Source organism: Danio aesculapii, chromosome 21, assembly GCF_903798145.1.
Source record: "Danio aesculapii chromosome 21, fDanAes4.1, whole genome shotgun sequence".
Lineage (NCBI taxonomy): Eukaryota > Metazoa > Chordata > Actinopteri > Cypriniformes > Danionidae > Danio > Danio aesculapii.
Window position 1 is genome coordinate 11,359,726 of NC_079455.1, and position 144,179 is coordinate 11,503,904.

Below are 144,179 nucleotides of genomic sequence, written 5' to 3' on the forward strand. Positions count from 1 at the left end.
TGCCAAGTGTCAAAGCAATAACCACAAGGCTATTAGTTGGTGTTTGGTTACTAATACATTCATTCATTCATTATCCTTTGGCTTCGGTCCCTTATCTATCAGGGGTCACCACAGCGAAATGAACCGCCAAGTATTCTGGCATATGTTTTACAAAGCGGATGCCCTTTCAGCTGCAACCCAGAACTGGAAAACACCCATACACTCTTTCATTCACAAACACACTCATACATAAGGCCAATTTTGTTCAACCAATTCACTTATATTGCATTTCTTTGGACTGTGGTGGAAACCAAAGCACCCAGAGGAAATCCATGCTAACATATGTAGAACATGCAAACTACACACAAAAATGCCAATCTGCCCAGCTGGGACTTGAACCAAAGACCTTCTTGCTGTGAGACGACAGTGCTAACCACTGAGCCACCGTGCCAGCCCGGCTGTTACTAATACAGTACAGCATTTTTTCTTAATGTTTTGAAACAAAAAAAAAGTATCTGCAGAAAATTAGTTTAGCTTTTATTTAAACTAACTCAGAATAAATGGTTCTGCATTAATCTCTAGATTTTCATTTACAAAATTAAGGGATAATCAAGCTAAATCTTAGTGCCTTTCAATTGCAAAGCAAATGTAATTAAGCACATTGTATAAAAACCTGAGGATTAATGTTTGTAATATTGGGTTATCAAAGTACATGTGTATTCTGTACAGTTTTTATTTTATTTTATTAAAAAACATTTATTTATTTACATTTTTTTATTTATTTTTATTATTATTATTGTTATTATTATTTTCTTTTCACTCTTGGATAAATGTAATTTCATCTTGTTTGGAGGATATGGGTGAGAATAATATTTGTTTAAATTTCTCTGTAAAGTTACTTTGTTAAAAGTTTAATAAAACAGATCAAAACAAATAAAATAAACAAAAAATTTAAGGGATAATAACATAAAACAAAAAAATGTCCGCAGATTCTGTCTGGCCCTGGTTATGCCTGTGTAAATGGCCATGAGTTGAGGATTGTTGTGAGCAGCGACCGTCTATTGACCCTGTTCACTCATGCGCTCCTCACACCTCTACTTTTATCTGAGGAGGTGTTGAGGCGACACCAGCCTTCACCACCAGCTTGCTCACTTTCTGCTCAAAACATGGAGCCACATCATTCCCACATCAGCACCTACTGTACACACGCTTGACCTGGACATCAACCTTATAGCGGGTCAGAAGTGTACAATAGCTTCCAACCTGGAAAGTAGCAAACTTATTCACTAATTTTACTTGCTAGATTGTTTTAACATAATAGACTGTAGCATCAAAATTTGACTAATGCGCAAAACTGTAATATTGCACAAAACATTTATGAATAAATCTCTGTTTCTATCCAACAAAATCATCACTTCTCTATAAACTGACTGCAAATATCAAAAATAAAACTGGGATTTGGGCAGCACGGAGGCTCATTGTTTAGCACTGTCACCTCACAGCAAGAAGGTCGCTGGTTCAAGCCTCGGCTGGGTCAGTTGGCATTTCTGTGTGGAGTTTGAATGTTTTCCCCGTGTTTGCATGGGTTTCCTCTGGGTTCTCAACACAATCTCACGGCAATTCGTAACTTTTTGATTTAGTGGCTAATTCGTACTAATTCGTACGATCTAATTTGTACAATTTAGTACGATTTGCTCATCCGCCAATGACGGTTGGGTTTAGGGGTGGGGTTAGGTGCCACGCCTCCTTTTTAAAATCGTACAATTTCGTACGACTGAACTCGTAAGAATTCGTACGAATTAGCCACTTAACTGTCAAAACGTAAAATACTTACGTTTTCTCGTGACATCAGGCTGGGGTTCTCCAGTTTCCCTTACAGTCCAAAGACATAGGCTACAAGTAAATTGGGAAACTAAATTGGCCGTAGTGTGTGTGTATGGGTGTTTCCCATTACTGAGTTGAAGATGGAAGGGCATCTGCTGGGTAAAACATATGCTGGAATAGGTGGTTTATCCCGCTGTGGGAAGCTGAAGGAAAATGAATGAATGAAAAACTGGAATTTGCTGCAGTAGGAGAAGCCACTGTGGGCGCTTTTTTCTTATATAATAAATGTCTTGTATTTAAGAAAACAAAAATGAAACAGTGAACATGCTGTGGCTTTATTTGAAGGTGTAAGATGCTATTTGGGATCGCAGATGCTCAAGACAATTCTGGGGGTAGTAATACTGAACCACTTTGATGATGGACTTTATATGAGAGGTTTTAGAATGAAACAAAACAACATTTAAGCTGTTTTACAATAATAAGGGGTGAGTAAAATATCAGCAAATTTTAATTCTGAAAGTTAACTAATCCTTTAAACCATCTCATACAGCATATAGACTAGACCTCAGTTCACGAAGATCTTCATCTCATCACTTCGCTGTTGTCACCCATCGCGGTTGCTTCATTTGTGGAGGTGTGTGTGTGACACCAGTCCTCGCACCCTCATGGACACACTTCTGTCACCGACTTGGCTTTTCTGCTCTTCTCATGCTGCCACTTTCCCACAACAGCACCTTCACACTTCATCTCTGCACTACACAACCACTGACCCCACCATCACCTCGTTTACATTATAATTGCCATTTATAGTGTCTATATTTATTTATATTTATTTGAAAACACCCTATTGAATTACAATATTCACATATAAAAAAAATCTGATCTTCGGCTGATCTTAAAATAAAACCTTAACAAAATTTGCGTACACAAAAATAAGTCATGTGCTATAATCAAATGCCTGAACTGATGATCAGCAGAAGTTCTAACAGTTTGTTGTTCTGGAGCCTTCAGGTGTGTGTGAACATAAGGTCTATCCCACAGCTAAAGCTTAGGCAAAAAAAAAAAAAAAAACGATCCCAAGCACAGCAGCAAATCTACAACAGAACAGCTGAAAGTCTGAAGTCAAAGGCCAGACCTCATCCTGACTGAAAGGCTGTGGCAAAAGCTGTGCAGAAAAACTCCAAAAGACCACTAGAATTATTGAGAAGTTCATAAAATGTTTATTTCAAGAAATTAATTTAATTAATCTTTATTTCTGTAGCGATTTTACAACCTAGATTGTGTCAAAGCAGCTTAACATAGAAGTTCTAGTAAATTGTCCAGTTTTCAGAGTTGAATATCAGCTTAGTGCAGTTCAGTGTGGTTCAATACTCACAGCTGAAAGTCCAAACACTGAAGAGCAAATCCAGTCATATGCAGCTCCACAAATCCCAAACCAAGCAAGCCAGTGGTGAATTACTGCTAAACGTCTACATGCAGGCATCTGAAACATATGTGTCCTAAATTTTTAACCATTCATGGCTTTTCTAACACAGTGTTAGATATCACATGATGTTGTTCATGTAAAGTTTTATTTTAGTTTGTTGTCCATATGAAGTGGTCGTTCCACCGGTTTGTCCATACCAATCAATTGTTATCACATGATTTGTTAAAACAAAATCACGTGACTTTTCAGACCATATACACAAATTTATTTGGTAAATGTGTTTGCATTTGTGTTTCCTATCCCGTTACCAACGATTTTTCACAAATAAAATATATTTTGATGGAAAATTATATGAACGGCACGGCATGTTTTAAACCGCATCGTGAGCCTGGTGTGTGAACTTATGGAAAACAACTATGGTCCAGTTTTAATTACTTAATTGTCTATTAACCACGTCGGGTGATTCTACCTCCGCATTGCACATTTAAAATCCTTTAATACACAAGCTGTTTGTTATCCCTATACTTAGCTTGCACCTTGCTTTGTGTCCACTCTACACTGTAAAACGTTTCACATTGGTTAAATCTACAATCTCAGGTTCATCAGCTGCCTTGAAAATGTGAGTCAACTCAACTTAGAGAGATTCTTTGTTTCAACTTAAGATGCTGAGTTTTAGTTAACTATATTGTGAAACAACATCTTAAGTTGAAACAAAGAATCTCTCTAAGTTGAGATTACTCTTATTTTTAAGGCAACTGGTGAACTTGATTTTGTAAGTTTAACCATGTTTACAGTGTACAACACCTATGACTACATAAATACTGCATTTAGCAGACACTTTTATCCAAAGTGACTTACAAGTGAGGATAAGAAGAACTACAAATCTTTAGAGAGTTGCAGTATATAAATGCTATGATAAGTTATTCATTCATTCATTTTTTCTTTGGCATAGGGAGCCGCCACAGTGGAATGAACTGCCAACTTATCTAGCATATGTTTTACATATGCGGGTGCCCTTCCAGCTGCAACCCAGTACTGGGAAACATCCATACACACTCATTCACACACATACACTATGACCAATTTAGTTTATTCAATTCACCTATATTGCATGTCTTTAGATTGTGGGGGAAACCGGAACATCCGGGGGAAACTCATGCAAACACAGGGAAAACATACAAACTCCACACAGAAATGCCAACTGACCCAGCCGGGACTCGAACGAGCAACCTTCAGCTGTGAGGCGGTCTAAGTTATCGTTAATATTTATTTTATTTAATTTTTTCCCTCCAAGTCTGCAAAGAGTAGAAAGTGAGTCTTCCAGGTGGTTTGTCAAGCCCGCTCATCTGTGTGGAGCACATTCAGAATTGCACAATGTTTTCCAAGTATGGGGGGGTTTATAAGAAGGTGTCTGGTGCATATGGAGAAGAAAAGAGTGTATCTTCTACGGGTGATTTGTTAAGCCCATATGCATGAAGCACACTAAGAATTGTACAGTCTTTTCAGAAACATGGAGTGTTGGCAAAAAAAGGGTCTGGTGCGTACCAAGAGGAGAGAGTGTGTGAAAAAGTTAGGACACCCTAGTGAAATCAAGACAAAAATACAACTGTTGTCTTAATTTTTGCAGATAAAACTTCAGATGGACAACATCATGTGATACGTCACACCATGCTAGAAAAGCAATAGATAGTATCAAATTTAGGACACATGTGGTTCAGATGCCAGCATGTAGATCCACGTCTAGCAGTAATTACTTAAAGCAGTGTTTCTCAACCACGTTGCTGAAGGACCACCGACACTGCATGTTTTAGATGTCTACTTTGTCTGTCACACCCTTTGAAGATTTTTCAGTCTCTGCTGATGATCTGAATCAGGTATGTTTGGTTAAGGAGCTGGTGGTCCTCCAGAAACATGGTTGGGAAACACTGAGTTCATTCATTCATTCATTTTCTTTTCGGCTTAGTCCCTTTATTAATCTGGGGTCGCCACAGCAGAATGAACTGCCAACTTATCCAGCATATGTTTTACGCAGCGGATGCCCTTCCAGCCGCAACCTATCTCTGGGAAACATCCATACACATTCATACACTACGGACAGTATAGCCTACTCAATTCACCTGCACCGCATGTTTTTGGACAGTGGGGGAAACCAGAGCACCCGGAGGAAACCCACGCGAATGCGGGGAGAACATGCAAACGCCAACTGACCCAGCTGAGGCTCGAACCAGCGACTTTCCTGCTGTGAGGCGACAGCACTACCTACTGTGCCACCGCTTCGCCAAGCACTGAGTTAAAGTAAACAATTTATGAACTTCTAAGTTTCTCAGCTGATTCTGGAGGACTTTTGAAGTTTCTGCCGAGCTCTCGCCACAGCATTTCAGTCAGGATGAGGTCTGGAGTTTGCCGGAACCACTGGAACACCTTGATTTTTAGTTTTCTATGTCAACAGTTCTGTTGTAGATTTGCTGCTGTTCATGGGAGTATTGTTTTTTGTATGACCACATTTTGGTTCTTTGTGGAATGGGCATTCTGTTCACACACACCTGAAGGCTCCAGACCAACAAACTGCTGGAACTTCTATTGATGATCAGTTCAGGCATTTGAATATAGCGCTTGTCTTATTTTTGTTTACGCTACATTTTGTTGAGGTTTTATTTCTGAATTTTAAGATCAGCCAAAGATCAGATCATATTCTCTTAATATGTAAATATTGTAAGTCAATAGGGTGTCCAACCTTTTTCAGGTGGTTGTAATTTAATATAGATATTCTAAATGTCAGCTATAATGTAAATGAGGTGATGGTGGGGTCAGTGATTGTGTAGTGCAGAGATGAAGTGTGAAGGTGCTGTTGTGGAAACGTAGCAGCATGAGAAGAGCAGATGAGCTGAGCGGGTGACAGAAGTGTGTCCATGAGGGTGCGAGGACTGGTGTCACACACACACCTCCACAAATGAAGCAACAGTGACGGGTGACAACAGCGAGGTGATGAGATGAAGATCTTCGTGAACTGAGGTCTAGTCTATATGCTGTATGAGATGGTTTAAAGGATTAGTTCACTTTCAGAATGAAAATGTCCTGATATTTTACTCACCCCTTATTATGTGAAATGTTCTTTCTTTAGTCATAAAAATTAGGGCTTGTGGTAGAGGATTTTTCTATATACTGTGCACTTCTATGGTGCTTAACTTCCAAATTCAAAGAGCTCTAATTATCCTAGCCAAAGCAAAACAACACGATGTTCTCAAATATTTAAATTGTATATTCTTTTTAACTGAAAAAATTTACAAGCTAGAGCTTTTCAAGATTTTTACCATTTTTATTTCCCAATGAACCCTTGAGAGAAGAGTTTTATCATTTTAATGACATAAAGTATACATTTAATATCCTAAACATTTCTACCATCAAAAGAATCTTTTGCAGAATGGTTCTAGATGTTAAAGGTTCTTCATGAAAGTTTTGATGGATGTAAATGGAACCACTGATGCCAATGTAAAACCTTAATTTTTAATAGAAAGGAACTATTTTTGCATTGTTTCTAGCGTGAACCTTTTGAGCAATGAAAAGTTGGATATTAAAAGTTGTGATAATAATGACAATAAGCAGCAATAAAAACTTTAAGAGTTTTCACTATTGACAAAATAACACACAAAATCCAAACCATAGTTTCCTCTTGCATCAGACAGTATATATAATTTAGTGGCCTTGTTAATATCACAAAAATAAAAAGTTGTATTACCATAATAAAATCTTTAAACATTAAATGAATATTTAATTAATTGCGTTTTTTTATGTGGTGCAAAGAAGCTGAACTGAACATCACAAAAATTGATTTTGTAATTGATTTTAGAAAAAAAAAACGCCTCAGAGGTGAAACCGGTGTATTTTTATAGAAAACAAGTTGAAAGAATACAGGAATATACGTATCTCGGCACAATCTTTAATACCACATTAAAGTTCCAGCAGAACTCAGAAGCGGTTACTAAGAAAGTGCATCAGAGAATGTATGTTCTTAGGAAACTCGTTCTGTGTAGAAAAAATATACTGAGAACTTTTTATACTACCTATATTGAGAGTACATTAAGCTTTTCCTTTTTATGCTGGTTCTCTTCACTTTCCACTTTACAAAAATCGCCTTCAAAACTTAGTCAAGACTTGCTCCAAGATTATTGATTTGCCTCTGTGGAGTCTAGCAGAGTTACATGAACAGCAAATTATAAAGAAAATTGAAAGTGTGATAGGAGATTATTTCCATCCTCTGAAGTCTTTTTTATATTGTTGTCCTCTGGAAGACAGTTTAGAAGCATTAAATGCTCTTCTAATAGATATAAATTCACCTTTGTTCCTGAGGCAATAAGGCTTTATAACCTTACATTTTAGCAAGTTTTTAAATGTTAATGTATGGGTCTTTTCTTATTGTTTTTTGGGTAATATTTATGAAGTTATTATGAAGCATGTTGGATTGTGCTTTTTAATATTGTTTGTAAGCTGTTTGTCTTTTTATGTGTTTGTTGTATCATGATGTCACTTTATTTTAGTTGCCCCTGGTGGTATGAAAGCTGTTAAACTTATTCACTTAAAAAAATATATATAAAAAAAATAAATACATATATATTGCGGCTTGTTAAAAAAACAAAGTTTATTTTGGGGACAACCTAATTGTTTTATGTTCAATTCACTTAAATATGTAAAAATAAATTCAGTTAACTTTGTAGATGTGTGTTGGGACAACATTGTGTGGAACCCAGCATTTTTTACAGTGTTGTATGTGCAGTTTACCAAAATTATTGAGTAAATATTCACGTTTATTTGATCAAAAATGTACTTGTGCTACTAAAATATAATAAAAAACAGAAGTACATAACTAACAAATTATATTCATCATATTTCCTTAATGATTTTTTCATACATTTAATCACTTGAGAATGTTGCAAATAAAATATATATTTTAAGAACCAAAATTATTACTTCTTTCCTACCATTATTTTTTAAATCCGCATTGATTTAAGAAATTACGTGAGCTTTCAATTAATGTTTGCTGGTCAAAAGAATGAAATTGCAATAAGACTGCACAAAAATACTGACAAATATCAGTTATCAAAAGTAAACCAAATATTGGCCTTGATCTCAGGTACAACTGATTGTCATGAGCATATACAGCATATACAGAGCAAGGAATTTTTCACAGTATTTCCTGCAATATTTTTTCTTCTGCAGAAAGTATTTTTTGTTTTTTTCCAGCTAGAATGAAAGCAGTTTAAATTTTTTAAAATACACTTTAAGGTCAATATTATTAGTCCCCTTAAGCAATATTTTTTCTGTTGTCTACAGAACAAAATATCGTTATACATTGACTTGCCTAATTACCCTAATTAACCTAGTTACGCCTTTAAATGTCATTTAAAGCTAAATTCTAGTATCTTGAAAAATGTCTAGTCAAATAAAATGTACTGTCATCATGGCAAAGATAAAATAAATCAGTTATTAGAAATTAGTTATTAAAACTATTATGTTTAGAAATGTGTTAGAAAAAAATATTCTTTCCATTAAACAGAAATTAGGAAAAATCTACAGGAGGGTTAATAATTCAGGTGGGCTAATATCTGACTTCAACTGTACGTGTGAAAAATAAATGTGTAAGTAAGTGCGGAAACTATCTCTAAGGAAGTCATTTAAATACTACTTGATTTATTTCACATAAACATATACATGATCATTATTTCAGTGTCTTTACGTCTATCTTCAGGTCATACTGGTCAGAGTTCATAAAGGTGTTTATTTGGGAATAAACATTCAGACTGTACTGAGTGTGTGAGTCCACACTTTTGAGCTAATTTAAGGAGGTGTGTGTGGACGGCACCTAGACACACTCACTCCTGTCCGCCTCTCTGCTCCTCTGCTGTCCTGCCGCACTGACACCTCTATCTCAGAGTCCAAACACAGGCTCCCACTGCAGCACCTCCACCTAATCTCTGACCCCGGAGACCTCACTGTGAACCAGCAGAGATGTCTACATCAGAAAATCAATCATACTTCAGCAATCATTAATCCTATTAATGATAATTTAGCTAAAGTGCATTAGTGCTAGGATCTCTGATTGGTGAGATTTTTGTTTGCATTGTGGTAATGTAGTTTTTCTGCACTAATTTCACTATTAAATTCACCCATTCATTCATTTTCCTTCGGCTTAGTCTCTTTATTCATCAGGGGTCACCAGAGCAGAATGAACTGCCAACTTATCCAGCATATGTTTTACAGAGCGGATGTCCTTCCAGCTGCAACCATCCATACATGCTCATCCACACACATGCACTATGGCCAATTTAGTTTATTCAATTTACCTATAGCGCATACCTTTAAACTGTGGGGGAAACCAGTGCACCGGAGAAAACCCACACGAACACAGGGAGAACATGCAAACTCCACACAGAAATGCCAACTGACCCAGCCAGGACTCAAATCAGTGACCTTCTTGCTGTTAGGCGACTGCTAACCACTGAGCTTTTGTGCCGCCTAAATTTCATCATATTTCAGTAATCATTGATTCCATTATTGAATATTTATCTAAAGAGGCACTACATTTTGCTCACTGCAGATCTCTGATTGGAGTTTTTTTGTGTGTGGAGTATGGGTAATGTAGTTTTCTGCACTATTTCAATATTAAAGGCAGTTGTTGTTGTTTTTTCTTTAAATAAATTTAATTACGTGAACAGATGGGTTTAAGAAAAGGCTTATACAATTGATTAACAGCATTACAGCCAGTGTTGGGTGAAAGTATAGCTACAAAGTAACTAATGTTATTAGATTACTTTTCTGCTGGAAAATGAAAGTAAGGGATTAATTTTTATTTTTAGGTCATTGAAATACAAATACTTGCCTTAAATTATGTCTATAAAATTAACAGTTCTGTATGAGAAAATTAATTCAGAGCAGAGTAATTGTATTTTATTGTTACGCAAATATATTTTGTGGAACAATTCCATTTTTCAGCTAAAGACAGTTGCATATACAAAAGAACAAATGTATTCTTATTCAGAAATTTTGCATATAGTAACTTGATTTGTCAACTAAAAAAGTTAGATTTGTCCAAAAATAGCACGTTTAACCCTTACGTACTGATGGGAAGTTTTCATCCTCTCTGAGGTGATTTTGAGTCTTAATTTGGCCATAACTTTTAAAAATATAACAATGCATCAAAGACAATGTTGTTACTAATCTTTCACATGTCCAAGACTGTGATAAAAGTTTTTTAAAAATGCAGTCCACAATTACGTTTTTTATTGAAAATGTCATTTTGTGTTTTTTTTTTCACCAAAACAGTGCCATCATTTGTGAACTTGGCAATTAAAGAGTTAAAATCCTGTAATTTTCAAGACAATGTAGTTTTGATCAGGGTTGAGGTTGATTAACAGATTTTTGCACAAAAAAATAAAAAATAAATAAATAATTGTTTTAAATTGTTTTAAAAATGTTAATCGGATGCATTTTTACAGCAGTTTAATTCAGTGGATGTTTTCATCCCAAACATAACAAAAGGGTAGTAAATTTGAACAGTACACAAGGGTTAAAAGACAATGCATTAAGTATGAAATATATGGTATATGGTAAATGTACGTATGATATTGCAGGATTACACTGCAATGTTTCATATTTGAATACATTTAAAGTTTAACATTCTTTAAGTATTAAATTAATTTAGTAAAGCTAAAAGGCCTTGTTTGATTAAAAATTAAAAAAATAATTTTTATTGTTTGAGATTCATTGAGATTTTAAGGTGTTTTGAGTCAAGTAATCAGATTACTTTTTAGACAAAGAATTTAAAAAGCAATAAAAGAACAATTTTAATGATGTATTTATTAATTAATTACTTTTTTGACGTGCCCAACACTGATTAAATGTCACAAAAGATACCTTTAAATGTTGATTAGTAAAAAACATAGTTAATGTCAACTTGTCAAGACAAAAATGTACTGCCATGAGTGGGCAAAAAGAATTGCCTGTCACATGTTTTTTTTTTGCTAGTTTGTGGTAGACCCTTCCAGTAAGAGGCTGGATTATGGGTTTAATCTCATTACAGTGAGGTGATTTAACTGAGATTGAGTAAGAGGTTCAGTTGAAACCGGCTCAAACTGTGTCTGTACACACACACACGCTCACATAATTACTGCGATATTACACTTCAGCAAAGGAGCAGGTACGTTGAAGTATCTTACACTAGAAGTAATGTAAATTAATGTAGAGTTCCATGAGTTAGTTTGGTGTTGGTTAGCAAAATAATAGTCTATAGATATCATTGTTTAGCTTTAGCTCACCTATTTAATAGAGCTAATTTTAGAGCTAATTTTAATTTTACATGTCAATGCTTGTGCTGCAAACAGTTAAACACTAGCATTTTGCTTTAGACAGTTAGCAGTTCTGGTTACTAGAACTGGCTGTTCGTCAGTAGATGGCAACAGTTGATTGGTTTGTGTATATTAGCGAGTCAATTGAATCACTTACACTCAACCGTTTCGTTCACTGATTCGTTTAGCAACACGTGTCGATGACAGACAGTTTAATTTGCGGGAAAAAATAGACATAACTGACAAAACTGCGTCAAAAAATGTAAGTTTACGCTGATGTATTGTTTATTTAACTGTAATATAAAATCAACTCACATTAGCATTACAATTCTTTTGAACGTGAATGATTTTTCTGAAACGGTAGGATATAAGTTTTTTTTACCTTAAATATATATTTAGTTGTTTTTATTAATGTTTTTATATACTGATTTATTGTAAGCTTATTATTTTTATTTACATGGAACCGGTTACCTGACACTAAACTTCTTTTATTAATAAACCAAACATAACGTTACTATAAGCGCTAAAGCTAGCGTTTAGGCTACCTAACTTACAACAAAATGATCACTTGATTACACAATGTAAAAAAATTAATCCATTTCAAAGTCTATTGTTTTTGTTTTTAAATTGCAGTAAAATTATATGTAATGTAATTTCCTGTAGTCTGCTGATTAAATCTTGTTTGTGGGTTGTTGTTTAGTTTTTGGGCACTTTTTGTTAATGCTCAGTGCACACAACATAATAATAAATATATACAGTATTTTATAAATAATGAAGTTTCTTATATCATCATAAACAGTCTAATAATATTACATAAAGAAGTCTCACACTGCTGAATCAAATAACACTGAGCCACTGTGATTGATGTTGTCCGTTACCACAGTGGCCTTGTTTTTTGGGATGAGCACAGAAAGGGTCAGTTTTGGGGTGAGGAGCGAGTAAATCTTTAACTTTTCTTTTCCAGAGGTGCTTGTGTGTTCATGGACGGGGCAGATTCTCATATCTACAGATCAACAGAGATGGCAGGATCACAAACAGAAGGACTGTGGGAAAACACAGGCACATATGAATGAATTAAGAGCTGCTGGCAACACCTCACTGCTGAACATAGGTATGCAAGTACTATTATCTAATTACAATTATTATTACTGTAAATTGTGTCTTTTTAATTTGTGTGATTATAAGTACTGAGTGTTAAGTACAAATATGCACAATATTGAATTTGTTGCACACTGTTAAAATACCTGTCGTGATTAAGTTGCCAGTATTTTATTGATTTGCAGGTGTTTTACATTTATTTATGCTTAGAAATTGCTTTATGGGAGCTTCTTTGACTAGTTTTGATGTACGAAAGAATGACTAGGGGTTATATTGACATTTTAGTAGTTGGAAATATGTAGGAATAATGCTTTAGTAACATGTAGAGTTAAATTTTCAATCATCAAGCAGATGTTCAAGATCAAGAGAGCATTTTTCAACATCGAGCAGAGGTCAATGATTCAATTCGAAAGTGTAAATAAACCAAAAAAACTCAAATGATCTACGGACAGTGTCTGAATTTTTTACAGAATGTGATTATAAATAATTTACTGTTATTACTGCAGCACATATAATGGGCAGCAAGGGGATTAAAAGAAAGTGGTACTGATTAATATTTTAACATACTTTGAAAAGAGTACTTATTTCAGAAATAACTTTAAAAGAATATACTTACACTGTAAAAAATATCGTTAATCCAGTATTTTATGATTTATGTTCAAAAGCTACATTGTGGAAACCTCTTTGGCAACTTCTGATGTTGAAAAATGCAACTACAATTTTACAAAAGTGAATTTTATTTACTTTTTAGTAGTTATTATTCATTATTTGAATTTAAAATATGTTGTTATTATAATACAAAGCTTTATTATACAATACACATTGTATAAGAAAACTTTCAAAGAAATAAATTCATACAAAAATAAAAAAGTTCAGACAGCTTATTACCCAGATTTTATACCATAATGTATTGGACAACCCAGATGATATAAAAGTATATGTCAAGATATAGAGTAGATGTCAATGTCCCAAAATGCAATTCAAGGTGTAAATGAATCAAAAACTACAGGAAAGTGTTCATCAACAGATATAAAGGATACAATTGGTGAATACTGATGTTTATGGATTGTACGATATTAGTTAATCACAATTACATGATTATGTTGATTATTATCATAAATTTAAATGCAAGTAGGATCATTTCTGACTCATGTGAGTATAAAAGTATTAAAAACACTATTAAAACAATGTACTTTAAAATGAAACGTTTTTATTCGTCATTACAATAAAGTGTACTGAAGTGCCATGAAATTGCAATTATTCTCGTTTTTATAGTTTAGTGCACTTTTTGTGTGTGCTTTGACTAATTCTGTACATTTTTAAGTTCTTTACAAGGTGATAAAATCACTGTAAATTATGTTTAACCCAGCACAAAAAAAATAGTTTTGGTAAATTCATGACATATATTTTATTACAGTGGTTATTTTATTTTATTGGTAGGTTTGGTCTTTAAAATGACTAAGTTAAGCAGGATTAGTTATATCATTTTCTTTTTCTGGTCCAGACCAAATGAACCAAGAGAGCTGAAATGTACAGTTTAAGTCAGAATTATTAACCTCCATTTAAAATGTTTTTTAAATATTTCCCAAATGATGCTTAACAGAGCTTTACAGAGTTTAACAACATTTTCACAGTATGTCTGATAATATTTTGTCTTCTGAAAAAAGTCTTATTTGTTTTATTTTGGCTAGAATAAAAGCAGTTATTCATTTTTTTAAAAAACATTTAAGGTCACAATTTTTAGCCCCTTTAAGCAATATATTTTTTCGATAGTCTACAGAACAAACCATTGTTATACAATAACTTGCCTAATTACCTTTACCTGCCTAGTTAACCTAATTAACCTAGTTAAGCCTTTAAATGTCACTTTAAGCTGTATAGAAGTGTCTTGAAAAATATCTAGTAAAATATTATTTACTGTCATCATGGCAAAGACAAAATAAATCAGTTATTAGAGATGAGTTATTAAAACTCTTATGTTTAGAAATGTGTTGAAAAAATCTTCTCTCCCTTAAACAGAAATTGGGGGAAAAATAAACAGGGGGGCTAATAATTCTGACTTCAACTGTAAGTATGAACAAACTAAATAAAAATTTCTAATAACTTAAATTATTAATAATGTAAGTACAGCTTTAAAAAACATATCTAAAGGGAAAGTTTAAACAAATGTAAATTTAAATGAACTAAATGAACATTCTGTTACCATTTAGTCACCTTTTAGTGGCCATTCCCACAGAACATGTTTTTCCATTCTAATACACTACTTTAGCACGGTTTTTTCTGCGTAATACACTTGATGAATATGCATAACTGTTTCGCTCAAGTCTAGCATCTTTTGTAACTTTTAAAAGCAGTGCCACACTGTATTAATGCAACACGACATGATTCCAGCGCAAGCAATTTGGCTGTTTGCACCAAATCTGACACAACACATAAGAAACATTGTAATACCAGCCATTTATTTAAATATAAGCCACTGCACTGCCAAAGAAATGGTAGCTTATAATCTAATTAATACCTACTTAACCTAGTTAACATTATTTAAAGTACATGAGTGACAGATGTTCATTTCCAAAGTCTCTGACTTTCATTTTAGAATTTTTTGCCAGTTACTGCTGCGAATTTCAGTAGTATGGCAAAAAATGTCACATAAAATGGTGTTCAAACTCACACTGGTAGCATTTAACTCTGAAAAAAGCACATAATATGTACCTGAGGTGATCAATATTAGAGTAGTTCATGGTGTTGTTTCGGTGCAATGTCACGGAATAAGAAACTGTTTCTAAAATAGAAATTTTGCAAGCCACAGCTGCAGATGGTTAAGACAAAAACTTGTTTTAACATGAAAAAGACATTTTATTGCATGCCATAGTGTGTGTAGCAAAGCAGTGGACCAATCAGAAAAACTCAGTGATGGGGCAAGCATTGTGAGCTTCTATTTACAAGTAACAAGTCGGCATGAACACTTTTTAATGTGAATTTAACATGATGGAGAAGTTGCTTTTTTAAAAAACAATCCTGAGCACTGCGTCTCATGTTTTTAGATGCAAAGATGCATTTTGTGTCAATGGCCCCTAACTTCTACCAAAAGTTGGCTTAAAAAAGTTTCTCTTTTCTTAACACAAAAAAAGATAATTTTAAAGGGCACTTATTTTACCTTTTTTTTTAAGATTTAATATAAGATTTTAGTGTCTCCAGAATGGGTCTGTAAAGTTTCAGCTCAAAATACCCATCAGATTATTTATTATAGCTTTGTGTATATTGGAAACTTCAGCTGTTTTAACTTTCTAGCTGTTTTTGTTTCCTATGCCTTTAATGCAAATGAGCTGGTTCTCCCCACCCACCACTCCCACATCAGAGCCAAAGAGATCACTATTGCTATGATCGGTGTTCAAACAGCTTACAAAAGATGATTTTCATCATAGGTCCCCCTTAAGAATTTTGGAAACCGGTAGCCGTTCGTTCCATTTATTAATTTATTAAGTTCTTCGATGGAGGTCAATGGTTAAGCGTTTCCAGCATTTTTCCAAACATCATCTTCTGTGCTCAACAGAAAAAAGGAATCTCATAAAACACTTGAAGGTGAGTAAATGGTCTGAGTGTAAGGCCCCGTTTACACGAATACATTTTATTTTTAAAACTGTGATTTAGAATGAAAATGATCTGCGTCCACTCTGGCGTTTCACCCAGCGTTTCTGAACAACTCTCTGTCCACACTACACTGCTGAAAACGCACATTACGTGACCACACACACTCTGTCATGCACTGCAGCGATGAGAGCTGTGCACGTCGGACTGTTCATCACGGATCTACCGCTGGATCTAATCTTACTATATTTGTTAAACGTAATATTTAATTCATCTTGTTCTCTATATCTAACGACATATTCTCCGACTTTGGTCTTTTGAATCTATTACTTGTTCTTCGGTAACGTGTTTTGAGCGCAAAGATAAGTTAATATATTAATTTATGTAACGGCGTACACTGATTCTGCACATTTGACTGATTGCTTGCATTTATTTCCTATAATGTATAAACATGTAGCTATACAACGCCTCAACATTTTTGTTGTCTAAGTTACTAATATCAAAATGAAAATAGGCAGATCCTCATATCATGTTTTCATTTTATTGTTAAGAAAGTGAACAACATAACAGGGTGATGTGAATGAGGTTTTAAAGTAAACTGTTTGCTTTGAAGATTTACCCAACGTGTCCTTGGGAGTTTGTTTTCTAAATCACACTTGTGAAGTCTGAACTTACAAGGAGAGGATGCAGGACTGAACTGCGTGTAGGCTACTTAATATTAAGGAAAAAGCCCCAATCAGATAGCCAAATGTCTGCAGCCCCGCCTATATTTTCTGATGTCTCCGTTATCCCCCATCCACACTAACATCGAGCAGTAGCATTTTAAAATGAAAACGGCCTCTTCGGTGTTTCCAAAATACTTCGTTTTCGTCATTCGAAAACCACAGCGTAGCGTGGACGGATGGCGTAACTGTAGCAAAACTTATGTGTTTTAAAACTAAAACGTATTAGTGTAAACGAGGCCTAAATTTAAAGGTTTAGGCAAACTGTCACTTTAATTACAAAACACTTGCCCATTTACTATTATTTAACAAAAGGAGGTGCTTTTAAAAAATCTGAAAACATGTAACCACTGATTTCCATAGCAGAAAAAACAATTACTAGGCAAGTCAATGGCTATCGGTCTTCAGCATTTTATCTTCTTTTGTGTTTAAAAGAAAAAAGAAACACATAAAGGTTTTAAACAAGTGAGAATTGAGTAAATGATGACTAAAAGACTCAACACCACAACACAGGTGTTTTAGCTGAGACTAAACTGTGCTGTTTCCTGTACAGCAATCCAGCAAAACTTCATCAAATACTTCCTCCAGCACACAACATGGCGATTCTAGCACTGGAGTTGATGGGTTTCTTTTTTGGCCTCATCGGCATGCTTGGGACCCTGGTAGCCACTCTTCTCCCCTACTGGGCAACATCTGCACACGTTGGCCCCAATATTGTGACCGCAGTTGTCAGCATGAAGGGTCTGTGGATGGAGTGCGTTTACCAGAGCACTGGTGCCTTCCAATGCGAGACCTACAACACCCTCCTGGGACTAACCGTTGACCTGCAAGCGGCCCGGGCAATGATGGTCATGTCCTCCATCTTCTCCGTCATGGCCTGCGCTGTTTCCACCGTTGGCATGCAGTGCACCGTCTGCATGGACGGATCTTCAGTCAAGACCAAGGTAGCTGGAGTTGGCGGCTCCATGTTCCTCCTGGCCGGGCTTTTATCGTTGATTCCCATTGCCTGGAAGACCCACGAAGTGGTGCAGACCTTCTACATGCCCAACATGCCAGCCAGTCTTAAATTTGAGATTGGCGATTGTCTGTATGTAGGTTTAGCTTCTTCGCTTTTGTCCATGCTTGGTGGCGGACTATTGAGTGCATCCTGTTGCGACGACATAGACGGAAACAGGGGATCCAGACGCCATTATCCCTATCCAGAGCGGAACGCCTTGCGTGGGCCGTCCCATTCAATGACCTACCAGCCAGCCGCTCTTCATTCAACCACAAACCCCAACATTACCAATAAGACGCAGACTCTTAATAGTCACACAAGCTCCAGTCCCCACTCCATTCAAGCCCAGGATTCAAGGAAAATGGCTCGGCAAAACACTGCGGCTGGCTATGATGTCACCGGCTACGTTTGAAGATTTGTGCCGGCCTGTGCAGTTGGGTTTTACATAAAGAGATTAATACTTGGATTGCTGAAAGGCTCAGAGAATGGACACACTGGCAGAGCATGAGGAAGGGTGTGTGTGAAGGTGTCTATGAGGTGCGTTTGGCTTCTTTTTTGCATGATTGTTCTTTTTTAAGAGTTTCAAAATGAAAACAAAATAGCAATATGATTTTATTGACTGTATGAATTGAAAGCCGTATGTAAACATGCAAGTTAATATTTTAGTTGTCGTATAACAAGAACCGTGTCAGTTAGCCTTCTTAAAGGGATAGTTGATACAAAAAAAAAATTTGCAGCTAATTTACCTTACCTTTAGGTGTAGCTTTTGTTGATTTTGAAAGAAATACTATGCTTAGAAAAGCATGGTTCTTGGTTATTCGTAAATTGCAAGTCGAGTTGCACTTTAAAGTAAAAAATATATTAATAGGGAAAACAAAATGAATACCTGAGGTACTAAATAAATAATTAACCTGTGCTATCTGTTAATATCTGATACACTAATGTCCTGTGAAGTGAAATGATCAGTTTGTGCAGCAAACTGAACATCATTTACACCACAGTTTTGGCTAAAATTTTTATTTAATGTGCTGCTGAAGAAAAACGTCACCCATTATATTGTCCTAAAGGTGAGTGAATTACAGGCAAGAGTGAACTATCCCTTTAAGAACACTTTTTATATTCAAATGGTTGTTTTTTATGACATTTAAATACATTGGATTTATATGATTATAATAGCAGTCTGTTTCATAGCACCTACTGTATATGCATGTATATGGATGATATTAACCCTGTAAATAAAAATTTGAGTTGTTTACTAGTCTCTGGCTTTGATCTCGTCACATACATCTCATTTGTTTTTGTCCCTCTGAACTCAGCAGACACAGTAAACATGCATATATAGAAAGGTCAAGGAGACTCACAGCTAAAAAAACACTGTTCTGTTTCCTTCTTTGAACACACGGTCATAAATATGCAATGATGTAGGTTATTATGCACACATCTGCGTAATTTGAGGTAAAAATAAGGAAGGGATGTGTTTTGAATTGATGAAATGAAACAAAATAAGAATCAAATGTAGTACATGTAAGTAAAATTTAATAAAGTTATTACAATAATAAATATAATAACGAAACCGTATCTGTAGTGCAGTACTAAAGTTAATAGAAATATTTTATATATAGATTTTTATACAGATTTTACTACATAAGCTACATGTTTTACACAATGTATTATAATATTTTATAATTTAACCTCTTAGGCCTAAGGTGTTTTTTTACATGGATTTTTTATTTCTCTTTGCTATTTGGGCTTACTGGAACCTAATTAGAATAAAACCTAAGTATCATCTTTTGATATTTGATATGATGTACTTTTAAAGAAAAATTATGTCCATATATGTGAACACGTGGTCCGAATTTACATAAAACACTTTTTTTTCTGACTGTTTTAAATGCATATATAACATAATTTTTTCTGAACATGTTTTGAGTATCAGAGAGTAAAAACAAAATTTTTTGCCCATTTTGGACAGTTAAAAATAGTGTTTGGGACATTTCATATGCTGCAAAACAGTTGCAGGATGACACTGTATGTCTGTAACAAAATATAAAACAATCAAAGTATTTTAAATACCCACTTAAGAGTTCAAATGTGCTGTCCACGTATGTGGCCACTAAGCCCTGGAAGGATAAAGTGGGTCTTTACAAGTGATAACATAGTTGCCTTTTAAATTTTGGAAGCCTACATTTTTGGTAGTCTGGCATTTTAGAGACAAATAATTTTTATTTCATCATCAAGACTTGAAATTCCATTGCTAGAAGAAATATATACCATGTACATAAAAAAATACACTGTGTAAAAAGTATCTATTTTCACTTCAATAACTTGTGTTGTGTCTGATTCTTGAATTGTGTAAATTCAGTGTAATCTTGCATTTCTGATTTGTCAAAATTATGAAAAGTAAACAAAAAAACAATCGTTGCATATAAAAAAGTTGTAATGCTAATATGGTTTGTGTGCTGAATGAAAACTGTAAAAAGCAATTTTGAATTTATATCGTGTAACTTCGACTGGGTTGCTAATTTCTTGCTAACTACTCAATTCTGAAATAAAAAGTCAGAACTGCAAGATTTAAATTCAGAACTCTAACTTTTCCTTACCGTTAGGAGTTTGTATTTCACCATTTTGACTTTAGTCTGAACTTTTAGAGAACTTGGGATATTAATTCATAATCTCATTGTTAGAATTGTGAGATTAACAATTTCTTCTTTTACCAATTACATTTGTTATTTTTAATTTCTTAAAAGAAATTAGTTTTTCCTCTATTAATGAAACACATCCTTAACACTAACAATCTGTAATATGTTGAGTTGACCTTATTTAAACAAATGATTTACAGTGAAACACTCCAACTGAACCACCACTGCATTGATTTGACTTGATTTTAATGTGTAACTGTGTGGGAAAGATAGCTTAGCAAACACTGCAGTGAAATGTAATTGGTTGTTTTGGCGAGTCTGGCATTTTTGTAAGGTTTACTCACCGTGCAGCCCAAGCTTTGTAAAAGTAGTGAAGTCTGCTGGTCAGTTGAAGTACTACAAGTATATTTTCAGCTTTTTGTTTTAAACAGTTATACAATTATTATTTACAAAAAATTAAAGTAAATGCCTATTTTAAAGAAATAGTTTAGCCAGAAATAAAAATTGTCCCATAATTTTACTCATCCTCAAGCCATCCTTGGTGCATATGACTTTTTATCCGTCAGACGAACACAGTTGGAGTAGTTTTACATTTATCTTGGCTCTTTCATGCTGTATAATGTTGTTGGGCAGTGGCTTTTATTTTGAAGCTTGCAAAAGTGCAAAACTGTCGTAAAACTAACCCATAGCTAGGGCCAGACAGAATCTGCAGATATTTTTAGCTATTTCTGCTAACAATTTTGTAAAAAAAAAAAAAAAAATGCAGATTTATGCAGAATGATTTTGGGAGTATCATAACTAAAAACGTAATATTTGAATAAGAATATTATACCTTTTAAAATTTTATGTAATGTTTATAATGCTCCAATCCAATTATATCCACTTATTTTGCAAACAAAGCAAGTCTCTCGTATAATCTATCTACTAAAAGGTAGAAAATATTAATTTACAAACTGTAATTTAAATAAATCATATGAACATTTTCATATAAGTCAATAATATTACTGAAATTAATTAAAAAACCTTAAAAATATAAATGTGCACACATTTACAGAAGTAAATAAATAGACTTAATGCTGGGCTAAAAATCTGCGGATTTCTGTACGCACAGATTCAGTGTGGGCCTACCCATAGCTCACATGGAATCTGTACTCAGAAATCTGCAGATTTTAGAGCCCATTATTCAACCTTTTGAATGTAAATGTAAATTAAATCATCTTTTTTTTAGTTTTTCATTCATTCATTTTCTATTCAGCTTAGTCCCTTTATTGTTCCGGGGTCGCCACAGCGGAATGAACCGCCAACTTATCCAGCACATGTTTTACGCAGCGGATGCCCTTCCAGCCGCAACCTGTCTCTGGGAAACAACCATACACACTCATTCACACTCACACACTACGGACAATTCAGAAACCCACGCGAATGCAGGGAGAACATGCAAACTCCACACAGAAATGCCAACTGACCCAGCCGGGGCTCGAACTAGCGACCTTCTTGCTGTGAGGGGACAGCACTACCTACTGCTCCACTGCGTCACTAAAAAAAACTCTGCCTTTTTTGTTTTTATATTTATTAATATTTAGATAAATTACGTAGAATGCAATTTGTAAAATAATATTTTCTGACTTTCAGTAGACATATTATACGAAAGGCTTGCTTTGTTTACCAATAAGTGGATCGAATTGGATCCACTAACCAAACTAGTGGTTCTAATTGTATTTTATATTTTGTGTTTTTCAGGTCCTACACTCACAAAATCATTACATAAAAATCCACAGATTTCTTACAAAATTCTGTGCAGGAATATCAAAAAACAAACAAACAAAGAAGGCAGAAGATTCTGTCTGGCCCTACACTATTCCACCAGGGGGGTTAACGCATGACTTATAAAGGGAATCAATGAGGTGTTGTTGTTTTTTTTATAATAATTTTTAAAATAAAATGTTCATAATTTTTGTTTCTCTTGATTTTTACAAATGTTATTTAATATTTTTCCCTAACATATAAATTTGGGTATAGTCATTTTTGGACCATTATTTTAAGTTATTTTGTTAGATAAGCTCCAGATTTGGCTTCAGTACTGACTAATCTAATGTATATGCACCAATATAATATTGTAAAACATCCTATAGAAATTTTTCATTTAAATGAGAGATTCGTGGGGGTTGTACTCATATATGCTGAGCACTATATAAGGGCAACAGCTGTGGCCAGAAGTTAACAAGAAAAATTACCCATTAATTGTATTTTATTAACGTCTACCTAAACGTAAACCTCACAGTAATATAAAGCAGCAATTATACAGAGTATAATTAGTATACAAAGTATTTATTAGGTTACCCTTTAAACTGTATTTTATCAATGCATACCTCAACCCCAACCCTCAGTAATGTAAAAACAGTAATTATTGTGGTATGGTAATTGTACTGTTATAATAACATAAATAAGCATTGTTAACTTCCGGCCGCAGATGTTTCCCTTATAGACTTTACCTTTATTTCAAATTTGAATGCATCTTGCGTCATCTGTCATACGTCAGTTGCACATAACGTTAATTTGGTGCTACCGAAAAGCAATGATTAGAGTTTATAGATAAACAATTTGAAATATTTTGTTCGAAAAAAGCATTCATGCATTACACGTTAGGTGACCAAGATGGATATATGTACTTTTGAAGGCTTCAAAATAAAAGGCACTTTCCAACACCATTATACAGCATTTAAGAGTGTTCATCTGACAGAAGAAAGTCATATAAACTTAGGATGGCCTGAGGGTGAGCCAATTAAAATGTTTGGGTAAACTATTCCTTTAACTAGTGTGAAATTATGTGTGTTTGTTGTTTTGCACTGAAGGGGTGTTCGAATCTACCGAGGTTTCATTAGTCTGTAAATCAGTCTCTTTACTTCTCGCTCTCCCGAACTCAATAACCAGAGGCTTTTCCAGTAGCTTGTAGCCATTTAACAAGTCCAAAGCAGCTTGGGCAATTTCAGCATCTGTGAAACACAAAAAGCAGATGTTAACATGTATCAACAGCAGTGTACTTGTGTGTTAACTTCTGCATTTAATTGGTTAAAAATGATTTATGTGGAATCATTCAGTACAGCAATTATATAAAGTTGTACTCTTACCTGCGAGTGTAATGAAAGCTTGACCCTTGAGGCGTCCGGTCAGCAGGCGGTACAGAATGGGCTGCGATTCGTCCTTCTGAAAGCGTGAAAACAGAGAAACCAGCTGTGCCAGTGATGCCCGTGGACTGATGTTCTTCACACACAGGACCTACACACACGATAGAAAACTATATTATGATAATTAAGGGAGGGCTCCATTTAATAATGAATATGCAAGGACACAAGCTTGGAGTGATCAGGTGATGCGATATAGTAATCGATATAGGTAACTGATATCGGTGGTGAGCCCTCGTGCATTCGCCATTAAAGTGACAGGACTACAATCAGACTAACTACAGTCACACCTGTGCCAAGATCTGTTTGACCAGGCTGTGGAATAATCATAATAATATTGTAAATAATATTCAATTTCTTGGACAGACTGGTTGTTTTACTTCAAAAGGCCTCAGTGTGTCACCAGGAGCCATGGCTATTGATTTGGATTTGTTTGTTTGTGTTTATTCTTAATCTTAAAAACCTGTAACGATTCACTACTATTATATGAATCACTAAAAAATACGGACCTAGCTAAAAATCTTCGTTAATGTTCTACCGAAAAAAGAAAAGCATCTACATCTTGGATGACCTGTGGGCAGTATTGGGGTAACGCATTACAAGTAACGCAAGTAATGAGTAAAGTAACACATTACTTAAATAAGTAAGTTATATTATTTGAATAAATTGTAATTAGACATGAGTCACGCTCTCGATGAGGGAATGTGTTCATTATTTTGAATGCATTGAAGAAAAGGAAACAGGGATTGTCTCAATGGACAGCGATGTTACTTAAGACAAATAGTACAAAAGTAGCAAGCACATTGCTTTCAATAATCTGTATATACAGCATGTAAAGCTCTGGGTTCAGGAAGTTCTCAAAGAACATTCTAAAATATATATTTTTATGTGTTTTTTAAGGTAAATGTATCTGTAGGTTTTTCAGTGCGTTGAACAAAAAATAATTCTGAAAGAGATCAAGCTCCAGCCAGGTAACGTAACGTAACACATTACTTACTATAAAAAGTAACTAAGTAACGCAACTAGTTACTTTTTTGGGGGGTAACCAAGCGGCAACCTCCCACTCTCCCTCATGAAGCAAATACGAAAGTAACTGAAACTGCAATTCATCGAAATTCCGCTAGTTCTGGCTTCATATAGAACAAATTTCTATTGACCCGACTGTTAAAATGGCCAACTTTACAGCAGAAAAAAAAGGTGTTTACAGCCTGGTTAAAAGAACGATTTTGGTTCATACAGCTAATATTACCCTTCATGAGAACTGTAAGGGGGTGAATTCTTTTTTTATAACTCATCCAGTTCCTTTATATTAGGTTTTAATAAGTCTGCATAATTAAGGCCACTTGAGTGACAGCTAGGTCTCGCTGGTTGACGTCACCTTACCTCAGCTGATTCCAGCTGATTAGCCGCTGAACTCTGCATATACATGATATATATATATATATTTTTTTTTTAATGTGGCTTTACACAGTCAGTTGCCTTTTGGAATTATTTCTTACAATTATCAGATGATATGGCATGCTTTGTGCACCTAATTGTGCTCACAAACTTTAGACCAGCAATGCACTCCAGAATGTGACAGATTGATTAGCTGTAGGCTATTGAACAGTCATCTGAAACGATGTCATACAGTGTTATGCCTGGATTTCATAAATAGCATTGCATTTACTAACACACACTATATTTGAAGTATTTGGAAGTAATTCGCACTTTCCTTCTGTTGAATAAAGTCATAAGAACAATGTTTGGTGGCTCAATTATTACAACAGTGTTTTTAAAAGTCTAAACACTTTGTTGATATGGTGTACAGAATGTGCATGTGGTCAGAACACAAACGAGTCGTAGGTAATGAAGTATTGAGTGTTTCTCCCATAGGAAAGGCCATCTACGCTAAATGCCAGCATGCATCTGTAGCTCCGCTCATGCTCCACCTCTTTGCCCTTGTTTGGCATCCCCCGGTTGTTGCGATGACGTGCAAACAAAATGGCGACGGTTGGCCACACCTACTGGTAGCTTCTTTTAGGTTCTTCAGAAACCTATGGGTGACATTATGGACACTACGTCCATATATTTTACAGTCTATGGGAGTAACTCAATATTGACTGCCTGTGGGGGAGTTGATTAAAAGGACATTTTCATTTCAGGGTGAACTGTCCCTTTAACCACCTAATCGTCATTTTACTATTTTTGCAGTCATGAAATCAATCAATCAATCAATCAATCTATCTATCTATCTATCTATCTATCTATCTATCTATCTATCTATCTATCTATCTATCTATCTATCTATCTATCTATCTATCTATCTATCTATCTATCTATCTATCTATCTATCTATCTATCTATCTATCTATCTATCTATCTATCTATCTATCTATCACTTTTAAATAATAAACAAGGTTTATAAAAATAAAAAAGACATCAACGGAAATGAATAATACATAGAATAAAAATCTAAAGCAGCACTCATTAATTCATTAATTTTCCTTCCGCAGCGGATGCCTTTCCAGCCACAACTCAGTACTGGGAAACACCCATAGACACTCACATTCACACACATACACAACGGCCAATTTAGCTTATTCAGTTCACCTATAGCGCAAGTCTTTGGACTGTGGGGGAAACCAGAACACCCTGAGTAAACCCACACGAACACAGGGAGAACATGCAAACTCCACACGGAAATGCCAACTGACTCGGCTGGGGCTCGAACCAGCGACCTTCTTTTACTCCTGGTACTTACATACAAAAATAAGTCTCTCCAGATAAAAATTGTTGTAAAAATAGAGCGTTCCAAAAGTATATGTTTATATTGTTTGTTTGCTATTGCAATATTAGGACATGATATTATAAAGAAAAAATGCTCAATAACATGATACCTTACTAATTCACTTTATTGTTACTGAACCATATTTGTAACGTATTTACTTGTATAGGGGTGTCAAAGTGGCACAGTGGGTAGCACAATTGCCTCACAGCAAGAAGGTCGCTGGTTCGAGCGTTCTCGTGGGTTTCCTCCAGGTGCTCCAGTTTGCCCCACAAGTCCAAAGACATGCGGTACAGGTAAAGCTAAAATTGGCCAAAGTGTATGGGTGTGAATGAGTGTGTATGGATGTTTCCCAGTGATGGGTTGCAACTGAAAGGGCATCCGCTGTGTAAAACAAATGCTGGATAAGTTGGCAGTTCAATCCACTGTGGCGACTCCAGATTATTAAAGGGACTATGCCAAAAAGAAGATGAATGAAAAATGAATTTACTATATATATTTACTTATAACATTACTTTATTATCATCTGCACTTACGTTGGATGGTTTTCCCCTCTGGTAGTTCTTAAATCGAGCAACGTTTCTTATGGCCTCTTCTGTCTCTCGATTGCTCTTGATCTCTTCATCTGAGACTTCCCTTATCCTTCCACTCAACGCAAAGGGTCCATTATGTCCTTGCACACACGCTGAGTTTAGCCTACCAACAGACTGGCAAACTGTGATTTTCATAGGCTGAATGCTTTTCTCCTGAGGCTGTGGTTGGTTAACAATGTCTGATTCTGGGCACTTGTGTTGGTATTCAGGTAGACCGGAGTCAGAGACCGTTGGACTTTGTGATTGGTCACTTTTAGAGTCTGATGATGTGCACTGAATATTAGTGCTAGTTTCTGGCTGAAGCGTTGAAACATCACCAAATGTTTTGTTCTGCTCTTCAATAAAGTCTTTGTAGAAATGGTCCATTGTTTTGGCCGATGTCGCCCTCTGCTGGCTGACATATGAATCTCCATCTGTGGGCAGAAAACAGTCAAACAGTAAAATAAAACTCCTTCCACTAATCATGGCATCATTGTAAATATAAGAAAATCAATTTATGCATTTATGACAACTTAATGCCATACCAGCAGCATTGGCTATATTCATGACTATACTAAGTATCAATATACAGAATAATTTACAATTGTAACTAGTCCAAAAACTTCAAAACTTTTAATAGTTACTTGGTTTAGCACAGTTATTTATAACTTAAACTTAAATTAATATTATTTAAACTTATATGTAGTTTGAGAACTCACGTTGAGCGTTTCTTAAATAAGTTTTATGTATTATATAACTTTAAAATCATTAGTGATTGAGCGAGCGAGCTGAAATAACCACCTCAGACACATTTCAGTTTATATTGAAATTTTATAATTTTATATTCATAAACATTTTATAGACTTTATAGACTTTTTCATTCATTAATTTTCTTTTCGGCTTAGTTCCTTTATTAATCTGGGGTCACTACAGCGGAAAGAACTGCCAACTTATCCAGCCTATGTTTTACGCAGCGGATGCCCTTCCAGCTGCAACCCATCGATGGGAAACATCTCATTCACACATATACACTATGGTGAATTTTAGCATACTCAATTCACCTATACCACGTCTTTGGACTTGTGGGAGAAACCGGAGCACCCGAAGGAAATCCACGCGAACACGGGGAGAACATGCAAACTCTACACAGAAATGCCAACTGACCCAGCCAAGGCTCGAACAAGCGCCCTTCTTGCTGTGAGGCCACAGTGCTACCCACTGTGCCACCACGTTTAAACTTTAGATTTTTTGTTTACATAAAGTGTAATAATCATAAGATAAGTGATACTTAAACATTTACTTACGTAGAACAAACACACGTGCAGTTTTCAGAAGCATTGTCTATGAAATGTTATAGATGCCTATGAATGTTTAGATGTTTAGATAGCAATATCATCTCACTTTCTTATCACCTAGCAACATATACCAATTAGGAGGAAAACACTGTGTGGAGCTGTGCATTGACGGAAACGAAACCACACTGAACTGAACTAAACTGAACTTCAACTCTGAAAACTGGACAGACACCATTTCAATTTACTAGAACTTCTATGTTAAGTTTCTTTAATACAATCTACATTGTAAAAGTACTATAGAAATAAACATGAATTGAATTGACTGATTGAATTGACCTGATATGAATCTATCTTTCTCAAACAGGTGTTAAGGTCGTTGTCTAAGGGGCACCAAATGACCCACAATCACAAAGATGCATGCATACACACACAGTTAGCTTAAGCAATAGGAACTTTTATAAATATATGAAATATATAATTGAATTAGTTTGATCACAATCTAATTACCGAAACTATAATTTAATTAATCTGCGTAAAATCTTATTACCGGAATGATAATATGTTATTAAATTAATAAGGATTTAATTACATTGATAAGAATCGAATTCCTGGAAGTATAAAATATACATATAAAAGGGGTGGTGCTTAGACTGAAAGACCCACCCTAAAAGAGACTTTCCATAACTTCTTGGCTTCATTAGCTGCTTTCCACAATTCTGTAATAAGAAGTCCTACAATTGTCAGAAATATTTTTTTAAGGAAACTGTGCTGTTTGTTTGTTCGTTCTCAATGTAAACTAGTGCTGCACAATATATCGTAAAATTATCGTTATCATGATAATAGTATATGCAATATATGTATCACAGATGTGTGAAAAAGTGCATTTATTTTAATGCATGGATGTTTATCTTATATTTTACCGTGTACTTAGGGCGGGAAAATGACAACAGCCAATCAGAGTCAGAATATCTGCTGATGTGTTAACTCATTCATAGTAGGTAAAAGACTAAGGGCTCTATTTTAACGGTCTAGGCGCAAGTCTGAAGCGTAGGGTGCAAAAGCATTAAGAGTGTGTCCGAATCCACTTTTGCTATTTTAGGGATGGGAAAATACGCTCTGCAGCACGGTGCCTGGTCTAACAGGGTTGAGCTTATTCTCTTAATGTTGTGGGTGTGTTTTGAGAATAAATCTATCAGAGTCTCATTTTCCATTCCCTTTAAGAGTCAGTTGCATCGCTCCATGGTGGATTTGCTATTTACATGACAGACTTTGTAAGTGGAAAAACTGAACACTTCACGAGCGAGAAGACAGTTAAACAGCATCTGCAGCATGAGGATAATGAGCCTCCTCCATTCGGCCTTTACTTTCACTTTCGTGGATAAGGAAATGGTGTAAACTCACTCAAGACATGCATTAGCCAACATAAATAATTTCGTTTGTTAAGCTCAAAGATTTGTTTCAAAACTATTTCTAAATTCAGTTCTAATTTCCAGCAAACTAATAAATAAGCAATAAACACGAAGAGTGGTCAAAAAACTGAGTTATATCCAAACACACGTCCTATGCCTCATATGGTCCAAAACCTGACAGGTGGACAAATCTGAGCTTGTTTTTAATAAAACAAATACAAATATGCATATAATAAATAATACTTATGATAATAATAACATTATACAAAAGCAAGTTGTCGTGAATGAACTGAAAAAAGCCCCTCGAGGTGAAGAAGGCATGGAGGTATGGTTTTTATATTTATGCAGAAAATAAATTTTTCGTAACATTTTAATCCTTTAACTAATTTGTAATAGATATTTCTGTATTGCTCTACATCCTGCGTGTTTTAGGCAATGTTTAAGCGAGGCGCACAACTAACACACTCTGCGTTGGACTTTAGACCTGCTTTCAGCTGGTCTATTGAGCAGTCTATTTTAGTTCCTCAAAATAGCAACACACCTCTTTTCCAGACCAGAACACCCGTGAGTTCACAAAGTGGCGCAAATGGATTTGCTATTTAAACAACGTGGCTGAAAATGGAAAAATTTTCATCACATCTTTGAAACACGCCTTGCGCCTTATTGTGCCGGGTGTATGATAGGGCCCTTCATGTTTGGCCCTTGACACAATTGGTTTTAGTCTGAATAAGAATTATCTAGAGCTGAAGAACATATTTGACCTGTTTTTAATATCATTAAATAAATTATATAAAAAACTAATAAAATTAGCATTTTTATAGGGAAATGTTATATCGTAAGAAATATCATTTTCGCAATACTCAACAACAATATCCCTATTTTTCCAGTATCGTGCAGCCCTAATGTGAACACACTTGTTTGTTAAAATTTCTGAGCCAATATCAAAAGGTTAACAAACACAGTTTTTTTGCTTATATTTGTCAATATTAGTAGAGAACACTGTACAAGTAAAGCTGCTTGGCATTACTATAGTGTGTTTCACCTTGATGGTAAAGGGCAGTGAGGAAGCTGGAGCGGTCGCTGCCTTGGAAAAGAGCTTTTTCGATTTCCATCTCTCTGCGGGACAGCGCTCGACTGCTTGAGAAGCGCTGGGGTCGGGACAGCAGCTCCGCATGAGCCGTCATTTTTTCCCGGATAGCCTGCAGACGCTCATTCCTTGCCTCAGGGGCCACACAAACCCCTCTGTCCTGAGAAAAACAAGAAAGCGGGTCCAAGTTATTCAAGTTAAAGAAATCTAGGAGTTTAAGCAATGATGAACTAAAAGGTGAATTTTTCTTTCGAGCTTCACAAATAAATGACAATGTTTTCAAAATGTTCCACATTCAGATGGATCTGCAAACAACCTACAAACACATGCGCTACTGTAGTCCGAACATTGTTGATTTGGTTGTCAAGAACTTGTGTTGCTTCAGAGATGATGATTGAATAGTTTTTCAAAAACGTTCACTTTGAAAATGTTTTCGAAAGTCTGCATTTTCGAAAGTGGTCTGGATGCAGACCTGGTGCAGATGCAATCTGAGCTGCATGCAATGCTTTTCAATGGGCTCACCTAACCCCACCCCTAACACTACCCCACACAGTGACGTCACTGGCTCCATTGAGTGCATTGTGTCAGACATTGCATCGATGAGAAATGCAATCTCAGCTTGCATCATAAATGCTGCATCCAGATACTATTGGCATTTTCAGGTCTCCAGAATGTTGTGGTTGTGTAAATGATTGGCCAAAATACATAAAACTGTTTCTGTTAAAATTTGACCACAGTGCTTATCAGAATTTTTATTGTCATTATACAAAATACAACAAAATTTGAGTTTCCCTGCTTTTCAGTGCAAGTCTTACTTGTCTAAAAGAACAATTATAGTAGCAAGAAGGGATGAGCAATAAAATAATAAAAAAAAAGTAAAAAAAGAAGTAAAAGAAAACAACAATAACGATGATGAGATGATGATAATAAAATTTAAATATTGTGCATAGAAAGTGGCAAGCTCATTTTTAGCAGCTTAGAGGGCAAAAACGCTCTAATAACAGCATTTCATTTGAAAAAGTGTTAACTTAAAAACAAAAATACAAAATCAACCATTTTATGTAATAGCTTACAAAATATTGCTCTTCACCAGGGCTGTACGATATGGGCAAAAGTAACCCACCATAATTTTCTTAAACCATATTGCGATTTCGATTTTAATCGCAATTATGGCACACAGAGACATTTTACAGTGTGAATCTGAAAGATATTTCCAAAGGAAATAATTTCATAATAATCATAATATTCATAATAATTAGATCTTTATCAAAGTCCTGTAACATGTCTTGAAAATGGACATAAGACAAAAAATAAATAAAAATCATCTAGTAAAGGTGTAACAAATTGTCTCTACTTTGTGTGTGTACGCCGTCAAACTCAAACTTTGTCATTAAGCTCAGTCTCCTTTTCTAACGCTGTTTAGTCATGCTGCGTAATGATTGGTTCAAATAGCACACTGCGGGAAAAGTGTCAGCCAGAAGCATGCAAAAAATCATGCTGTAAGGTGATGGAAATCGTGCATGTTCAAACTGATGCAACTTCAAAATAATCTCACAGCCCTACTCTTCACTATAAGGTTAAACCCAGATACAGTTGAAGTCAGAATTATTAGACCCCCTGAATTATTAGCCCCCCTGTTTATTTTTTTCCCCAATTTCTTTTTAAAGGAGAGAAGATTTAGTGGTTTATATAATACATAATAGTTTTAATAACTCATTTGTAATAACTGATTTATTTTATCTTTGCCATCTTTTGCCATTTTATGTTTTTTATCATTAAAAAATTAAAAACTGCTTTTATTCTAACAGAGATAAAAACAAATAAGACTTTCTCCAGAAGAAAAAATACTATCAGACATACTGTGAAAATTTCCTTGTTTTGTTAAGCATCATTTGGGAAATATTTAAAAAAAAAAAAAAGAAAAAAAAATTCAAAGGGGGTTTAATAATTCTTATTTTACCTGTATAACATACACTTACAATTAAACCTTCCCTACAAAACATTTTTTTTTAAGTTTGCATTTTCAGGATCCATGTTGTTGATGGTTAAGATGGTTAATGAATAGTTAATATGCATTTTTTTTCTGTTTTAATTTGACAACAGTGTTGTGTTAAGGCTCCTAATGCTATTATAACACTATTTTACTTGAAAAGCATAAATGTTAGCTGAAAAGCAAATCTACAATTTTATGTAACTGCCAACAAAATATTGCTCTTCGCTATTAAGTTTAAAATATATAAATAAATTTGACAAAACACAACAAAAATGCTAAAAATTAATAACAAATAAACTTTCCCTTTAAACATTTTGATTATTTTGTTTTGTTTTTCAAAAGCTTGTATTTTCAGTCGCCCAAAATTAACATGATAACAGGTTAAAAACGTTGTGTATTAATTTGACAAGTGTTGTGTTAATGCCCCTAATGCACAGTCTTTTTAAAATAAAATAGATATTCACTGAAATAAATTAACATAAAAAACATATTTTATTTCAAAATAAAGAACAAAAAAACATTTGTTCAAATTATACAGATATTTTAAAAGAATAATAATGAAAAAATTATATATATATATATATATATATATTTTTTTTTTAATAATAAATAAATAAATAAAAAATAAATAAATGATTTTAAAAATATTTTTAAATATAAAAATATATAATAAATAAATACATTTAAAAAATAATAAAAACAAGCAGCTAAATTAATAAAAATGTAAGATTAAAATAAAACATAAGATAATAATAATTCTGTACCTAAAAACTACAATAGTTTAATACTAAATGATAATGATACTAAAATAATGATACATTGATACTAAACTAGCCCTGTCTGAATCACCCTCTGAACTGGGTGACCGACAGCTACCTTTCTTCATCTCAGATTTCTGGAAATGTAAAATCCCTCTGTTTGGGACACTTCATGATAAGGGTAATGGCTAAAGCAGACCTTGAGGGAGCTCTCCGGCTGCTCACTGCTCCTCCACAGCTGTATTTCAGCATCGGTTAGGCCCAGTTCTCTGAGAGCCGCCAGATCCTGATCCCCGTCCTGCAGGGCCTGAAACTGAGACAGACTCCTCACACCAGCGGCTTGTTCCCCAAAAGGCTTGTACACCGCTGCTGGAGCAAAGCATTTCTTCTTAGCCACACACCTATGACAAATAAAAAGGTGAATATTAATGTCAATGACCTATAATGAACAGACAAACAGGCAAATGTTGTGCTTTTCGTAATATTAAAATGGTTTTAGCTTGAATATCATTTTGGAGAAGGTTAATAGCAACTATGAGAACAAGACCACATAACTTGCCTCAAGTTTTAGAAAAAAATCTGAGATACTTACTGTTTGTGTGGCTGCAAAGAGCTCCCTCTCCCATATTTGATAGCTTGATTGGAGTTTTACAAACTTTACATTTTTTATGTTGTCTATTTTTTAACACCCAGGATTTGAATTGGTCATTTTGAAGCCAAAGCTCGTAAATGTATATTATCCTGGCATGTTGACCTTAAAGGAACACTAAACTATTTTTGGAAATAAGCTCATTTTACCCCCAAGCAAGTCCCCTACAGTTAAACAGCATTTTTTAATCCACTCAGCCGATTGCCATGTCTGTTAGGAGCACTTTTAGCTTAGTTTAGCATAAATCATTGAATCGGATTAGACCATTACCATCTCGCTCAAAATTGCAAAAAAAGTTGATAATTTTCCCATTTAAAGCTTGATTCTTCTGTTTTTTCATTGTTTGATAAGACCAACGGAAAATGAAAAGTTGCTAATTTCAAGGTTGATATGGACAGGAACTATATCATCATTCTGGTGTAATGAACAAGGAACTTTTCTGCCATACCATGGATGCATCAAGCTCAATAATATTTATTATACTGCTATACTTTTAGCTTAGCTACGCATAAATCATTAAATCACATAAGACCATTAGCATCTCCATAAAAAAAAAATTTAATATCAGTGAGCGTGCTGCATCCACCATGGTACAGCATAAAAGTTCCTTGTGCATTTCGCCAGAATAATAATAGGGTTCCTAGCCATATCGACCTTGAAAATAGCAACTTTTCATTTTCCACAGATCTTAGTAATCAATGACACAACAAAATAGTCAAGCTTTAAATAGGGAAACAAACTTTTTGTTTTTCATTTTTGAGCGAGATGCTAATGGTCTAATCTAATTCAACGATTTATGCTAAGCTAAGCTAAAAGTGCTCCAGCCAGACCTGGAAATCAGCTGAATCGATTAAAACATTTTAAAACTCAAAATTAATGTTAAATCTACTTAATTATCAAGTAAAGTGTAATTAAAAATGACAATTTTTTTTACAAAATTCTCCACTGAAATAGCAACAAAATTTCAGCAGATTTTGTCTGGCCCAGTTCATCAGGAACTAACCGGTCAATGTCCACATCGGTGTCCAGTTGTTGCAGCAGCAGATTGTGCAGTTGTCTCTGGCCTTCTGTCTCCTGTTCTTCAGGAATGGGCAAATCATCACAGGCATGACGAGTAACCCTACAAATCATTACAAAATAATTTTTGAGTTCTTTAAACTCCTCAGCCTAAATGCTTGTTTTATGTTCAGAATTAAGACAGCACATCAGTGAGTCTAGGAGACAAATTAAATGATATATATTATATTTATAACATTTTTAATGGTTTAGCATTAAAATTTTCCTCTTACTCATACTCCAGTGTTCATGAAGTATAATGAGCAGTTGAAAACAAACGTAATGCTAAATAAGCTTATTTAATTAAATATAATTTAATCCAAGGTTATAAATAAAAGGTAAAACAATTTATTTTGTATGCTGTTACTGGTAAAATGTTATGTTAATTTTAAATTCAGTTACCATAGTTTTCAAAATTGGCAGATAATAGTGTATGCAGTCCAAATTAACCTTATTAAAACAAACACAAATATTAAATAAAAACTGCATAGAACATCATATAATGAGAATGTCAAAATAAATGTTTATCCTTTTTTTTCCCTTCAATTAGAATTCTAATTACTGATTACAATCACTTTCTAACTGATCATTCATTAACTTTCCTGGGGCTTAGTCTCTTTATTCATCAGGGGTTGCCACAGCGGAATAAACCGGCAACTTATTCAGCATATGTTTTACACAGCGGATGCCATTCCAGCTGCAACCCAGTACTGGGAAACACCCATACACACTCATTCACACACTCTACAGCTAATTTAGTTTATTCAATTCACTTAACGCGCATGTCTTTGGACTCTGGGGAAAACAGGAGCACCCGGAGAAAACGCTCGCAAACACGAGGAGAACATGCAAACTCCATACAGAAATGCCAGCTGACCCAGTCGGGACTCGAACCAGCGACCTTCTTGCAGTGCTAAACACTGAGCCACCGTGTCTGTCTAATTGATCTTTTTTTGTGTAAATGAATAAACATACTTCACTGGACCAACTACGATTTATTATATTATTTACATATTTTATCCCTACTGTAATTTCACTTTGGACCAAAGTATGTGTCAAATTATTAAATATAAATAGTTAAATAAATAGGACAGAATAGTTATACATGTTCCTTTCAGTACAACAAATTAAAATGTTTACACAAACAAACTTCTGACATTCAGAACACTAGACATTTCCAGTTAAGCCAGCAATTTGACGTAAAATTGTCACTCAGGTAAAAAGAGAAGATGTAAACAGTAAAACGTGTTATACGTTTAATTACCACTCAACCTATCGACCATTGTGTGTCATCATCATCAATGTCTTAACGGCTGTAATTTTGTTATAGACTAGAACTTAGTGACGTGATTTCTCATATCAGAGTTCATTGAAAGTTAATGTTTTGGTTTGATAAATTTAGTAACTGGCTTCAGACCGAAACTAAAAACAAAAAAGCCGTTTAGTCCTCTGCCTTACCGCTTCATGTTTACACTTTCCCCCTATTTCCTGTTCCGACAGGAAAAAATGCGTTGGTGGAGAGGATCTTGGGAAATGTAGTTTTAACCACAAGACTCTCATCCGCAGTGCTCTGCAAATGCGTATCTTTGTAATAACCTTACCAGTATTTTCATCATTCTTTCATACAAATGGAGTAAACTAAACTAGACTATTAACATGTGCTAAACAGTTTAATTAGTAAATAAACAGGTAAACCCTCAAAACTTCATGTGAGTAGGCTAGGACTAATTGCTTTTTATTTGTGTGTGAATTTTCAATATCCGCTGCATAAAACATATGCTGGATAAGTTGGCGGTTCCTTCCGCTGTGGTGACCCCAGATTAATAAAGGGACTAAGCTGAAAAGAAAATCAATGAATGAATGAACTTTCAATTTACACGGTTTATCCAACAAAACCAAACCATTACTAAACCAATTTATTTAAAAAGGGATTTGTTTTTGTCTATTACTCAAAAAGCAAAAACAAGCAAACACAAAAAACACAGTGTAAAATCTTACGTTGATTCAGAAATCAAGCACTAGGCTAGCCGCCGTTGTGATATATTGACATTGCAGCCAAGAATATTAACATGATCGCTCATATGTATGGCTCTCCCAGTCATGGTGAAAATATATAGAGATTAATACTGTTACTAAATAGAAGAACGAAATGTTATGTGTACTATATAGATTTGAGGACATCCATCAATCATTGCATTTTGCTCCATATTCTATCTCTAAAACGCATCTGTCCCAGCTTCATATTTCCCATTTCACAAAGACTTCCAGTTAAGTAGAAAGAAAGGACCATGGGAAATGTAATTGAACAAATTAATATCACAGTCATCTGCTAAGAAGCTCAGATTCATTCAAGCCTCTATCATCAATAATAATTGTACATTCATGAAATCTATAAATGAGAAAAAATTATCTGAATACATTTTAAGGTAGAAGAACATGTTTTTTATGATAAGCTGCATTAACAACCTTGCCCTCAAAGTCACTTTATTCATCTTTCTCATTGAGTTGCTGCCATGTGATTTAGACAGTTTATCTAATAAAACGTTCATTTAACTTTGTCTGTTTTACAATAAATTATTAACACTATGAATAAAAATGAGAGACCACTTCACAGTTTCTCTGCATTACTAGATTTATTAAGGTTTGGGGTCCATTTTAATAATTGCTTCATTCAGTAAATACTTCAAACTAGTCAAGTTTTATTTGTTGAAATTTAAATATTTGATTATGCTCTTACAACATTTTTACTTTTATTTGGGAATAAATGTAATCAGTTTGCAGAATAAAAAACATTTTTTATTACTCAAACACAACTACAACACCACTTTGTCAAAATAACAAAAAAGACATGTTCATAGACTATTAATATTAACACTGATGATGATTAACATTGATGTTTTTTACTACTTAAAAGTAAAAAAAAATTATATTAATTTTAGGTAAAATAACCCTGCTTCTCAATAACAAAAAAAATTTGATGAACTGCCATTTTATGAGGAAAAAATGCTCCAAAACAATATTTTTATCTGAAATTACGAATAAATATTATCTTACCTTTATCAAGTAAAACACATAACATTTTACCCAAACACATACCTACGAAATCCAATAATTAAAAAAAAACCCTATATAAATTTAAAGTTTTCTGTAATGCTGTCAAAAGTTCTGCACTGTAAAAAATGTAGGGCTCCACACAATTCATTCAGGTCATCCCAACACAAATCGATTAAGTCAATTAAACATAGGCTATTTAAGTGAGTTGAACATAAAACGATCCAGCTGTCCCAACAACCTCAAAAAATGTGTTGTTTCAGCTCATTTTACATAAGTAGTTCGAACAGGCAGCATTATATATATTTGAGTGGACTACAAAATAATAGAAATGCTGAATAATTACAATATGAACAAATGCACTTAGAACAACAAGAAAAATAATTTAATCTGCTTTTGCTCACTTTAGGGGAACAATTCTATCTCCAAAACATTCATGCTCATACAAGGCATCATCACGCTCATATAAGGCATCATAACCTCCGTAGCTTATGCAAAAAAGATTACAAAAGTCGAGCAACTTCGAACATCCGGTGCAAGTTGACGTCATTAGGCGAGGTGACAAAGTGATGATGATGATGATGATGTTTCTTAAGTTCTATTATTGCGGTGGCGCGCTAACACACACACACGCACGCACACACACACACTCTCTCTTGCAGCGGCTGTGATTGACACAGTGAAGGGGTGGGGACGCAGGGTGGGGTCAGCAGCAGGGAGAGGCGGAGGAGAGACTCACAGCTCGAGCCCAACCCTGAAACACGGCAACAAACACACACCGAAAGACGAGCGGGGCGACGGAAAGAGGGCTTGTTTCTCGACGCCGGGGATATGATTTCTGTGAACCTCCGAGGCAACGAGCGCACAATTCTTCTCTAATACTGAGGCGGATAATAGTGACTGTTATTCAAATCTCACCCCGCCCGAGCCGAACGACCCCCCCTCCACTCCACCCCTTCACCGCCGCTTAGATACCGAGATGCACACGGAGACTCGGAACAAAAAAGTAAGTCCGTTTATCGTTCGCTATCGACACATTTGCAGCATAGCTTTGGCCGGCTGTGGCTGTCCGCTTTCTGTTCTGCAGGACTCCGCCGGAGTTCCTCATCTGTGAGCAGTTACCCGGTTTCGGTTTGCTCTGCCGTTAACCGTAATGAGCCGATAATATCATCTGAGCGATTCCCGTGCATGCGCCTCTGAGCCCGTGCTTATCCGCGAGCCTGACACGTTAACTCGGGTGCATTTAAAACAGTTGTGCAAACTGTTAAAGTCAGAGAGAGATAGAGAGAGAGTGACCGACTCGACTGTCAGAGCCGTCGCGGGTGTGCAGTGTTGTTTTAAAGCGGTGAGGGCAGGAAGGAAGCGCGCCGAATGCAGCTCGCCGGAGAGACACCATCTTAGCTGCTTTCTTAAAGGAGCCGCAGCCTTTTATTCGCATGGGGTGATGAGGACATTCTGTTATGTTTGTTGGTCCTCTCAGTTCTGTGTTTTGTATTCCGTAGCTTTCGCAATTATAAAGAGATGAGTGTTTTGTGAGTGTTTTGGCTAATAATGTTAGGCTCCAGCTAAAACCACGCAGGTTACAGCAGTAGGCTGTAAGTTATACAGAAAACTGTCATGAACATCCCATGATGTTAAGTGAGGAGGGGAGGGGGTGCATTAGTGGATGTGGTTTGTTTGTTTGTTTTTGTTGCACATATGTTTGTATTGGTACTTCTGGGTCGTCATATTGATATGTCTCCTCCTGTAATACCCATGTATGTATCTGCAGGGCCATACATTACATTAATTTTCTTTTTTTTTTGCACAAATTTGACATCACTTATTCTGTTTTGAAATGTACTTACTCTGGCATTTACAAAAGGAAATTATATTTTTAAAAATATCTCTGTTGACGTTTGTCAAATATGTTAATCAAATAATAATTTTTATTTTATTGTAAATATGTACAAACTTAGTACAGGCATATCTCACAACAACAAGAACAAATAAAACAAAATATAAAAGAGAAATTATATCAACTATACTATCGAAGTATAAACAGTTGCCAGTGGTAAAAATAAATAAATAGGTAAGATAATAGTTAAAAAAAACTTTTCATTATTCAAATTCAATTTACATAATGCTTCATATATTTTTCATTAGCTTTTCTGTTTCCAATGTTACACAGTGTAGTACCATATTGTTTAATCTCTCTTATAAAGGTTCACAATTTGGCTTCTAATTTCTTGAAATAAACATGTTAATCAAGTAATCATGTTATTATAGGCTAATCAAATATGTTTTTAATAGAAATAAACTGAATAACTATAATTTTTGTTTCGATAAAAGTTTTAATGACACAAACGCTATTGATATTTTTAAAAATTCATTCATTCATTCATTCTTTCATTCATTCACTTTCTTTTCCGCTTAGTCCCTTTATTAATCTGGGGTCACCACAGCGGAATGAACCGCCAACTTATCCAGCACGTTTTACACAGCGGATGCCCTTCCAGCCGCAACCCATCTCTGGGAATCATCCACACACACTCATACACTACGGACAATTTAGCCTACCCAATTCACCTGTACCGCATGTCATTGGACTGTGGGGGAAACCGGAGCACCTGAAGGAAACCCACGCGAACACAGAGAGAACATGCAAACTCCACAAAGAAATGCCAACTGACCCAGTCGAGGCTCGAACCAGCGACCTTCTTGCTGTGAGGCGACAGCACTACCTACTGTTCCACTGCGTTGCCCATTTCTAAAAATTACATTTACAAATGACGATCCACAGACCAGTATTGTAACTATTTCAAATAAATACAGTAGGTAGTAAGAAAATGAATAGAATGTAGGATATGGAAAACAATAAAATACAAATTAGATCACAGTCACAAAATAATTAATCAATCAAATAATTAATTTAGTACATTTAAAACTATTTTGTTAATGGAGTGTAAAAGTTAACTATTGTTAATTATATCACTATTGCTATTATATAATTGTAATAATAATTGCTAATGTTACAAACAGAACATTGGTCCATGATGTTAATAAAGAACTAATTATGCAAAAAACAACTGTTATGACTAAAGCTGCACAATTAATATTTGACTTAAATACGTTACACTACTATATTTTTTTATGATAACAGAATTTAAGAAATCAAACAGTTGTATGCTCTGATTGGCTTCTGCATTAATAAGCTTAAATGAAATGTGTGCTGTTAGTAATAAGGCTCAGCACTGCGAAATAACTTCCAAATTATTTAAATTTTGTATTTGTAGATTTCAAATGCCATAAATTGACAATCTCCTCATGAAGTTTTACATTCCACTAGTTTATTTAATTGTATTAAATTGGGAGCATAATATGCTAATGCTAACTATTATGGTGCTTATGATAAATGGCACATAGTTCAATAAATGGGTGATTAGGGTAAATATGTAATATTGTTGTTGAGTGTTGCGATAACGATCTTTCTCACGATATAACTAACTTGCAAGATGTTTTTCTATCAGCAATTTAAAAACAAGATAATTTATTATGTAATTATCATACTAAGATAAACGGGTATTAAAGCTAATAAAACAAAATTAAAAACGATTACAAGGTGCAAACATTTAGACTTTAAAACACCACAAATGACTGAAAACCTCAGCAGAAATTCTGATTTATAATGTTGTCAAAATTATTTTTGCCAAAATTATTTTTATCTCGATAATAGTTTAAGCAATGTCCACTAGTACAATTAAATAGTTAATTTTATTCTGCAAAAAGGATATCGCATATACTGTTATTGCAATAACGACAGTGTTTCTATATATTGTGCAGCCCTATAGCATCAGCCAGTGTAAATATGGATTTTGAAGCATCTGCAGTGCACACACACACAAGGAATATATATGGTGTATCTATTAGACTTGCGTTGTTGTAAAACTGTGGCTGTCACAGTGCAGTTTGAAAATGCCGCTATTTACAAAAAAAAGAGATAAGCCAGCCACTTGACGAAGCCTGCTCTGACTTCCAGTTTCAGTAGAAACATTAAGGCTATGTGTCCACCGAAGAGTTGATGCAGCACAAAAAACACTTGATAGACATGCAGCCTAACACTTAAAATAATACTGTGCATTCAGTCAAACTTAGTGCTAAAAACAGATATAAAAATGCCATAAGACCAAAATACCGAATGCAGCAAATGGTCGTTCAAGTATTCTAGAGAGGCTTTTGGTTTATTTAAGAAGAAAAGATTATTTGGAAAATTATTGGATGGGCTAAATCTTAAAATGGTCAAATATATTGTACTAAGGGCGACACTGGCTTAGTGGTTAGCACCGTCACCTAACAGCAAGAAGATCGCTGGCTGAACCCCGGCTGGGCCAGTTGGCGTTTCTGTGTAGAGTTTGCATGCTTCCCCCATGTTGTCGTGGGTTTCCTCTGGGTGCTCCGGTTTACCCCACAGTCCAAAGACAGTCGTGGCAGTAGTGTATGAGTGTGAATGTGAGTGTATGGGTGTTTCCCAGTACTGGATTGTGGCAGGAAGGGCATCCGCTGTGTGGAATGTGCTGAATAAGTTGGCGGTTCGTACTGCTGTGGTAACCCCTGATAAATAAGGGACTAAGCCAAAGGAAAATTAATGAATGATTGAATGAAGGAATATTGTAGTTAATCAGCCAGCCCGATATATATTGATCCATCACTATGAAGGTGCAAGGTTAAAGTATTGCATTTTTTATGCTTTGTTTACACCTGAATATAAGATGCATTTTGATCAGATCACAAATGTTCAACGCTAAAACCAGGTGTAAAGGCAATCTAAAACGTTTTGTGCCTGTTCAACCACTTCCAGACAGAAAACGCATTTGATCAGGTTGCTTTCTTAATTCAAACACTTGTGCTCAATGCATTTGAACAGCCACAAAAGACCAGCCACTGGTCGACTGCTGACCAGACATGTGTTTATTATGGGACGTATTGTGTGGAAGCCCACCAAAACAAGGTATTCATAGGTCTCTGCTTGCGTTGTAACAAAACACATGAATTGGGATTCAAATCCCAGTTGCCATTCTCATTATTTCATTCTCTTGTTTTCTCGCTTACTCGTTAGCTGAATATAAAATGGGTTTGTTCATTCAATAGTCACACCTCGGTGTAAATCGCTCCTGTGAAAGTGATGTAGAGCATGACAAAATCTGAAATGGTCACAAGAGACACATTTGAATGCATATTAATAACAGTAGAAATAGTAATGCATTCTCAACCAAGCATTTGTGATCAGATCACTAACAATGCGCGTTGTGAGCTACTCGTTAGTGTGAACTCAGGCTGTACAATATGTAGTTTAGCATCAGTATTGCAGTGTGTTCGTCCACAATTGTCAGGATGCGCAATGTTGAGTCTGGATTCTATATGACATAGAAGGTACAGTTCAGAACACATGAGATTTGGGGAGTCACTGCAGAGTTTAACTATAATAGTAAAATTTTTTGATTTGCATGTTATTTTAACACATCTTTAGTGTTATTTTATTATATAACATATTATCTAATGTAATATGTTTTTTATATTTAATGCCTGATTCACGCTCGTACAGAATCATCCCAATCAATCGAAACCAATGAATTCTTTCAAAACAGAGCCATCTGGAGAAATTGTCTTCAAAATATAGCAATATATATCAAAATATCGCAATGTCAGACGTTTTCTAATATCATGCAGATCTATGTAAATCCTAATAGCACCCTAAATGTGTGACTTTGCCATTTTCTGCATTTGAGCTGATCGTTGGGAACAGCGTCTACTGTTATTGACAGAGTCAGGGAGGTGAGTGGACTGAAGCATTATCATTGGAGGAACAGAGAGTGCTCTGGGTGTGCCTGACAGCTAGTAATCATTAACAGCTGTGGACAAACTTTGGTCGAAGTGGTTAAACACTCAGCTACCCTCTGCAGGTCTCAGCCTTTGGGTTTTGTCAGGGTGACATTGCTTCAGGGGTGTGTTATAGGTTAAAGGCGTCCATTGGCAGCCTGATCAGGCCAGTTAGGGGGGTGATGTGAGGTGCATCTGTTTTTAGGAGTTGAGACAGTTAGGTACTGCAACTGTCCTAGAGTACGGTTATTTTTAGGAGAAGGGTGCAGTCGGCCCTGGGTGTGACTGAAGTTGTGTTTTTGCAGGGCGGCTGTGGTGCACGCCTAGCAGTTCCTCTCACTCCTTGTCTTAAATCGTCTCTCATTTTATTGACTGCACTTTAGCATCACACCCTTAACCTGTCCTGAAGATTAGCCCTAAAAGTGCAACCCAAATGAGTGTTCTGTTTTGTATTAACTTGATTCTTCATTATATGATGTAGGACACTTCAGGTAAGTCAACAATATAGAGTAATGCCTTAAATTTTTTAAGTGCTTTGCTGACCATAAGATATGCCACAATATTCGGTATACTGAACCACTTTTCAGTTTTGCATTTAAATTTAAAAACAGCAATTTTCTTATTCCTTTTTATTGCTCTCTAAACTAGCATTTTTGAATGCATATCTGTGCAATTTTCAATCAGTGAGAGCTAATGTTTTTGAACGCAATCCTGAAGCAGTGGACAGAAGTCAATCTTTGTAAACTTTATTCTGTCAAAATTTTACAAATATTTTCATTCTGAAAATGTAGCCCTATAGATTGCGAATTATGTAGCCAGAGCTATGTATGGCTGCATTTTGTCTTTAAAATGAATATGGGGCTATATGACGTCGTTCCTTTTGTTGCTTACCAGCTGACCGAATACCTTTGTATGGATGGCTTTTTTTGCTGTTACCATTTTGTCCAGTAGCTCAACATGTACCTCAGCAGACTTGAGGCGCAGAGTGGAGTTGACCGCGAAAACAGGGTTTAAAGTTGCCCCTTTTTTCAGATTTAATATGAGTCTTTTGTGTCTCCAGAATGTGTCTCCAGAATGTGTCTGTAAAGTTTCAGCTCAAAACACCCATCAGATTTTTTATTATACCTTTTATTAAATTCTAATTTATACATTTTTGCACCAGGAGGTGCTTTGGTGTTTTGGTGTACTGCTCCTTTAAGGCTAGTCCTCCCCGCCCACTGTTTCTACGTGCCTTTCTGCATGCCTTAATTTCCTCCCTCGGCAGATTCAGGCAACAGACAGTCATTAAGGAAGAAGATCTCATGTAACGTTTGTGAGAAATACTACAGTAAGAACTTTACCAATTAGTATTTGTTGTAGAGTTGCTATGATGAGTCACACACAATGTTGTTACAAAGTTCACGCACACACACAGATACACACACAGACACAGCGTGGACACGACACGCACACACACATACACAGACACAGGGTGGACACCACACGCACACACACAGATACACACACAGACACAGCGCGGAAACGACACGCAGAGACAGACAGCGTGCGTTTAGCTTTAGCTTTGCACTCTTTTTGCACGCAAATGTGACAGGCTACAGGTTAATCTCCACTGCTGTATGGATATCTGTTGTGTTAATGTACAAAATAAACCTGATTTATTGTCCACAAAGCAGGATTGAAGCGTCTTCTTTTATAATTGTTCTGACATGCGGCTGTGCTGATGAAGTGAATCTGAAGTGAATCGCTGTAATTCATTACACACATGCACTGTTTTAAAACATTTTAAAGTTGTAAAACTCAATCTTGATCACATTTGTTGATGATTGATGATCCTATCGAACTGAACAGACCTTTTATTCCCGTTTGCTTTGCTTCGTCCTCTCTTGTTGATATGATTATACACGTGACTACCCTGACATGTTAATACGCGCAGCTGTCAATCAATTCGGTGGGCGGAGAGACCGCACTCCAATGTCAAGTTGCGGTCGGTCTGAAAACCGCTCCAAGTGGTCCATCGTTTTTATGTTGTTAAATTGAAAAAAAAGGACTGGGTGTGTTTATATCACCCCAATATGACGATCTATACACTATACCTGCACATATGTCTGTCTAAACAGCTTGAAAAGTCGATTTTTCACCATAGGTGCCCTTTAAGTTTGGTGAAGAACGGTTGCTGAAAGCAAGCAGGACAAAAATAAAAGGCAAAAAATAAAATAAACAAATAAATAACAGGGTAAGAATGTGGTAAAATCTGAAAGCGTGGTAAAATCGGGGGGGCTTTTCTTTTTCTGGGTTGCTTTTTAAAACTCTATTGATTGGATTTAGGGAAGGGGGAGGGTGGTGGGATCGGTCAGTTGGTCAGTCGACGGTGGCCTCTGGTGGATTTACGTGACAAGAGCAGGTGTGATTCGTGCAAACAAAAACTGCAAAAAACGTATCTCCTTAGATGTATGTACCATTTATCTCTCCAGAAATGTATATAGGGGTATGTAACCAGAATGAGCCTGGGTTGCAAATTTTGGATGTCCAGTCTTTACGGTGCCATTATTACTTTGCTTTTGATAAAACATGTGGGACCAGAAGGGGAAATTGTACATCACTATCCATATTAAAAGTACATTCATTTGAGATTTTGTTAGCATTGAGCCTCAAGGTACGAAGAGAACTGATGCTTGAGATTTGATAAGTGCCCATATGTGAATGTGAATGAAAGTTACGACACGCAAATTATTGTCTTGCTTCTAAGCGAACAAACTCAATTATGTCCAGTAATTATGTCAACATGCCTGCCTTGATGAGTAGTCAATCGCTTATGCCTTAGAACGTAAACAATTTTTCTTGAAGTGAAAAAATCTTATTCTTGCTGTCTGTTTTTAAAGTTAATCAAACAGCAAAAGACAATCAAATCACACACTGCTTCTAACTGAATAGCTATAGTAAGTAATATTTAGTAGCGTTTAATTAATTGATATACTGAAGTTTGAACAGATAATTTAATTAAAGGTTCTGTACCTGAAAATTTCTGTCAGATAACTGAAAACCTGAACAGCACTGTTTATTAGTAGTATGTATGTTTGTTATATTGCATTTATTTGTGCTTTTGTCTGATTTTCTTTATTTTGATTTGTGAGTCCAATTTTTTTTACTGAACATATTATATACTGAACCATTCTGAATCTGTGACCCTAAAACCATAATACTACCCAATCTGTACCATTTCACTCCTACTGACCATTGACACTGCTTAAAAGAAAGCCCATTGTCTTTACTGCGTTCTCAAAAATGTAAACTATAAAGTTGTATGACTAGTCCTAGTACATCATCTCATCTCTGACACCTTGAATTGAGGCCTTATTCTGAATACAGTGTGTGAATACGGATACAGGTGGGACAGTCCAGCTTGTCTTTTATGATCCACTAATACAAGGCCATAAAAGACTTTCACACTCAGTCAGGTGTAAAATCTTCTTACACCCTACGGACTAGGGTCAACAATACACCTAAAGTTCTTCCTTTTGTTTATTTGCTTGCTGTTATGGATCTATTAATGATGAAAAATTGAATAATTAATTGGTGTTTAAAGTGGTGTTTTGCTGTTTTAATTAGACATAATTAAACTCTGTAATCCAAAGTTTGCATTCCAACAGACAATCTTGGTATTCTAATTAGACTTAACGGGTATTGCCTAGGCTTTTACATTGAGTACCACCAGGGCTGTCACTTGGGATCTAAACCTCAATCTAAACCTCTAAACCACATTGAAACCTAAACTTGAGATTTAAAAAATGCTTTCACCCGAATTTGAAATGATGTCGCAGGACCCAAATCAACCTTCTGCTAACATCGCAAAAACGTTGCAATATCTGTGTACACACAAAACCACTGAAACCAACTTAAAATAATGTAGCACACATGCTAGACCATAATATAGCACTGTAATTCTGCCACAGAGATGCACAAAAATGGATGGTAAACCCATTGAAGGTATTAGGGCATAGGGATGAGGCCTTCCAAATGGTACATCTACCACTGACAGATTTGTTTTGAGATGTGGGCTGATGATATCATTCATTCATTTTGTTTTCAGCTTAGTCCCTTTATTAATCCAGGGTTGCCACAGCGGAATGAACTGCCAACTTATCCAGCACGATTTTACGCAGCTGCTGCCCTTCCATGTTTTCCCATCTCTGAGAAACATCCACACACACTCATTCACACATACACTCATACACTACGGACAATTTAGCCTTCCCAATTCACCTGTACTGCATGTCTTTCGACTGTGGGAGGAAACCCGGAGGAAACCCAAGAAAATGCAGGGAGAACATGCAAACTCCACACAGAAACGCCAACTGAGCCGAGGCTCAAACCAGCGACCAAGCAACCTTCTTGCTGTGAGGCAACAGCACTACCTACTGCGCCACTGCGTCGTCCTGATGATATCATAGTTTTATCAAACTATACAGATTGGCTGTTCACACAAAAACACTAGGGGGTCATTTTCTGATTTGTCCACTCAAGAAATAGCAATTTTAGTCTCCCAAAATAGTGGATTCGTCTGGATGAAGCATCAATTTAATACAAAATGTATGTCTATATAGATACAAATTTGAGCTTTGAAATTTAGATCTCTATGTGGACAGAGTCTAAGTGTTCTCCTTGGGACATTTTCCTGGTGGTTTTCTGGGACATTCACTATGAACATAGATTCACTATGAGCACAGCATTCAACAAAACCTAAACTAACAATTGGAGAATGGAGGATGCCCTAACCATAGTTGTTTGTGTTGTGTATTGTGGGCTGTGCGATAACCAGAATTGGTTGTTTATGTATAAGTTATTTGAAGAAAGAACCAAATAAGAGAGGATTACATGTACATGTCATTAAGGTTAAGAGAAGTAGACAATGCTGCGACATGAAATTCCTGCTGACCTTCTCTTACTGTATGTGTATGTTTTCTGTAACACTTGCAAATACAGTGCATGTTACATATTGCATGCATTTTTCCAATCAGTGTAGACTTGCATTACTGGTAGTTCTTATTAGGCTTGGTTTAACTTGAAGTACGTTGATTATAACTCTAAAGTAGGAGCTAATTTAGTTCCCCCAAAAATAAGAGTTTAACTAAAATGGTTCCCAGTTCCTGTTGCAGAAATACAACAAAGGTGGGTTCTTCCTCCAATAGTTGTGTGAACTATGAAAAGGTTACTTTGAGAAAGCACCTATTGCTACGTCTAACCACAGTCCAAAGTTGTTGTCACTTTTTTACAAGAAAAGTTGAGCGTAGAGTTTACGTTGGTGGAATGGAGTGTAGTACCATGTAAGACCAAATTTGTACAGTCGAACACAACCTTTCAAAATATATTTGATGGCATGTACAGACACATGCACAATAGACATTTTCATGCCTTTTCAGTACCTGTGCTCATTCTTTCAAAAGTTCAGGGTGATTTAAATGTCAGATTTGAGAATATCTCCCTCAATTAAGTACTTATTAATGTAGGCATCTTCTGTTTCTGTCATCTCCAGTAGGCGATGGTTCCTCTTTTGTTTCAAATTTCTTTTCTGATTAACAGACTAGGCCAGTTTTTCCACCTCAAGGTGCACGTGTAAACTGCATGGATTTGTGGATTAGGTTGGGCATGCAAAAGTATTAGTTGTTCACATTTTTTGTACATAATTATTAACATTTGTTTGCCTGTGTCAGCATTTAGCACAGCACAAGACTTTCTGTTTCAAACTATAGAACATTTGTATTTTCTTGAGGAAAATAAATTGAATAATCTCATAGAAATCAAAGATAATACAACTTTGACATTGTATTATTCAAAATTCAGTAATCCAGGCCTCAAATGGCCATTTTAGGATCATTGACTTCAATATTACCATCTGCCTGTATTCCATCCTATTTTTGTCTATTTGGTTGGTTTGTGATAAGTCTTTGTTTTACCCTAATATCCATCATTTCAGTTTACTGACCTAACACACTCTAGGTTATTCTATTCTGAAGGGCCACAATATTGAGGTAAAGAGCAAAGTGGATAAATTTGGGCTTATATCTAGTGTCCTCTACCTTTGCAGTAGAGTTCTCGACCCATTTTACATCCTTTATGTGACATATTTCTACATGATATTCAATGAGAAAATAAGTGATTAAATCCTAAAAAGTGGCTTACATAAAAAATAAGAGGGCTTTGATCACGTCAGCCAAAAAGCAAAGTTATTTCAGAGGTGAAGAGATGTACTTTAATGAATTCAGGAATGAAATGGATGCGGCATCAATACAGAGTATATCTAATTAAAGTTTGGCTTCTTTGTAATAAATAAATTCATAAGTAATCGGTATTGTCAAGTATCAATAATGAAAGTATTGAAATTACACTCATTCTGAGAGTATAAGCAATGTTGGTTCTTCCAGGTATTTTATTTTTTTTTGGTTTCATTTTAATTTTGATTTAATGTTGTTATGAAATAAAAATGTCAGCTTCAGTTACATTTTTGAAAACTGTTCTGGATAATTTAGGGGTCTACTTTTTTTTGGAAGTTATACATGCTGCTATAGTGAAAGAAGAAACAAACCTACCACAGATATAATCAAAGTCTTTGTTTTACTTTGAGAGCTGAAGAACATTTGGTTGCTAGAGGTAACAGCATATTAGCTAGAAGGGAAATGATATTTGTAAGAGAGATGTTAAAGGAACACTCCACTTTTCACTTAGAGTTAAGCAGTTGAGTTTTACCATTTTTGAATCCATTCAGCTGATCTCTGGGTTTGAGATCAGCTGAATGGAGTGCACTTTTAGCTTAGCTTAGCAAAGATCATTTTATTATATTAGACCGTTACAGGACCATAGCCAGCCTGGTGAAAGGGGTGATTATATTTTTTAATAATGAAATTTAAATACTGCATTTTAGTGACATTATAAGCACTATTCTGAATTAGCTTGTCGAGTGGTCATCATAACCACACATTTTTGACTATTTCAGCCAAAATATTATTCAAATAAATTTTAATATGGTATTCTTGTTTCAAGAATAAGGTCCAAGATTTAGAATAAAAGTTACTCGTAAAATGTTTTTTTCTAATTAAAACAATACAGCAGTGAAAGAAGACTTCTCTTACATCAGATTGTGTGTTTTCTTGCATAGTTGGATGTTGGACTCATGAAAAAAAATTGTTAAAATTAGCTAAAACTAATTAACTGAAGTCACACCGAATAAACAGCAATCAGAGCATTCTGCTTGGTCTTAAAGCCTTTTTCACCATGATGACATAGCAGTCAAAATAGGACAAATTAACTCATGTAAAGGCTGATTTATACTTCATACGGTCACATACCCCTCTCCATGGCTGACGCCAACGCTGACACGCACCTCTCAAAAAATTTGACTACACGTCACAACGGTGCATATCGCAAACTCTGTAATTGGTTGGCTTGGTAGTGCTGACGAGTGTGGGCAGGACCGAGAGCTGCACGAACCCATTGGACCGAGTGTTGAGTCCTGTAAAGGAGCTCCAGGTGGAAACTTTTGTTTTGTGTTTACCTTATGATTAAAGTTGTTGCATGTCTGCCGCTTCTCGCTTCAGAATGAGTTTTAGCTACTTTTAAGGCTATTCAATTCAATTCAATTCACCTTTATTTGTATAACGCTTATACAATGTAGATTGTGTCAAAGCAGCTTTACATGAAAGGTCATAGTAAATAGGAACAGTGTAGTTCAGTTTGTAGTGTTTAAGTTCAGTTCATTTTAGCTCAGTTCAGTGTGGTTTAATAATCACTACTAAGAGTCCAAATACTGAAGAGCAAATCCAACGATGCGCAGCTCTATAGATCCCGAACCATGCAAGCCAGTGGCGACAGCGGAGAGGCAAAAAAAACTTCACTAAATGGCGAAAGTGAAGAAAAAAAACCTTGAGAGAAACCACGCTCAGTTGGGCACGATCATTTTAATTTCTCCGCTGGCCAAACGTCTTGTGCAGAGCTGCAGTCTCAGTGGCGGAGGCTGGAAGCTGGCCTCAGCGAAAATAAAAATTAGGGCTAAAATTAAAAACACCATCGAAGAAACTCGACACAGAGAACATAACCTTGCTGCCAGCTAGTGTTTCGGAAGTGTTATTGCAGAGCAACACAAACAGCACACAGACGTATAAATGCATGGAAATGCGCATGGCATGCACCGTGGGTCACGGCAATTACTCGAAGCAGAAGTATAAACCAGCCTTAAGGGACAAATACTGAACCTATGTCAGTGAAGGGTGGTTACGAGTCTGCGTTAGCATCTCGCTCAAAAAATGCTTTACTCTTCTGTAGTTACATTGTGTACTAAGGCCAGCGGAAAATGAAAACTTGCTGTTTTCTAGGTCAATATGGCTAGGAACCATACTTTCACTCTGGCCTAATAATCAAGGGTCTTGTTCCCGTACCATGGCTGCAGTTGGCACAATAATGTTACGGAGCACCTGAAAATAGTCTCCAGATAGGTAACTAAGTAATCGTGCTACAAAACTACAAAAGAATCAAGCTTTGTTTATTAATTCTTTATTTTACCAGGAATTTCCCATTGAGATATGCATCTCTTTTTACCAGGGGGTCCTGGCCCAAATGGCAGCACAAAAAGTTTCAGATACAAAAACACCCATACATAAAATATCATGAATTAAAATTTTCACAATTAACATTCAAATTAACATTTACATGATTCTTCCGGATAAGGCTTCAAACGATTTTGAAAAAATATTTAGAGATGGAATTGTTTCTAACAGGATAACACTATGCATTTCATTCCATAATGCACAGCCAAAGGAGGAAAACACTGTTTTACCAAACTCCGTAAACACTCTAGGAACAGTTAAATGTAATTTATAAGAATTTTGTGTACAATAACTACAAGTATAATATGATAAAAGGTTACAAATATAAGATGGCAATTAACCCAATAATGCCCTAGCGGTGAATAGAAGCATATGTATTTTTCTCCTTTGGTGCAGGGAAAACCATCCAACCATTTTGTACAAAATACAGTGATGGCTACGTGAAGATGCATTCGTCACAAATCGTATTGCAGCATAATATATAGTGTCCAGCTTTTTTAACAAAGACAGGTTTGCATATATAAAAGCGACATCTCCATAATCTATCACTGAAAGTCAGCCTTGGGTAATTCTTTTTCTTGATTCGAAAGGAAGGAACTTCTTTATACAAAAAAGAAAACCCAATTTAGGCCTGAGCTTCTTTATGCGATTTTCAATATGTATATTAAAACACAACCTTTTATCAAGCCATATGCCCAAATGGCTTTCAGTACAGTCCCCCTCCAGGGTTAGGATTGGTGAAACCTTAATTTTCAAACGACTGCGATTAAAACCCATATATTTAGTTCAAATTGGAATTTTTTTTTTTTTAATTTTTATAGCAAGATGCTTATGGTCTAATCTGAATCAATGATTTATACTAAGATAAAAGAGTTACCGCCAGACTCAAAGAGGCTGACTGGATTAAAAATTGCTAAAACTCTTTAACTCAAGGTGACTTTAATTGTAAAATGAGCCTATTTCCAAAAAAAGGGGAGTGTTTCTTTAAAGGGGACTTGCACGGTTATGAGGTTTATCTCTTATACCTAAAGAAAGTAAACCAGGTTAGAGATACGGTTTTGGATGAGTGGGAGCTCTGGAGTGTGTTTGTGTGTGTGGGATATGGGACTGTAAGGATATTGTCCATGTCTCCCCAGATTAGAGGCGATGTGACAGAATGACCCCCTACCATTGCAGCGCAATCATTAACCAGGGAAAGAATCCCGTCCCCATAGCAACCCCTGCAGTTCTGCCAAACTGTCTGCAATGAAAAAGAGGGAGCGGGGGTGGGGTTCTCGGGGTGGGGAGGGTGGGGAGGGTGTGTCTCAAATGTGTGTATGTGTGTGTGTGTGTGTGTGAATATTGATGTAGCAAACAGCATGCAAGCCGTTGCTCAGAATCTGAAAATTACGTGATTTGGAAAACTAGATGCAAAGATGCTTTGTTTGTGTACCCCCTCGAAATGCATGCATTTGCATTAGCCATTTACTGTAGCTTAATTATAAGGACCGACATGCATGTTTATCCTGGGAACTATAGAACTAAGTATCTGCACAGATGTGTGTTTTGGGAATTGCAGCTTGCCCCTATACCTTTAAAGTTGACATCACCAGCTCTCTCTTGCTTTGTTTTCCTCTCTGAGCACAGCTCCTCGGCAGAGATAAGCTGCCTTTCAGAATAAGAGAAACTTCTTCGTTCCTGTCTTGGGTGCTTGTTTGCTTCAGGGACAGTAAATGTCTTGAGACGAGGTTAAACAGGTGAGGTCTGCATACTGACGCATTTGAGTGAAGCATCGTGTACTAGCTCTGTTTCTGACTGTATGCAGGACAGACCGTTCTTTATTGAGTAAATCAACTGGAGGTAAAGGAATGAGCATGTTGGAACTAATGTGTGTGTGTGTGTGTGTGTGTGTGTGCGTGTGTGTGTGCGTGTGTGTGTGTGTGTGTGTGTGTGTGTGTGTGTTTTAGGGTGGGGAGGTCTGTGTGAAGTAGCAGCAGATTTTGCGTCAGAAGGGTGTGGTGAGATAAGGGCAAGTTCACTGCTATGGTGACTGTGCCAACCATGAAAAGAAAGTCCTATGTGTGCAGTGTGCATTTGTTGGAATTTATTTGCAGCCAATATACACTCCCAGCCTTCATTTGTATTTTTAAATAAATGATAGACCTAGAAAGGATAACACTTTCATTGTTTTCTCATTTTTATGTCATTCAAAACAAATATGTTAGCTTTTTAGACAAACACAAAATATGGAATCTGAAGAGAATTTAGTTTATTGTGACCAGTGTTGTCAAGCTAAAAAAAGAGCAAAATGCTCTAGAAAGTAGTGCTATATTCAAAGTCATCTAAAGATCTATGAAATGCTTTGTGTGACTAATTCAGTTATTATTTTTGTCGTCCACCTACCGCTATAAAATTAAATGCTTATTCTATTAGGTACTATTGGGATTTTTTTTTTTCCATTTTTTTTTTCTTTGTTTTGTCACCATATTGAATTGAGATGAGTGGCACCATGTTTTTGTTGGAGAGCTAGTATGGAGATGTTTAGGTCATTAGTATAAATTGTGGTCCGTTCATCACACAGACGTATCATATGATTTGTTGAGAGCTTTCAGAATACTAAATAAAGACATATTTTTCTTTTTTTGGGATAACTATTGCTTCAAATGGATGCTTTTATGGTAGGAGGGTCCAAACTTGTTCCTGGAGGGACACTGCCCTGCAGAGTTTAGTTTAATCAAGGTCTTTGGGGTAACTGCAAACATTCAGGAGCTGTTAAGCCAAAATTTGCAGGATAATGACTCTTTAGAGGGATTGAATACCAATTTTTTGGGTGATATTTGGTGAAATGGAGTGGGTTGTCCATCTTTTAAGCTTTTACTTTGGTTTTGCTATATGGCTTGACTTATTCAAGGTATTCTTGTATCGGTTACAACTCTGATCTGAAACAACTTTCCTCTTTGCCCCTTGCTTGCTTGCTTACATTTCATTCACCAGCAAATTTCTCTGAGGCAGGGCTCTTCTAGTTGCACACTGACCTTTTGTTTCAGTACGACTTCTGTGTGAGAGTGACATGAGACTGTCTCACACATCCAGCTGAAGAGGAAGGGTGTAGTTTTAGGCAGCCAAGAAAAGATATATTCACTTAAGGCCTGCCTCTGCGGTCTCTACTTTGGGGTGACACTGACCTTTTACTTAATGTTAAAAAGTTCCTGCTTTTTATTGAATTTGTTGACTTTTTGTGTAATTGCTGTGCTACAAATGTAACAATCTTACCCTCTTGCTGTTAAACGGAATTTCACCAATATTCACCATTTTAGATTCAACTTTAACTTTATTGTCATTACACATGTACAAGTACAAGGCATGTACATGTACAAGTACACATGTACATTTCAGTAGGAATCCTCATCATATTCCAGGTCTTTAAATGAGAGAGGCCTTAAGGACTTGGTGTACTTTTAAAACAAAGTTCTTTTTTTTTAGGCTGGGTTATAAATGTGTCATGCTACTCACATGTACCCCTAAAGCCTGATTTATACTTCTGCTTTGAGTGCACACAAATGGTCCATCGCAACCCATACACAGACGCATACCCTTTGCTGTGGATGACGTTGACCCTGAGGCACAGCCCTCAAAAAATGTATCTACACGTCATGACAATGCATACTGCAAGAGCTGTGATTGGTTGGCTTGGTAGAGGTGATGGGTGTGGGTGGGGCCGAGAGCTGGCGGAGAGAAGCAAGCCCGGTGGTGTAAGTGTTTGATAAGTGACGAGTCCCATGAAGGAGCTTCAGATGGATACTTTTGTCTCTACCTTAATTAAAGTTGTTGGTAGGGTTGTCACGATACTGGAATTCGGTACCAATCGATACTTTAAAAACGTGCATTTCCTGCTAACATTTGAGTGCTAATGAGCACGTTCTTAAACTGCGCTGATTTGCCTTTGTGTTTATGTGCTCAACAGAAATGACTGTGGTTGTCCATGAAGGTCATCAATTCACCCAACTCACCGCTGTTTACAGAGTGTAACCACAGATACACTGGACACTGGTGTGTTTTAAAGTCACGTCAATCAGCTGGTTTGTCTGTAACCTGGCATACGAGTGATCTGCTGATGAATCGCGGCTTTAAAACTATTTTGTGTCTCTGTATCTGTGGTTACATTCAGTAAAAACTCAGTAGCGCTCAAATGTTAGCGGGAAATGGACGTTTTTAATATTTCAGTATCAATTGTTACTGAATCCCAGCATCGTGCAACCCTAGTTGTTGGACGTCTGCCAATTCCCACATCTGAATGAGCTAGCAACATAAATAGTAAGTTAGCATTACAGCTGTGGGCAAATTCCTAAAGATGTGGCTCAACAATTAAGCTTCTCATCTGGTGTGTTACCTCCTTTGAGTTTTTTTTTCTTTTTTTAAAAAATATTTTTATGTGAGAAATTGTAGAGTTGCACACTGAGACTGATACTGAGATACTGAGACTCTCCGGTGTATTCAGGTGGCTGGTGTTGTTGTTTTGCATGTTGTTCTCCTCTCTGACCCCCATGAAATGAGAAACAAATCAGGGGGAAAAAAATCGCACACCAGAGAAGGTGGAGTTTCAGAACCCACCCAATGATTTTGTAATCTCCATGAACCAATAGTAGTCAGGGCTCCAAATGAACCTTTTTGCTTGGTAGTACCGGTGCTCCTAACTTCAAAAATTTTGTCGCATCAGCCAAAATTTTTACACACCCAGCAAAAATTATGACCACCATTACTACGAGTTTTATATTAACAGATTTATAGCATTTGAAATCAACACTAATCAAAAGTAACAAAAAAATAAATTAAAATCTGCATGTGTCCAACGGCCCTGCACACACTGACATGAAAAAAATGATAAAATGGTCTAAAAATGATAAAATTTGCTGCTCTCACAGGTGGTGTCTGATATTGTACAGATGATATTGACATATAACTTATTTTTTGCACACACCATCTTAATAGCAATCATGGTCTTTTCATGAGCTGCAATATTAGTTTAATCTTAGTGAATGCGTGCTCTTTTGCGATGATGAACTTTATGCCATTTACACGACTGACAGCATCATGACGATTAAATAACGTTAGAACATCTCATGCTTAGATGGCAAACACCTACCACTCTTCGAAAAGTGTAAAAGGTGGATTAATATTCTGCACATGATCACTAATAAGATGTGCCATTATTTGTAACTTTAGGTGGTTTCTAAAACAAAATCAGTCAGTGTTATTTTCAGTCTCTCGTATCCAGGCCTTTACATTTTCGTGGCTGTAGCTCTCTGTCATCTGAACTGAGTGATTGACAGCTGATAATAACCAATCCATTCACATTTTGTTCTAAATACGCGCATGCGGTGAACATTTTGTAGTGAAAACTGCTGGCACAGCAACAATTTTATGCACTCACACAAATGCTCTCAAATATATTTTGAGGTCACATAGATAAAGTTTTGGGCGCATGTGCGATCAAAATGGTCGCAATTTCAAGTCCTGGTAGCTCAGATTTTGCCAAAAGTTTAAAACTACCAAAACCTGTAATTTGTTTAAAATTGTATTGTTTCAGTTCTTTCTTTGATTTGATTTGAAGCATTAAAGGGCCTTTACACACAGGGTGGTCTTTGGCCAAAGGGAGGCATTGGCAGCTTTAATGGCCCATTTCCACTGAGTGGTACAGTACAGGACGGTACGGGTCAGTATGGGTCAACTTTATCAGGCTTGCTTTTGCACTGCCAAAAGGGTACCAATGGTGGGTGTGGTGTACGACAGAAAGTTTCAGTTGACGTCATTCTCGGTTGAGGAAATGTCAAAGTAAAGCTGTGCAGGTCGTTCACACATCATATGAGAAGCACTTCTCACATAACAGATGCTTTATACACATAAATACTTAATGCAAATCTCTCATCTGTGTCTTTAATCTTTATCAGCACATGTAACCTATTGTTACAAAGTATTTCCGTCATTCCGAGTTCATAATAGTTCAAAAGGCAACAATAATAAATAAACATGGCAGTATATTCATGTTTTAGATTGCTGAAAGAATCATTTGCTCCTTTGTTTTTCCGGCTTCTCCTTTGTTTTTTCGCACTTCACTCTTACGTTTGTCAGTTTCAGAAAGCATCGGATGTCAGAAGCACTTCAATAATCACACGCATGTTATTATCATCAGCTCAAGAAGTTTGTTATTTCAAATATAGATGCGAGGCAAGCTCATTCGAGAAAATATATACTGTTACGGTGTAATGTCCGGCTGTATATTTAAAAATGGCACTTTTGTTTTTATTCTCCTAGCTTGTGCACGAGCTAGTGACGTATATCTGTAAACCAATAGCATTCAGCTGCACGTTTTACTCTGCCTTTTGGTACCCATTTGTTGTGCTAGGTACCCTTCCGAAAGGGTACCCAAAAAGTGGTACTGTACGGTTTGCTTTTAGGTACCTTTTGACAGTGGAAACGGCCATAAAAGCGAACCAAACCGTACCGTACCATTCAGTGGAAACAGGCCATAGGAGACTGACGGAAAGATCCAGAGGGTAGGGCAGAGTCCTTGCACCACAGCCTCTCCTCTGTGTGTTACGAACCCTCAGCCCGCTCATCCCCCTCACACACCCCATGCAGCTGTGACCTTACATGTGTATCCTCCCCTTCTGCCTATTTTCTCTTTCCCTTCCTCTCTCTCACTCTTTTTCTTTCTCTTCTTTTGCTCTTGGACCGATGAGTTGATTACATGGAGGGACGCAGTGACGGCGCTGGCTGGTACACACAGAACAAGATGTGCCCCAGGCCCCAACAGACTGCATTAAAATAACACTGTTCTGACATATTTAAACAGCAGCGGCAAGCATGTACACTTACACACAGATCCGTGCATGAATAAACAACCAGAGACCGTATTTTCTTGACAAAGGGTAGTATACCCCCAAGTGTTCTAGAGGCTGTCTTCCTTTGTGAACACTAAAGAAACATCTCATTTGTTTTCATAGTTGGTCCTCAAACACCTTATTTGGCTGCGCGTGGAGTTAGTAGAGCGGCACTGAAAAAAGCAATGACAAAGTAAGTTTAATTGTCAGTCAGTTACTCTTTTAGAGGTTGGTTCACTTCACCCTCATGTCCTCAACATTTTTACACGGTTCTAGAGCTGATGCAAATAGAAAGAGCGGCTTTACTTTACATCAAATGTCAAAAATGACAACTGCTTAAAGTTCATGTAAGATAGAAATTAAAAATTAAAATAACAATGGACGAAGGTATAAAGGCAAAAGTAAGGATACAAGCAAGCCCGGCCCTAACCAATTTCGCGCCCTACACAAGATTTCATATGGCACCCCATTACACCGCAGTTAATTCCACTGCTAGTGTAAATATAATCTTAAGAAACTAAATTACTTTTTGATCGACAATTACTACAAGCTGGGAAACGTCAGAAAAATATGCCAATGCAATTAACGTTATTGCTGAATAGATCTAATATTTACACATTTGCTTGAGGAAGGAATGATGGCGGTACTTACATCGCTATTACTCTTTTCCATAACATCTATGCCCTTCCATAACATTAGCTAATGTTAAAACTAACAGCACTATAGCTATTTATTGATTAGCAATCATGTTATGCCATACCTGTCAACGTTGGGATGTAAAAAAATATGGGACAACAAATAGCTTCAAATGATAGAATACATAGCAAACATTAGAAAATATTGACAATAAAATAAAAGGTTTAGCCTATTAAAATCAATGACCTATACAGAAATTAAATAAAGCTATAAAATCTACTTTACTTTTTATTGTATTTGCATATTGATTAAAGTTACTATAGTTATTTAGTGAAGAGCAGCAAATGAATCTCTCATTGTGTTTTGTTTAATAACAGATCTACAATGAAAGCATTCGACTACTTTAGTAACTGTTTGTACTCATTTAAGAGAAAATTAGTGGTGTTTAAAATAAAACACGCAGGACGGAAATGTTTACATATTTTAAGTGTATTTGTCTGTTTAAACACACACCCGGATCACCAAAGTATATCAAATTTTCGCTCCTCTATAAATGGCATGTAGAGAAGCTGATCTGGGAACAGTTTATCATACGGATCGCGTCCGTCAGCCAGCTTGCATACAGATACACTGAATTCTGATCGACGCACAGCTTTAATGGAAAGAAAGTGAATGGAGACGGTTTTATATTCATTTAAACGTGCTTTTAAGTCAAAATAAAGCGAAAGCATAGCTAATTATCTTGATCAGCTCTTGCGATTCTATCACATTTCAGATTGGCTGTGTATTGATGGTATTTTCACTTTTCATATAAAGATTAAACATATAATGGAGAATATGGGAAAATTAAAGGTAATATTGGGCAAAAATGGGAGGGTTGACAGGTATGTGTCATGCTAATTGTTAGTGACGTTATCAATCTTCGCTTGGATACAGCAAAATAATCATCTTTATCATAACATTACCTCTGTCTTTGTCGCGTTTTTCTTCCTCTTCTTTTCTTTTTTGCCTTCCCTGCACACCAGGCAGTTTGGGGCATTTTGACATGTTGAGCTTGTTGACCCATCAAAAAAAAAAATGAACACCGTGTAGCAGGTAGGTCTAATTATTCAGATAGAGGGGGGGGGGGGGGGTATCTTAGGTGATAAGACTATATTATCATAATTTATAATACTATTATAATACTTCTACTACTTGGTGAGCTTTGCACTACGCCGTTAAATTAATGTGGGCGTATTATTTTATAAGTCTATAAATAACTAGTTTCAAGATTAGTGAAAGTTACACTTTTTTTCCCCCCCCCCATTTCTGGCGCCCCCCTGGATGTACAGCGCGCTTAGCATTTGCCTATACTGCCTATGCCACGGGCCGGCCCTGGATACAAGAATTTAGTTGGACATTAAAATATCTGATAACACTTCTTTGCTAGCACAGGCTACCTTCCTAGGTTGATGTACTTCCTATTGAAATAGACTGTCAGGGTAGAGCACAATGAAGCGTTATTTTTTATATATGAAAATAGCCTTTGGTTTATGAAAGAGCTGTGAACCCTGATTCAATACTTGCTATAGCAGAAATTTATTGGGTCTACTCCCTTAAGAGTAAGAGGAGCTCTCATTATTGTTGGTCAGCTAAAAGTTACAAACATGTAAAATATATCTATTTGCTAAATGTTAGTTTACATTAGCTGATGGAGAAATTAGTACTAAAAGCCACAAGACATTGTGTAAGAATGATTAGGGAAAGAGCCCACTGAATTAGGACTGGGCCGATAAATGATATATCGAATCACAATAAAATTGATCTCAATAACAATGATAAGCTCTGGACTTTTTTCTCTATATTTGATCTAAGAGCCAATCACACAGCAGCAATGTGAAACAATGGGAATCTAAAAGTGTGTTTATTAATGATGTACCAAATTTTTGGCCATATATTATGCCATTTAATGGACCCTCTAATTTTTGTGGCTTCAGTCATTGTTGGGGTACTCTTTTAAATCTGGAACAACAACCTATATTGAAATATATGTCATTATCAGTCAATATGGAAAATAACAGAGATGGGAAGTAACAAAGTACTGTACAAATACTTCGTTACTGTTCTGAAGTAGATTTTTCTGGTATCAATACTTTACTCCACTATTTATTTTTTTGACAATTTTTTACTTTTACTCCTTACATTTTTACACAAAAATCTATACTTTTTACTCCTTACATTTTTAAATTAGACTCGTTACTTTCGTTTTCATGTGTTTGTTGGCGCGATCTATTTTATTTCTTGTCATTGTGAATTTGAGCACCTTTTTAATGCAGTTAGTCTTTTTTTTGTCATTGTGCACCTGCGTGCTACAGTGTGCAGCTTTTTCAACCAAGACTATCACACGCCTCAGGTAGGCTAATTTACGAAGATTACTATGAGAAAGCCGCAATGACTATGCAGAATTGCAGTTGAGTCAAAGGAAGACGGCGAATTTTACAGAACTGATGCTGCCCTGTTTACACAGTAATAAGTCACATTATGCTCGATCGGATCACAGGTAAACAAGAGAGACACTTTCCAGTTCAAAAATATTACTTGTAAATGCTTAAGGTTAGAGACTTTTGTCCACTTCCAATCATACTGCACGGGATTTCTCTGGTCCTTCAATCTAATACTGCAAAAAAAAAAGATTTTTTGTGAAGATTTGTACATTTTAGTACTAAAACAATCAAATACTTCATAACTTTATATATTGAGATTTATTTCCTTTATTTCCGATGAGTTCATATTTCCTAATACAAAATGTATGCTGTTCAACAGTTTCTTTATTGATTTTTTTTTTTTATTGACTATATGATTTTACATACATACATGCATGCATACATATTTTACATATATCTTCAATTAATTTTTTTTAACAAATGTTTTACAACAACCTAATTAACCATAATGGACAATTCATGAATAAAAATATAATGCAAAAGATCATGAATTTATCACATAAAAAAGATCATGCACATGTTTTGGAGGTCGTGAGGCCTGTTTATGTAGCTTTTAGCATGGAATAAATGTATTAACAGAATTAATGTTTATAAATTAAATAAAATATCCACAATACCCTTAAAAAACACAAAAAAACGTGTTGTGTATGAGAGCTGCTAAAGCAAAAAAAAAAATAAAAAATAGTTTGCAGTCAAATACAAGTATAAGTATTTATTATAGCAAAAGAACATATATTTTCAATATATTCAATAAAAAAATTATCAAATATAAAATGTTAAAAATTCTATATATTTTGGACAGAATTCAGTGTAAAATGTAAGTCATTATTTATAAAGATAGACAGGCCTACAGAATTATTTTTAGAGTGTTTGAACATAATTGACAGCTGTTGTTTTTGATCCAACAACCGCAAAACTACATGATGAACGCTGTGAGTTTGCGTCAAGATACCAATACATGGGGGAAACCGCATATTTTCCTAGTGAAATTAAAACCTGTAGTAATGAATATTTTTTACTTGCATATTCTTGGCCGTACTTCTTTACTTTTACTTGAGAACAAAAGTGTAATAAATACTTCAACTTTTACCAGAGTCGTTTTAAACATGAGTATCTGTATTCTACTTGAGTAAAGGATGTGTGTGCTTTTGCCTTCTTTGGAAAATAATTATCGAGATTGCATTTTTGCCATAACACCCCGCCCTATGCTGAATAGGGGTAAAATAGAATTGAATAAGAAATGATTTGGTTTTTAAAAATATGAAGAAGTGAGAGCACTCTTTGATACACCTCCAGCTTGCTCCCTGAACACAAAGGTGTGTCACATCAATCAGCCAAGCATCTCACCTGACTTCCTTTAGAAGAGCTAAGCACAAAAAGGCATTGTCAGTGCAAGTGAAGAAACTAATGAATGGAAATCTGCAAATATCGCAAAGGCTTTAGCATGCTGAAATAAAAAAAGGTTGAACAGGCAAACAGGGATTTTTGCCTACTAATTGTGATTTAGGTAAAAGGTTAGCCAGGCAGGCACTGAAAAATATTCCATGAGCTACTGTACCTTTCATATTTAAAGCTATGCACATTGTCAAAATCTAATATTAACACTAGAACCATCACAGGGTACATTTTACTCATCGCTGTTTTTCAAATGTACATAACATACCTTTAATAAAACATTCAAGCCTCCCTGTCATTGATTCCATTTATAATGAATTGATGTTAAAAATACCTTAGAAATAAACAGATTAAAAAAAAACCTTGGGGAATTTATACCTTTAAACACCAGAACGGGGCAAATTTCGTGCTATAAAATGCCAGCGCTGCTTATGTTTTAATTTTATATGAAATTCATATAGAAATAAAAGTTACAAAGAGTGAAAGAAGGTGGTTTGTGGTTGCCGAAGAGGCATTAGAAGCACAAAATGCCATAAATAATAGTAAGTCTTAAGTGACGAGTCCTGGGACACCTCAGTATCTGATGTCTCATCTGACATGTTTTAGCCAACTTAATAAATTTCAAACTTTATTAGTGTTTTTTTTAATTTAAAATATAAACTGTAAGATTAAACTAATTAATAATTAATTTGACAAACCTGTGCACTTGAATCTGTCATGACATCACACATCAAATGCAGGGTAGTAAATGATTATTTACTATTGTCTATAGGCTATTTTATTCATTTAAATTACATGGGCTATCTTAATATATGATTAATTACATTGCATTACAATAGTACACCACCCAAATATTTATGTACTTCCTTCTAAATCTCATTGTCAGTGCAGACTTTAGCTTATGGCCTACCATTCTGAAAGTGATTAGTGTAACCTGCATAGAAAAGCCTTGAATCTAAAACAACAGGACAAAAATATAGGATTACTAGGCCCCCATACACTTCTTTGTAAACATAAAGGCATTGTACAGCAATTTGCCATTTCTAAACAGAATTTGTTAGGGATGCACCAAAATTGAAATTCTGGGCTTGAAATGTGAAACCAAAAATTATTTATAAAAAATTATTAATAATTTAAAAATATATAATTTTGTAAAACTTTTTAAATTAAATTTAGCTTAAATACTGATTTTAGAAAACACAAACTAAAAAAATAAAAAATCATTAAAATATAGGAATATTAACTTAGATGAAGATATTTTTTTTATTTTAGTTGTAAATCAGTAGACACTGTTACATTCTCTTCTAGGCTTGACTGTGAGTGTGTAAATGTCAGTGTTTTGTCATGATGGGACAAGTAATCATGGATTTTCTACAATTCTGGACACTTCCAATTCTGGGGATTGTCTACAATTCCCTCAACATCGCTAGTTTCCATCATTCAGAGAAGGAACAAGGTCTAAAACTGGGGCATTTCTTACACTTTGGATTTGAGCAAGGGCTTTAATTACAGTGGTCAGAAAAACTAGCTACACAACAGTAGGGGAGGTGGAAAGGCCCTGCCTTCCCTCCCTGCTGCTTGGAAAATTTTCCCACAATGCTCAGATAATGACCCACACCTCCCTGCCCCCTGTTCACCCTCTCAACTACTCCTCCTAGGGGGGGTCCAGTCGGGCCTTGCAGTGGTATGGAGCATGAGCCACGTCTAATCTCAGGTTACACGATTGTGCAACATGCAGCTTTGAACACCCTTTCGTCCCTTCTGAGTTGAAGTCCTTCAGCTTCCTTCTCAGGGCCTCATGCATTATGAGTTTAACCCACTCTGGTCTTATCAAGTCCCATTGATTTTAGCCATCACACTCTTGAAGAGTCACAAATGGTAATGGTTTATAATGAGGTTCTGTTGACCTTAGGTCCAATGACATGCCTCAGTTGATGGTGAAGTTTGCAGAACTGGGATTTTAAACATGGAAAACCCCTGATAATTTTCAGGATGTTCCCATGAGATATAATGTGACATGGCACTAGGGCTTGTGCTGCTACGTTTTTCTCCAACAAATGAAACAGTCATTTATTCTGGAGTGGTTCCTTCCTTCCAGGTGTTGTTGCACACATTGGAGAGAATTAACCAAAGTTAAATTAAGTAAGAATAACCTCAGGTACCCTGTGTTGATGTGACAATTTACATTTGAAAGCAGTTTTTGGTCAAATTTTAGGAGCTTCCTATTGGGTATACTACACAAAACACATTACAGCATCAATGTTTAAGACCAAATGAAGTAAAAGGTGATGATGATTTAAAATGCCTATTTTGCATTTGTGTTCATTGTATTAGTTACTCCCTTGTTCACCCAACCACGCTTAAGCTCCTCCTTTTAAAATGCTAAGCACAATGACGATATTTGGATGTGGATAAGTCTTTGTGAAATTGTTCAAGGAAACCTATAGTTTCTAAATGTGAGTAGCAAGGTATAACTCTCTTTGGGGTTGGAGGGATGGACAGAAGGGCGTGTGTGGTGAACTATGCAGTCCCAGACGGCCACTCTACCCATGCTGCACTGGGGCGGGGACTGGTTGCCACGGGGGCTTGAGAGCGACCGAGTGAGAGAGAGAACGTCATGACCCAGATTGAGATGGTTCTCTTTTCCTCTTCCATTCTCCACCCCATTCACTTCCTCTCTTCTTTACATCTTTCCCATTCTTTCATTTTCTGCTTGATTCCCTGACTGTGCTATCCTCTTTACTTTGCGCTTTCCTTTCTCTAATCCTAGATGCTCCCTCTCACTGTAATGAGAGCCCCCTCCTCTCTCCATAACTTCCTGCTGAGGCATAGAGGGACTGGGGTCACACCCACCCCACCCTCTTTTATTCCAGGAACTACTAACAGCACATGCTCCCAGGGGAGCATTTACACTCACAAATACACATACATACTCTGGTAATGCTTTCTCACCGATATACATCATCCATATCTCTCTACAGGATTTGCCAGTGGTAGTGTACTACTTCCATTCATTGAAGTGCTCAAATTCTTCCATCTTGTTGAAGGCATGTCTGCAAAAATTGCAAATCGGGTCAACAACCCATGTTCTTGCAAACTCCACATAAAAAGGCCTCTTATGCTGTGTTCACACCAGACGGATGAAGCATCTAGCACTAGTGATTTACATGTTAAGTCAATAATATAGGAATAGGCATCCTGTGGCGCGATACTTGTGAATGAGACTGTGCAAATGAACTTCAGCATACATTCATGCCGCATTAACCAATCAGGAACTGTCTCTTGTAGGGGCGTGATAATGACGTAGTGCCTGTTGTTGGTGTCCCGAGAGGAAATCCTCTTTCCAACACCGGACAAGAGTTCCTCAAACTGGGCATGGCCCAGTCGGAAGCACAGCTGATAGCCTCCATCATCCAGGTATAGTTTCTGGAGGAGCTGAAGAACTCACAGAGCTGGTTGCACGTCTGTAAGGATTTAGTGGACTCAGACACCGCGCCGAACAAATATACACTGTTTTTAGCATTCCTAAAGCACATAAACACAGCTGTTCTCTAAATAAAATCTGTTAGCCATGTAGCGACAAAGCTACAGTCACCAGGCAGACAGAAGCCCAGCCCATGACGCAAATCCGTGTCTATTGTAAAGTGGATTTGACACATGAATGAAATTAATTTGATGCCCAAATGAAGTAAGTAAACTCAAAATATCTACGCGTGTATTTACACACGAATAGCGCGATTCTATTTGCACGTTTTGCGTCTGGTGTGAACACAGCATTAGTCAAGCCAGGACTGTGCTAACCTTGTACTCTGAACCAACAGGTGGCAATAAAAGCCTTTTATGCTGGGTTCAAATCAAACACAGAATTAAGTATTTATGTGTGAGTATGTTACATACGGAATCAATGCAATTGAGTAAAAGGTAGAATTATCACTGGATGCATGAAATTTGCCTCAATCGCAGCTATCGTGTTTGGTGTGAATTCAGTATTAAAATAACACTGTTGGCCAATTAGAAAAAGAATACAGTGCACATGCAGATAGGCATGGGACGATAACCGTTTTCAAGGTATACAGCGGTTTGGAAAAGTCAAGGTTTTAAAACCTCCAAAATTTTCTGCTATTCCATTCCTAAGGTATGTGTAAGATTTTATTTATTTATTTTTTTTAAGACAGCAGTATTTCCAGCAGAAAAGATCTCCAAAGATGCCGTTTTAAATTGTAAAGAAATCTGTTCTTGAAACAAATGAAGACAGCAGAAGTCAATGATTTATTTGAGTTATTCAGCCTGACGTGTTTACAGTCCCAATATATTGTAAATGTTTCACAAAATAAAATATTTTGTGTTCAAAAGAGAAAAAAGTTTTTTTTTTTACCCTTGCAGTTAAAAAGAATATATTTTCGAGCATTAATCACAATACCGTGATATTTTTATCCAAGGTTATAATACCGTCAAAATCTTATACCAGCCCATGCCTACATGCAGACATGTAACCAGAGTTTTTGAAAATCTTTACCCTGGCTAGAATTTACAGAAGGTTTAGGTTTCAGTCACTTGATATTGCATTTTCGAGTAGACGAACGCTTTTGAAAATACTTGTGTTCGTGAGGACAGGGCCAAAGACTTAAAAACACTTAAAAACACTTGCCGCTGATTTGGGGTTGACCTAAAATTCATCTTACATTTCCAATTAAAGTTACTGCCTTTTTTGAGTACCAGAGTCACGTGCTGGGTGCTTTTTAAAGCCTATTTGCAAACTTCCTGCCCTCATTGAGTGTGTATAAAGCATTTTGTCACACTGTTGTTTACCAGACAACTTTAGTTTTAAAAGCAATGCATATATGTTTTTTCACAGTCCATGTGTTTGCTGTGTGTCCATGCCAGGTTGGGAGGAGGGGCACATTAAGGGCAGCCACACCCCAGCTTATTATGGGGCCACACCTCTTTGTGGAATCTATTGCTGCTGGGTCACATGACCCCCACTCCCACCCCCATGCATAAGCATTACCACAGTTCTCCCTCTCTTTCACTCTACTAATACTGCTGCTCTACTCTGTGAGACTGGCCTTTTTCTCTTGCTATTTGGTCTGGGTGTGACTCTGCTCGGCTCAAAGAGGGAGGGAGCGCAGGATTGCTGACTACTCCTCCCTGCTGGTTCATTTGCTCTTTCTTTTCACGTCTTTCTCTAGCTGGTCAGTCTTTAGAACCACCATTCCACTCTAATATTCTACATCTTAGTTTGTAAAGGTATCTAGTCTTTGTAGCTAAAATATCTTGAGTATAGATTTGTCCAGGCATTTCTTTTCGCCTTTTTCTTCCTTGATATCTTTCCATTTCTGTGGTTCTCCCCCAACTTAAAACAACCCCTCACATTTGATTGACCTATACTTGATTTCCACTCATCATCTCTTTTGTTCCCTTATATTTCTTTCTACTCCTCGCCAACTAACTTGAGCTTAAGAGCGACTATCTTCTCACTCTTCACACATCAGTCTGGTGAGGCTCATTAACTCTCTTTCTCTCTCTCTCTCTCTCGCTCTCTCTGTCTCTCTCTCTCTCTCTCTCTCTCTCTGGAAGTAAACTTCATAAAATGAATTCATGGTAACTTTTCTTTCTTGTGCTATTAAATTTATCTTAGAACTTAGGTCACTTTTTTCAGGCGAATTGTAGATTTCACAAATCCGTTCATGTGGTTCTTACTGCTAGCTCCAAAGACTGTTGGTAAAACTAAATCTTGATGCTCTGATTAGCTTTTAAGTGTTCTCTTTTTCTTCTTTGCAGTGTCAGACGAGTCCGAAGAAATCCGCTGCAGCCACCTCTGAGCCTGTTGAGGAGATGCCATCCATACAAATCAAGCCGGAGCCAGAGGAGGTGGAGTGTATGGTGGTGAGTGAGCTGTTGTAATGTGATGTATATGTGTGTGCGGGGGCTGAACTTCATAGTGAGGTTGAGAGTATGTCTAGAGTTATTGGAAAGGGGTGTGGTTGTGGTGTCACCAGAATGAAGTCAGTGGTCCTCAGGGTTCCTCTAGGCTGGGGGAACTTGGATAACCTCTCTAGATAAGGCCACATGTCTAAATATTTGGACAGGTTTCTTTGTACAATGCAACAAATATCAGTGTTGCTATATGATTTTTTGGATTATTTGATGTGATACCGTCGATAGTTAAAATCGCAATGAAATATGTTTAAGTGGGCTCAATGATTAGTGCGATACAAAGGGATCAACTGTAAATTTTTCTTTACGCGATCTTTGTTTTCCTATCCTCAGTCATCAGCTATGTTTCCATCCAAAGATGTGAATTAAGCTTAAGTGCAAAACTGGAATATTGCATAAAGCATTTGTGAATTAATACAGTTTCTATCTAGTGAGTCAAAGAGAAGAAAATCACCACATTCTGATAAACTGGTGCCAAATATTAAAAAGTAAAATGCAGTTTACTTTGTTAGGAGAAGCAACTGTGGGCCTTTTCCTAATATAATAAATTACTTGCGCTTTAAAAGACAAAGATAAAATGCAAACAATGCTTGGTGGCTTTTGGAGGTATGAAACCACTCATTGGGAACAATTATTGGTAAAAGGCGAGGTAGAGGTTTAATTGGGATAGAGTAAATGTTCTAGTAACATAAACAGTGTGAACAAAGCACAACATTCAATTACGTTTAAAGATAACTATTATTGCCGTTCATAGATGTATTTTACAAGTACTTATAGGCATTTGAATGTCTAAAAAACTAAAATAAATGTTATTTGTTTTAAAACCTTACCTACCTTAGCACAAGCAAGAATTGAATTTAGCAGTTGATGACGTGCGTTTTGAATGTTCCTAGTCTGATCACACCAGTTTGATTGTACACGTTAAGGGTTAATGGCGTCCTGTTGCACACATTTTTTGTTATCACATGAAACGAAAAACAAAATCACATGACTTTTTTATTTGCATGCTGGAATTTATTTGGTTAGTGTGTTTCCATTTTAGTTTATGCACATTTTTTTATCTTATCGAATGAAAACGTTTTGCTTCTCATTTGTGCGCATGTTTTTTAAAGCTAATTTGAAAAATTTTGCACGTATTGACATTTCCATCATGAATTTTTAGGCATTATTCCAAAACTAACATAAAATAAGTGGAAACTTTGCAAGCCCATGTAACTTAATTTTATGTGAAGTCAACCAATTAAGTGTATTTTGTGAAGAACAACTGTCTTGTTTAGACATTCATTAATTAATTTTCCTTCGGCTTAGTCTCTTTATTCATTAGAGGTCACCACAGCAGAATAAACCGCCAAATTATCCAGCATGTGTTTTACACAGAGAATGCCCTTCTGGCTGCAACCCAGTTCTGGGAAACACCCAAACATGCTAACATTCACACACATAAACTACGGCCAATCTAATTTATTCAATTTACTTATAGCTCATGTCTTTGGACTGTGGGGGAAATTGGAGCACCCGGTGGAAATCACGCCATCATGGGGCAAACATGCAAACTCCATACAGAAATGCCAAATGACCCAGCCGGGACTCGAACAAGCGATCTTTTTGCTGTGAGGCGACAGTGCTAACCACTGAGGCACCATGCCACTACTGTTTAGACAGCTATTTAAAATAAATAGACATTCCCACTTATCACGCTTCCAACTCAAAAGACTTTTCTCTTTACTAAATATACAAGAGAACACAATAAAAAAGAAGCATGAACACAGGCTATTCCACCTTCTGGAAGGTATCTGAACGTTTTGCCTTCGACATTGTGCCTCCCTTTCACTTTGTGTTGGTTTCCTTTTGTACCTTTTCGTTTCTGTCCTTCTATCTCTCTTTCCAAGTCTCGCCAAGGCCCTAATAGGATATATATCGAGGGAGGCTTCCGTTCTGCTGTAGTCATGGTAACGAGGCTCTGGCGGGAGTTGGAACGACTGTGATGTAGCCTCCCCACACCCCTCCGCCTGAACACACACATACACTGACACACTACCCCACCCCCTCACAACACTCCCACTCCCTCACAATACACTCCTTAAGCCATAAGAGACCGCATACCTGCAGGGGTACACACATGCCCACATCCACATGCCCAATACATGCCCAACATGCACTCAGGGAGCTAACAGGACCATTTGTACACAAAAATGTGATGCTCACCCTTTTGTCCTCTTTCCACACATACACACACGGCCTTCTCTGTTTCTAATGTGCTTTTACCCAGCCAGTGCCACATAAAGACCTGTGTTTATTAAAGAACTGCTTTTAGTTGAGATCTGTAAACAGATCGTGGACAGCTGCCATTCTCATTCAAGTATTTAATCTTCGGAAAAAGTACCTTGGAATTGCCGTTAAGATCTGTTGTCGATTTTACCTGTGCAATCTGATACATCAGGCGGTTGTGAGAAGGAAGTTGCGGGTATGTGGTTGCCAGGTAATTCAAATACACATCACTGTTTGTTTATTGAGTGGGTCTTCATGGACAGCGTGGCATTGTAACCTGGTAGGATGGAGAGGCCCTGGACGGGGTAGCTAGCAAATTGTTTGTGGGAGAGGCTACATGACACTCCCTTTCAAATGCTGGGCAAGGCTGCAAATTCAGACGCTAATATCACCCTCAGCTGCTGTTTCCTCCACTCCTATATTTTATCAACTGTATCTGCACACCACACCCAGCAAAATCCTAAGCGACTCGCCTTTATAAACAACATACAATGCTGAGCTGCAGCAGGCTTTTAGAAGCCCTTGAGTTTGATATTTTGAGTGATGAATGAATCAAGCCTGCGAATTTACATCGAATAGACGTGGCTGGGATGAAAGAAGCCAGTGGAGCTGGTCTGCCTATGAACCTAGGGCAGTGTACTGGAAAAGCTGATGTTTTTGTCAGTAATCTTCTTCTTGTGTAGGTGTGTAACAATAATTCTTGTCTGTATTGAATGATAACGATACATATTTCGATATAAGTTTTTAATTCTCCCACTTTTTAAAGAGCGTCCCAACCATGACTGAAGGCGGAGACTGCTGGCAGGACAGTGAATCGAGCACACTAAACAAAACTGAGTGGCGCAGCATGACCCTTTTTCGGCCGATAATTTTCAGTGGTTAAAAATTTGATGAATCTCTAATATCAACACAATTATAGATTCATGATGTTGCACATTTCTGATTTGTGATTGGCACTTAGGATCAGTTTCGAGTAAAAAAATGTCCAAAGCTTATAATCGTCATCAATATAATCGATATATCGTTTATCAGCTCTACCGTAATATCAAGATATTGTGAAAATAACAATGCGCCGATGTGTATTGCTAATGTACACTGTAAAAAATGGCCATGATTTCAACGGTAAAAAACTGTAAAAATGCTACAGTACAAATCCGTAACCTGGTTAACTGCATGTTTCCTTAGTATGTACGGCGAATAACTGTAAATTTACTTTCCCAGAATTACCTGTATGGCACATCACTTTTTATGCTTTTTGTTGACATTACTATGGATTTTTTTTGTTGTTTCCCCATCAGTTATGTACATTAGAGATTTATGTTACATCTAATGTTGATAAACAATGTTTATTTCATGACTTTGATTTTATGCGTGTTACCATACTGGTGTTTAGTAGCTGTGTGAATGACATTGAGCACCTTCTGTATATTGATCCACTGTTCTGCTTGTGGGAAAAGTTGATTGTGATGAGCATTGGTAACCTCCTCATCACCACCTGCATATGGGTGTGTTAATGTGTCTAACTGTGTAACAAAAGTTGTGTAGATGTTGGTAATTCAAAATACAGACATATTACCTCCATAAATTATTAAAATATGGTAGTTTACCTTAAAAATGAGAAATTTTAATTTTAATTTTTTTTCAGTTTTGTACCGGATTTTTAACTGTAAAGTACTGGCAACCACAGCTGCCATTTTATTGTCATAAATTTTACGAATTTATTTTTTACAGTGTAAACAAAATGATTTGTAATATTAAGATTTTTTCCCCAAGAGTCAGCTTACTGAATTTATAAAGTATAATTCACCCAAATTTTACACATTAGATTTAATCAAAAAATAAGAGGAGATTGCACTAATTTAGTTTTTCTTTCTTTTGGACTTGCCATCAAGGACCACAATAGAAATGAGTTTCATCACCTTAGAATTATAAGGTTCTATCTAAAATTGCGTTATTGACATATTCTTATTGAATGACATCTTATTTACATTATGGGATGTTTTTTATAAGTTGTTTACATTTTAAGGCTTTTTATTCAAAAAACAAATGTTACACATACTGTTTGCTATGAAATGCAAAAACTTTGAAGCTCAATATCTCAAAATCATTCAGAACGTAGATAGAACCTTATAATTTCAAGGTGACTGTTTTGTTTTTAAAACGTTATTGGGTACATACTTGACAAATAGGGTGTACAGTGGTCCCATACTCAGCTTTACCTGAGATCTTCTTAGAAACACAGCACAAACCAGTTATATTTCCATCTGTTTTAAGCTATGAATATTTGGATCAGATTTTAATGGAACGAAACCGAGATATGATCACAAACTGTATATTGTGGGCACTTGCGATCCATATACTGCACCTGCACCTGTTTTTCAGTCATTTAAAACCCCCATGTCCCTGTCAGAGCATCAATTCGGCTATGTTTACATCTATCTTTTGGTAATTCCTCAGCGATTTAGTCATTAGTGACAGCTTTATATCTCGTAAGTGTCTGCCTTTATATTTTATTTGGTGTTGTTTTTTGCTTTGATTAATATTTTCTGGTAGGGAAAATTTATTCGTTCACTTCTGCTTTTTATACTTTACATTTTAATTTATACTTTAATTGCACTTAACCTGTAAATTAGAATTGAAACTGTATAAAAAGCATACAAAGCATACAGACAGCTCTGTTATGTATCATAGATTGTTATCTATGATGCCATTCAGCACAAATTCATACATTTCTCCTTTCTAGTCATTCTTTCACTGAATGAATTCTGCAGAAGCACAGCCCAGCCATGTCTTGCATTGGTCAGTGATGATATATCTTATTGCACAACAATTATCAGTTGTTGTTTTTTGTATTAAAAAGATAAATTACTCAACCCATGACTTGGCGATTCTCCTAATGGTGTGACGACAATTGAAAACTGTCAGCTAATGATTACTATGCGAGTTATTCTTCTTATAACAGAGAGTTGTGCATGCTGCTTATTTATTATTGTGTTTTTAACCATATGTTTAAGAAATAACAACAATAATACTAATATTCAACTTTTTTTATAGCATAAAATATCAACATAATACTGTGAGTTCAGTATCGAGATGGGTATGGTGACTTGAGTGTATTGTTACACTTCTATTCTTGGGTCAGTTTAGATTGCAGACTGGATTGATGTAACAAAATTGGCACTTATGTATGTTCCTGATGTAATCTGACAGACGTCGTACTGCTTAAGGTCTTTACAGTAGCAAGTACCAAATATTCGTTTTCAGCTTAATGAGCAGATCTCCACATAACCAGACTTATGTTTATAGCTGTAGGGATGTTAAGAATACCAGTACATGCAGGCTGCAAGTCATTGTTTGAATTTCTCAGTACCCATCCATCCATTTTCAAACTAATTGTCCAAATCATAGGTCACAGGGATGGTCATCATTTACTCAACCTTCACTTATCACAAACCTGTTTGACTTTATTTTTTTCTGTTGAACACAAAATAAGATATTTAAGACTAGGACTGTACAATATATGTTTTAGGCATTGCAATGTGCACATCCGCAATAGTCACATCGCAAGAATTGCAATGTTGAGTCTGAATTATAGTTGACCAGGAGCCACAGATCACATGTGATTTGTAGAGTCACTGCTAAGTTTAACCATGACAAAGTGAAAAGTGTTTTTAAGACTTGTGACTAATCATTTTAAGAGAGTTTAAAACGTTTAGGTACAAAATATTACAACGTTTAGAGGTGTAACAGATGAATCGTTTTAATTGCTTAAATGATTTATGCAAAAAGAAAAAAAATTCTCACTTGGAATTTTTGTCTTGTTTCTTTTCCAACCATGTACAATTCAAAATGAAAATAAAATCTCTTAATCTTTAATATTTACTACTTAACCCACTGGCTAATAATTTTGCTTATTTTAAGGAAAAATATTTTGAAGGTGAAAACAAAACAATATTTTTACTTAAGCTAAGGAATTTGAGATATTTGGACTAGAAACTAGGGTTGCTTTATGAGAAAAATCTATATTTTTTGTTCTGCGATATATATTGCGATATAAGAACAATTTCACTAGATGACTTTAATATCTCTGGAAAGAATTCATAATTTTAGATTGGGATGATTTTGTAAAATAATTCATCTGCAGAAATGTAATTGTCAATCTACAGTTATAGATAAATTCAATAACGAAAAAGATACAAATAAAACAAACTGTGTTTTATTGTTTTCCATGGAGTCTTTTTTTCCCCCTTTTGAATTTATCTTCAATGCCGCCTACCCCAGACATGCTCAATAATGTTCATGTCTGGTGACTGGGCTGGCCAATCCCGAAGCACATTGACCTTCTTTTAGAAACTTTGATGTGGAGGCTGAAGTATACACACTAGTTAGTAAATAGTGTATTGCACTAAAATAATACTGTCTTCATTGCATTTACAGTTCAATAAAATTAATAATTTTTAAAGTTACAAATGGTACAGTTTCTTAGGCTTGAATACTTTTAAATTCCACACAATCACAAAAAAACCCTTAAAAAACACTTGCAAAACGATCAATTATAATCCAGACTCAACATTATTATATTGTGCAGCCCTACTAGAAACAAGAGTAAACAAAGTAAGAAAAAGCATTATTTGCATTGTGATTGCTCAATTTCTGCACCTGAATACTGTTACTCCCCAGAAAACCATCAAATAGAGCTATTCAAACCATCTTGTGAAATGTATTCATATTGCAATATTTATCAAAAAATCCTAGTCATAATTTAGACAAATGTTGGAAACCTGTATCCACTGACTTCTATAGTATGTGTTTTCCATACTATGGAAATCAATGTTACATGTTTTTAACATTTTTCAGATGATCTTGTTTTGCGTTCAACAGAAAAGGGAAACTTATAAAGGTATGGAACAACTTTAGGGTGAGTAAATGAACAGTTTGTTTTTACTGTTGGGTAAACTATACCTTTAAGTCACAGAATTGTGTCAATCTGTATATTAATGTTTGACAAAGTGTTTAATAGCATGTTCGACGGGGTGTGGTATCAAGAATCTTTAAAAAAAGTCTCTAGTACATACAGGAGATCAACCCTGTTCGGTGGTGCAGCATTATTTTTACTCAGCAATTACTAAGCATAGTGCAGCACAGTCATCCTTTATTAAAACAGTGAATTTCAGTAACAGAGGCTGTTTTTCACATTGTTAAATTTTAATCCAGAATGCATATTTCTTTACCAGTCAAGATGAATCTTTTGTTATTGATTATTAAACCTAATTTGTAACGAAGCTTTTTCATCTCTCGGTTTTGTGGTGGCATGCAAACTTGGTGAACTCACTTGGGAATATTATTAATGGTCAATTTCCCCATTAATGGCCATCGGTAAGGTCAGTGGAGAGTCATAGCGCTGTCAGACCATCATTCCTAACAATGTTAAACGGAAGGATTTTCGCCGGATACTCTTAACAGTTCAGCCTCTCTCTCTCGCTCGCTCAATTTGTTCTGCATTTCTACACTGTGAGAAACAGGGAGGAGTTCTCTCTGTGCTGCCAACCTTTAGCATCAGTAGTTCCTTATTCTGTCTGAACTCATATGCTTATCTCTGGACTTCTTGGTTCATTTTGAATCTTTTGTTTTTCTTCACTTATTAACCCTTTTGTGCTGTTGGGGATGTTTTCATCCACTTTAGGGTGATTTTGAGGCTAAATTTGGCCAAAATTATCTCTGTGTTTTAGCACCTGGAATCATTTTCGGTGACAAATCTTATTTTGACACATATTTTGGGAAAATGCTCTGAAAATTAAAAAAAAAAAAAAAAAAATTCTACAATACAATTTGGGCAAATTGACTACCCTTTTGTTATGTTGGTGTTATTTTGCCCCATGATTAACTTCCATTATAATGAGAGAGAGAGAGAGAGAGAGAGAGAGAAAGAGAAAGAGAAAGAGAGAGAGAGAGAGAGAGAGAGAGAGAGAGAGAGAGAGAGAGAGAGAGAGAGAGAGAGAGAGAGATTTGCACACTGATATTTATATGTCTGAGAAAATCACAATAAGCAGCTCAGCTCTCAGAACATAGTCAGTGTATTTATGCACACATGCTACAATCTGCTGTTGTACTCTATAGAACTCCATACAAAAGCCAGAAACATTTTTTGCACAGGCCTATCTAAAGGGTTAATGGTGCCAAATGAACAGTAAAAATTACACATTTTAAATTCTATATAGAAATAAATAATTAACTTTATATTTATAAACATGACTTTAAATAACAGATAATTGCAATGTCACAGGACTTACCTTGAGTTTTCAAAATCGTGATCATTTTAATACTTCAGTATATTTAGAAAAATGTACCCACATCAGAAATTTACAGGATGCATTCGAAAGTGTGTAGCTTATGGGCATTTTTTTGGTTTGTAGTGAGCTTTGTTGATTGAAAATGATTTTATTTTATTGTATTTCTTTTTTTTGTGGCACGCCATTCCACACTGTACCATATTGTAGGCATGGCATAACCTTTTGGTTGACACATTAAAGTAGAACAAGCGGTTAAGTCTGTATTTGGCTCTACTACTCATAATTGTAACATAGTATTGCTTTGAGAGGATAAATAATTGAAAAATAGCAGTAATTATATAATACTGTTTCTAGAAAGATGCAGCAAACTGTCAATTTTAGCTGATAAATATAATTGAGAACTATTATGATGAGTAGTTGACAAATAGGCAGTAAAAATCCTTTTTTTTTGTAAAACTATTTTTGAAGAAATATAGATATACTTAAGTCCTTTTAATCTGATGTTTGAGAAAATATAAGGGATCACCCACTTTTATCAATTCTTTCAAAGTTTTTAAAAAACATTTTTACTGATTTGTACCTTAATGTCCTATGGACAGACTATGCCAAAAACACAATTCTTAATAAAATACAGATACCATGAAAGCGGTTTAGCGTCATTGTTGTACACTTGTTTTTATATTGTTCTATTTATTTTATATCAAATTATAATTACAAAATTTTTCTCCATGACTTGTCAAACTTGATGGACATTTTCAATAAATACGAGTGTCACAACAATGGACAACAAAACTTATTTTTGTAACTGTTGCAAAAAAGTTAAATAGGTAAAAGATAATGAGACAAAACAATTAACGGGTGCACATCATAGGCTTCACAGGGGGCTTCAGTCACATTTCTAGATTGTCCAACTAGTTTAAGTTTTCAGTGAAATTTCTTGATTTAAAATTAGCATACGGTACCTGACAAAAAAAGTCTTGTCGTCGATCCCAGTTGTAAGAACAACAAATAATAACGACTTCTAGTTAATCATTTGGAAAAGGTAGATTTTTCCAATGAATCATCTGTTGAACTGAATCCCAATCATCACAAATACTGCAGAAGACCTATTGAAACCCGCATGGACCCCCAAAATTCTCATAGAAATCAGTTTGGTGAAGGAAAAATCATGGTTTGGGGTTACATTCAGTATGGGGTCGTGCGAGAGATCTGCAGAGTGGATAGCAACATCAACAGCCTGAGGTATCAAGACATTTGTGCTGCCCATTACATTACAAACCACAGGAGAGGGTAACTTCTTCAGCAGGTTAAAGCTCTTCTCATACTTCAGCCTCCACATCAAAGTTCCTGAAAGCAAAGAAGGTCAAGGTGCTCCAAGATTGGCCAGTGCGGTCACCAGACATGAACATTATTGAGCAAGACTGGGGTAAGATGGAGGAGGCATTGAAGATGAATCCAAAGAATCTTGATGAACTCTGGGAGTCCTGTGAGAACACTTTTTTTGCCATTCCAGACGACTTTATTAATAAGTTATTTGAGTCATTGCAGAGATGTATGGATGCAGTCGTCCAAGCTCATGGGAGTCATACACAATATTTATTCTTTTTTTAATTCCACTGCTCCATGACTTTATATTCTATACTGTACGTTATTTCTGTTAAGTTTTGTCTAAGCAAGGTCAGACCTTACTGTCCTAATTAAATAATTCAAAATCAAGGCATGATCATATTTTATTTTGGTAAATAAGAATAATATAGAGGTCTTTGCCTTTCATATAAGCCACTTCTGATACCAAATGATCACTAGAAGTCAAGTTATTATTTGTTGTTCCTAAGACTTGGATTAGCGACAAGACTTTTGTCAGGTAGTAGTGTCACCCCAGATAATATGGTTTTCTGTGACATAATGCGTCAATTTCCTATATGAATGGGATGGATATGATTTACTAAAAGAACCAGTTGTAAAAATTAGTCCTCTGGTATTTATTAATGATTTTACAATTTTTTTTTCATTTATAAGAGCTGTAATTTATTAAACTAATTTTGAGACAGTCAAACCATGGGACAGTTTTGAGATTTGACTCAAGAATTAAAAAAAATGAGCAAAGCAGTTTATATAACAAGAGCTCCATGGAAGACAACGAAATGTTTAACCATTTACTTAATTTTTAATGATGATGATACTAATTAAATTCATAATTTGTCAGGTGTGACATTGAAAATACATTAACACATCAACAAATCTAAATGTTGTCATAAAAACAGCCAAATCAAACACAACTGGTTTTGATAAGGAGAGCCACAAGGCTTCCTGTTGCAACACTCGCTCTCTCCACCACAAGTCGTTTCCTACAACTAATAGATATTGAGCACACTCAATTAACATCCCACACAGCATGCTAGCGATAATTGGGTCACTTATTGATGTCGTCCTTCCGACTCTGGCACTACATCTTTACGTGCTTTTCTTCAGGTTTGAGCAGTGGAAAACAACTTAAGACTGCAAGAAAGGCGGAGCAGCTGAAGGGTGGGGATGCAGAGAGAATGAGGTGGCAGGGTGGAGAACCATAGAGAGCCAAAGCGAGAGGTGGGCGGGATCGAGAGAGAGAGAAAATGAGTCAGCTGATATACCTCCCAGTTTCCATGACAACCGGAGGCCTTTCCCACCCACTCTCCCCTTATTCTGTGTGTGTTTGGCTCCCACCCCGGCCCACTCGCTCTGGTTTTCTCTCAGCCGTTTCCTTTAGTTACACAACCTCTGTCTGTACCTGTCTTTAGTTTTTCTTTCTTTTTGTTTTGTTGCTTGTTAGACGTCATGACAATTTGTTGTTATGTGATTTTTGACATTTAAGTCCTTATCATTTTGTGTGAATGCTTCAAAGTTAAAGACTGCATTACATTTCAATGAATTGACAAGAAATCTAATGATTTAAGAGAGATGTAACTGTTTAGTAGTGTTTCTGCTAATACTTATGTTGGAGTATTGAAAAAGTCTTGTAGTTTGTAGGTAATTTTGAGTAGGCTTTGAGTAAATTTGTTGTTAAAGATGTTGACGAAACCCTCACAAAAGATGTAAAGGTAGTTTTAATTCAAACGCTGCAAATGTTTGAATATTTTGCAACTAAATGCTTTAAACTGGCTTGGAATGTTTAGGGGGGTAGTTCACTCAAAAATGAAAATTTAGCTAATTTATTCTACCTCATGTGGTTTTAAAACTGAGGTTTTCTTTCCTTGTTTTTTCCTTGTTTTTTTTGGTTGTTTGCTTCCTTTGTTTTTTGTTGGTTCTTTCTTTCTTTTATTGGTTCTTTTTGTTTATTCATTCTTTCTTTTGTTGGTACATTCTTTCTTTCATTGGTTCTTTTTTTCTTTCATTGGTTCTTTCTTTTGTTGTTTTTTTCTTTTACTGGTTCTTTTAGTTAGTTTTTTTTTCTTTTGTTGGTTCTTTCTTTCTTTCTTTCTTTCTTTCTTTCTTTCTTTCTTTCTTTCTTTCTTTCTTTCTTTCTTTCTTTCTTTCTTTCTTTCTTTCTTTCTGTGGTTCTTTCTTTTGTTGGTTCTTTCTTTCTTATATTGGTTCTTTTTTGTTGGTTTTTTCTTTTACTGGTTCTTTTTGTTAGTTCTTTCTTTCTTTTGTTGGTTCTTTCTTTCTTTTGTTGGTTCTTTCTTTCATTGGTTCTTTCTTTTGTTGGTTTTTTCTTTTACTGGTTCTTTTTGTTAGTTCTTTCCCTCTTTTGTTGGTACTTTCTTTCATTGGTTATGTTTGTTGGTTCTTTCTTTCTTTCATTGGTTCTATTTGTTGGTTCTTTTGTTGGTTTCTTTTGTTGGTTGTTTTTTTTCATTGGTTCTTTATTTTGTTGGTTCCATTTGCTGGTTCTTTCTTTCTTTCTTTCTTTCTTTCTTTCTTTCTTCTTTCTTTCTTTCTTTCTTTCTTTCTTTTTCTTTCTTTCTTTCTTTCTTTCTTTCTTTCTTTCTTTCTTTCTTTCTTTTTTCTTTTTTTCTTTCTTTCTTTTTTTCTTTTTTTCTTTCTTTCTTTCTTTCTTTCTTTCTTTCTTTCTTTCTTTCTTTCTTTCTTTCTTTCTTTCTTTCTTTCTTTCTTTCTTTCTTTCTTTCTTTCTTTCTTTCTTTCTGTCTAGCACCCGACTTCCATAGTAAGAAAAAATACAATGTAAGTCAATAGGTGCCAGCCATCAGCATTTCTAAAATTATCTTCTTTTGTAGGTATTACTTTTATTGATGTTCTCAAAGAGGTTTTTCACTTTTTTGGGGTGAACTGTTGCATGCAGTTAGGTGAACGGAATGTATGAGTGACGTGTGTGCGGTGAATGCACAGAATTCACCTTAATCGCGTCTATTGCACAAATTTAAAATAGCTCAAGCCAAAAATTTGCGTAAGTAATCGGGTGATCAAGCCATGAGGTTCTTTGTGTCTGATGAGGACCCAGTATTAAAAATGCATGCAAATGAGCTAATGCATGTTTTCATTTTATAATTGTTAAATTTTGCAATTAATCCACAAATTAATCCTGTCCCTGGTCAAAATGATCCTTACTTTACATCGTGACTATTGCAGATGTGCACATCATAATGTTGCTGTGCAACATCTTACCTTTCGTAGCTACATAGAATCACAACATCCTTGCATAAGGGCTGTGGTCCTTTTGACTTGCAACTCAGAAGGCTTGAGATGCTCTTTGGTAGCGCAGATGCTTAAGACAGTTCTGGAGGTAATAATACTGTTATAATATACTGGTAATAATACTGTAGTAATACTAATAAAACTCCCTTTGATGACTGATTTTGTCTAAGGGATTTTAGAAAGACCAAAACAACATTTCATATGTTTTACTATGTGATCGGTCTGCTGGTTTGTTAATACTGTCCTATTGTCCCCATTTTTATTATCATTATTTGTTCAAACAATATCACATAAGTTTTTTTAATGCGCATGCTGGAAAATCTGGAAAATTCTATGCTAGTTTATGTGCATTTTCTTTTATCGGGTAAAAAGTTTATCCTACTCACTTTTTTTCATTCATTTTTTTATGCGCATTTTCAAAATGTATGTGCATCTTGCCGTTTCCAGTAAGCAGTTTTTATGCGCATATCCAAAATGTGCATAAAAAGATATAGATGAAAACATGGCTAATGGTTACCGGTTTCCAGCTTTCTTCAAAATAAATTGTCTTTAGCGTTCAACAAAATATCATCTTTCAGATCTGATTTAAGTAAAATGTTTTGGTTGAACTATCCCTATAAGTCTCAGTACTGGGGGAATTCAGTGGGTGTAGCTTACAAACACACACACAAAAACACACACACTCACTCTGTGTTGAGCATGTGTGTGTATAATTGTGTGTGACTGGGCTTGGCTGTGTTGAGCTGGAATCACGCCAGGTCCAGGCCTTCTCCTCTGCAGAGTGGAGGCCCGATCTGGCCAGCCATTGTTCCTGTGTTTTTGTGGAGCTGCCGCACAGCTGAGCGAGAGCGCTCCATACCCTCCCTTTCCTTTCTGTCCTTCCTAATCTCCTTCCTCGCCTCGTTTGCTCATCCACAGTCCTTCCTTATCTCCCTCATAGCCACTTTTTCTTCTCAGTTCTCTTCTATTTTTGTGTCTCCACAGAAACAAGAGCCGCTAGACGATTGCCCTGAGCCCACAGACCTCAAAATCAAGTCCTCGCCTCCACCGCTCTGTATCATCAGCACCCAACACGTTGATGCCGACCAGACTGAACCGGTGGACCTTTCACTCAACAAGCCCCGTCCATCGCTTCCTATAGCCACCGCGACCTCCATCCCTGCAAACCTGCCTCCCCAAAACATCACGGCGAGCGCCACCATCCCAGCGGTGCTGTCGCAGGGCTCTATATTGGCGTCCACGCAAGGGGTTGGGGGTCAGCAGATCCTGCACGTCATCCACACCATACCCTCTGTCAACATGCCCAGTAAACTAGGCCAGCTGCAAACCATCCCTGTGGTTGTGCAGTCTTTACCGGTGGTCTACACAACCGTTCCCACAGACGGCATGGCCACCGCTGCCATCACCGTCCCACTCATCGGGAGCGACGGCCGGTCAGAGGGATCAGGTGAGATGGATGCGACTAATTGCCCTAGTTAGTCTCACTTTATCATGCTGTTCCAAAAATGAAAATTACCACACCATTTACTCTCCCTCATGTGGTTTTAAACCTTTAGGAGTTTCGTTCTTCTGTTGAACACAAAAGAAGATGTTTTCAAAAGTGCTGGTTGATGATACCCATTAACTTGACTGTACGATATTAGAAAAATCTGACATTGCGATATTTTGTTTTTCTGCAAAATACAGTTGAAGACAGAATTATTAAGCCCCCTTTGAATTAATTTATTTTTTTATATTTCCTAAAGGGACAAAATTATTAGCCCCTTTAAGCTATATTTTTTTCCGATAGTCTACAGAACAAACCATCATTATACAAAAACTTGCTAATTACCCTAACTTGCCTAGTTAACCTAATTAACCTAGTTAAGCCTTTAAATGCCACTTTAAGCTGTAAAGAAGTGTCTTGAAAAATAACTAGTCAAATATTGTTTACTGTCATCATGGCAAAGATAAAATAAATCAGTTATTAGAAATGAGTTATTAAAACTATTTTGTTCAGAAATTTGTTGAAAAAAATCTTCTCTCTTTTCAACAAAAATTGGGGAAAAAAACAGGGGGACTAATAATTTAGGGGGGCTATTAATTCTGACTTCAACTGTATATTGCGATATATAGTATTTGTACAATTCCAGCAAATGACTGAATAGCACTATTTTAAAAGCGTTTTGCTTTGCACTTTATTTTAAGGCTCAATTCTCACTCTTAGCAAACCATTATGACTTTTGCTTCAATAAACTCCTAATTTGCTCTTTAATAAGGTAGTTTAGGTATTGGGTAGGTTTAGGGATGTAGAATAAGATCATACAGAATATGTGCTTTATAAGTATTAATAAGAAGTCAATATCTCAATAACCTAGCAACTACTTACAGTTACAGTGAGAATTGGTCCTTAAAGTGTTACCAAATGTCTTAATTTGAGTTGATTGGGATGCAGTAAATTGTGCATTTCATGTAATAAACAAATTACAAGCATAAATAAATGCATTAAAGCAAAGATAAAAGTTAAACAAACAGTGATTGCTTTATTGTTGTTTATGTAAATGTAAAAATTACACTGCAGCGTCAACTCAGCATTGCAGATTTATGCGATGTAACTATTGCAGATGCACACATTACGATATCGATACTGAAATTATATATTGTGCAGCCCTAATGTACACTGTTAAACAATTAGCAGTTTTCCATATTTTGTGATTCATGTTTTTTTCCCCATTTTTTTATGCTTTTGAATTGTGTTATGGGACCTTGATCTTTCTTCCAACAACTGTTAACCTTGAAAAGTTAAAAAAAAGAGACTTTTATTAATACTTTAAAGTGATATATTCTAGGTCTAGGTTTTCTCTCTATATTATTTTTTATACATTATAGTATTTCAAACTACTAAAATGTCAATAAAAGTCACTTTGTTAGTTAGTTTTATTTTCAACATTAAAATTTGACAGAGCAGAGATCAAGGTCCCATAATGTAATTCACAACTGTAAATAAATGGAAAACACGTGTGAATCACAAAATCTGTTAATTAACAGATATATTTTACAGTGAAAGTCATCAACCAGAATTATTAAAAAAATATATTTTGTGGTCAACAGAAGAACAAAACTCAAATAGGTTTGAACAAGTGAAGAAGGAGAAAATGATGATTTTGTTTTTGTGTGAACTATCCCTTTGTTTTAGTGTAGCACACAGTATAATGTCAGTTGTTCTCTGACTAGCGAACTTAAAAAAACAAAACAAAAGTAGAATAAGCTTACGCAACATCAAATGTGCAACAACATAAAATTCTAAATGTACAGTTTTAGAGCACCCATCATAACGTTTGGCTTGTGCATTAATTTCAGTGACACTATGCGCAAGCTGACATTAATTTGGTGTAAAAACTTTACTGTGGATGCGATGCTAACTAATCTGAGCAAATTTGTGTGTAGATGTGAGCTACCAGTTTTATTTCTGATTTGTTAATTAGTTTATTTCAAGATTTGAATTAAAGCTATTATTACAAATTTACATTATGAATTATTAATTAAAAGTGCATCAATTATTATAATAATTATTAATAAATATTTAAATAAAATGTATTAATCTAATAACAATTTAGTCATTAGTTAGGGTCAGTTCTCATTATCAATAAACCATTAACTAAGACTTTTGCCTCAATAACTCCTAATTTGCAGCTTATTATTAAAAGTTATTAAGATAATAATTTAGGTATTAGAATAAATCATGCAGAATATGTACTATACAAGTATTGATAAACAGCCAACATCTAAATAGGCAGGCATAATTAATAGAGAGGTAACAAAATATTTATTTAGTTTGTTTGTAACATTCACAATTGAAAATACAAAAAAAATGTATCACAAAAATATTAACAGTTTTGATAATCATTAGAAATGTTTTTTGAGTGGCAAACCAGCATGCTTATTTATTTATTTATTAAGAATCATGTGACACTGAGTACATGAGTAATGACGATTTGATGCACGGGGTTATTTATAACATCAACTGTTACCACTCTCAGGTCCAAATCTAAACATGTTAATCTGTTGTCAGGCTTCTATAAGAGCACTAAATCCAAGTCTAATTTTCCAATTATTTTCCATTCCTTCTTCCTCATATGACTAAAAGACTTGTTAAGGAACACCCATCGTTAAAGGAAGACTACACTTTTTTGAAAGTAGGCTCATTTTACAAATCACCTGAAGTTAAGCAGTTGAGTTTTACTGTTTTTTTTTTATTTCATTCAGCAAATCTCTGGGTCTGAGATCAGATTTAGGTTATCTTTGCATAAATCATTTATCAGATTAGACCATTAGCATCTCGCTCCAAAAACAATTTTCCTATTTAAAGCTGAAAGCTTGTCTCATAGTTAAATCATTATCTGTCAGCCTTATTACACAGTGTAACTAGATAAGAGTCAATATTTAGGAAAATTATAAAACATTTTTTTTTTTGAGTGAGATGCTAAAGGTCTAAAATCCAATTTAATGCTAAGCTAAGCTAAAAGTGCTCCCGCCAGACCAAAAATAGTAAAGCTGTAAAGTTTTTGACTTCGGGGTAGTGGTAAAATGAGCTTATCTCCCAAAAAACTGTAAAAGTGTTAGTAGAAATTGCACTTCATATGTAGTCATGAAGATGCCATTTTGCAGTTGGTCGGAAGTGGAAATGCAAAAATTGGATCAACTCATGCCTCTTCTTGCAAGTCAGGGGTGCCCAAATTCAGTCCTGGAGGGACGGTGTCCTGCATAGTTTAGTTTCAACCCCAATCAGACACATCTGGGCTAGCTATTCAAGCTCTTACCAGGCTTTCTAGAAATAAGCTTGCGGGTGTGTTGAGGCAAATTGGAGCCAAAATCTGCAGTACACCGGACCTCCAGGACTCTAGTGTTCATAAGGCACTGCTGATCATCAGACTTGAGTAGATCTGCCCTTTTCCTTTAGACGGTCACACCCTCAGTCTCACCCTCCTATAGTTTTGTGCCACTGCCATTTATTTATCAGCATACAGACACTGCTTCTTCCCACACATGTGGACATGCATTGAAAAGACACAATAGATGAATTCAGGGTGAGGCAGAAACGAGCTTAAACTGTTTATTAAAGAAGATAATGAAGCATATCTTACCGGCCCTCACTAAAAAGGTGTTAAGTGGGAATTGCTAAGTAAACGACTTAAAGTCTGACTTATTTCTGAGGTTTCTGATTTTCACTGAAAGAAACATCAGCTCTTGATGTGGTGTTGAACTTTTAAGTAGGACAAATTACAAAACCATTGGAGCCAATATTTCCCACAAATACCAGAGTTGGTTATTAGTGGTCTTGCTAAAACAATTTTTCCTGTTGCTCATACTTGGGATTAGGGATTTCAATAAACCCCTAAACTTAGTATTACACTTTGGTTCATAATTTTTGTCTTTATCTTTGGACTACAAAGTTCAGATTTCTACTCAAACTTTGGACTCATCTTTTCCTGTTTAAACCTTCCTTAAGTAATATAAAAATACTGTTGTCACTTACTCTCCAGCCTGTATGAGGGTCTTTCTTCTGTTGAACACACAAAAAGATGTTTTGAAGAATGTTGGGACCCCACCCAAATATCCCAGTGGAAAAACGCTAATGATTGCTTAACACACTAATGCCACACCAGAGTTTTAAGTCAGGGAGGTGTTGTTACGAGCTGAAAACCATTGACTGTCAGTATTTTTTTTTCAATGTTTGCTGTCAAGGGCTAATGGTTTCCAACATTTTTCAAAATGTCATCTTTTGCATTTAATAGAGAAAAGAAACGAGTAAATGATGCGAGTAAATAATGATTTTTTTTTAACATTGTTAATTACCTCTTTAAGAGAGGTGAAACATGGAAAGATTAGTCAGAGTGTTTTTGGTGGAAAAATCTAATCTTTGGAGAAATATAAATGCAGCCTCTGTAAAATCAAGATATAAATGCACCAATCAATAAATAGAAATTAAACAACATTTATTTGTAGCAGTAGTCAACTAGCAGCAGTAATATCGTTTAGTCAACTCTTTGACTTGTTGTGTGCCCCTTTCTACAGCACTTTATACAGTTAAAATGGTGTCAGTGCTAAATCAATTAGAATTACACTTCAGTTTTTCACTTCAGTTTGTATGTGTTGACTTGTGAGTTTCTAACTTTGATGGACTGAACAGAGGAAATGAACCAGATATTTACTTGTAAAAAATTTAAACTAGGGCGATTTTCATCTGCGTTGATTGGGGATGTAACGATTCACCTGACTCATGATTCGATACGATACTAATCTCATGATACAATTTAGTCATGATGTTTTAACTAAATTATTTGAAACAAGTTTTGGTGAAAAAAAAAAATTTTTTTCTTAAATGCTGCACATTTTTTGCAAAATAATATATTTTCTGCCACAACCATAATTAAGAGAAAAAAAACCTAAGAACAAGTAACAAACTAAAGATGATTAATATAAACAAACTAAAACTGTAGCTGTGCTGGGATTTTACATTAAAAAAGAAATATCAGCATATCTCTGTTTTCTGGCATAAGCTGAGGTCTTTGTACATTTACAGTGTCCTCAGCTGATGAAAAAACTCTTTCACTAGGGACTGAGATGGCTGGTGTGGAGAGGAAAGCCTTTCCTTAACCAGAGAGCAGTGTGCACAGAGGTGGTCAATAGGTCCTCTGACCCAGGGGACTGGCCACTGTCATAAAATACTGATTATCATTCATTCATTCATTTTCTTTTCGGCTTAGTCCCTGTATTAATCTGGGGTCGCCACAACTTATCCAGCACAATTTTACACAGCGGATGCCTTTCCAGCCGCAACCTCTCTGGGAAACATCCTTACACACTCACACTCATACACTACGGACAATTAAGCCTACCCAATTCACCTATACCACATGTCTTTGGACTGTGTGGGAAACCGGAGCACCCGGAGGAAACCCACACAAACGCAGGGAGAACATGCAAATTCCATACAGAAACACCAACTGACCCAGCCGAGGCTCGAACCAGCGACCTTCTTGCTGTTAGGCGACAGCACAACCTACTGCGCCACTGCGTCGCCAATACTGATTATATAATTACTAATTATATAGTATGATAGTGACAGGAGTTGAACATGATTATGAAGGTGTATATTTAATATTACCTGTATAATCAATTAGTATAAGTATCAGTGTGATACATTTAAGAAGAGATAACCTTGAATAACTTGAATAAACTAATTTGAAAAGGAGAGGGAAAAATAATCTAATGCCTGGTTCTGTAACAACACAACTTTCTCTTTCAGTCTGAAAAACATCTTCACACTTTCGCTATGAAAACACTGATGCTCCGTGTGATCTCCGTAGCACACTTCAGAGCAAGCGGAGCTGCAAGTCATCCGCTCTGCATGGTTTGGCTTATTATTAGAAGTTTTTTTTGCATATAAATGTCTGTGCCAGTAGTTTTTCACTAAGTTTGTGTGCATCATATTCGTTGTTCTGTTAGTGTAAGTAAACGACTTTTTGCAGTATTTGCTCACAGTTTGTGTTTTGTCTGGCGCACTTCACCGGTGTCCTTTTACTCTGCTGTCCCACCTCTTGCTCGCCGCTGATGTGCAGGTAAAGCCTGTAGACACAGCATCCCCTCTGTTCAATAAAATGTATCATGATTCGTTCAATATTTCTACCAGTTTGAATCATCACATATTTGAATCGATTTTCAACCGGGTCACGGTTTGGTTACAACCCTAGAGATATAACTTATTCGTCTCAGGAGTATCCTTAAATGAGAAGGTGAAAGGAAAAATTAACACGAAAATCTTAATAAAGGCGTAAATACATTAAGGGTGTTTATTTGCTAAAATTCATATTTAAACCTATTTTATTTGTATTGGGCAAGGTATATTTGTAAGGAGTTTGGGCATGTTAGATAAATTGAACAAGGGAAAAACAATAAATTGTTGTATGAATGCTGTAATGTTTAAAAAAAATTCTCATGTGACCATGAGGATGATTGCAGCATCTCACTTCTCACAGTACGTTCTGTGTTTTCACGGTATCCAGAGTTTGTTCTTTTAAGGTAACTTGGCGAGACTGCTCTCCACAAAAACGCATGTCTGTTCTCAGCGTTCTTGAAATTGAGAAACAGCCCTTGCCTTGGTGCGTCTGCTTCTTCATTGATTGAAAGTGAAACTGTGATCCCCTACTGTAACTTCAGGAACTCTGTTTGATTGGTGAAGAAGGTGTTGATGCGGTGCATCAAAACAAAATATACGAGCATGTGGGCTTATAATAATTAAAATAAATAATTGCATGTAAGCATTATTTTAGTTGTTCAAGTGTAAAATGGGAAGAAAGGCCATTTAAACAGGCGCCGTGAGGAACAATGTGAATAGAAAGTGTGATTGGACAAGCTGTTTTGATCTCCTGAAACCAGCTTTGTTTTGGCCTGATTTTGTTTGAAAATACGTCACATCAATTCTTCAATTTCGCTTGAAGTGTAGTGGAGTCCCATGAGAGAAATGTTTCAATCCAGCTTGTTTTTTATTATTTTCCATTGCCCTTATTCTCGCCTCTTGACTTTCAAGCTCCCTCGAAAGACACCATGCATGTTTTGTACTGTAATAAATATTAAAACGCACAAAAAATGCTGAATGAAATTTGCTGAATGTTTTTTAATGAGAGAACCCCACCCATATATCCCAGTGGAAAAACGCTAATTCTTGTTTAACACACTGATGCCACCCCAAAGTCTGAAGTCAGGGACGTGTTTTGCTTGGCTCCTTTTGGTTTATTAACTTTGTATGAGCTCTGCGAAGCCCAGTTAAATGTAATGAACATATTATGAAGGTCAGTGAATTGTGTTATTTGGGTGGGGACCATCTTCAAAGCGACCATAATGTAGATCAGTTTCTTTTGGACTCAATTTATGGGAAAACTACCAAGGTGGAGAACTCGGCATGCTTTCTTGAACAGGCCCATGTTTTCTCCAGGCTGAACTTGATTTTTTTTTCTTTATATGGGTTTTTTTGTCTTTTGCGTAAGGGCTGAATATAGAAGACATTTAGGACACTGTTTACACTTGGTATTTAGATGCTTTTTTGTTGATTGGATGACACTAACTTAAGGTGTGAATAGGGTTTAGAACTTTTTGAGCTTGTCCACTTTTGACCACTTCCACAGCTAGTAGAAAACAAATTCCTTTTGATTGGTTTCTTGATGTAGATGCTCATGTGGTCGAATGCATTAAAAAATGAACAGTAAAGTACATTCTGTCCATCTTCTAATTTAAATCTTAAATATTAAAGGACATGTTGTTAATCTTGCAGGGCGTGCCAGACAAGCCATCCAGATTAAAACTTTGTTTAAATGTTCTCTTAACAGTCTGTTGTTGATTTCTGTCACCTCAATTCATGTTTAAAAACTTTATAAATACTGGAATACTAATTAACATTATGATATTAACTAAAATCATGATATAATTGTAAAATCTTTGAATATTGGATAAGTGATTTTTTAAATTCTACAGTAAAATATATCTAATGTAAACTGCAGTTCTTTCCATAAAAAAATAATTACAATATGACTATATATTTGATATTAGAAATGTAGCTGTTTTATCAGCATCTCTTGCGCAGTTCCCATGAATTGTTTTTGTTTATGCTTTTGTTGAAAAGCATGCCATTTCAGTCAACAAAATGAGTGTCACATGCAGGGGCGTAGTTAGCAATTTCGGACCATATGCACAAAAATTCCATGAAGGCCCCCCTTTGGAAGAAAAGTGGAGGGCAGGGGAATGGGCATGACGTTAGCAGCCTGTAAGTGAAGAGCGGGAGTGGGGAGAGTGGAATAACATTAGCGATCTTGTAAGCGGGGAGAGTGGAATAATGTTTGCGATATCGTAAGTGAAGAGCAGGGAGTGGGGAGAGTGGAATAACATTAGCGATCTTGTAAGCGGGGAGAGTGGAATAATATTTGCGATCTCGTAAATGAAGAGCAGGGAGTGGGGAGAGTGGAATAATATTAGCGATCTCGTAAGAGAAGAGCAGGGAGTGGGGAGGGTGGAATGACATTAGCGATCTCGTAAGAGAAGAGCAGGGAGTGGGGAGAGTGGAATAACGTTAGCGATCTCGTTAGTGAAGAGCGGGGAGTGGGGAGAGTGGAATAACAATAGCAATCTCGTAAGTGAAGAGCGGGGAGTGGGGAGAGTGGAATAACGTAAGCGATCTTGTAAGTGAAGAGCGGGGAGTGGGGAGAATGGAATAACATTAGCGATCTCGTAAGAGAAGAGCGGGGTGTGGGGAGAGTGGAATAACGTTAGTGATCTCGTAAGTGAAGAGCGGGGATTGGGGAGAGTGGAATAACATTAGTGATCTCGTAAGTGAAGAGCGGGGAGTGGGGAAGGTGGAATAACAGTAGCAATCTCGTAAGTGAAGAGCAGGGAGTGGGGAGAGTGGAATAACTTTAGCGATCTCGTAAATGAAGAGCGGGGCATGGGGAAGGTGGAATAATGTTAGCGATCTCGTAAAAGAAGAGCAGGGAGTAGGGAGAATGGAATAACGTTAGCGATCTCGTTATTGAAGAGCGGGGAGAGTGGAATAACAATAGCAATCTCGTAAGTGAAGAGTGGGGAGTGGGGAGAGTGGAATAACCTAAGCGATCTCGTAAGTGAAGAGCGGGGAGTGGGGAGAGTGGAATAACATTAGCGATCTCGTAAGAGAAGAACGGGGTGTGGAGAGAGTGGAATAACGTTAGCGATCTCGTAAGTGAAGAGCGGGGATTGAGGAGAGTGGAACACCATTAGTGATCTCGTAAGTGAAGAGTGGGGAGTGTGGAATAACATTAGCGATTTCGTATGAGAAGAGCGGGGAGAGTGGAATAACATTAACGATCTCGTAAGAGAAGAGCGGGGAGTGGGGAGAGTAACACATAACATTAGCAATCTCGTAAGAGAAGAGCGGGGAGTAGGGAGAGTGGAATAACATTACCGATCTCGTAATTGAAGAGCGGGGAGAGTGGAATGACATTAGCAATCTCGTTAGTGAAGAGTGGGGAGAGTGGAATAACATTAGCAATCTCGTAAGAGAAGAGCGGGGAGTGGGGAGAGTAGAATAAGGTTAGCGATCTTGTAAGAGAAGAGCGAGGAGTGGGGAGAGTGGAATAACGTTAGTGATTTAGTAAGTGAAGAGTGGGGAGTGTGGAATAACATTAGCGATCTCCTAAATGAAGAGCGGGGAGTGGGGAGGGTGGAATAACATTAGCGAACTCGTAAGAGAGGAGTGGGGAGAGTGGAATAACATTAGCGATCTCGTAAGTGAAGAGCGGGGAGAGTGGAATAACATTAGCGATCTCGTAAGTGAAGAGTGGGAGAGTGGAATAACATTAGTGATCTCGTAAGAGAAGAGTGGGAAGAGTGGAATAACATTAGCGATCTCGTAAGAAAAGAGTGGGGAGAGTGGAATAACAATAGCGATCTCGAAAGTGAAGAGCGGGGAGTCGGGAGAGTGGAATAACAATAGCGATCTCGTAAGTGAAGAGCGGGGAGTCGGGAGAGTGGAATAACAATAGCGATCTCGTAAGTGAAGAGCGGGGAGTCGGGAGAGTGGAATAACATTAGCGATCTCGTAAGTGAAGAGCGGGGAGTCGGGAGAGTGGAATAACATTAGCGATCTCGTAGGTGAAGAGCGGGGAGTCGGGAGAGTGGAATAACATTAGCGATCTCGTAAGTGAAGAGCGGGGAGTCGGGAGAGTGGAATAACATTAGCGATCTCGTAAGTGAGAGTGGGGAGGGTGAAATAACATTAGCAATCTCGTAAGAGAAGAGCGGTGAGTGGGGAGAGTGGAATAACATTAGCGATCTCGTAAGTGAGAGTGGGGAGAGTGGAATAACATTAGCGATCTCGTAAGTGAAGAGCGGGGAGAGTGGAATAACATTAGCGATCTCGTAAGAGAAGAGCGGGGAGTGGGGAGAGTGGAATAACATTAGCGATCTCGTAAGTGAAGAGCGGGGAGACTGGAATAACATTAGTGATCTCGTAATTGAAGAACAGAGGGTGGGGGCGGTTATCCCTGGGTACCCCATTGCTGGGCCCATAAAGGCTAATTTATACTTTTGCGTTGAGTGCACGTATGGTCCGGCGCAGCCTTCGAGTAGCTGCATATTTCTTGCCGTGGCTGACGCTAATGCGGAGCTTTTAAAAAATTTAACCACTTGTTGCAACAATGAGTAGCGCAAGCTCTGTCATTTTTCGGCTTGGTAGTGCTGATGTGTGAGGCGAGGCTGAGAGCTGTGTGAACTCGTTGGAGCGGGTGTTTACAACTCTCGATTTCTGCGAAGGAACTCCATTTGGAAACTTTTGTTTTGTGTTTACCTAATAATTGAAGTTGTTGCACCTCCGCTGGTTCCACCTCTGAATGAGTTTTAGGAACTTGTATATTAAGGTAACGTTAAGAAATTAACGAAATACCCGAGAAAAAAATGGACACAGAGGAATCTAAAAACTCGCTGCCAGTTAGCGTTTCGGAAGAGCAATACAAACAGTATGCAGAAGTATAAATACACCGCTTCGTGCAAGGCATGGGCCGTGGGTCACGGCTATCACTTATCGCAGAAGTACAAACTGGGCTTAAATTGTCTAGGACCTCTGTGCACTCTGTCACTCTTTCCCACACACTTACTATAACATCTATTTTAAAAACATAACCCTTGTATCAAATTGTGATCATTTCTAAAGAGACTCAATCTGATTACGTTTCTTATTCTAAAAATACGCATTTATATCTGTGCATTCTTCAGTTTTGTAGTGTAAATGTTTATGTGGTTGAATGTGTTCAAGGTGCCTCAAAACACCACTTAGAATGCATGTCCAGTGCGCTGTTGTTGTCGCATTGGTAGTGACGTGTTTTTTTTGAATGCCTGCAGTGTAGGAAGGTGCTGAGCGGGCATTTTACAGTCAACACTGAGAGATCATAGTTTTGTTTTTAAGTCATTGCAAGATGAAAAACGCAGCAACCATTAGTGTCAACCATAGGAGAGACGATAGTTTAGTTTAATGAAGGAAAGATTATGATTTGGGGTTACATTCAGTATGGGGGCTTGCGAGAGATCTGCAGAGTGGATGGCAACATCAACAGCTTGATGTATAAAGACATTTGTGCTGCCAATTACATTACAAACCACAAGAGAGAGCAAATTCTTCAGCAGGATAGCGCTACTTCTCATATTTCAGCCTCCACATCAAAGTTCCTGAAAGCAAAGAAGTCAAGGTGCTCCAGGATTGGCCACCCTAGTCACCAGAAATGAACATTATTGAGCATGTCTGGGGTAAGATGGAGGAGGCATTGAAGATGAATCCAAAGAATCTTGATAAACTCTGGGAGTCCTGCAAGAACGCTTTCTTTGTCATTCCAGATGACTTTGTTGAAAAATTATTTGAGTCATTGCAGAGATGTATGGATGCAGTCGTCCAAGCTCATGGGAGTATTACAATACAATATTAATACTTTTTTTCACTGCACCATGACTTTATATTCTATACTATACATTATTTCTGTTAACTGACAAGATTTTTGTCTAGGCAAACTCAGACCTTACTATCCTAATTAATTAAAAATCAAGGCATGATCATATTTTATTTTGGTAATATAAGTGTAATCTTATTTAGCCTTTGCCTTTTATATAAGCCACTTCTGATTCCAAATGATCAACTAGAGGTTATTATTAGCTGTTCTTAAAGGCGACAAGACTCTTGTCAGGTAGTGTATAGATTATGCACTTTAGAGTTTAGTGTCATCCAAAAGTCATCAAAAGTTCAAACTATTTTCCTGTCGACGTTTAACATTTAAAACTTTTGTGAAATAAATTGGCAAGTTACCAAATAGTATAACCCCAGTCACCACCAGGAGGCGGCGTAAGAAAATTTTGATACACAATTCCAATTAAAAAAAGGAATTCAACCTCAGAGCCTAATGGCTCCTCCTCATTTGCTTTGTAAACAAAGCTGCGACCGTTGAGTGCATGAACATTCCACACTTCTTTTGTTATCTGTTGAATAATTGCTTCATGCGGTATTCAAAGTGCACTTATTCTTTTTAAAATATTCAGAGTGAATGAGCTACTTTCACTATTTATGCTACAAAATGACACAGAATAGTGCATAAGTATGCAATTTGGCTGTTTTTTGATGAGTTTTTCTCCATTAAATAATGTGAGGCAATTGTGGTGGGGGGAGAGGACATTTAGTGAATGGACGACACCCTTCCCCCTTTCATTTAGCAGATAATCTTAATACTCTTTGGCATCTCCAAATCATCTGCAACGGTTTAGGTTAAAGGTCACATCAGGAGAAATCAGCCCAGGACTCAAACTGGACACACCTTGCCTATATGTCAATACGGAACATAAATTTAGCTTATTTCTTTCTCCCCCCCTCCTCTTTTTCTTTGTCCTGTGGAGTCGAGAACTGTGTGCTTGCCAAAAAACACAAAGAAAGGTTCTCACAAATTTAAAATAATGGTCTGAATCATATTAAGTCCTGGAAGTGATGTTGTTTGAATTAAATTGTAAGCAGGAAGGCTTTTCTGTACTTGATTTAATGGCTTGTTTGAGAAATGGCTCCAGTGCTTCACTCACACCTCATTTGAGATTTGAGTGGGAGGCTTTTTAAACAAACACGTGAGCCGAACAATATATATATATATATATATATATATATATATATATATATATATATATATATATATATATAGTCGGATTCAAATGAGACCACATTGGAAGTCTAAAATCTAATTTTAAAGGGGACCTATTATACCCCATTTCACGAGATATAACATAAGTAATTTCTCAAAAGTAAACTCTTTGAAATGGCCCCTTTTAGGCTTTGATCCTAATTGTACAATTGTGTTACATTAAATTCAAATGAAATTGTGCTTCCAGCCCTTTTTTTAAAAGAGGGCGGAGCTACAAATGCCTATGTGTCATAATATATTGTAAATTTACAGTGTGTGCTATTTGCAGATTTAAGAACCAGATAGAACTGTTGTATATATGTGTGTGTGTGGGTTTATATATAATATAATATAATATAATATAATATAATATAATATAATATAATATAATATAATATAATATAATATAATATATAATAAATATATTATTACTAATATATATATTAGTATTAGTACTTTGCGGTACTATATATTGTACTATAGTACTATATATAGTACCTCATTACTATATATAGTACTTACACTCTCAGAAAAGATGGTACAATGTTGTACCAAAGAAGAAGGTACAAACCCTTGTCAATGGGGTAGTTTTTATGGAACAGAATTGTACCTTAAGACAAAGAAACTAATTAGTACCAATGCAGTTTGTACCCTTAAGGACATGATTTTTACCAGGGGAAACCAAAATGTACCTTTGGTTTTTAAAACCTGCAGATACAATGTTGTACCTTCATCAAAGGTACAAATCTGATCCATGAAGGTACCACTACAGTGACAAGACACTTTGTACCTTAACAGTTTCAAATGTTTTCCTTCAAGAACTATTTAAAGGCATTTTTTCTATATCCAAAATGGGTCAATTTATTTTTAGTAAATATAAAACATTAAATATATTTTAAACTGTTTTTTTTTAAAGTTTCTTTTTGTGTAAATACACCTTTTCCATTTACAATAAAGAATAAAAAAATACTTTAACATAAATCAAAAGATAAATTTTTTTGCTAAAAATATTATACTTTTCACAAAAATGTTAACAAAATACATTCTACCATGTACAATATAAAACATTTTTACTCCAATTTTCACACAATACCTTTGTAATCACAAAAGTTAATTTAATTTACTTAATTTTAAAAAAGAAATAGAATTATGCAAACGTATTGTATTGAGGTATGCACAATGTTTGATTAGTTTTGCAATACTAAAATGTCTGCATGAACACTTTGCATATGGATGACTTCTGCCAGCTCACATGTGTAGTGGAAAGCAAACACCAAAAGGTGCGGATACCAATAATGAAAATGTATTTATAAGAAAATGCTTACCAAATGTTTATTAAAAATGCCTTAATGTTTAGTTTACAATACCTATAATTTTGTTTTACCAGTTGTTTTGTATTATAGAACTTAATAATTATTGTTTATGAGTTTCTTTAAACATATGCTTTTAAATGATGATTCATGTTTTAATATGGAAACTATTCATAAAATCATAAAATATATATATACTGTATATATATATATGTATATGTATGTGTGTGTATGTGAATTATAATATTATCTTAGTTATACCGTGTTATTTAAAATTTCAAGTAGCTTATTTTTTTATTTATTTTAATTAATTGTAGTATTTCTTATTCGTAATTTTTTTTATTATGCCTGTAGAGTTTTTATTTATTTTTAAACTGAACAAAACTGAGAAATGTATTCTTGGAAACTAACTTAAAAAAATTCTTGTTAAGTCCAGTTACTGCATTCATGGGTGTTCATGCGACTGACATGACACCTTTATAATCATGACATGACACGAGTCATAAATATGAAGCTGATTTTATGCATGTTTTTGACAACAAGTCATTCGCTCAGTTATGTAATTTTAAAGGCAAATGTGAGATGTCTTCGTGACAGCTTGACATTACAAAGACAACATTCAACTTGTCATAAATAAAATTTATTTAAGACATTTTCAATTGTTCCTCTGTAGTTGAGGTCCAGAAAAATATGAAAGACGCTGTTATAATATTCATGACCCAGTTATAAATGCCTCAGTCATGTTTATAACAGATTTATTACGAGTTAAGTTGTCTTGGTAATATCAAGTTCAGACGTTCAGGTTCTGTTGTCTTCTAACGTCAATAAGGTTTCAATGACAAAGACATCTCAAACCATATCACCTTTGCATTTAAAACGACATAACTGAACCAATGACACTTAATGACAGTTTTTAGAAGCATGCTTAAAATCTCTTTTATATTCATGACGTGACCTCTTTAAGTAAATTGTTGCCATTTGTTTTCTTAATATTTATTTTTATTTGTTATTATATATTCAACTCATTATTGAAATCAGCATTTAACTCTAATCTCTGATTTTTTCTTGTCTTGTGTGTGTTTTCAGTGCGCATAAAGCCGGGATCCACCTCACCAGTGGAGTATCAGTCTGAAAGTGATGCTGAGAGCGGCACAGAGTCTGGATCGGCCTCTTTTAGCACACAAGGGATGGAACCTAGGTGAGGGAGAGACTGCATCTGCATATACGTCTATCTCCATGCTTTCGTCTAGAAATATATAAACAGCAGAGTATCTGGCATCCTGGCCTAATGGCATCACTGCACCACTTCTCTGGACGATTACATAACCTTCAGCACACTGGAGGCCCGTGGCTCTTCGTTGCCTTGATTACAAGCTGGATGCTTCTGTTGTGTGTGTGTGTGTGTGTGTGTGTGTGTGTGTGTGTGTGTGTGGGTGTGTGTGTGTGTGTGTGTGTGTGTGTGTGAGTTGCTGGGCAGGGTTCTCTCCAAACTGGGTGTAAACAATGTTACATAACTTGCAATGTCGTCACACCTTTGAAACACAGAGTAACATGCAAAGAAGGACAGACAGAAGTGGCTGGGCAGTCAGCAGAATGGAGATCAAGAGGGTCTTTCGTGTAGAATTGTTTAAACATGCGGGCAGATGATTGTTGGAAGAGGGACAAATTCTATGGAAATGAGTTGGGAGAATGAGGTGAAAGGGAGTGAACTGGTTTGCAGTGAGGGAGGGGAAAGGAAGAGGTTGAGAAGGAGAAAGAGAGAGGAAGGAAAGGAGGAGAAAGAAAAAAAAACATGGCAGGGGGAGGGGTATTGGGAGAGAGATCGGCATTGAACTGGAAGCTCTCCAGCTGTATGGAATTTAGATACACATACGGGTTTGCTCGTCAGCGCCCCCTGGTGGACACACAAGGCTCTCGCGTGAGGGTCGTGAGTCACAGTGTCACGGTGCTATTTGCATATATTAGTCATAATTCTGTGATGGCCCAGAATCATTTTAAGTAGCGTTTTGTAATGCCAGGGTATAACTTGCATGCATAACCTTTATGCGGCTACTGTTTGGTTCTATTAATATTGATTTTACTTTATGAAATCAGTTGGAATCTTAGAACAGAGAGGTAGAGTATGATTGCACATGAGTGTATTGTGTGTTTGTGTGTGTGTGTGTGTGTGTGTGTGTGTGTGTGTGTGTGTGTGTGTGTGTGTGTGTGTGTGTGTGTGTGTGTGTGTGTCTGTATCTGTATATGTATTTTGATATTGAACTACACCCATTCTTGTTTTTAGGCAGAGAAATCCAAAATTCAAAATCTATACTCGAATAATAGAATAAGTATTTGCGGAAATGTTTACTTAAGCAAAAGTAACATTCTTAAAAGTTACTCAAGTAAGAGTAAAAAGTATCTGATGAAAAAATTACTCAAGTAAATAGTTACTAGTTACTTTTAAGTAGATAAATATGTACAGTTCTTTTTCAAATATTTTCCAAATTATGTTAAATATTGGAATATATAAGGAATTTTACACAGTATTTGCTATAATATTTTTTCTTCTGGTGAAAGTGTTACCTGTTTTATATCAGCTAAAATAAAAGCAGTTTTTTAATGTTTTTTTTAGAGTTATTTCAACATTTTAAGGTCAATATTATTAGCCCCCTCAAGCAATATATATATTTTTGATCATCTACAGAACATAATAATTTGCCTAATTACCCTAACTTGTCTAATTAACCTAGTTAAGCCTTTAAATGGCACTTTAAGCTGAATACTAGTATCTTAAAAAATATCTAGTCAAATATTATGTGCTGTCATCATGTGATTTGAAAATAATAACGGTGTGAATGACTAATATTTGCTGGGTTATTCAGTTATTCCATTAAACAGCAGTTCCTTTAGTTATATCATAATTACCATTGATAAGGTTGAAATTGGGATAATTCTGACACTTACCATACGTGTTTTTTAGGTTTGAGCTGTTATTCATGCATGTTGCGATGTCAGCTCGATGTACAGCGTGCAACTCATTATGAAACTATTCTTGTTGAAATCTTGGAGTGAAAACATAGACTAACCTTGAGGCCGAGGGGTGACCTGGTCCGATAAACTCAACGCACACACAGCGTGACTGTCCTTCTCGGAACCACAGATGACCGTAGCGTGACCGCGGTACATAGGCCTACTTACAAGTCTTCCTCGACTTCAGCCATCATTCCAACACAGGCACACACGCTCTAACCCAAAGCTAGAGACGCATCTCTACATCAACCTCTCGCGACACAACCTCGCCAATGCAGCGCCTTGCGATATTTGCAAACAAGTCATATGAATCATCTTTATTATCATTTGACAGTAATGGAGGAACGCTGCCAAATGTAGTGAAGTAAGAGTAATGATTTTTCTCTAATAATTTACTTGAGTAAAAGTATACATCTTTAAATGTACCCAAAAAGTACACGTTACCCAACAATTTTACTCAAGTAAATGTAACGAAGTAAATGTAATTCGTTAGTACCCACCTCTGTTGTTAGGACAATTTTGAAAAAGATGTGTATGTGTGTGTGTGCATATATACAGTATATATGAAAGATATATCAATGTGTAATATTTATAATATTTAATATAGTGTTGGGCTAAAAGTAATACATTGAAGTTTAAAGTCTGTCTTACTCTAAATAACGAAAAAAACAGCACAGAGTTTCACATTACTTTATTTCAAAAAAAAAAAATTTAGTTTGTAATATAATTAATAACTATTTTTCGTTAACACTGTCAATATATGAGCATCATATTAACAGTGACGTTGTTTTATTACTAGAAGAATCAGAATAGTGATTCATCTAGTGTGGCCAGGTCACTATGTGATGCTGGTGGAGGAAAACATTTCCTGACTCACTCCTCCAAAACATCTCAAAGTGGCTCAATAATATTTAGCTCTGGTGACTGTGCAGGCCATGGAAGATGGTCAACTTTACTTTCTTTATACCACTCTGTCACCAGTCTTGCTGTGTGTATTGGTGCATTATCATCCTCATACATGGCAACACCTTCAGAATACAATGTTTAAACCATTGGGTGCACATGGTTCTCCAGAATGGTTTGGTAGTCCTTGGCAGTGACGTGGCCATCTAACAGAAGTATTGGGCCTAGGGAATGCAATGATATTGCAGCCCAAACCATCACTGATCCACCCCATGCTTCACACTGGGTTCGCAACAGTCTGGGGGGTCCGATTCTTTGGGGCTTCTCAACACTGTAACTCTCCTGGACATGGGAAAGACAGTGAAGGTGAACTCATCAAAGAACAATTCATGTTTCACATTGTCCATAATCCGCAAACATTTTCCTTTACCAGCATCATATAATTTACTATAAATTATGAACAAAAGATTTGTTTTCACAAAGCTTTGATAATTTAGAGACCTTTTAACAATACATACTATATAATACAGTTTGCTTTATAGAGTTAAAAGTGTTTTAGTGTTTATTGTATGATTCACCTATTGTGATCACTGTAATCCAGTGGACATTTGATGAATTCATCTGTTTTGCTCATGAAAAATAATGCTGAATGTTTGTACCTGCCTTCACATGCTCAAACTCTCTTATAATCTTCATTATCGCAGAGGTTCAAGTTTGACTGCAGCTGGTCGCCACACCTTAATAACTCAAATGTTTTTTTATGCGTGTGTGTGTGTGTGTGTGTGTGTGTGTGTTTGTAGTATGAATACAGATGTGGACATTCCAGCTGACCCTGACTCACCGGACATGAAGAGACGACGCGTTCACATGTGTGATTATGATGGCTGTAACAAAGTCTACACCAAGAGCTCGCATCTAAAAGCCCATCGCAGAATACACACAGGTACACACACCTTTCTTACATTATCCTAGTCAATATTCTGTCGCTCAGGCTAGCTGGTTTGGTGTGTTCCACATGTTGCCTCTCGTTGGGTTAATTGTACTGTAATTTCGCTACATTTCTCAAATATTTGCAAACAATATGGATTATTTTATTATCACACATATTTGCTTGGGTGAATCCCTTTGTGGTGAGTGTAACTTACTGGGATAATGGTACTGAACGCTGCTTTGTTTATGCTTTGTCTGTGCGCGTATGAAGTTCGGTTTCCCTTTGCAGAACGAGAGATCAGACTACTGCCCCCCTCAGAGCAGAAAAGCATGTTTCTTGCACTGGCTCTCATTTCAGTTGGCTTTTATCCATTTGAAGTGTTCATGAAAAGCTTTTTGCTCCGGCGACAGCGCAGTTGGTCGCTAGTTGTTTGGCGTCGGCTTGGTGGGTCCTGGTTTGTAGATGCACCTGTAGGTTGACCCGTGAATGGTAGTGATTGTTTAAAAACAGCCAGTTATGAAAGTTCATTATATAATGGTAAACAAGAGGATGGGAAATCAAATTCATACAATCTTTAAAAAAATATACCATCTATAAGTCTCTTGAGTGGAATTACTTATGTTATTGATTAGATATTTATTCATTAATAATAATAATAAAAGTTCAGATAGGGGGTGGGGGGTGGTCGGAGCCATCTGAAAGTGAAGACTGGTGGGTGTTGGGACGGATGAGTGGTACGGTATGGTTCGGTTCGGTACGGTGTGCTTTTATGGCCGTTTCTACTGTCAAAAGGCGCACTGAACCGAACCGCACCGTACGAGTCTTTAGGCACCCTTTGCAAAGGGTACCAAGGCTACCAAAAGGTGGAGCTAGATGCGCAGCTGAACGCTGTTGGTTTACATAGATACGTCATTCGCTCTGCCAACAACAAGCCAGAATGAAAGCAAAGGAACCGCCATGTTTTAAATACACAGCCGAGACATTACACTGTAATAATATATACATATGATAACGAACCATGGTTGACCTGAGTTTAAACAAATCTTGTCGTCGTCTTGATGAACAGCTACAAAGCCAAGAAGAACAAAATCTGCTGTGCTCTGTTGTTGTTTTACGAGCCCGTCTAAAAGTGCGAGCGATTTCACTTTGTCCAGAGAGCTTACGATCGCGTCTATATTTGAAATAGCAACATTTTTGAGCTCATAATAATAACGTGCTCGTGATCATTGAAGCGCTTTGATATCCGATTCTGACAGAAAGTAACAAATGCAAGAGTGAAGCATGAAAAAACAAAGGAGAAGCCGGAAAAACAGCAGCAAATGATGCTTCTGCAACCTAAAACATGAACAAACTGCCATGTTTAGCTATTATCATCACCTTTTGGACTATTATGAACTCGGAATGACGGAATTACTTTCTAACAAGAGGCTACACGTGCTGCTGAAGATTAAAGAGAAATATGAGAGGTTTGCACTGACTGTGGGCTATATTGAATTGTATATAAATATATTCTATATATCGTATTGTTTTTGAACCTAAATAAGGATTAATGGCTCGTTTCGACTGAGTGGTAGGATACGGTACGGGTCGGTACGGGTCAACTTTATCAGGCTTGCGTTTCCATTACCAAGGGTACCCTTTTGGTGGGCGTGGTGTACGACAGAGAGTTTCTGTCGACGTCATTCTCGCTTGAGTAAATGTCTACAGTAAAGCTGTACAGGTTATTCACAAATCATATGAGAAGCACTTCTTACAACACAGATGCTGTATACACATAAATACTTCTGTATAAATGTTTTATTACTAACTTTTCTATGAACATGATTTGATTATAACTGCAGATCGAGTGTATGTGAAGTGAATGCTAAGTAGCCTACTGTAACATCTGCAATTATAAAAAATAAATTAATAAATGCAACATATATGAACACATACAGACCCATACAGTCTCCAATATATCAATTACAGAAAAACTACACACAGCATACATTTAGTCCTTATTTGAGTTTGAAAACAACACGCAACATAGCCCACAGTCAGAGCAAACCTCTCATCTGTGTCTGTAATCTTCACCAGCACATGTGGTCTCTGTTAGAGTAATTTTGTCATTCCGAGTTCATAAAAGTCCAAAGGTGATAATAAACATGGCAGTTTGTTCATGATTCAGATTGCTGAAACAATCTGCTCCAGTGTTTTGTTGGGCTTCTCTTTTTTTTCGCGCTTTACTCTCGCGTTTGTCCTTTTCTTTTCTGAAAGAATCAGACATTGAAGAGACTTTAATAATCGTACACACGTTATTATCATCAGTTCAAGAAGTTTAGACGTGATGGAGAAAGCGAAAACCGCTCGCACTTTCAGATGGCCTCGTAAAACAACAACAGGACATGGCCGATTTTGTTTTTCTTGGCTTTGTGGCTGTTCATCAAGACAACGACAAGGTTTGTTTGAGCTCGGGTCATCCATGGCTCGTTATTATATGCATATAGTATTTCCATGTAACGTCTCAGCTGTGTATTTAAAGAACATGGCGGATCCTTTGTTTTCATTCTGGCTAGCTCCACGAGATCGTGATGTATCTCTGTAACCAATCAGCATTCAGAAAAAGTGGTATGGTACGGTTCGGTTCAGTTAGCTTTTTGACAGTAGAAACGGCCATAAAAGTGTACCGAACCGTACCGTACCACTCAGTGGAAACGTGCCATAAATATATGCTGTGTGTAGTTTTTCTGTAATTGATATCATATCGAAGGCTGTAAGGGTCTCTATGTGTTCATGTATGTTGCATTTATTTATTTATTTTATATTATTGCAGACATTACAGTAGGCTATTTCGCACTGTAATTTATCTGCAGTTATAATCAAATTATGTTCATAGAAAAGCTAGTAATAAAACATTTATACACAAGTATTTGTGTATAAAGCATCTGTTTTGTGAGAAGTGCTTCTCATATGATATGTGAATGACCTGTACAGCTTTACTGTTGACATTTCCTCGAGAGAAAATGACGTCATCTGAAACTTTCTGTCGTACACCACGCCCACCAAAAGAGTAGCATTGGTAACCTTTTAGCAATGGAAACGCAAGCCTGATAAAGTTGACCCATACCATACCATACCGTATCGTACTGTACCACTCAGTGGAAATGAGCCATAAGAAAAAAAAAATGTTTGCCCTTCTAACCTAAAATTAAAATCTGGAAATGCACTTTCTGTTTGTTTTCAGTTACGTCTGCTTGAGGTGTTGGGCGTAGTTAACATACGTAACCACGCCCCTCCAGCAGTTAGTTTTGACAACAAACAGAAATGATGATAAGGAGGTGTCTGTTAGGTTGTAATAACTCACCCCAAACCCTTTTGCTGATCTTTCTGAATGAAATGCCTACCTCACTACATCCAATCAGCTTGCAGTAGGAAAAACAAGCTATGCCCACTGTTTGCTTATTTAATAATTCATTTCTCTAGGAACTTCGTCACAGTATGGAAAAAAAAGCAGCTTCCTGTTCATGCGGACTTTAACTGCTATTGTTATTTTTTGTTAGTTATAGATAAAGTATGGTAAATCTAATAGTTTAATCAAATTTATTTAATTTTTTAAACCACCATGCAACCCTCACTTTGGGAAGCACTGCACTAGATGGGACAATTGACCAATCCACATAAGTTATTCCTGACTGCCATATAATCAGTTTGGTCATATATATATATTTTTTTACAGGTGAAAAGCCTTACCAGTGCACATGGGAGGGCTGTACCTGGCGCTTTGCCCGCTCGGACGAGCTGACACGGCACTTTCGCAAGCACACCGGCATCAAACCCTTTCGCTGCACCGACTGCGACCGCAGCTTCTCGCGCTCTGATCACCTGGCACTTCACCGACGGCGCCACGTCATGATGTGAAACTCTCTTCACCTCGCCATCCCCAGCCCTCACCTCCCTGCTTGCTCCTCAGGAGACCTGCGCGCTCTTCAGGGGGTCCAAACGCTGTCGACGCCACCTGTCCAGTCTCCAGATAAGAACCTTTGTATTGAATAAGGAGAATAAAAATGGTGGGTGGCGCGATCATATTGGTGACCCCCCCACCTCCTGGTCAGAACATGGCTGCAGTTTATCGCCATGCTTTTAGAAGCCACAAACCACCCATACCGTCCACCGGTGACGTCTACCGCCATCTCAATGCCTCATCATTAGCCGTTACTTGAAGAAACTACAAGGAAGGCAAACCGCACTGCTACGAGCAGAGAGAGTGATGATTGGGGAAGGTACTGTTTATTAAGATGAAACCAATAAAGAGATACGCAAGAAAGTCAAGGATTTTATGCAAGAAGGTGAGGAAGAAGTGGAGTTACATAATGAGTTGATCATTTTAATGAAATTGGGGGGTTGAAGATGCATCTACAGCTGCCTTGTTGAATTCTTACGTTTCTTTACATCGTTTTAAAATCACTCTACCTGAATTTTAGTTTGCGTGTGGATGGAGGTTGGCGTAGAGCACATTGTAAAGACAGCTGAAGATGTACCATACCCCCTTTTAGTGTTTTAACAAATCAGTTAGGGTCTTTTTCTGATATTTACCCTAACCCAAATGAGAAGTAGAAGCAGGGGGCTGACAAGACTGTGAATTTTTTGTACGTTTCTTTTTCTCGATTAGTATACATTGTCTAAGCATCTTCCCGAAAATAGTTTGGCGCAAATAACAGTATTCCTTTTTCTCTTGTCTTTTAAAAAAAGCCACTAATGGCGTCTAACAGAATTCACACCCATCAGAAGGTGTTCTTTATCTTTATATAACCTTTAGATATTATTTGATAAGGCTGTGAAAATACATAAAAAAGAAATAACTTGCAGGGAAAGGAGGAGCTTGTTAAATTGATGTGTGTGTGTGTGTGTGTGTGTGTGTGTGTGTGTGTGTGTGTAAGCACATTTGTAAAAACATAATCAGAGATATAATAGTAGAGATGTCTAAACGCAGTTACTTCTAGCCCATCAGAGCCTTAATTGAAGTAAACGTGCAAATCTAATTTGCGCAACAGGTTTTCGAAGTTCCTCAGGGTTCTGTAATTGGACCCCTATTTTTGCGAGGCACCCTGAAAATCTCTATTTGCACCAAGTTCAGCATGGTAAAACATGTCTTAACAGCTCCTGATATGCATGATATGCAAAAATACCCCTTCTCCTGAAAAAAAAAATGCTGTTAATGTTATTTGACGCTGATGTCATGAAAATGTTGGGCACAGTCCATATAAACCTGAGGAGAGAGTGTCTCTTGGGCACATTTCTTCCCTCTAGCTAGCTCTCATAGCCATGGTCATAATTTCAATTTCTTGCAGCAAGCTAAATGTGTGCATTTCGCCTTTTTTTTCGACTCCAGCCTTTAAGAGTTAAGCGCATGTCTGCAACAGCTTCACAATCTTGGATCCGGACGCATCCGTACGATTTTCTCACTTCAACTCTAAAACGTTACTAAGCACATCTAGAAGAGTATATGCATTTGATTGCGATGCTTTCTTTTTTCTTTTAAAACTGTTCATAGACACGCAGACAATGATTAATTAAATAATTAATGTACATACTGTATATAATCGACAAAGTTCTTGAATAAATGTAACGGGTGGATTTCTATTTTTAACACTGACTAGATAATGTGAAATATTTGTTTGCTTTTGATTTTTGAATTCCTTGAATTGAGTTCCCAAATGTGTTGTACACCCTTAAAAGTGTTGCATGGAGAGTAGATTATTTTTCGTTGTGAAGCATTTCGGTGAGCATGTCTAAACATCAGTGCCCTGACAGACGTGGCCTATAAGCACTGATAATCCACACAGAATCAATGAAATGTGTACAACCATTCGTAGCACATGCACCATCTATTTCTAATAACCACGAGACATGCCGGTCATACTTCTACATTCATATCATCCTAAATCAGCATTATTCTATTCCAAGATGCCGTAATGTTAGGAGTCGGCCCCCTTATCAATGTTTTAGTGCCCATGACTGAAATTTGTGACATACTCGTCTATCTGAGCACGTTTGCTTTCATGACATGATCGAATCATGACAGGGTTTGGGTTTGGTGTGAGTGTATGTGTGCAAGTGTGTGGTTCTCATGAAATTTCTCTTTTAAACTTTCAGAATCATAGGTATTTTATATTGAATGCAGTAACTTATGGGCCAGTACTATATTACTCAGTGCAATGCAGTTATCATTATAACAAAACAAGTAATTAATGTTATTTCTTTTGTATTTGTACAGAACAAGTGTGTAAAGATCAGCGAGGAAAATGCGAGCTTTTTGATACTGTGAGAAATGGTGTTAAAAGTCAGTTTCCCCTGTACAGTTGTGATTACCCACTCCTTTTATAGAATAAAATGTTTTTGGTGCAACTGTGCGTTGTGTATCGTAATTCCAGTGTTGTCTTTTTTTTCTTCTTTTTTTTTTGATCAAAGAGAAAAGAAACAAAATCAATAAACAAAAAATTGTGTCTTCTTATGATGGCTATAATTTAAAATGTACTATAATTTTCTTAATAATAATTTAGTATAATTATTTAAAAAAAGATTCCCCATTTTATATAAATGTACACATTTTGTTTTCTGAGTTGTGGATTTTTGAACCTGGGTGTGTATGAAGTGGTATATAAAAAAGTAATATATATTTAGATAAACTTAAAAGGCACCTATTTTACCTCTTTTACAAGATAAGCCTTTGGTGTCTCCAGAATGTGTCTGTGAAGTTTCAGCTCAAAATACCCATCAGATTATTTATTATATAATGTAGAATCTGCCTATTTTGGTGTCTGAGAACCATGTAGCTGTTTTTGTAGCCTTTGTCTTTAACAAATGAGTTGTTTCTCCCCACCTACCATTCCCACATGCGTGTCTGCTTCTCATGAGCTACGTCAGATAAACAGCAGTCAGTGACAGAGACAGACTCGGATAAAGCTGAAATAAGGTCACTAGTCAAAAATGCCAAGTAAGTTTATTTGATGTACTTGTGGTGGAATTTATTCAAGCCTTTCTGAAACAATCACACACAAATGCTACACGCACATATGCATGTTTACTGACACTATGCGGCCGTGGTGATTATAGCGATTTTACTGTTTATTTATTACAAACATGCTCTGTTTTAATACATTTTAAACTTATAAAATTAATTACTGAAGTGCAGCTGACAACAGAGGGTTGTAACATATGTTTTAATTCCAATTTCTTTGCTAAAATTGTTCTGTGGACATGGGTATACATGTTATTATGGAGAAATGGCACCTGTCAATCAATTCGTTGGGCAGGGAAAACCGCACTCCTACGTCACGTTGCGGTGGGCCTCAAAATCACTGGGATTTGGGTTCTATTTTAACTTCAAGAAATTAAAAAAAGAGACGTGTTTAAATCACTCCAATATAACAGAGGATACACTATATCTACACATAGTTCTATCCAAACAGCTTACAAAAGTTGATTTTGATCATAGGCGCCCTTTAAATATGTACACATATTGATAACAATTACAGAATGCACAAGAAGACTAACCTTTTTCATCTGAAAAATAAAGGTAAACATTTTGTGAATCCAAATTTATAAAATTATATATATATTTCTAGTTTTATGTTATAAATAAAACAGTACCTGGGATCCACACCTCAGGTTTTCAAACAAGTTATGGGATTTAAAGAGATAGTTTACCTAGAAATTCTGACATTTAATCCTTTAGTTAAGATTGAAAGTCTTCTGTTGAACACAAATACAGATATAATGAAGTTAAAAAATAAAAATAAATAACAATGGCTGCTTTTTCAAATTTTTTAGAATATCTTATTTTGTATTTAAAAGAGGAAAACAAAAATCATAAACGCTTAGAATAACTTGAGTCTGAGTAATTAGTTTGAGCAGTTTTGGATAAACTACAGCTTTAAACAACATTTTTAGGATTAACAAACAGGAATCTGTCCTACGTGTGGGATAAAAACATCTGGTGTCAGTCAGTCAAAATACCATCCTCTTATACATAAACGGTCTTAATAAAAAGAGTGATTCGTGAAACGTCCACGTGGGGGTGCTGAGATGTGCTGCTTTCAGCTTCAGCTTCAGTCTTTTTTTTCTGGCGCCCTCTAGTGGTGCAGATGTGCAACAGTTCATCTCAATGCTCCTTGTGCCTGCGAAGTCTCAGTGTCCTTCTTTAAAGTCTTATCATTCCACTTATATCAAGTAGGTAAATATGTATTATGGTGAAATATTTTATCATTTTGTCAATAAAAATGCCCCGGATGGTCCAGCCATAAAGTCAAAGTCCAGCATTGTAAGTCGGTCAGGACTTAAGTTCATATGAAGTGGTGCTATCCCTGTGTTTGTTCTTGAAATAATATTGCCCCAGTGTCTGGGGGGATAAATTATGGTCAAAACACAATCTTTATGGCCCTCACTTCTCAACTGGTGCAATAATGATTAACACTGACTCTGAGATACAAGGCTTTTCTTTGGTTTTTGAGGTGTGCATTCATGGATTGTACTTTATCACAATTTCACTAAACAACACTAAATAAAACAGAAGACGTTTGAATCATTCAAAAGTAAACTGAACTTTTATTTTTAGAGCCTCTCTGACTTTTTATACGTTTGTATCGTGTGGTGTAGAAAGCAGGGCAAGTTTTAACTGGATTCTCCGTTGCACTAAGCGCATAACACCTCAGGAATGAGAAAGGCTTTAAACAGAGCTATTCTCAACAACAAAGACAGTTTTACATTTCTTCAGAGCAGTAGCTCTCATTGTATGTCAGTGTTTTTAAATGGTTGACATATTTCATCTCCACTGAACACATGCTGCGCAATAGTAAATGGGTGTTCCCCCTCATAAGTCATCTTCTGTTATTTTAGGCTGAATTTCATTCAGTAAATTATCTTGTCAGACGGTAATTATTAATTTCTATTTTACTTTAAAGTCATTCCCACCCAAATTTAGTCCTTTCTCTGATTATTTTTACAAGCCGACTCACTGCTTCAACAAAATGCTCAAGTTAATACCTAAATAAAACACGTGTATCTGTTTAATTGAAGTGAAATTTAGAAGGATATTTGGCTTCATGCTAATTAATTTGCACCATATACAAATAATTTTGAAGCTGCATTCGAGTACACAGTGCTCTTTTAAGATGAAAAAATTAAAATAAAATAAAAAGTTTAAAAGTTACATTTCTAGTCTGATCTGCATCAGCTGTAACAGCCCTGGCACCTAATGAAGGAAGCTCGTTTCGGCCACTTGTTTCTGAGATTTTGACCATAGCTGCAGAAGCATAAATTTACCAGTAAATCGAGAGCTTTGCCTTTCGGCTCAGCTTCTTCTTCACCACAACAGACTAGTACATTGACCACATTGTGCTGCTGCTGTGCACCGTTCCCCCTGATAAAACATTCTGTTCCCTCATTCTTGAACAATACCTCGAGATACTTGAACTCCACCTGGGGCAAGGAATCTCCTCTCACTTAGAGATGGCAGGCCACCATGGACTTGGATTTGGAGGTGCTGATTCTCATCCCTGCCATGTCACATTCAGCAGCAAACCATCCCAATGCATGCTGAAGTTTCATGTCTGATGGAGCCAACAGGACAACAACATCTGCAAACAACAGAGATGAAATCCTGTGTTCCCCAAATCAGACTGCCTCCAGCCCAAGGCTGCACCTCAAAATTCATACATTCATTCATTTTCTTTTCAGCTTAGTCCCTTTATTAATCTGGGGTCGCCACAGTGGAATGAAGCGCCAACTTATCCAGCATATGTTTTACACAGCAGATGCTCTTCCAGCCGCAACCCATAACTGAGAAACATCCATACATACTCATTAATTCACACACACACACACTCATACACTACCGTCAATTTTAAAAAACCCAATTCACCTGTACCAAATGTCTTTGGATTTGTGGGGGAAACCGGAGCACCCGGAAGAAACCCACACAACACCGGGAGAACATGCAAACTCCACACAGAAATGCCAATTGACCCAGCTGAGGCTCAAACCAGCGACCTTCTTGCTGTGAGGCGAACATGCTACCTACTCCACCACTGCGTCACCACCTCGAAATTCAGTCCATAAAAAATTAACAGAACCGGTGACAAAGGGGCAGCCCTGCTAGGGTCCACCATGCACCAGGAACAAGTCTGACATATTGCCAGTGTTCTGGAGAAATGTGCTACCTTCTCAGAATGTGCTACCAGTCATTCAATCTTTCATGTTTCATCAAAAAACAGGCGTAGCACATTTTGTCAGCTTCAAATGTTTATTGGAATGACCACAAGTCTATTAAACATTTAGAAAAGGGGGTAGCACATCTTGTCATCTTCAAATGTTTACTACCACCTTAACTACCATCTTAAATAAGGATGTAGAAAGCACTGTCAGCTTTAAATGTCTTTTGAAATGAACTATTTGAAATTTGTTTATTGTTCAATAGAGTGGTAGTTTATTCCGATTGACATTTGAAGCTGACAAGATGTGCTAACCCTGTTTCTCCATCCTTATTTAAAGGGGACCTAGGTTACCTCTTTTTCCAGATTTAATATAAGTCTTTTGTGTCTCCAGAATGTGTCTGTAAAGTTTCAGCTCAAAACACATATCAGATTTTTATTATACCTTTCATATAGTTCTGAGCAGCAGGTAGCGGGTTTTTTGTACTGCGCATTTAAGGCAAGTCCTCCCCGCCCACCGTTCCTACATGCCTGTCAGCATGCCTTAATCTCCTACAGACAGACATGAAGGAAGAAGATCTCATGTAACGTTTGTGAGAAATACTACACTAAGAACTTTACCAATGAGTATTTGGTGCATTTGTTGTGGAGTTGCAACGATATGTCACACACAATGTCACAATGTTAAGGTGGAAGTTTATTGTGATAGACACGTGAAGATGACAAGATGATGTTTTAGATTAAACATTGAGCTAATAGTAATCCTGCGAACCAAACTCCTGCTCTGTTCATACAGGGACCAGACAGCCCTAGTAGAATGCCTTCTACGAGTCCACAAAACACATGTGGGCTGGTTAGGCATACTCCCATTAACTCTCGAGCCCCCTACAGAGGGTTTAAAGCTGGTCCAGTATGCCACTGCCTGGACAAAAAACGAATTGTTTCTTATGGATCTGAGGTTCTACTATTGGCCGGATCCTCCTCTCCAGTATCCTGTCATAGGGTTTTCTAGTAAGGCTAAGGAGTATGATCCCCTATAGTTGGAACACACCCTCCGGTTTCCCTTCTTAAAAATGGGTACTACCCCCCCCAGTTGACCAGCCCGGAGGTACTGTCTCTGACCTCATTTGATATTGTAGAGGCGCATCAGCCAAGACAGCTCTGCAACATCTAGAGACTTGAGGTAGATAGGGTGTATCTCATCCATCCTCGCTGCCCTGCCACTGTGAAGCATGCAGACTACCTCAGAAACTTCAGTTTGGGTGATGGACGAGTCAACTTCTGCTTCCCCTTTTGTGGGATTGAAAGGTGACCCACAAAGTATTCCTTCCACTGTCCGACAACATTCCCAGTCGAGGTCAATGCTTCCCACAACAGTTGGTCTTGAACACTTCTAAGGCACAATTTTTTTTCTTCTGCAACTGCCCGGCCTGTAATATGCTTGGCCTGTCCATATCCATCATATATACATAAATATAAATATAAAGATATTTCAATAGTTCACACTTAGCTGATGATTGGTAATAAGCTTGTTTGGCATGCTGTCCCAGGAAAGAGCTTATGAGATCCTCGAGCCCTGGGCTCCCTCCCATTAGCAGGGCAAGAGGGGAGTTTGAGCTCAGGTAGATCTCAATGAACTCCCCCGACTTATTTCTGGCTAATGACAGATGAAGAGATGGCTAAGGAGAGCTATACGGCTTGCTAAGAGCTTGACTATGATGCCAATTTGGTAGGCTCAATTTACTTAGGTTGCGTGTTTTTTGGACTGTGGGAGGAAACCAGAGAACCCGGGGAAAACCTACATGAGCACAGGAAGAACAAGCAAACTCTGCACAGAAATGTTGACTGGTTTAATAGGGACTTTAAACCAGAGGCATTCTTGCTGTGAGGCAACAGTGCTGATCACTGGGCCACTGTGTCACCCATCTAGAGAGGAGGAGTAGGGTATTCTTCAAGATGAAGATACCGACATAAGAAACTCTGGTTATTTAGAGTGAGTTAGGAATCATCACATTGGTGAATGCGGGACCAGCTGTGGACAATCATAAGCATGTGATCCTCTCGAAATTAGTTTATATATAATCTTATGGTTATAGAAATATAAAAAATATTTACACATTTAAACCTGTGTTTGTAAATATTACTATAAAATGGTCAGCTTTTTTTGCATTGGTTTACATTGTATGCCCCTAAGTGTGTCATAAAACAATGCGCAATTCGCCATGACATAGTTTCCCATTCTTTAAGTAAGGCAGTTAAATATACTTTAAAAGCACATAATAAGCATATTTAAGTAAATGTAGTTGGTTGCTACCCACCTAGGGGCTCAGTGGCTCTGAGTCAAGGTTAGAGCAATAATTAACTCAGACTAAAGTTAATCAATCCGTTTTTAATACTTCACTAGCTTTAAAAGTAGATTCCTGTTGTCTATTATAAATACATAAATGCATGAGCAAGTCTGCCTTATATAGTTCCGAGGAACATTGTCCCTCATAAACATAACAAGGCTATCATGGAAATATCTGCAACCATCACCTAAGTATTAACCAGATATTCAAATGACATTCCACCAAGGACCTTAGCATAGATACTACAACTATTGACAAGAAACTTCAACACATAATGTGATGATTCTTTTATTTTCAAAAATGTATTCAAGCAAGTACATACAAAATGTTAAACCGATCACATCATCTACAATGCTTAATTCACCCCCATTCAAGACAAAAAAAATCCCATTTGTTCATAAAACGATCAGCTTCAAAGTGAATAATATTTACATGTAGTAAACTTTAACTACATTATGTACAGTATATTTTGATCCATCAGAGTTCTCTTTATAAGTGAGGGACGAGCACACAGATCAAGAGAATTTGAGAACTTTTAAGCGTTTATAAACTGCGCTCGCTACTCTTCATAGAACCCAATATAGGTCTCAACGGCAAATGCTATGATTTCCACAAGGAATAGTTTGTTCTTGGTAATTGTGAGGGAAGAAAAACGTTCATATATCTTCATTTTTTGTAAGTCTGATGTGATAAATGCTGCATTTTATTGTTCATAAGTGTGAAACACAGCTAGTTTTCTTCTGGAGATTTGGCACACATGCTCAAATGTCAGCTCTTTTGTTTCATCCATCAGCCTTTTCATACAAAAAGCTGAAATGTCAAACAGACGACCTGAGCGCTACTTTTTTCTTCTATTAAACAGTCTCATAAAGATCTGTATCCAAGGACTGTGAGATCAGCAAACATTAGGATTGCTACTTTTTTATCGTAGCATGTTACTCGAAAGCAAACAACTTTCATCTAGGGGGGAAATTCCATATAAATATTACAGCGGTGGTCAAAATTAACAATTAACCATTACCTTGGAATTAAAGCAAACTTTACATTTCAAGTTATAAGGAAGACACTCATATTTCCGAAGGAACATTTTCAAATTGAGTCAGACAAAGTGGATGGAGGTCAAGTATAAAACTCATATAGACATACACAAATAGAAAACATATGTACAGTAATATACATTCTGTGGTGGAACTCTTTGAAAGTGTTGTGATGTCCATTACTCTTCATGACAATCTTTATGAAGTTTGGAGTGCTGGGTTCGTCAGAGTTGTCTTTAGTTTGATCTTCGAGTGACTGTGAAATATTTAGAACATTAAAACAGTATAAAAGTTGAAAACAAGGAGATGAAGTCCATTAATTCTGGTGGCGTTTCATGTGTAGTGCCAGATGGTCTGAACGAGAGAAGCAGCGACTGCAGGCGATGCACTTGAAGGGTTTGGCGCCGGTGTGTTTGCGGTAATGCCGCGTCAGTTCATCCGAGCGGGCGAAGCGCCAGTCACATCCTTCCCAGCTGCATCGGTAGGGCTTCTCACCTACAAAAAAAGGACAAAAATTTAGATCATAGTTTAATTTATGCTTAAAAAGTGATGCAAAAAACTTTGAAGAAAATATGCGTATACCCAGATGACAGCAAATGTTCCCAGAATTTTAGCGAACATTTTAAAAGGGCTCTTTCAAAGTTACTTGAATATTATGTAAGTCAGTGTTTCTCAACCACATTCCAGGAGGACCACTAATGCTGAATGTTTCTCATGTGTCTCCTTTGTCTGTCACACACATTACAGGTCTTTCAGTCTCTGCTAATGAGCTGATGATTGGAATCAGGTGTGTTTGGTTAAAGAGACATAGAAAATGTGCAGAGCTGGTGGTCCTCCAGGAACGTGGTTGAGAAACACTGCTTTAAGTAACATTCACTCACTCAAAAAATTATTTTTTTGCTGCTTGTTTAAACTTCTTATTTAAATTAAGCTGAATCAACACAATTCTTGAGATTTATTTGGAACATCTTAAATTGTTTTATGTTCAACCCACTTGAAGTATTTGTGTGGAACCCTGCATTTTTAACAGTGCTTTAAAAATATGCTTGGTTCCACACAATTCCTTTATATTATCCCAACACAAATCGATTAAGTTAACTGAATTGTTTTTACAAATTTAAGTGGGTTGAACATAAAACAGTTACGTTTCCGCCCCCAAAAACACAAGAAATGTGTTGATTTAGCTCATTCACAGATCATTAACATTCACTATTGTTTTCTTATCAAGAATTTGTTCTCTAAGGAACACTCCAGGGCAGCACGATGGCTCTTTGGTTAGAACTGTTGCCTCACAGCAAGAAGGTTGCTGGTTCAAGTCCCAGCTGGGTCAGTTGGCATTTCTCTGTGGAGTTTGCATTTTTACTCCGTGTTCGTGTGGGTTTCCACCGGGTTCTTCAGCCCAAAGACATGCAGTATAGGTGAATAGGGAAAGCTAAAATTGTCTGTAGTGTATGTGTGTGTGAATGAGTGAGTATAGGTGTTTCCCAGTACTGGGTTGCAGCCGGAAGGGCATCCACTGTGTAAAACATATGCTGAATAAGTTGGCGGTTCATTCTGCTGTGGCGACCACTGATTAATAAATGGATTAAGCTGAAGGAAAATGAATGAATGGAGTTTTTTTTTTATAAAAGGCTTTTTATAAATTTATAGAGTAAACCGGTTGAGTTTTACCATTTTTGAATCCATTCAGGCAAACTTAGAAGAGTCAAGATTTTAACTGGAAAAATTTCAAAATTCAAAAACACAACATTTTTGAGCAAGATGCTAATGGTCTAATCTGATTCAATGTTTTATGCTAAGCTAAGTTAAAAGTACTCCCGCTAGACCCAGAGATCAGCTGATTGGAATTAAAAATGATAAAACTCAATAGTTTAACTCTGGGGGAGTTGTAAAATGAGCATATGGAGTTTTTCTTTAAAACAGACTCCACACCAGTCAAACACATATTTGAGTGATGATGGTTTGTTTAAAACTAGCAGTTATACAAGTTTTGTTCATTATAAGCCAATACAATTATAGTATTTGAATGTAATGTATTGGTAATTTTTAAAAGTATAAACTGTAGATTCATCAAAAAAAAAAAGCTAAAAATGAAAATCATTGTTTAATCATGGTTGATAAAATCCAGTTTTATTCAGTGATTAATTGCTCTATTTATGATTTAAGAAAATAGCGGAACTTCTTAAGAAGATGTTGGTAAATGAGGCCCACTATTTATACATTGTTATGGAATGTTTTTTTTTTTTTTTTTTAAAACATTATTAAATTAAAAAAAAAAATGCTACTACTTGTTTTTTATTAGTTACTGCTATTTAAAAGCAACATTCCCCTAATGTTTGAAAATATTTGACATTTATTCACATAATCAAAATAAGAAAAGTGAAAGTTTTTCCAAGAATATTCCAAAATAATAATTTCGTAATTTAATAGGATCCTTAGCGAAAAAAATTCATGAAACATATTTTTTGTTAGATGGGAAAACTGCAGGCATCACGATATGTGTACTTATGCACAATTCTATTTTGTTTTAAAATATAAATAATGTCAAGCTCAAAATTATTCATACCTTTATTGACTTTACAGTTACTTTTATTCAATCATCAGTTTTTTTTTTGACATTAAATGACTTCTCCCAGAAAATAACAAGATGCTGAACAAGAGGCATCACTGTATAAAAAACATAATTTATTTACATCTGAACAAAAAGTTTAAGTCAGAATTTACCAGGGGTTTAAACAATTTTAGGCTTGACTGTAGTGTCTTTACATTGAAAAAAAAGAATTGCACTTTATAAAAAACTAAAACATGAGGATACTTGTCGGATACTCCCTGCACTCAACTATCATAGCTTTTAATTACATGGTGGAAGGGGCAGAACTTATAAATATCTTATAAATATATAGAACTTCTATGTGAGACTGCTTTGAAACAGTCTACATTGTAAAAGAGTAATAGAAATAACAATGAATTGAACTGAATCATTTGGGCCACAACTAGTGAACTTCAAGTTTAGTGACAAATTTAATAAGTTTAATCCAAGGCTGTTTCAAAGTCGAGCTTGAACATATTTTAGTGTGTATCATGAGGCTTTTAAATGGCAGTTATAGAGGAATTAGACATGTATGTGCTTGTGGTTTGGAGAGTAATACAACTCCCATGAGTAAACACGGAAGTCATTTCCATGGCGCTTAGCGCACACTGATAAGATCTGACATTGTGAGGTTTGCCACAGCACTGAATCCTGAAAAGCCACGTTCAGTGTTGAAAAAGATAATGGTCATTTAACTCATGTGTCTTTAAACATTGGAAAATACCACTACAAAAAAATTGACACCATATAACATTATGGTTATACTTGCAGAGAAAAATAGAAAGAGAACGGCGTAAGAAGATTTGTTTATATTTATTTATTACTTATAAGATCTTACGCAACCAAAGTCCACCTTCTGATTATGATGTGTCATAAATATTTCTGACTAAGCAAGATTCATATATATATATTTTAAGTTGTCTCTAAAAAAACCTTAAGTGTGTTGATTCAACTCAAAAAAGTTTTAACAAGCAGCAAAAGTATAATTTTCAGTGTGTATATATATATTTATATATTTATATATCTATATATATATATATATATATATATCTATCTATATATATATATATATATATATATATATATATATATATATATATATATATATATATATATATATATATATATATATATATATATATATATATATATATATCTCTCTCTCTATATATATATATATATATATATATATATATATATATATATATATATATATATATCTATATAGATATATATATATATATCTATATAGATATATATATATATATATATATATATATATATATATATATATATATATATATATATATATATATATATATATACACACTGAAAATTATACTTTTGCTGCTTCTTAAGGATTTTTTTTTAGAGACAACTTAACTGTTTTATGTTCAATCCACTTAAATTAAGTGAAATTTTACAAATCAGTTTTGAGAGGAGCATGTGATATGATTGATCACTGCTGGTCTCTCATCCGTAATCAGCAATAGTCCAAACAGACTGATCCAAGCCTACTAAAAAAAGATAAGTTCTACGTTTTGGAAGAATTCCCCCTTCCACCCCATCTCCTCTTTTTCCAGGGGGAGCTCTCGAGACATACCTGATATTGGACCCCCTTACATGCTAAATGACCAGGCGGGAGCCGTAGGCTCAATTATCTCCGAGCTCAGGGTCTCTCCTGGGACAGCATGCCAACCTGCTAATAGCGTCTGGCAATATCTAAGTGTGAACTCTTGAAAGAAAAGATTTAGTTAACTTAATCTTTTTGTGTTGGAACAACATGAAGGAATTGTGTGTAACAAGTGTTTTTTATTACTATTCAGAAGTTTTACATGTATTTGATAAAAACTACACTAAAACATTAATATGATTTAATTTATTGTAATATATATAAATATAAAAAAGAAATGTACGTCTTTCACATGGTCCTTCAGAAATCATTCTAGTATACGTACTAATTCTAGTAATTTTTTGCACATATAGTGATTAATACACTGCAAAAATGCTCAAACATCCAATAAATTTTTAAATCAAGAAGCATTTTTTGGAAAAGTAAAAAATAAAGTCAAAATTAAGAGTTTTCCCTTAAAACAAGCAAAATAATCATGTTTTCAAGTTGAAGCAAAAATATTTTGCTTACTCCACCACTGGCAGATAATTTAGCTTGTTTAAAAAAAAGAATCTGAATTTTAACATTATTTCCAGAAACCAAACAGTATTTTTATTTGCCTAGAAAATACTTTTTGATTTTGAAATTTGTAGATATTTGGACCAGAAAGAAGACCAAAACATGATGTAAGAAAAGCTTTGCAGTGTATTATCAAATATTAAAAAGATACTTTATCATATTATGTGTATATTTGATCATTTTATGTTTATATTTTGTCGTTTGATCATATTATTTGTGCTGCTTTTTTTTTTTAGAAATATAAAAAGAACAGATGTTTTACTTCATGAAACCATTTTCTACAACATAAATGTCTTGATTGTCATTTAATTAATCAATAAAATGCATACTTGCCGAATAAAAGATTGTTCATTTACCATAGTACTTCATCCACTGACATTTGAAATGGCCAAAGTCATCAATTTTCATTTGCCCCCTTATTATAGTCCAACAAGCACTAGTTTTCTGTAAGAGCTGTTTAAGCACATGACATCAAGCAGTAATTGTTGTTTTGAAATATCATGTTGCAGTTCAACCTACTAGCTTTACCACAGTGAAACTACACAGCTCTCAAATTTGGGGAGAAAAAAGGAAAGCACAAATCTGACTCTTTGACTGAGAGCTGCCTCTTTTAGCTTAGCATTCATCATCCCTCCTCTTTTTCTAAACATGAAAGTCAGAGATGAACAAATGTCTTCCTAACAACCTGACAATAGACTCCAATAGCTCAGGGTCTCAAACGAGCTAATGCCCCCCGTCAAACACTTCAGCTTGACGATGTCTATGTTTAAGGGCCAACAAGTTCAAACAGCCATATTATTTGGTTAGCTGGATGTTGCACAATGGCTAATCTCTTTTAATCTGCACACACACTCACAGAGTGCTTATAAAGATATAAAAATGTGGATGTTGAACAATTCAGCATCAATACAGTTTTATGAAGCAGCATTGGGTGTAATTTGTTAATATACGTATATGTAGATTAATTAGATTACTTTTCAGCAGAAAAAGTAAAATAAGGGATTACTTTTAATTTTTAGGTCATTTTATTAGTTACTTATAGTTAGGGCCAGATGGAATCTGTGAAAATATTTTGCTATTTCTGTGCAGAATTTTGTAAAATATCTGCGGATTTATGCGGAATGATTTTAGGAGTAGTGTAACTAAAAACATAATATATGAAATAAAAAATAATATGTTTTTAACTTTTATTTAATGCAAATCCAATTAGATAAACTTATTTGGTAAACAATTTTTGTAATACAATTTATTACAACTATTAGTCAATAATATTACTGAAATTAATTTAAAAACTGAATAAATATAAAATTTACACAAATTTACACAAGTAAATAAATAGACTCAATACCTAAGTTTCCATCCAAAGATGCAAATTAAATTTATGTGCATTACTGAAATATAGCATAAAAACATGTGAATAAAGCAGCATTTCTATCCAATGAGTCAAAGAGAACAAAATCCTCACTTCCTGATTAACTGCCACTAAATATCAACAAAACAGAATAAAAACAGAATTTAAAGCAGTAGAAGCTGTGTGAATCTTTTCTTTATTCAATAAATCACTTGCGCCTCAAAAGGTAATGCCGAAACGCAATGACCATGTGGTGGCGTTTGAAGGCGTGAAACGCGGAGCACAGACACTTTTGATTCTGAAGGTTTTTAATAATACAGTGCATTCAGAAAGTATTCATAGCGCTTTACTTTTTCCACATTTTTTATTTTACAGCTAGGCATGTGACGATAACCATTTTCAAAGTATACTGCGGTTTGGAAAAGTCAAGGTTTTAAAAAATTAAACTTGTAATTTTTCAGGGTTTTTTATTTTAATAAATTCGAAACAATTTCAAAACATCTTTTTTCACATTGTCATTATGGGGTATTGTGTGTAGAATTTTGAGGAAATAAATGAATTTAATCCATTTTGGAATTAGCCTGTAAAAAAAAAATGTGGAAAAAGAGAAGCGCTATGAATGCTTTCTGGATGCACTGGATAATAACACTAATACTGAAACAGTTAAGGCGTTTCAGAATGACCAAAACAACATTTCAGATGTTTTACAGTGGGGTCAGCCTGCTGGTTTGTCCATTCACACACATTTTTATTATCACATGATCTCTTATAACAAACCACATGACTTTTTTTAATGCGCATACTGGGATTTGTTTGGTAAAAGTGTTTCCATCGTAGTTTATGTGCATCTTTTCCTATCGTAAAAAAAGTTTATCCTACTCAGTTATGAGCATATGTTTTTAATGCGTATCTTCAATCTTTCCATCAAATGTTTTTTATACACATTTCCAAAATGTGCATAAAAAGAGGTGGAAGGAAACGTAGCTAATGATTGGCTAAAGATCTGCGTAAATCTGCAGATTTCTGTGCGCAAATTCTGAGTGGGCTTATTTGTAATGTACTTGCTTAAATACTGTACATAAACTCAATAATTCGTTGTAAATTAATTAGTTCTATTATTTCATTTTTCAACTAAAAAACATTTATCATTTCTCAAGAAGATTGCGCATACTTATGAAAATATTATTGAAAATATAGATTATGACAATGTAAGGTATAAATTCATAGAAGTAGAGTAATTGTAATTATATTTTGGGACAAGATGAAGGAATTAAGTTAACTTAATAGAGGATTGAACATAAAACAATTAAGCCCCCCCCCCCCCCCCCCCCACCAAAAAAAAAATCAAGAATTGTGTTGTTTCATCTCATTTTAACTAAGTAATTTGAACAAACAGCAAATGCCATTTTTTGTGTGTATTTATTCTAAGTAAATAAATTACTTATTGAGTAGCTAAGTTACTTTTCAGTCAAAGTACTTAGAAAACTAATTGAAATACAATTGTAATGACGTAATTACTAATTAACTACTTTTTTTTAAAGTAACTTACTGAACACTGTTAAGAACAGCATTTAGTATATTTATAATTTTAATTAAAAAAAGGTTTCACAAAAAATCACTAAGGATGTGAATCAAATGCTAATATCACTAATCACCCACAGGGTGCCCATAAAACAGCACTGTAAGGTGTTTATCAATGAGTTCTGTTTGAGGAAGGTGTGCGACAAGCTCCATTACTAAGATAATACAGAGCTTTCACAAACACAAAAACAAATCATCATGGGTGTTGTGAAAGCTAAAGTTTTCAATGAAGGACAACGTTAGTATGTTCAGATGTGCTCCAGCAAAGTAGCAGCTTGTTTTTCAATAGAATAGCCCTACACAGCCAACAACAAGTTTCGCAGGCTTGTATTTAATTGCTTTGCTCGAGCACATCTAGAACATCCTGACATACTATATAGTTTTTTGATCTCATGAATAGAACATATCATTCCTAAAGACATCAAAATTACACGTCTTATCGACCTGATCTGGCTTTCATCTGTCAGCACGGAATGTTCTGGAGCTATTAAAACTGTTGTTTGACAGCTTTCAGTTTGGAGAGATCATTACCAACCCCCAACTGATGTCTTTTGAAATGCAACTCCACACCAAGTCCACCTGAGGAATGACTAGCTGACCTGTGACAACATAAACATGGCATTGCTGATGGAAAGAGGCTGAAACAACGCCGGTCAAATTGGTCAAAGATTATATTATGTGACTTCTTGCATCACTTTAAGTTTTATCTGAACATTTACTTTTTATGTACTTGCTAGCGATTTGGAACTTAACGGGCAGATTTTAATGACAGCTTGCACCAGCACAAACCCTCTTTTGGTGTTTTATACGTATATGTAGAAGTTTCCCTTTCAGATTCAACATTTTTGAGAGTTGAAATGAAATGTGAAATATGATTTAATGAATGTTACACTCCAAAAAATCATTTCCTCCTTGTCCAAATTACTTTTTTTCATAAGATTAGCTGAAATTAGCTTCTTGGGATTTTTTTGGGACAACTTAATTGTTTTATGTTCAATCAATTTAAATTTAAGTTAACTTAATTGATTTGTGTAGGGACAAGATGAATGAATTGTGTGTAACCCTGCATTTTTTACAGTGTATAAAAATTTCACTGGTGTTGTACCATTATTTAACAGATGGAAAAGAAAGCACGTTTTAACACAATTTGTTGTTAGCATATGTGTTATTAGTAGATTTCGCACTTTCATTAATTTGGCTTTAAATGTCCGGTGAGTGACATTAAATGTGAAATTGGAATAATTCTGACGTATAAGCTGTAGTCTGTTATCCAAATTAAAACTTTCCACAGACAAATAATTTATTATGTTTTGTATTAAGCAGAAAATTTATTTAGTGTACCTGATTAATGGAATTATTCATAAAAAACCTAAATAAACATTCATGTTCCATGATGATAGAGAATTAAATTATTATGATTATTAATCATTTAATTATTAGATTTTTTAAATAATTGATAGCACAAAAAAACATTGTGACCTTTAATTATAATGGATTAAGCCAGAGACGAAAATGTTGCTTAATTTAGTGCAATTAGTGACTTTAGTTTTTATATGATAATTAGTTACTCTAATTATTTAGTTTAAAACAAAAATAAATGAGAAATTAAAAATATTGTTTTATTTGTTTGTGGTGTGAGATGAAAATCAGTGATATTTCACGTATTCATGCCCTTTAAAATATTCTAATAAAATATTTTCTTTATGAAATATTTGTATGCTTTTACATTTTAGAGTGACTTTGCCATTCTTTGTCTCAGGTCTAACAATGGCTCTTAAAGGGATAATTAGCCCAAAAATGAAAATTCTGTCATTATTTACTCCACTTATCCCTTCACTTATTCCAAACCTGTTTGAGTTTCTTTCTTCTGTTGAATACAGAAGAAACTACAAACCATTAGCTATTGACTTGCATAGCATTTTTCACACTTTAAATGCCAATAACTACCAGTTTCCAATATTTTTTTTTAAATATTTTTGTGTTCAACAGAAAAGACCCAGCCAATAACATTTTGGAAACACTTGAGGGTGATTAAATTGTCTTAAAATAGTAAAATCACAATGTTTATTGCACTGCTGCAACGTCTACTGAGTTTCCCCACACACATGGGAACATACGTTTTGTATAAGACTAAACAGAGTTACACAGATACCTCTAGGGCTCCAATGAGTGACAACAATAATGATACCTCAGGCTAAAGGGAATCCCTCTGCACTCTCAGAGACGAAGACCACCCCAAAAATTCTTAGAAAAGACCAAAGGAGGAGGTAACAAGGTGCATTTATCAGCTTAACGTCATGCGATAAAAATTGCGCTTCTTGGTGTCAGGATGAAAGATTTCGGTTTCGTTCTAAAGTGTTCAAGGATTGCAGTGGGTTTCATCTTACGTAGAGCTGAACACACTGAAACTGCCAAGTTCTTTTCTCCCGGCGGTGCACTCCTCCCCCCTGAACACAGACAGAAAAAGCAGGAGGAACAGGTTTTTCCTCCGTCACTTTGGCGATTTCCCCCTCGGGAAAGCATGCAGGGCTTGTACAGGCATGCAGCCACAATGTGTATAAAAGCATGAAAGAGAGTCAATTAATCTCTCCCTCCACCCTGTTCACTGTCTTTCTACATCTCTTGTCCTTAGGCTGTCATCTCTGAGCTGTTGCTGCATTTGTAGCTTCAGTGTTGATGGTACACTGCGTCTGGTCAAGTGGTAGCAACTGAAGCTAGTGCTAATGTTAGTTAACCTGCCAACATGTTATTACACACTTTCGCTTTCCTTAAGAACAGAAAAGCAAAAGCTTTGAATATACTTGGCGTTCTTTTATATGCAGTTACAATTCATTATTCTGGTCCGAGTGTTTCTGAAAATGCTGATCTACTGGGACTGACAAGAACAGCTTTGAGGATGTGTAAAACTTATGGAGAATAACAACGAAAAGAGAAAATATTCAGTGAGTGTCAGTTGGTAAGTGAAAATGCCTTGTTGTTGATGGAGGTCATGGGAAAATAGCCAAACTGGTTTAGCTAAAAGAAAGGCAACAACAACTCAAATAACCACTTGTTACCACCAAGGTATGCAGAAGATGATCTCTGAACACACAACTTGTAAAATCTTAAAGCAGATGAGCTACAGCAGAAAACCATACCAGTGTCTGCAAACAAAAGCAAACTGAGACTACAGTTCACACATGATCACCCAGATTTGACAACAGAAGACTAGGAAGACTATACCAAATAGATTAATTCTGTCTTGTATCAACAATTCAGGCTGGTAGTGCTTGAGTAATCATGTGGGGAATATTTTCTTGAGCACCTCAGAACACACGTCATGATTTTGCCGAGTACAATGCGATCCTGGATTAACATTTATGTCGATCCTGAAACATCATTTTTGTTTGAAAATGTAATCCATACCTATTCCCTACCATAAACCCAACCATACCTGTAAATTATTCCTAAATCAATGGGGAATAATTGTTGGATAACAATCATGTGAAGGTGCATAAACCTAACCATAAGCCTAAACTTAACATAAACGGTAAAGGTATCCCTTAATTTTGATTGGCTGATTGGAATGTTGTTTCAGGATCAACTTAGATGAGAAACTTTTTATGGCAGGACTTTTACAAAACAATAACGAGGTTGTAAGTTTTTGAAAACGCAGCCGTTTTCGTGTCTGTGTAAACAACCATAAATAAGAGTCTTTGGATTTGAATGCTCGGTATGTGTTGCCGGAGGTGTGGATTAAAGACAAACAAACAAACATAAACAAAAAAATGGTGGAGTATGAGGTAGTGTTGTTGCTGCATAAGTGTTTGCTACCAAACCATCAACAGAGTGTAGAATTAATGTACTTTACACTACAACCAAGAGCGGATACTCATTATACACACAGAAAAACACATAGTAATTATACACATAGAAATACACATAGTAATTGCACAGAAAGCTGACCAGTACTTTTCCTCAGTTTCTCCTTCCTCTGTGTTCAAAGAATATTAGTTTGAAAAAATAATGACAATTCGATTTCAGGAGTGAGCATGATTCAGTCTCTTACCTGTATGAGTCCTTTGGTGTGCTTTCAAGTGAGAGCTCTTTGTGTAAACTTTGCTGCATCCTGGTACAGAAATAAAAAATGCCCAGATTTTAGTTCACAACATCCCTGATAATCTCTGCTCATCTTCAGGAAGACATGGCAAATCCCAAAATATTTACTGGACCTTCACTAACCTTGGAAGTCACAATGATGAATCCTTCTCTTCTCCAGCTCAGGATTGTTCCGTCGGTTGTACCTGGGCCCTGTGAGGATGCCCTGACCATGGGCCATTATCATGGAGTGAGGGGTCATCTGTCCAACCTTCATTCCGAGTCGGACCTGGTACGGCGGGGGAGGGGCAACAGAGGTAATGAGTTCGGCCTGGTTCTCAGGACTGCCGGGCTGGGAATTGGGGGGTGATGGAGGCAAACTGTGTGGCTGTGGTGAATTGTAGGTGAACGTTTCGGGAATTACAAATTCGGCAGATTGTGTGGTCAAGGCCACAGTGTTCAAGTTGAGCATGGTCCTGCCAGGTGCGCCAATTCCGTTCATTGACTGACTGTGGGAGAAGGTCATAGTGGTGAGGTCGCTACTGCTGACGGGCATCTGGTAGGCTGATGGCTGCTGAGGGCCGATGTGCAGCTCGTCTGTGACTGGTATTTCAGGTTTAATGAAGAGGCTGTTGACCGTCTGGGGCACGCTGAAGACAGAGGTGAATTCGGGGAGTGTCTGAATGCTGCAGGGTTCATCTAATCCTGGCTCTGTTTTGATGTGATGCACTGTGGGTTTGTTTGGGCGGTAAAGGCCCGTGCGAAGGTGTGTGGTGTTGGGCAGGATAACATTGATGTTCAGACTGTAAGGGGCTGGCTTCTCATCTGCAAAATACTCATCTACCACTGAGGCACTTTCCCGGCGGTATTTCTTATCTGTTATGTTTGGGGAAAGTAGGGGGCCGCTCTGGGGCAGATATTTATCCATCTCCATCCGTGTCTGAAACAAACAGAAGAAGATTAATATTTTGAACACTGCTTAAAAATGTTCTTCATTAGTATATATGGTGGCACAAAGAACTTCTGACATTCATTTGTTCATTCATCTTCTTTTTGGCTTAGTCCCTTTATGAATCCGGGGTCACCACAACGCAATGAACCGACATCTTATCCAACATATGTTTAACACAGTTGCCCTTCCAGTTGTTACCCATCACTGGGAAACATTCATATACACTCATTCACACACATACGGACAATTTAGCTTACCCAATTCACCTATACCACATGTTTTTGGACTGGGGGAAACCGGAGCACCTAGAGAAAACCCATGCGAACACGGGCAGAACATGCAAACTCCACACAGAAATGCCAACTGACCCAGCCGGGGTTCGAACCAGAGACCTTCTTGTTGTGAGGCGATTGTGCTATCCACTGCGCCACTGTGCTGCCCGACATTTATTTAATCTTTCTTTAGTAAAAATATTAATCATCAATGAAAATAAAGGCAAAAAATGTTTGCTGTCTACAGCTTGACACAAAGAGAAACTTAACAGAATCTCTGAGCTAATAACGTGACTGAAAACTATGAATGTGCACTCTGATTCACTCATCTAATAAATGAACAGTGAATTATTGTTGATGAAAAAAGATGAGACTAAAATGGAGTAAAAAAAATAACCAACATACATTTTTATTATAATCCACTGCATTGACCAGTTCATTCATTAGATGAGCAGATCAGAGTGTGCAGATATTCAGATACCTTACTGGTGCAGCAGACCTGTCAAGTTCCTGTTTGTGTCAAGCCATTTTCATTGACAAATTAATATTTTTTAATTGATTAAAGAACCCAGAAATGTTTTTTTTCTGTCATGTTCACTCCAAAAATGTATTTGGAGATGGTTTGGTTGTCAAATACTCTCACTTAACCATGGATTAAACATCCAAGCAGGCACAGGACGTCAACATGACGTCAGACTGATGTTGTACCCCAACGTCGTGGGAGGTTGCATTTTGTTTGGAAATCGGGTTGATGTCATAACCCAACATCAGGCCGACGTCAATGTCCAATGTCGAACAGATGTTGCATTTTCCAACGTAACCTAAAACAACAAAATATCAACGTCTGATGATGTTACAGCTTGTGTGGACGTTACCACTATGACATCTATCAAACTTTTTAATTTTGTTGCCATACCTGATGAATAAATGTCAGTATTTGACTTCAATATGACGTTGGTTTAAGATGTTTGCTCGACATTGGATTTTGGTCACTTTCCAACACAACCTAAAATCAACAAAACATCAATGTCATTTCACATCCTTATTGGACGTCAAAATAACATTGTCCTTAGACACTGGCGAACTAAATCTAACCTAAGATTATTGTCTTATGACGTTGTGTGTCTGCTAGGATGTAAAAGGCACGTGATGCCACTGTTTCCACAAAAAAAACAGCTCACACAGAGACGACAACTATTGTTCAATACTACAAGTATTGTTTCCCAAAACATTCACTGGAAACCCATTTTCAAAAGTTTGCATTTTCAGCCCTCCAAAACACAGTTTGCATGTAAACGAATGACCAAAACACAAGTTGTAGAAAAAACTGAAATGTAAATTATTTGTTTGCACGGAAATGTTTTTTTTTTTTTAATAAACTAAATTAACCTTTGTTTTTTGCAGGTAAGTATTTTGTATGTGTGTGTCTTGATAATCAGATTAGCTGCCATAAGTGAGATTTCTGTTCAGCCATTTCGCTCTTGCCACTTCACCACAGCTGTTAAAAATATTGAATTTGAGGTTTGGCAAGAATAATATGTTATTGCGTTTCACAGTTGAAGCTGATTTGTGATTGTAGCGCCTGGTACAAGCAGTAGGAAATCGTTCCCTGCATTCACGCAAAGCCTAGATCAACGAAGCAGCTCTGCAGTGCTTCAATGCAGCACAGAGTAAACAGAAACCTCATAGGTGTGGCAGCCATGAAGCACTGGAACACAAAGCAAAACCAAAACAGTGACATGTGATAGCAAGAGGAGATATGGGCACAAACAATGTACAAAAATAGAACTCTAAAAACGAGTGCACCCTAGAGAACCATTTAGGCGCAACGATGCTGTAAACTCTGGAGACTGATAAATGAGGGCATTTTTCTGATATTAAAGAACCAGATTTACCAAACCAGTCAATTGGCAAGTCAAATGTGTGATGATGAAATGGTTAGCGCATGCAAAAACCTGAACTGCCTTGAACGAAACGTTTCAGGTTAATACAATTGGCAATGACTGCATGTGCTGGTAACCAAAATAATCCTCTAACAAGCCTAGAAACTGATGACATTTTTTTTACCTTTATTTAGCATATTTTTTAAATGCACATTTCACAGCAACCTATGTTTGAATTATTTTATAGTTGAATGAATTTTAGAAAGACTATTTGTTAATGTTGTCATGCTCTTAGAAGTTCACAACCATGTTGGTTCCTGTGTTTTTGTATATAATTTTAAAAATGTTTTATTTTAATACAATTTTACTTGGTTGTGGCATAAAGTTAAAATCAATTACATGTTTTAACTAAAACTTGCATGTGATTGTGTACAATTTGGGGGATTTACCTCCAATTTTATGGCCTGAATTAACGTTTTCCTTATACAATAAGTATTATTTATATATACCTTTACAATAGGTATTATTTAGATATATTTTTGGAGCAAAAAAAACAATCATAGATTTTTTACCATGACTTATAGAAAACAGTAATTTCTAACAACAATTTATATACCCACAAATCAATATATTCAAAGTAAGAATAATTTTTCACATGTTAAATGGCTGTATTTAAAGAGCACAGTGAAGCCTTCTAAATAATCATTTATTCTATTTTTAAATACTTACTGTATAGTGTGCCAGTATCCTTCAAAGTTTTTATCTACCTGTCTCAGCAAAATTGTATTTATTTTAAATATAATAAACCTAAGAACAACATTATTTAATATTTTTACATTTTACACATTAAAACATTAAAGTGGACACTTTACATAGATTTTGGATTTAATATGCTTTCTTTGAATATAAAATCACTTTCCTATTTATACACGTAACAAGCACTGTTGTTAATGTTTCCAAGAAACAGCAATGTCAGATACTTAAACTTATCATTTAAAGGAATTGTATTATTTTAATACGGTCACAGACTTTTCAACTCCACTTTTAACACGCAACTCTCTTTATTGTGGATTTCACTGCAGTCATTATATTTGACAATAAACATTTCAAAAGCGCAATGTCCAGCTGTCTGAAGTGGCAGCTATGTCAACAACGTGGCAGGTATTGTCAAAATGAATTTCCTTGGCAACCCACTGATGTGGTTTCATGTTCAAATATCTTCATCCTTTCAGGTCGAACTCATAGCCAAACGTGTGAGCTCATGTACTTTTTTGCAGCTTTTCATATTGCCGTGGATGAGCCAGGCAATTGTACTCTTAGCGTTAACGTCAACAATTCCACCTTCCCCATCAGGCCAGCTTTGGAAATTTAAGACTAGGTAATTAATGGAAAATAGCTTTCGACTTATCTCCAGACCTGGCAGGAGTGCTGCCCCTGCTCTTAGTGCTGGGCACAAACGGGCCTTGTGTTGTGGTGGTGTTGGCAGAAAGGCAAGTGCCCTTGGCCGTGGCCTCCGCTGGCCTTAGAGAGCCGGTTCTGTTCACTGGGTTTGTGTGAGGAGAATGAACAGCAGCTGAACCCTGGCCCAGCATCTGAGTTAATGATTGCAGAACATTTACAACTGCTCAGTTATGTATTTTAGGGGGACGATAACGGCTGGGAGCCAAGTGAGGCATAAATATAATCTTTGAGATAAATATGCTGGAGTTGCTCAGTATCGAATAAGTCTCACTTTCTCAAATTCATTTATAAGAAGAGACGTTTTGGCCAAAAATACAATTATGTCATCAATTCTAACATATGTTGTCTTTCTTTAGCTGAACACAAAAGATGGTTCCAAATAATAAAAGTCAACAGGAAACCGAGACAACATTTAAATTTTTTTTGTTAAAACATAAATATATTAAGGTTTAGAACAACTTAAAGGTGAGTTAATGATGAGTAAATTGTCATCTCTGGATAGACTATCAAATATATATAAACAATTAGGGCTGCACAATATATTGTTTCAGCATCAATATCGCAATGTGATCTTTCACAATAGTCACATTGCAGGATATGCCAAAGAAATTATACCTTTTGTAAGTTTAATAATAATTATTTTATTTTATTATTATATTTATTGAATTATTTATACAGCAAAGACTATGTACATGTAAATGTGATTATTCAATTACTGTACCTGAAAACTGTTAGATTCCTCTGAAAACCCTAAAACACTTTGTTCACTTTTTCTTTGTTGTATTTATCTGTGCTTGTAGATATTTTATTATATTTTTACACAGATGCACTCCCCTACAGAGTCATCCCAATCAATCTAAATGTATTAATTCTTTCCAATTAGAGATATTTAAGTCATGTGGTGAAGTTGTATTCTTATCACAATATATATCGCAATGCTAGATTTTTCCAATATCGTGCTGCCCTATAAACAATATAGAACACCTGACTATTGATTAGTCAAAAGTCTTATTACAGAAAAACAGTAAAAGATTGCTAAATAATATCTTTAAAAGTTATATTTCACAGCCTATTTCAGCCAAATTTGCCATTTTTTCAAAGGTGACCTATTATGCTGCTTTGTACATAATGTAAAATAAGTGTCTCATGTGTTTGTGAAGTTTTAGCTCAAAATGCCCCACAAATTATGTTTTATAACTGTTTAGAACTGTCCCTTTTAGATTTTGATGCAGATTGTGCTGCTTAGGTGACTTCTGCCTTAAATTCAAATGAGATTTTGCTCTTTTCAAGCAGGGCAGAGCTACAAATGCTTGTGTTTCAGCATAGTGGCAGATTCAAAAATAGGATTAATTTTGATAACTCAGAAAAATGTTGTCAATCAAAACGACAGTGTTTGTCTATCTAAAACTCCACATTTATATCGCTGACATTATCTTCAGCAGGTGAAAAACTCTAATGGCGGTCGGCTGCTTCTCACTCAGGGCAGTCTATGCTAATGAGGGGAAGATTGTCATAATGGGCTTTCCCCTTCTGATGACACATACAAAGGGAGAATGTCATTCAAAGTGTTTCTGCAGACTGTTTTGATCAAGTGTGATTATAAAAAATATAATTAATAAATGTCTACCATTATACGCTGGCTATATTCACACACTTTTGCTACACAACTGTGTTTAAAACCCCTTATAAGAGTGATTTTGCATAATAGTTCTCCTTTAATTGCAACATAAAAAGGACTTTGCTTTTGAAATAATTGTATTTTATGATTAGAAAGGAATTCAGAAAGATGGAGATTTGTCCGCAGATCCCCATAAAATCAGACTGATAGGCTTCTTGTCTGTTTACTGGAGCCATAATGGCACGAATCATTCGAGGGCAGCAGCGAGAGAAAACAAAACCTTTGAGACGAAAATGATCTTTTATGGCTTTGGGGGAAATAGATAACAGTTGTTTTGGCTTTTCAGGACCAGGGAACCAGGGAACCATCTTAACTGCTCTTCAAATGGATATGACTACTGTCTACTGGTTTATGCTAAACGCTGAGTTTACACCAGACAGAAAATTAATGCTAATTACTGCAAGAATGATGCACGACACCGCAAGACGATATGACTCAGAGACAGCCATATCTTTTGATTAGATGTGACAAATCAATCATGCAATTAAGATAATCCTAGATCCAAATGCTTTTAATAGTTTAGCATTATTTTGGCAATCTAATTTAATTTAGGCTGATTCAAATCCATTAATAGCAGGTAATTTTCACAACAATTAATGTTCAAAAGCCCCTATAAGGTCAGCCGTGTCCTTCTCAACGCCAAATACAGGCAAGGAAACATGGCATTGCAAACACCAGGCGGTCTTCAGTACAGCCGACAATCTGCATGTTCCTTGCGGCCATATGAACTTCTGAAGGAGTGCAATGAGGTCATTGACTCAGCCAATCATAAACAAGTGCTGTTCTGGTTAGGCACCCATATGATCAAGCAGAGCTGATTGAGTTTGCCTTTCAGTACCATTCATTTTCAATCATAGTGAACAACAGCTTCAAATATGAATTAAAAATATATATAGCAGATATTAATGGTAATGATGAGACTTTAAAAGCAGTCCAAAGTGCAACTGTTGATTAATAGTCTTTAACTTCAAGCCACAAAATTAGACAACATACATTTGATTAACATTGTCATAAACTGACACAATAAATATATAGGTAATAAAAGTAAATTGTTCTGCTTTTAGGGACACACTTTACAATAACATGTTATTAATGTATTTACTAACATGAATTAACAATGAACAAAAACTGTAAAGCATTTATTAATCATACTGTATTTCAACATTTAGTAATGCATTAGTTAAAGTCCAAATTATGGTTGCTTTAATGCACCGTGGGTTAACATGAGCTAACAATGAAAAACTTTATATTCATTAACTAAGATTAACAAAGATGAATAAACACTGTAATAAATGTATTGTTCATTGTTTGCTCATGCTAGTAAATACATTAACTATCATTAACTAATACATCTGCATTGTAAAGTGTTACCATTTTTAACATTATTTATTATTTGCTTTCTAATGGAGTGTGCCTAATTATATTTTACTATTATGATATACAGAAGATTGTATTAAGGGAAAAAGACATAGCAGATGAAGTATTAATGCCTTCTTTAATGATCTCACATTCACTGAAATAAAGAATTCATAATCAACTTAGTGAGACAAGTATAAGCTATACGAGAGCAATGATGTCCATATTTATTGCAAAATCCATGCAAATTCAATGAGACGATTTATTGTGTAGGCTTCAACACAAAGGTGCATTTAAACAATTTTGCTATCATACATCATAAAACACGATGATCATACGACATCATTAAATATATTATTAGATAATTTTTAAAAGTTATTCTCTTGATAATAACAACTTGTAATATATAAGAAACGTTTTACAGAAACTTAATAACACAATGGTTATTTAATAAATATAGGCTAAACGTGTAGCAATTTATTGGCCATGTACAGTGAAAAAAATTATCATTTACACATTTTTTAAAAGGTAAGTGGTTACAAACAATATATATGGGCTGAATTTAAACAAGAAATTAAGTTAAACACTACTCAATTTAATTTCTTTGTTTAAATTCAGCCGATATAAGTTGTTTGCAACCACCTACCTTAAAAATGTAGCAAATCCAATGAATCTTTTTTCAGTGTAGCCTATGTAAATATATAACATGCACACTTAAAACGAGAACACCTAAAATGATACATTTTATCATATTTTATCAACAATGTGCAGTTATAAATAACCAGACGCTTTCACTGTAGGAATCGACTATTGCATCAGGCTGTAGTACAATCCTTGTTTATTTATTATCTTTTATTTTTGCTACTGGTCAAGCGGTGTTTGTTCTAACATATTTTTTGGCATGAAAGACTTGTATTTTGCAGGTAAAGGTAAACACCACGAAGCACCTGTCATACCTGAGCCATTTCAACCGGGTTTGTTGCGATTCTCACTGCGGGTTTCACGTCCTCGAACACAGACGAGTCCTCCGGCCCATCGGCGCTACACATCCGCACGGGCTTGAGCTGCGTGAAAACCGCTCTCTCTTCAGTATTCGGAGTGCCGACAGCCAGTCCTACACTTGCCATTTCTATACGAATATTATATGAAAATCTGTTTTTTTTTTTTTTTAAATAACGAATAAACATACACGGGATTATTGTAAACGTCCTTGTAGGTACATCCAGGCGCGCGGCGTATCCAAAAACCCTCCCTGTGTCACTCAGGTAGCCTTACCTGTTGTAAAGTATCGCGTAGAAGAAGAGTGACAACTGCCTCAGCCATTCAGAGCGCAGGAAACGGCGCATTGTCCAATCACAGCGTGGGTGGGTGTGGCTCACCTGAAAGGTAAAGCATGGAGGCGTTAACATTCTACACATCCATTATGAAAATTACACTGATGTTATCGTGTTGTAAACAGTTCATTTCTTTGCTCACTATGAAAACGTGCTTTCTTAAGTAGTGAGAAGCATTTATTTGTTTATCAACCAAATTTTTTGATGCCAATGTGAGATGTCAATTAGATGTCATTTTGACATTAATGTAGTCAATTGAAAGCACATCGATTAGCAATTTTGACTTTGCTTTTACTGCAAAGTGTTTCAGAAACACTACTTGTTAAAACTATGTATTTATAGTATTTACTATTTATGAGTTTTTATTTGGAACAGCTTAATTGTTTTATGTTCAATCCACCTAAATTTGCAAAAACAAATAAAGTAACCTAATCAATTTGTGTGAGGACAATATAAAGCATCACGTGGAATCCTGCATTTTTTTACAGTGAAAGTTTGTATTTTTAGGTTACCAAAACAACGCTGTTGTGCAAATGAATACCCAAAGTACATTAAAAGTTTTCGATTTCGTCTTGAAACCATAACATACCCAAGCATTCATTTATTATTGTTGTGTCTGAAGCATATCTCACGCCAAAACACATCAGAATGTGAATCAGTTCCCATCAGATGCCTCACATGAAAGACCAAACCAACCAGTTTTATTTATCTTGATGTATAGATTTGGTAAGTCATTTCACCGCATCACAAATTTTCACAGCAATGTGAAACAAGGATGAGAAAAAAAGTGGTTAGAAACAGGATTGTCAGGATTCCTCCAGTATTGTAAAAGAGCCCAAGGAAAGACAAGGTCAGACAGAAACAGATGTGGTCACTGCAGGTGTCATTGATTAGGGCCAATTTGGAAGGAAATGCAGCTGTGAAAAAGGTCCGATAGGGTAAAGCCACCTGTTGCTGAGTTTACATGTTAGAGTTTTTGCTTCTCAAATGTTATATGATACGATAATTCAGTAAACTTAAAATGCATTCATTATATAGTATATTATGTAATGCAAAAAAGCTTAATAATGTGTAATTATATTAAAAATCCCATTAAAAGAACACCCAAGTGGTACAACTGCTGTTTCGTTTTTATTTGACTGTTTATGGATGGTATGTGAGGAAAGGGATGAACTTGGTGACAGAACAGGCTGTGTAAGACGCTAATTATGATAATTTTACAGCAAAATGGTGGTTGTCACGACTCAATAGCTCACATTTCAGAACATATATTTTTTACCCAATTATCTTACATCACTTTAAACATTCCAGAGCATTCTATGGAAACTCTTACATGATATAAGAGTTAAAGATTAACACATTTTGGCGTCTCCATTGAAGAAAAATCAATAAAAAAATGTTTTTTTATATACCAAGAAAGCATACAGAATGCAAATGTCTGCAGTGTTAGACTTGTAACTTGACTTGATGTTTTGAAAATATATATGTAAACAACATTCCATTATCATTTTGAGTAACATACAGTTGAATTATTAGAAATAATATACACAAAATACTGAAAATTTCCTTGTTCTGTTAAACCGATTTGCTAAATATTTGAAAACAGGTGAGTGGGCTTGACAAACCACCAGTAGAAACACACACATCTCTCTCTCAACAGTAATTGGACAGAATAATAATCATAAAACAAATTTCCACTTTTCAATACTTGGTTGCAAATCCTTTGCAGTCAATAACAGCCTGAAGTCTGGAGCATATAGACATCACCAGACGCTGGTTTTCATCCCTGGTGGTGTTCTGCCAGGAGTGTACAGCAACTGTCCTCAGTTCCTGCTTGTTCTTGGGGCATTTTCCCTTGAGTTTTGTCTTCAGCAAGTGAAATGCATGCTCAGTCGGATTCAGGTCAGGTGATTGACTTGGTCATTGCATAACATTCCACTTCTTTCCCTTCAAAAACTATTTGGTTGCTTTTGCAGTATGCTTTGAGAGTTGACAGTAACAGATTCCAAACGCAAATAGCACACTTGAAATGAACTCTGGACCGTTTATTTGCTCATTGTAATTGGGATAATGATGGAATAACACACCTGGTCATGCAACAGCTTAGAAGCCATTTGTCCAATTATTTTTGGACCCTTAACAAGTGGGAGGCACATATGCAAACTGTTGTAATTCCTACATCGTTCACTTGATTTGAATGTAAATACTCAAATTAAAGCTGACAGTCTGCAGTTAAAGCATATCTTGTTAGTTTCTTTTCAAATCCATTGTGTTGGTGTATAGAGCTCGTTCTACCTCAAAACTGTTTAATTCACCCTACCCCCCTCTCATCCCACATTTTGCCCTACTGTTTATCATTATTTATATATCTACTGTAACTTGTTGTTTAGTGTGAGTTGTATTGTGAGTTGTACTTGCACTGAGTAATGAGATGCACTTAATCTCATCTCAAAATTTGAATATATTCTCCAGTTATTAAAACATCTTGCTGACAAATGAGTCAGTGGTTCGACGATAAGCTGTAAAATATGCAGATTTAAAATATCAGTTAATGAGTATTTTGTCACTGCATTATGATCCCTAAACAATATATATATATATATATATATATATATATATATATATATATATATATATATATATATATATATATATATATGTGTGTGTGTGTGTGTGTGTGTGTGTGTGTGTGTGTGTGTGTGTGTGTGTGTGTGTGTGTGTGTATACAGATAGATTTTTATTTTCGATCAGTTCAATTCATGAACTAAAAGGCAGTACTTTTTTGCCTGACTCTTTCATTCAAATGATATTAAATATGTTTATTAAAAGCAATTCAGCCTAAGGTGAAAAGGTTGTCATTTTCTCACCCTCATGTAATTTCAAGCCTGTATGTTGTTCTATTTTTTTGTTCTGTGAAACCCAGAAGGAAATGTTTTTAAAAGAATTTTGAAAAAATATTCAAAACATCTTATATTTGTATCCTTCAGTTTCAGTAGGACTAGTATTTTACCAATAATGATCATCCACAGGAACGCTCATCAGACAATATCGCTAAACATTCTGTTCTGCTTGAAAAGAGTAAACATGGGCGCTTTTGATATTCATGCCATGTCACTAGACCAACAAAGAAAGTCAAAACAGCTTATAATATCCGCCAGATAAAATCACCAATAACTCTGAAAATTTCTGGAAAAAGAATCACAGGGTTATCGAAAGTGTACTTATGCGGAATTAGGCACACTAACTATTAAAGAATCTCCCCTGAGCACCTTGAGAGTGTGCTTGTGTAATCAACAGACCTGTCTTTGCCTGGCTAGTATCAAATTTGCATGGCCAATTGGTTGATGGATTGTGGTGAGTTTCAGTGTGTGGTTGGTTACTAGCGATTGCTCACCTTGCTGAGGTCAAATTACAGCGGCACCTCTCTCACACACACTCCTGAACACGTGTGCAATACACACGTATTCAATGCCGTTTTGATTCATTTTGATGCCTCATTTGTCCAATTGCATGTTTAAAGAGTATAACAGATATGCTAACATATACAGTCAAACCTATATGTAATCAGACACTTTCAACATTTCTTGCATTTTACTCATCATAACATTTTATTGTATTCATGTTTATAATGTTAGATAATTAGATAGATGCTGTTCACTGTAAAATATGCTAGGTTCCACATAATTCCATGTTATCCCAGCACAAACCAAGTTAACTTAATTGTTTTTACAAATTTAGGTAGATTGAACATAAAACAATTCAGTTGTCCCAAAAAACCTTCATGAATTTTAAATAAGTTGTTTAAACAAGCAGCAAAATTCTTTTTTTGAGTGTATGTAATGGAATAAGCGACACAGTGGCGCAGTGGGTAGTGCTGTCATCTCACAGCAAGAAGGTCGCTGATTGGAGCCCCGGCTGGGTCAGTTGGCATTTTGGTGGGGAGTTTGCATGTTATACCTGTGTTTGTGTGGGTTTCCTCCGGGTCCTCTGGTTTCCCCCAAAAGTCCAAAGACCTGCGTTATAAGTGAATTGAATAAACTAAAATGTCCATAGTGTATGTCCTGGAGGTGGTTGAGTGGGCTAACAACCCACCTAAAAAAACTAGATGTTACGAAACACCAATATGGTGCGGCTATATATAAACTTCGATTTAAATGGCCGTAGGAGTAAATAATATGTTATGGATTACAATCAACCAAAAATATTTTGAAATCTGTTATAATAATAGTTTTATTAATTACTCAATACTTGTCAGCCTGTACCCATCAGGCACCTTGATGTCAGAACAATATAAAAAAAAAAACATAAAATCATTGATGTTAATTTACTACCTTGATTTTAAAATTACATAAAATTGATATCTTATATTGGCGCCAAAAAACATGTCAAAAATTAATTACAGACAACTGCCGTCATAAAACACATCAAAAAATTAAAAGGTTCTGGCTGCAGACTTGGTGCAGATGCAAGGTAAACTGCATGCAATGCTTTTAAAGCACTTGCCTAACCCTGCCCCTAAGCCCACCCCTCACAGTGATGTCACTATTTATCTGAAAAATAAATATGGTTACAGACATCTAACATTAGCATCAAAAACATAGCCAAAAACTGGCAGGACTGTTCTGTAATCAATTTTTGGTATTTTTTATTATACCAACCGGCCACTGTCCAACTGCTTGTTAATGCAAATTACTAAGTAGCCAATCACATGGCAGCAACTTAATGCATTTAGGCATGTGGGTCACGACGATCTGCTGGAGTTCAAACTAAGCATCAGAATGGGTAAGAAAGGTGATTTAAGTGACTTTGAGCGTGGCATGGTTGCTGATGCCAGATGGGCTGGTGAAGTATTTCAGGAACTGCTGATCTACTGTGATTTTCACGCACAACCATCTGTAGGGTTTACAGAGAATGGTCTGAAAAATCAACCAAAAATAATCCAGAAATCTGTTATGACAATAATTACAATAATTACTATCAATACTTTGTTGTCAGCCTGTATTCATCGGGCACCTTGATGTCAAAAAAAAAAAAAAAAACACACAAATTTATTTGATGTCAATTGACAGGCTTTATTTTAAAAGGACATTAAATTAAAATCTAAGACTGGCATCAAAAAACAAGTTAAAAAATTAATAACAGACAATTGGCGTCATAAAACACTTAAAAAAATTAGAAGGGTCTGGCTGCAGACTGGGTGAAGATGCAAGCTGAGCTGCATGCAATGCTTTTAATGCACACACCTAACCCTGCCCCTAACCCCACCTCTCAAAGTGATGTCACTAGGCTTGCATATGCTAGTCTGTAGTAAGATACTATTTATCTGAAAAACAACAACAACAATAACAAAATGGCCCTCTGATATTGGCATCAAACACATCAAAAACTGGCAGGACTGCTCTGTAATCAATTTTTGGTGTTTTTTAACGCCAATTTTAGATGTTAATTTGATCGTTTTGACATCAAGGTAGTTTACATTTATTGTAGGGAATATGGATACACAATCCAGTGTAAATTTGGAATTTGGATTTGAAGCTTATTAATTATAATACTTTTTGTGTCGTTATTTTGGTGGTCAATATGGCATCAATGTGTGGTTGTCAAATGTGTGGATGTCAAATTGATGTCAAGGCATTGA

The 144,179-nt window shown here is 36.1% G+C and overlaps 4 protein-coding genes across 5 annotated transcripts; 2 read left to right on the forward strand and 2 right to left on the reverse strand.

Moving 5' to 3' along the window:
- Nucleotides 1-12,576: 12,576 nt before the first annotated feature.
- Nucleotides 12,577-19,437, forward strand: cldn2 (claudin 2). Its single transcript, XM_056446460.1, has 2 exons — nt 12,577-12,679; nt 17,530-19,437. Exon 2 carries the CDS (start codon nt 17,573-17,575, stop codon nt 18,383-18,385), a length of 813 nt encoding a protein of 270 aa, XP_056302435.1. The 5' UTR covers nt 12,577-12,679; nt 17,530-17,572; the 3' UTR covers nt 18,386-19,437.
- Nucleotides 19,438-21,000: 1,563 nt separating this feature from the next.
- rbm41 (RNA binding motif protein 41) lies at nt 21,001-36,875 on the reverse strand. Its single transcript, XM_056447063.1, has 7 exons — nt 36,839-36,875; nt 35,328-35,444; nt 33,875-34,076; nt 30,880-31,084; nt 27,098-27,567; nt 23,741-23,888; nt 21,001-23,605 (listed from the first exon to the last, which is right to left on the reverse strand). The coding sequence occupies exons 1-7, from the start codon at nt 36,844-36,846 to the stop codon at nt 23,436-23,438; spliced, it is 1,320 nt and encodes a 439-aa protein (XP_056303038.1). The 5' UTR covers nt 36,847-36,875; the 3' UTR covers nt 21,001-23,435.
- Nucleotides 36,876-39,147: 2,272 nt separating this feature from the next.
- Nucleotides 39,148-110,647, forward strand: klf8 (Kruppel like factor 8). 2 transcript variants are annotated; one of them, XM_056445721.1, is made up of 6 exons: nt 39,148-39,437; nt 70,037-70,141; nt 84,367-84,829; nt 100,487-100,598; nt 104,113-104,255; nt 107,959-110,647. In XM_056445721.1, exons 1-6 carry the CDS (start codon nt 39,411-39,413, stop codon nt 108,138-108,140), a joined length of 1,032 nt encoding a protein of 343 aa, XP_056301696.1. In that variant the 5' UTR covers nt 39,148-39,410; the 3' UTR covers nt 108,141-110,647. The 2 variants fall into 2 exon arrangements, with proteins under 2 accessions (XP_056301696.1, XP_056301697.1); XM_056445722.1 differs by lacking the exon at nt 39,148-39,437 and adding an exon at nt 69,483-69,502.
- A 6,403-nt stretch (nt 110,648-117,050) lies between these two features.
- On the reverse strand, nt 117,051-138,452 carry klf5l (Kruppel like factor 5 like). Its single transcript, XM_056446087.1, has 4 exons — nt 138,164-138,452; nt 129,750-130,545; nt 129,577-129,636; nt 117,051-118,310 (listed from the first exon to the last, which is right to left on the reverse strand). Exons 1-4 carry the CDS (start codon nt 138,392-138,394, stop codon nt 118,132-118,134), a joined length of 1,266 nt encoding a protein of 421 aa, XP_056302062.1. The 5' UTR covers nt 138,395-138,452; the 3' UTR covers nt 117,051-118,131.
- Nucleotides 138,453-144,179: the final 5,727 nt, after the last annotated feature.

What these genes read in the sequence shown, in the direction of transcription:
- cldn2 (XM_056446460.1), top strand. Translation starts at nt 17,573, where the DNA reads ATGGCGATTCTAGCACTGGAGTTGATGGGTTTCTTTTTTGGCCTCATC.
- rbm41 (XM_056447063.1), bottom strand. An exon ending in ACCGATGTGGACATTGACCG is followed by an intron (nt 34,077 to 35,327) that starts GTTAGTTCCTGA and finishes TATTTGTCATAG; the next exon opens with GTGTGTGGCTAAGAAGAAAT. An exon ending in AGCTTTCATTACACTCGCAG is followed by an intron (nt 23,606 to 23,740) that starts GTAAGAGTACAA and finishes TGTGTTTCACAG; the next exon opens with ATGCTGAAATTGCCCAAGCT.
- klf8 (XM_056445721.1), top strand. Translation starts at nt 39,411, where the DNA reads ATGCACACGGAGACTCGGAACAAAAAA. An exon ending in ACACAAGGGATGGAACCTAG is followed by an intron (nt 100,599 to 104,112) that starts GTGAGGGAGAGA and finishes GTGTGTTTGTAG; the next exon opens with TATGAATACAGATGTGGACA. An exon ending in CCATCGCAGAATACACACAG is followed by an intron (nt 104,256 to 107,958) that starts GTACACACACCT and finishes ATTTTTTTACAG; the next exon opens with GTGAAAAGCCTTACCAGTGC.
- klf5l (XM_056446087.1), bottom strand. Translation starts at nt 138,394, where the DNA reads ATGTTTATTCGTTATTTAAAAAAAAAAAAAAACAGATTTTCATATAAT. An exon ending in ACCCGGTTGAAATGGCTCAG is followed by an intron (nt 130,546 to 138,163) that starts GTATGACAGGTG and finishes TGTTTGTTTCAG; the next exon opens with ACACGGATGGAGATGGATAA. An exon ending in TCATCATTGTGACTTCCAAG is followed by an intron (nt 129,637 to 129,749) that starts GTTAGTGAAGGT and finishes TTTCTGTACCAG; the next exon opens with GATGCAGCAAAGTTTACACA.